Source organism: Talpa occidentalis, unplaced genomic scaffold (assembly GCF_014898055.3).
Source record: "Talpa occidentalis isolate TD23 unplaced genomic scaffold, MPIMG_talOcc4v2.1 talOcc4.4, whole genome shotgun sequence".
In the NCBI taxonomy this organism is placed as follows: domain Eukaryota; kingdom Metazoa; phylum Chordata; class Mammalia; order Eulipotyphla; family Talpidae; genus Talpa; species Talpa occidentalis.
Window position 1 is genome coordinate 35,406,984 of NW_023604295.1, and position 105,625 is coordinate 35,512,608.

At 38.6% G+C, this 105,625-nt stretch overlaps 1 protein-coding gene across 1 annotated transcript; it reads left to right on the forward strand.

The window, feature by feature from the left end:
* Nucleotides 1-638: 638 nt before the first annotated feature.
* TPRG1 (tumor protein p63 regulated 1) lies at nucleotides 639-102,394 on the forward strand. The gene is made up of 5 exons (XM_037524553.2): nucleotides 639-863; nucleotides 10,468-10,559; nucleotides 31,101-31,277; nucleotides 91,209-91,362; nucleotides 102,183-102,394. The coding sequence occupies exons 1-5, from the start codon at nucleotides 639-641 to the stop codon at nucleotides 102,375-102,377; spliced, it is 843 nt and encodes a 280-aa protein (XP_037380450.1). The 3' UTR covers nucleotides 102,378-102,394.
* The last annotated feature ends 3,231 nt before the right edge of the window (nucleotides 102,395-105,625 follow it).

Sequence of the window (105,625 nt, forward strand, 5' to 3'; positions counted from 1 at the left end):
CTTTTTGATCATAGATATTTGATATTGTGTTTATGTTATGTACAATGTTTAGCTATTAGATATTAAACTGTGCATCTTTTTGCTATTAGATGTTATCAATAACTTTCTGCATGTTTACCTTTGGTCATCATCTAAATCATTTCCATAAGATAGATTTTTAGAAACATTATGTTTCACCTAAAAATTATGCTCAGTTCTAATACTCTGTGCCCTATTGCAACCCAACAAGCACATAGGAAGATGTACTATCATTGCCTTTAACTTTTAAGTAAGCTTACAATCTGATGTGTATTCAAATGTTATGAAATCTTAAAGAGACATTGTCTGATAATTTTTTCTTACTGCTCTTCCTTGTTCAGCTTCCTAGCTGGTCCCTGGGATTAAAGATGGAACTACTTGCAGCCTTCTTTTCTCTGTCCAGAGCGACTCTGGTTCTCCCCAGTTGATTAGCCCTGCAGGACTGTGGAGTCTGTTACTGGGCTGCATTCTCAGGGCCTCTGTGTAGTTAACAGGTGGAGGCTCTGTTGGTTTTATGAACATCATTTGCTCACAGCAGCCTGTTTGCCGAAACTAGGACACAAGTGACTAATTTTTTTTTAATAAGAAGCTTGTTTCTCCCTATGTTTTAGGCTGAAGAAATGTCATCAATTGGAAGTTTTGAAGGATTCCAGCCTGTGTCTTTGAAGCAAGAGGGAGATGACCAACCATCTGAGACTGATCACCTGGCCACAGAGGAAGGGAACTCAGGGAAAGAGCCAGTACCACCAAGGTCTATTTCAAGGCAGCCAAGTCTAACCACATCAACACTTTATCCCAGTCCTTATCACCAGCCTTACATCTCACGGAAGTACTTCGTTACACGGGTAAAAAGATAAAATCCTCGGTGCTATTAAATACTTAAATGCTAAAAATTAATAATATCCTTCTATATAGCACATTTTCCCATATGTTTCACATTTGTTATCTCATATAATAGTCACAATAATGGTCCAGCCCCATTTTACAGGTGAACAATGTGAATTTCAGAGAAGTTGAAGGTCTATTTTTGTTCACCATATAGTATCAAGGAGAATCGGGTCCTCCACCTTCACTGGTCTTTAATTCCTTAGTCCTGTGTTCATACTAAACCAATTTTAAAGTATTAATGTTCTATGGAGAGAGCAGTAGAACAACTAGACTGTGCTTTTAAGGCTAGGATTAACTAGGATGTTAATCTAGGAGCCCAGAATGGGTACTTGTTGTGTGTTTGAGAAGACATGGGTGATGGAGTGAGCTGAACTTCAATCGTCTCCAGCGGGATGTGGCTATCAGGATGTGGGAACAGGCATTTTCAGATCTCAAACCTGTAGCTTCTACCTGGAACTGAGTTGTTTTCCCTGTGCATTGGAACTGGGAACATAATTGGATGGGTGACTAATGTGGTTAAGTCTTACATATCTAGATATAAAAATCATTATTTTAAAGTTCCGGTGTTTGGATCAAGTAGTGAGTGATTCATTGGTACTGTAGTGGCAGGAATGACACAGTGCAGGTTTTCTGATCTCATGCAGACCAGGTAAAGGAGGAGTCAGAGTCCTCAGTGGTTTTGCAGGTCTTTTTATTGGGATTTACCTGGTACACAGCAGGTAAGAGTGCTGGGGGGCCGGGAGGCTGGCAGGCCTCCCAGCCCCCACCAAGTCTTCATTCTATCTGGGCTCTCCGGCCTTGTCTCAGCTTCTGCTTCTCTGGCTTCTCTCTCGGCTTCTCTTTTGGCTTCTGCTGGCGTCCCCGTGATGCCGCCCTTAAAAGCACAGTCTTAGCCCAGGTGAATCCCATCTACCTATGCCCACTCCCTATTCCAGGTGCCCGCCATCAGGCATGCATTCAGGACCGCAAGGATCCATCATCTATCCTGATGGCAAGAGGGCAGAAAAGCCTGACATTTTTCCTTACCCTACAGGTACCTAATACATTTCTCTGTTTTGATCTCTGCTTCCTCCTTACAAGTCTATCTCAATCCTTCAACATTCCAAATAGTAAATACTGTAGTGATTAGATCATAGGCTACATCAGTTTAGAGTAAAATGAGAACTTGTGCATTGGGGTAACAGAGACCGTCTCATTTGTCAAGTATACATGAGACATTTCTTTGCTGGGCAATTTATTTCAGTTCAATCTCATAAGTATGTAGTGGTAAGACTTTGTATCTATTTATAAACTTTAGCTAATGACTCCTGATTTGGTAGCTTTTGAAATATATATATATATTTGGTTAAGGTAAAGTTTTAACAGAAGCAATTGAACGTGAGAGAAAGAGAGACAGAGAGAGAGAGAGAGAGAGAGAAGGTAAGTTTCCAGATTTATACTCATATCACATATATTCAGTAACTCATGCAAGGTGATTTGGTAGGTGTTATAATATGTATGTGTTTGTGTGTGTTTTAGCATATGTAGAGCATATGGTTTGTTTTTCAAAGTATATGAACTTAATTACATATGTAATGTTAAGTTATAAGCTACAACTGTGAAAGAAATTCAAAACATTTTAAGATTTTTGGTCTTTGTATTCATGATGTGTCAATCAGAGTTTGGTGAAAGAGAAACAACTGTGAGTGATACAGAATGAGGGATTTATGATTAGAAACTGGTGCAATTATGAGAATTGACTAAGGACTCTATACAAAGTTGTCTTTGCATCTGGTGAAGGATCCCAAGTTGCTATAGGTCAGCCAATTAGAACTTGTGAAGCAAATAGAGAAAAGCTGGATCCTGTATAGACTGGAATTCCTCATGATTAAATGAAATTCATGAGTTAAAACTAGGGCCAGAGTCTGTCTCCCACTAAGTTGAAACTTGAAAAGAAGAACACTTTCAGAAGAAGCTAATCCCTTTCTCCACTGAACTGCACAGTTTCCCAGCCCAGGGGTATTGGAATCTGAGGAGAGGGTACAGCTATAATACAGTGAGCTGTAGGTCCAGGTGCTGTCCCATGCCGGGTCAAATGAAGCAGGAGATAAGCAGCTCAGAATACAACTTGCCACAGAGCTGGGTGGCCTGCATGGCCACCCATCAAGGATAATGACTGATGCCTATTTGCTGCTTCTCAAATCTTACACAAATATCTCATGTGGTCTATACTAAATTAAAAGTAGACAGGACAAAAAAATTCTAGAAAATGTAAGCCCAGCTTACTTAAATCGATGCTGTCTAAAGCCACAGCAGTGGCTTTATTTGTTTGCAGGAAGTTATTATTTGTGTGATCTGCATAGCTTATAAAACAAAGGGCCTTGGGGCAACACTGTGAAGTAGGCAGAGAGGGCTTATCACTTGAATTTTAATGATAAACACATTGAAGTCTCAGCGGCTGGATGTGACCTGTGCAAGTCACAGAATATCAGTGGAGGAGTTGTAGCTAGAATCTGAATTTTCTGTCTGTAAGCCTAGTGCTTTTTCTACTAGCTTACCTCATTGATTTCATGGCCTCTTTATAAGGGTTTTTAATGACTGACTGATTTATGTGAAAAACAATGTCTTCTCCATCAGATGTATAGAAAACAACCTTAAGCTCTCAAGAGTTTGGGTAGGAAACCTTCTAATCTTATTAATGAATCTAAAGTAGAATTGAGGACTCTTGAGAAGCTATGAGGGCTACATCCCAAGGCACTCAACATTTACTCTTCTTCACATCAAGAGGTATAATATAAAAAGTTATTTTTAGCATATGGATATGCTGAATGTTCTTTAAAGCAGATGTGGATAATGAAAATCTAAATGTTGGTTCAACTGACACTTACAATGAAAAATATATTTTTGAATAAATGCAGGGATGATCCAGTTTTATACATTGTAAACACCAATCTGCTAATATAGTGCTTGGTAGTTGAGATAATGGCTGGGTGAATATATGTATGTGTGTGTGTTTGTGTATTCCTATATTTCCTCATCTGCAAAGTATGAAAAAAAGCCTAGTTTTATAATGGGGAGTTAAATTTCCTATCTTTACAAGAGTTCTTTGTACAGTTCATGACACAGTTATTAAAATTTCTTAAGCGGCAGCTCATTGTTATTATAAATATTTTTCTCTCTTTTTCATTAATTCAGCATTCACATTTCTGTCATTAATGTCATAGAGGATGCCATTAATATACTTGAGATATAAATGTAGATGTGTAGGACCTATAGTTCTAGTGGAGGATGGTAATTAATTTTCTCAAAGAATAATTAAATAAGACCAAGGCTCTGAATGATTCAGGTCTGAGATTCATCAAAAGCACTACTTCTTAGAATTGAAATGAAATCTGTAGATGTTCTACTTCTGGGCTTCTCAATCTTTATCATGCAAACAAATCACCTGGAGAGCTTATTAAGATGCTAATCTGACTTAGTAGGTCTGAGGTGAAGCCTTAGATTCTGCATTTATATAAATCTCTGTCCACAGATCACAGTTTCCTCCAAGGGGCTAGTCAAGTCTAGTTTTCAGAGGCAACTAAATCCCTATGAGGGATTGTGGTTTGCCCAGTGTCTTACCAGTTAGTGGTCACTGACTTGCCCAAGAGACCACCAAGCGGCAAAGCTAGGATTATAACCAAAATTTCCACATTCCCAGATCATAGTTCCATGACTCTAGGCAGCAATTAAAAATGATTTATTACAGAGTAAGAATGCTTAAAGCATATATGGTGCAAATTCAGGAGAGCAGTATATAATTGAATGGGGGTATTCCTTGGTCAAGCATTTTATTTGCTTAATGTTTTAAAATTGTACCAGAGAAGGTGATTTATTGAAAAATTTGGAAAATGTGAATAAGCAAAATAAAAGACACCATTAATCCCACTACTCAAAGTTAACCACAGAATATTGAACATGCTCTTAAACAATTTGGTGCATATCCTTTCTTACTTTTTTTCTTACATGTGCAATGTATTGTGTAAAAATATGATTACATGCCAAATATTTCCTGTTTCAGTAAGTATTCCCATAACACCATTTTTAACAATTTTGTGGCATCCCACTATAGAGATGCACTGAAATTTAACTTTTGCTGGTTATTTAGGTTGTTCCTATTTATATCTTTTAACTGGTAAAGGAAAGTTATTCCTTGGTTTGTTATGGCAGGATGACATTTAGTTTGTCAAGTGCCATGAGTAAGCACTCAATTCCATAAGTAGGATCAATTGCATGAATTTTAAATGTAAAGCTATTACATGGAAATATAAATTAATTCAGAACAAATAAGAGATATTTTTAGCAACATAATCTCATGCATTTGGTGTATTAACACTTCTGAATACCACATCGTAAAGAAGTAATTATAGACGTATTGTGTTCATTTATGGGTTCATTCATTCTAGCATGTTGCTTTTTTCTTCGGGCTATCATTTATTTATGGAAACTGTACCCTTTTGAGATAGCTTAGCAACATTATTGCTTAGAGCCAGAAGGCAGTTTAGATAATATCTAATCCAACCCCACAACACACAAAGGCAATGTGACTTTTCCAAGGTCACCCAGCAATTTGGGGATCATGTGGGGACTGGAAACTGAGATTCCTGGCACTTTCTACTAACCTGCCACTGCCTCTAACCTTGGACAATGAAAGAAGTGTTATAGTAATGAAAATCTGAACCACTAGCTATCAGTCTGCTTAGATAACCTTTTTTTCCTATTTTAGTTCATCAGCTATTATTGCTTAGCTGTATCTAAAAAGGGGCCTAGTGACTTCTCAGAACAAAAGTACCCCTCAAGGCTAATAACTCGAGGTATATTATGATAATCACTTTAGTTGTGGAGACTGATATTCAAAAGCAACTTCTTATGAAAGGAACAATACTTGATCTGCATGGGGAAAGATATTTTTAAACTCCCTGTAGGGCTCTATATTTGCAGATACCTTATCAGAAAGTTGAAAGCGATTAAGGATGGGGAATTATCTCTAAATTTATACTTAAGAATGTAAATTACATACAAACTAATGGGACTAAAACTATTTGATCTTTTAATATTTAATTAATGGTTCCCCCTGGCCTTTTTATAGCCTGTGTTCTATTGTGAGCAACGAGACTGTAATAAGCAGGTTTGGGACTTCCCATTGTGTAGCAAGATGTCATTGCGTTCATGACACTAATTTGGCTTTCAAACTTTCTCCTTTTCCCTCTTCTCTTACTATAGGGTTCCCTGTGTCTTGCTTTTGCATTGGGAACAACTAAATATATTAGTTGTATTGTTATTGTCTATGTGAGCTTCTTTCTGATCTAGAAATTACATATCTCACTGGGCAAAAGATTTCTCAATGCCTTTCTTTACACTCATGTCCCTTAAAGGGCATAATAAAAATGATATTTTTTTCTCAGAGACGACACTTAAGAAAAATGAAATAGGGTGCATTTCCTTCATTTTCAGAGAAAGACAAATTTGCTTGAATTTTACAATCATATAAAACTGAATGCTGGTATTAGTGCTTTTTGTGTATACCACAAAGTGATCCCTATGTGGGCATGATGAAACCTACAAGAGAGATCATTTTGTGTCCCAGTCCCTAGGAACATTCTCTCTTATACTGGCCCCTTCTTTATTGTCTAGTTAAGAAGTTCAGCATGCAATAAAACATGAGCAGAAGACATGAGTATTGGTTGTGTGGTAACTCTCCCAGGCTAGCTTAACTCAAGGAAATGAGGAAAAATATACATATGCCTTTGAAATGCCCTCAAGCAGATTTATTATGACTGAAGATATTCAGTGCGAGACTATTGGAGGAGATAAGACCAGGAAGGCGCATAGTGACTTACAAGTGAGGATTTCCCCCTAGTAATTTTTCTTAAAATTTAGAGGTGTCAATACTGCTTAGTTTTCTTTTATCTGTGATGAATAATACATATTTCCCTATTAGTTTAAGCTGCAAAAGTGTAAGAGCTAATTGCTCAGTGTGGTAGCCATTTGATTCCCAAATTCTGATACCAATATTTTTCTTTCTTTTTTTTTAAAGATTTAATTATTTATACATATAAGAGCTGGGGTACAGGCCAGAGATGTGGGGGTTGAGAGGATCTACCAGAGACAGAGTGGGGAATAGAACAGGCAATCTGACCAAAGTACACTGCTGAGGGGAGCAGTGGGTGAGACAGGAGAGGTCTGCCTCACCATGTGGGTTTCTCCTTGGCCGGCCGGGGATCGAAATCATGCTGCAGAGGCTGTGTATTGCTTCATAGAGCAGTGCTTAACCCCTGTGCCACCAGGGAGACCCTATTTTTCTTTTTTATCTCATATAAACAGTAAGGATGATAATAAAATATTTTGTCCTATGTTACCAAGTGTTTTACCATCTCCCAACAACTCCACTACAGTTAATCTTATTCATGTAACAGATCAGTTCACTGCTGTGTAGAATGAGAAGATGACTTGAGTTGCACAGTGAGCAGAAAATCAAATTTAAACCTTGTACTGCGCACAAGTCAAAGTGTTCATATACTTTATTTTATTTCCAACACTAAATGACTAAATTTATTATAGTAACTGATAATAACAAATAAAGGAGAGTAAAAAGCTTTATAGGAGCACAGTGAGTTACTATTCCATAAGGGCATAATCAACATTTCTATTGAAAGTAAAAGTATTTGGTAATCATAGACAGTGAGGACATTTACAGAGCTCTAGCCATTTACAGAGAATTCCAAACCATTCTGTGAAGAACACACTTTTTAACACTTTTTAAAAAGTGTAGTGCAAGGTCTCCATACTCAATGCCTGTCCATCAAGTTCCCAACCTATGGCAAACCACTGTGAACAGTTTCTAGATATTCCTCAATGGTTTCTATAAAGCTGATCCTTCAGGAATATACAAGCAAACACAAATATTTGCTTTTACCCTTCCTCTTCCATTTTACACAAAGGGTGACATAATTACTTTCGGAACATTTTTCTTTTGCTTAATGCATTTTAAAATCTTTCCATATTAGTGTAAATTTCCTCATTTTTTGGATATCTTCATCATAGTCTATTTTATGGATATGCCCACAATATATCTAACTAATTAATCTCTTATTGATAGGTATTTGGGTTACTTCCAATTTTTTTTTTTTACTATCCACAAACAAAGCTGCAAAAACACTTTATATGCATGTCATTTTACACATATGCAAGTATATCTGTAGAATAATCATAGAGGTATAATGTGTGGATCAAAGAGTAGATCAATTTTATAGATTTTGCCAATTGCTTTTCATAGAGAAGACAAGTTAAGTTTTTGAAAAATTTTGCATTATTTTCCTTCAAATATTTTTGGCAAAATGTCTGGCATAAAAGTGTTCAGCAAAATGGTTATTTTAGGATAATGTCATTGTCCTCCAATTCCACTTATTTATTTTTTTCTTCTAAAAGTATTAGTTTCACTACTGTGTTATATTATCTGAGGCAGAAATTATGTGAATACAGAAAAGGAGACAGGAAAAGTACCCATGATGAGTCATCAAAGAAATTACCAGTTTTGGGAAAATTTGACCAGTGGGCTTGGTGGCGTCAGGTGGCAGTACTGAGGATGGACGGAGAGGGGATTGTTATGGAACAACAAGGCACTTCCTCTTGGGTAGTTCAGTCCTGCCAGCAGTAACAAATGATTCAGGTACAACTTCCTCTGTTAGTAAGAACTCAAGACATATTTGATTAATGTCCTAGAGCTTACTGATTTCATGCCATTCAGGTTTCAGTAGGCTAGGATGCCATATTATGCTTCTGACAACCTTTCACCAGCATCAGAGGATAACAAGAAAGCCAGAAATCATTCAGTCTACTAAATGAGAGTCTGATTCAGCAAGAAATGTGTTAAAAGAATAAAATCAGAATCTCTTGGTATAAAATTTGTGATCATATTTTCTTAAAGAATTCTAGGAGGTTTAGACCATCATCTTGGCTCAGAAAACTTTGGTCCAGTTTACTCAGATGAAGAAATGGAAGTGAAGGAAAAAGGTAGTTGACTAAAGTTTACAGCATTAACTCATGATAGGTATGGCCTATGAAACCAAGTCATTCATCTCTGTTCAGGGTTTGTCTTGCCCATTTTCTAGAAGGACTGGGTTTGTGTGGAGTGTATTAGAGGGGGTGAGGAGAGATAAATAAGGTAAGCTCTGTATTGTTCATCCCCACTCCACTGACACAGCTCCATTCTTTTCCTGTTTTTCATGCATGGATTCCCACATAGGATTTTTCTTGACCGATGGACTCTGGCCAAAATGCTTAAAGCCTTTTAGCATAGATTGAAAACCCACATCTTATCACCACACCATCTTTGAGAGAAAAATGACATCCCTATTTCCTTTTATGAGATAAGGATCTCAGACTGGGAGGATTAAAATGTTAATATTTGGCATCAAAGCACTACTATAAAGAGAAGGTACCAGATTTTGCGATCTACATGTTAGTTGCATAAGGTTGAGGTTGAGGGCAACTTAATGTTTTGAAATGAAGAAATGAGAGATCTGGTTTCCTGTCTGTCTCTGCCATTTCTAAGCTGAATGAAGTGGAAAATGACTTCTCATATTAGACCCTGTTTTGACACCTATAAATGAAATGGTCTAGACTAGATAAGCTCTGAGTTCTACCTTTGCTACACATTGGAGTCATTTGGGATGCTTTTAAAAAGTCCTGATATAGTGATAGTGAGTCCCATCCACTAAGTTTCTTGTATAAATGGTCTGGTCTGTAGCCTTAGCATCAGGATATTTTTAAACCTGTGCTAGTTATTTTGATGTAAAGTCAAGTTTGGGAATGATTACCAAGAACAATGGTTCTCAGTAGAGTTTCATACCAACACCCTGATGTGGGAACTTGTTAGAAATACAAATTCTCAGCCCTACCCCAACCTGTTTAATCAGAAACTCTGGCTACCATGCCCAGAAATCTGCCTTTCAGGTGATTCTGATATGCACTGAAGTTTAAGAATCACTGAGTTGAACTATGTATTTCTTATCAGAACCAGTGTTAATCTACCAGAGGTAGACCCATAAGTAGGAAGATCTACTCAGAAAAGAGTGAAGAAAAAAGTGAGATGACAAAATAGTTTATTCCTAGGGATAGCTGAAATTTATGATCACAACATTAAAGGAATTTATTAGGTTTAATGTGATGTGCTCTTTGAAGAATGGAAGGTTTGACTCATTCATGTATAGATTTTTAAATGCTCTGAAATTCCTTTGGTCAGAAAAATTGTCCCCTGAAAATGTTTGTGTCTTCATTTCTGTGGGAAAGTATCAGTAAGATTATGAAAGACAGTTCTTGTGTCACTTTTGTCCCACCCAAGAAAGCTGCTCAGTAAATAAATACCAGAATTCAAGACTTTGTCTTCAGCAGGCAGCGCCAAGAACAAATATTAGAATGCAAGATCTAGCTTTCCCTTTTCTGATCAGCTTTCTGGAGGAGCTGCTGGGATATTCAAACTAATTATAACCAAAAAAACAGCTTAATCCTCTCTAAACTAGATCTCTTCCTCTTCTTATACAGCCAGGAGCCATTGAAACTGCCATGGAAGATTTGAAAGGCCACATAACTGAGACTTCTGGAGAGAATATTCAAGGGTTCTGGCTGTTGACTGAGTAAGTAGTTGTGATTAAGTGAAGGGCAGTGGAAAACTAGCATTTTTTTTTTCTTGACACCATTCAGCAGAATAGAAGATGGATCCATGAAAGAATTTCTCCAGGTTGCAGTGTAAGATAGTTGATTGTTATATCCACTTAGAGAGTAAAGTGTTGTGGTCAACTTTGCTGATGGTATGACCAGGTTTGATTCCTACAACTGTTTTCTTGACTAGTTGCTTCACTCAACTTGACTAGCTTAGGTCAGGTCCTCATTATTGCTCTCCAGTACTATTGCATAAAACTCCTAGCTCATCTTTCTGGTTCCAACCTCTGTCACTTACAGACACTCTTCCTTTAACCACATCAGGCCATGAACCATCTTACTCTGAATACACTGGAAAGGAAGATTATGAAAGAGGATGAATGAAGTCAACATATACCGTTTGAATTTTATCTTATACAATAGCATGAGTAGTTGAAATAGGAAAATCATGAAATATAGGGAAGGCAGGATTCTTATCCCAAAGTAGGATAAAAACTAAGTCTAACACTGAAATCCTTATCACTTTAATAACTTTACTCTTTCATCCCCAGACTTCTCTTAGAAATAAGAACCTACATTGCAAATGACAACATGGACATGATCATCATTTTGACATGCCCTGAACTCTTTTGTCTGTGTGATCGTTTATTTACTCATCAAGAGGGTGTTAGGAATGCCATAGTCTATACAATGATAAGTAAAATAATCACTATATTGATTAATAATGAGAAAGATAAATCTTTTCTTTTTATAACTAGGATAGTTTTCTTTTTTATTGTACATTATTTTTTGTTGAGTAACACTGGTTTACAGACTGTATGTGATTTAGAGGTATAAGTTCGCCTTCTTGAAATGTGTATCATACCTCACCTACAACCAAGGCATCCATAGTTCTCCACCATAATCCATTGGGTCCTCCTGCCTTTTTTGGTCCCTACACCACAGCTGCTCCCACTGGTAACTTCAATTCTACTTGGATTTGGATCAGTTTAGTTTTATCTTTTCCTTTGTTTTGTTTTTCTGTATTTCATATATGAATGAAATCATTTCATTAGGAAGAACAAACCATTGGTAAGGGCTATCTGGCAACTGTTTCCTATTTCTCTTTTCATTTATAATACACATTTATATAAAGAACAACAATGCTGGGTACATTGTGTGAATATGGAATTTCAAGTCATTGTATTATCTTGTTTGCTGTCAGACTTTCTTCCTTTGCACCTTGGAATCCATTTATCTTCTTTAGATGGTGACTTTTGTGTGTTTTAGTCTTCCTCTCTGCCAAATCCTCTTGCACTTCCCCACTTCCTGCTGCCCCTCATCAAAAACTACTTTCATTAAAAGCTCTGACTGCAGTCATGTCTACTGTAGGAATCATTTTCAAGTTCCTTTTGTTGCATGTTAGGCCTTAGAGCTGGCTGAGACTGTCTTCTTTCAATGGAAAGAGATGCCGGTTGTAAAAAACATGGCTCAGGCATCTATACTAAATGAATAAGCTCCAAGTCACTGTAACTGTCTAGGCCAAAAACATGAGAAGAGTTCATAGATGTTTTACACTCAAGTCTTGTTTGTTTGCCTGTTTGTTTGGAGACTATAGTGGATTAACGTACTGAAAGACAAAACAGTTACAGCAAAAACAAACAAGAAATGCTCCCCCTCACCACCCCATGACAACAGCAAAACAAACTATACAAACTTATAAATGCACAGGCCAGAAAAATGAGAGCCTAGATAATTCTTGTCCCCTTTATTCTTTTTTTTACAATGAACTAAAAGCCATCTATGCAGGTCTTATGAGTTAAAGGGACTGCAAAATAGACCAACTTCGCCAATCCCACCAACCATTCAAGACTTTTCAAACAAAGCACTCTGTGTGTGTATGATGGAAATCACTGGTCTTTATGCACATCAACCCTCAGATCCTTTTATGGAAATGAGAAAACCCTGGCTGCTTTCAAACTCACATTCAGATTTTAGAATGATGGGATAAAAACCCTTTGATGTTTATAGCACTTTCCAAAGTATTTTCATGCCCATGAACTTGCTTTATCTTCACTATACTCTTACTGGTTTTGAGATTTTCATTTTATAGATGAGAAATGGAGAATAAGGAGAAGTGGCCAGAAGAAGATCATGTAGTGATATAGTAAGGAAGATGAACTACACCCCTGCAGCAGCTGGGTTCTGATTCTTTCCCAAAGATTTATGGTACAGGTGAGGGATGATTAATGATCCCAGCTCAATCTTTGGTCACGCTGCGTGAGAATCCTAGAAGCAGGTTCATAGAAGAGGACAAGGTGGGAAATGCCAATGGGGAGGCACTGATGGGGGCAAACTGTGACTGTATTTATACTTTAGGAAGATGACTAAAGGTCACAATTCTTTATTCAACACGCTTGGGAACAGTTAGAAGTCAGATTGATACTTTTATAGATTTTAGAAAGGTAAAAAAAAATGCATATACTGTGTTTTTTTTTTAATGCCCAACTAGAGGTCTGGATCAGCCTCCTATAATCAATTACATTAATATTTTTGTAGGGGAACATATGATATTAAAAATAGAATACATAGCTTTATGAGGGGTGAGGTCCAATTTTAGTACAATGTAAGTTTGCCCTGCAGTAGCCACCTTCAGAACTTTGTTGAATTTGGTATCATGGGTGAAGTTTTGTGACCTGTCTCTATCTGAAATGTGAAGGGTCAGTGAATGCATGGGTGACAAGTTAGATACATGTACAATATCAATGAAGATTGGATCCAGTGGTGTGCTGGAGTTGGTTCACAAAAGCTCAGAAGAGGCAAGTGGTACAATTTCAGGAATTTTGATAATCAGCTGTTAGTAATTACAATTAATTATGTAGTTTCACACCAAATAAATAAATTTTTTTAGATTTATTTTTTATTTATGTATACATACAAGAACTGGGGTGTAGGCCAAAGGTGTGTGTGGGGGTGGGGTAAGAGGACTCACCAGAGACAGAGTGGGGAATAGAACAGGCAGATCTACTGAAATACACTGCTAAGGGGAGCAGCAGGTGAGACAGGAGAGGTCTGCTGTGCCTTATGGATTTGCTCCCTGGCCAGGGATCTAACTTAAGCCACAGTGGCTTGACAGTGCCTAGACTTAACCCCTTGTACCACAAGGGAGGTCCTAAATTAAATTGTAAATAATGACAAAACACTCCAAACTCACAGGACTCCACAATGCATTACACTGCCCTGATTTTTCTTGATAAAGCCTTTCCCTCTTGTGCAACGATTCCGTGTATGCCCCTGAGTAAAATGTAGCTGTGGATCCTCCAGCAGGAACATGTTGGGGAAACTCAGAATTCTTTCTCTTGGGCTTGGTGGAGCCACTAAAAGTGTGCAGGACAGCTCTGCTTCATTTAGAAGGGTCCTCCAGAAGAAAGCTCTGTACTAGATGTGTAAGTAAAAAGAAGCATCTTGAGAGATAAAGGAATATCAAGAAATAGGGACTGAGGGCTATTTCCCAGGCCCCAGGCACAGGGGCCTCACAGAAGACAGGCCCCAAAGCAGTACTGTGTGTAAATGATCTCACACCTGTTATTACATTTGATCCTCTAACAGACCCACAGAGAAAGGCAGGAGGAACTATTGGCTTTATTTTATGGATGAAGAAACCCAGAGATTAAATGACCTGTCTAAGGGCAACCACTTATTAAGGGTCACAGGAGGGCTTGACTTCATGGGAACTCTCTCCCAGCCTCGCTGTCTTCGCGTCACACTGCTCTTGCTGCCTTCAAGATTTTTCATCTCCCAACACAGTGATCACTGCAGTTTAAATGGTTCAATGATCTTTGAGCCTGTGTCTGGTTTCTTTGTTGATTGTCTATTGTTCAAGGGAGGAGGGTCAGAGATTCATTGAGCAGGTTTAGAAACCTTTTCCTCTCCTGCTTTCTCAAGTTTGTGCTGTTCATCTAACTTTATTTAGACTTGTCCCAGAATCAACTGAAAAGTCAGATACCTAGAGGGGATGGTGGGGACCACTGATGGGTTAAGGTTAATCATACCATTTTCTTGTCACAGTTAATTATGTTATGAAGCAAGATGGATTACTTCCCTCATAGATAGTATTGCTAGTAATAATTAAAATGTGAAAAGACCAGGCCTCCCTGGTTGCACAAGGGATTAAGATGCACACAACCTATGAAGCTGTCTGCAGCCACTGCAGCATGAGTTCGATCCCCGGCCAAGGAGCTACCCACATGGTGCAGCAGACCTCTCCTGACTGGCCCGCTGCTCCCCACAGCAGTGTATTTCACTCAGTATGCCTGTTCTGTTCCCACTCTGTCTCTGGTGAATCTTCTCACCCCCCCCCCACCTCTGACCTGTACCCAGTTATTGTATGCACAAATAAATATTTTTTTTAAAAATGTGAAAAGACCAATAAAACCAATAAATTAGGGATTCCTGATCCTTTTTAATCATGAATAGTAAAAGTACTGTGCATATTATCATTCTGAATTAAATCTTCTACCTAACCCTATGTCAGCATATTCTAAACCTTTGTTGCGGTCTTGGAATCTGCAACACCCGGGAGCAGGTTAGCAATGCTGTCCTTGGGGACCCACCCCACTCACACCCGAATCTGCATTTTCACAAGATCCCCATTTGATTCCTAGGCCTATTATAATTTGAGGAGCCCTGGTCCATATCACTCTCATTCTCATGAAGTCTGAGGACTTCCAGGGACTTTTACTGTCTCCATGCTGTCCTGTTGCACCTTTAAGATCCTGCATGCTATGGTGTGAGTTTTCCTCTTTGGTCTTAACTGTTATGTCCCTTTATAAATTCTGCTATTCAGATTGAAATGCCTGTCATTCCCTCAAAGTTCTTGGCACAGTTCCTTGGCTGCATGGCTGTACTCATCCAATTTGATCTGTTTTGTTTGACTTTCTGTCCTTCCAGACCTTTCCTGTCCTTCAGGAGAAGTATGTCCATAAAGCCTTTCCCTATTGATTTATCCAAAATAATCTGTTCTCTTTTCTTTGTGCTTATATCAGACTACATAACATAGTTCCCTGGGCATTTTGTGAGGAAACATTCCTTGAGGCAGGGCCCAATTCTGATTCAGGTTTGTCCAACCCCCTCTCTGCCCAGTGCTTAGTGCAGACTCTGGCCATAGTAGAGAATTCACACATGCCACAGACTTAATTTGGATTTTTTTCCCCAAATATTTATTTATTCATGCATACAAAAGCTGGGATACAGACCAGAGATGCAGTGGGTGAGAGGGCTCACCAGAGACAGAATGGGGAGCAGAATAGGCATATTGACTGAAATACACTGCTGAGGGGAGCAGCAGGTGAGACAGGAAAGTTCTGCTGTGCCATGTGGGTCACCTCCCTGGCTGAGGATCAAATTTATGCTGCAGTGGCTGCGGATAGCTTCATTGTGCTGTGTCTTAACCCCTTGCGCCACCAGGGAGACCCTGATTTGGATTTAATTCTGATAGAGTCATGTAGTATTTGAAGCCTTTCACCAACACTACCAGGGTCCATTGATGAAGTCCTGCCTCCTTACCCTGGGCCTCCAAGCAGCCCTAAGCCCAATGAGACTTGTCTCCATCCTTGGATGAAAGCACTCAGGCTAAAAAGAACCTCAAATCTATCAAGATGTTAATGACCTGTGGCAGTACTCTGGCAGCAAGAAAAGCACCTCTGTTGCCAGAATCCATTTATACTGGGTGGGTGTTTTCGACAACTACTTAATTAAACGCATTGCTTTTCTCTATAAATTCCCCATGGCAGCAGCCTCATCCAGATAGTTAATGGTCCCTGAGTGACCTGAATTATAGGACAGTGAGGGCATTTAGTTACTGCAGTCACAAATGTACTTGGAAGTGTTGGTTTTCCCAAGACTGCTACCAATTAGGGTGGAGTCAGGAGCCTAGAGGAGAAAAATGTCTGAGGTAGCTAAATGCCTCCAACACTTACTAGTTATTTGACCTTGGTTGTGCAAATGTCTTCATCTTCTGGGCCCCAGTTTCATTGTTTATAAAGTGGAAATACAGAGCATTATTAATTTAAGGATTCAAATATAAATATATATGTATACATATATATATATAAAATGCTTAAAATATTTGCAATTTTTGCATGTGCCATGCCTTTTTTAATCCTTACTGTTATTGTTATTATTAATTCATATTCATTTATTCACATGTTCATTTATATATTTACCAAGCTCCATCTGTAAGACAGACTCCACCATAAAGTGTTAAAAATACAGAGGCAGATAATTAAAAAACAAGATTTCCATCTTCAAGGAACTCTGGAGAAAGAGGGCATGTGATTGAAATCTGCATGCACATGAATAGACAGTCCTGCACATGATTCTATGGGAAGACAGACCTCACTGTGGCTGTATTGTTGACTTGGGTTAAAGGGCCCTCCAGAATTAAAAAAAAGGATGAGAAATTTCTTTCTTCTCTTTTTTTTTTAAGATTTATTTATTCATACATATAAGAACCAGGACACAGGTCAGACATGGGGGAGGGTGAGAGAATTCACCAGAGAGAGAGTGGGGAACAGAACAGGCAAACTGAGTGAAATACACTGCTGAGGGGAGCAGCGGGTGAGACAGGAGAGGTCTGTCACACCATGTGGGATTCTTGCTGGCTGGCCAGGATCGAACCTGCTCTGCAGAGGCTGCAGACAGCTTCACAGTGCTGCGCTCAACTGCCTCCGCCACCAGGGGAGGCCCAAGGATGAGAAATTTCTTAAAAATATGTAATGGAAAGGCATTCTAGGAAGAGGAAAGTATATGTGCAAGTAGCAGAGAAAGACTTAGGTAACCACAAAAGTTCAATGTAGCTGTGTTATAGTGAACAAAAACAAACTGGAAAAGTCAAAAGGAACCAGAAGCTGATGAATAGAGAACGCCAGGTTAAAGAGTTTGGATTGCATTTTTTTTTCCAGAGTCACAAAATCAGAGCTCCATAGGTCATTACCATTCTGCTTAGTGTTTTTCAAAATTTGAATTTTAATGGAATAAATAGGGTATGTACTCCCAGTTTGCCAACACATTGCCTCTGTTCATTGCTTTACACTGCCCCTTCTTCGTTCCCTTGATGCAGGAGCCCAGCTCTTATCCACTCATGACAGCCAACAGAGTACATCTCTTCCATACATGCTCGATGACCTTATCTTGGTATCTTGTAATAAGGGATGGTAGGAAAATTTATATCAATGAAGTGGAATCTGGGTTTCTTCTTCTTCCTCCTCCTCCTTTTCGTCTGTACTTTAAAATTTGTTCAATATTTGTCACACACCATAACCTTTATGTTTCATTCATGATCACTGTAGGCATATCTGTCTTAAGCAACTGAAAGACATCAACTAGGTTGTTGGCATTATTGGAAGGGCGTTAGGGTCTGGAAGTAACTCCATGGTAATTTAAACTTAGTCTTGATTACTTAGGGGCCTGCCAATGTGTGTTATTAAAGCAAACAAATAAGACCTCAGTCTTAATATTGGGACTAGCAACATGTTTAGACCACTACAGCTGTGATACAAACAACTATTATAACATCTTATAAATAAACATGCTGCTTAATTCACAAACAGTACATTAACTCCACTCTGTGGGCTTCTAAGGTTGTCCCAAAATGCCCTGTTTAAGGTAATGTAGGGGGGGTCTAACTTGAAGAATAATCAGTGTGAAGGGGAGAAAGTCTTTGATTTCACTGGTCTTACCTCTAACTGGAGTGCTACTCTCCCCCCTTTTTTTTTTTAATCATTATAAAATTACCGCTCTGTCCATGGCAATTTTCTTTGTTCACAAATCTATATTTTTATTAATTTGGCACAGCATTTCAGAAGTTAAAGGGTTCTTAAACTTTGGAGTTCTTTCTACTGGGCTGACCAGTGAGATTTTAGAAAAGATTAATTTTAGATAGAATAATCTTTTATTATTAAAAATGTTGTCAAAAGGTAAAGGAATTGGAATAGCTAAAACAATTGTGTAAAGAAAAGCCCCTTGCTAGTAATTATAATCTTCTTCTGTGTACTCCAGCCCCTGGCCACAGCTGATTGGACAAAGAGGATCCAACCCACTAGTTGGCCTGAGAGCCAAAAGTAGAGCTTAAAGGAATGATGGGGTCAAAGAGAATCTTCTATTTTGAGAATTTGAACAGAAAGACACACAAGTATAGAGGCCAGTTAGTTATGAAAGCAGATCTGAAAATTTATGAACAATCAGGAATAAGGAGACAATTGGCATAGGCAGGCAGACCCAAAGTGGAACAAATAATACTAGCAGTAAGCAGAAAGAACACACCAGTCTAAAGCAGGCAGATGAGATTTGTAGAGAGACTCCTGGGACTCATGACAGAGACTGGCCCTTCAAGAGGACCCTGCATTCCTTGTAACTTTCCAGGTTTCCTAAATCCTAACTGTGCTTTGGTTCCTGTTCTTGGATTTCTGTGGGATTCCTCAGAATATTTTAATAACACATCGCTTCTTCTTGGACTTGCCTGATCTGGGCTGTATCTCCTGTATCCAAAGAGTTATTAACTAAGATAGGACAGTAAGCAGACATCTCTCCCATTTAAAAAATAAAACAATGGTGGTGGCAAGACGTGAGCATTTGTTGTATCTTGTCCCTCTGTTCTTCCCTCTCTGCCGCCTCCTCAAAATTAAGCCTTGTTCTCCTGCCAGCTTCCTTGGCTTCTGATCAAGTGAGTCCCCTAAAGTGAATTCAGGGGAGGAGAGAGCCCCTTAGGGGGTGGGCCTCTTGTTAGTGCATGGTGTGCTGTGGATGACTTGAACTATTCAGCAGCTATTCAATCGTTTTGTGGAAAAGAGAGAGAATGGGGTGTACCCAGTCTTCTCTTTGTGCAGCCTTTAAAATAACCTTAGTGATGGTACTGTGATAGGGAAATCAGGGTTGTCTGGCTGAGTAGAAAAAGTAATTGGGAGAAGCAGTTAGCTGGAGTGCACAAGGCCCAGACAGTGGGGTTACACAAGGTGGATGCTGGACTTGGCTCTATCACATGGTGATATATGCTGGTCACTTTATTTTTTTTAAAGATTTATTTATTTTTATACAAGAGCTAGGGTACAGGCCAGAGGCGTGGGAGGGTGAAAAGGTTCACCAGAGACAGAGTGGGGAGCAGAACAGGCAGAAAGACAGAAATATACTGCTGAGGGGAGCAGCAGGTGACACAGGAGAGGTCTGCCATGCCATGTGGGAATCTCCCTGGCTGACCGGGAATCGAACCCATGCTGCAGAGACTCTGGACAGCTCCACAGCACTGTGCTTAACCCGTTGTGCCACCAGGGAGTCCCGCCTATCACTTTACTAAGGTGAGATTTTAGAAGGGTTGGTTCCTCCATCTGTGAAGTGGGGAACAATGACCATATAATGTGAAAAACATTCCTAAATTGTGAAGAAATGGTGGCTGTTCCAGAACATGATCTGGCTTCTGTTTAAATCTCCTTCTACCCTCCTCCTTGATTCTTTACTTCAGTTAAATGGGCTTCCTTGCTGTTTAATGAAACATAATGGATCCCATACCTTTGTATGGACTCTTCACTTAACTTCAAATATCATTCCCATAGATTTCTCTGCCTCCTTTTAATCCAGGTCTCTATATTTATATGTCAATTTCCCTCTATATTTATTTGTCTGTGTCCCTTTCTGGAATGTATGTATGAGAGAAAAAGGAGATGGTTTGGTTCACCACTATACCACTAGTCTGGGAGTGTGATAGCTATTCAATGAGTATTTTGGATCATTAAGGAGTATTACATCTGGATTGTCTACCTGGTATTGCTTTTCTAAGAAATGCCTTTCTTATGCCACATAAGAGATTCTGTTGCAAATCAGTCATATACAGCAAAAACTCTTAGCTACTGTCCTTGTGACTTCTGGTTTGGGCTCATGTTTGACTCTACTGTTGGCTTCTATGACCTTGTACCTAAATAAGTGTTGGGTGGCTTCTGCAGTTGACATTCTCATGTTTTCTGCTAGGTTTTTATTTCAGATACTCTTGGTCCTTATCTTTGAAGGAAGCCACCTACAAAGTGATCTCCACATAAAATGGTTTATATATTTTAAGTCAGAGTAATTTAAACATAACTTATAATTTCTTTCTTTCTTTCTTTCTTTTTTAATATTTATTTATTTATACAAGCACTGGGTATAGTCAGAAGCGTGGGAGGGTGAGAGAATTCACCAGAGCCAGAGCAGGGAACAGAACAGGCAGACTGACGAAGTACACTGCTGAGGGGAGCAGCAGGCGGCAGGAGAGGTCTGCGCGCCATGTGGGACCCTCACCCCTGGGATCCCCGGCCCCAGGGATCGAACCGGAGCTGCAGAAGCTACCAGAAGCTTCGCAGCCTAGTGTTCAATCGCTGCGCCACCAGGGGAGGCCCCATAACTTATAATGAAAAAAATGAAAAAAATGAAAAAAATGAAAAAAATCCAACTGTGTCAAACAATGAGGCAAAAGGACAGACTTTTCACATTGTATGTAATTAATGATTACTCTTTTAATTGTTAGAAAATTAAAATAGAAATATTTTGTATAGCAGAGAACAATAATAAGTCTAAGTTCTCTTTAAATGTATTTATTCCATCCATCCATTAATTAATTTGGGAATTCAATGAATTGTTGCACAAATATTTAAGGGGAATTAGGAAGAGTCCTCCCCCTCTCTTTCTCTCCTTCTTACTTATTTTCATGATCATGGCTATCATGTTAATAGCCTATAATAATCGAGTATTTCATATCTACTTTGCACTATACCTTGTACTCCACATGTACTGTAATACTCTTTTAGGTTCACAACAACCCTGTGAGATATATACTATTGTTTTCTTCCTCGTGGAGATGTGGAAACTGAATTTTAGAAATGGCAAGTACCTTTTGCAAGATCTTATAGTAAATAGGGGGCCATAGCTGCATCTCTAACTCCAGACGTGTATGATGGAAAACTCACCACTACCCAGGAATCAAATTCTTGAAATCTAAGAGGAATATAAAATATAAGAAGGAAAAGACTACTTTCTAGTTAAAATGAATCTTAAGATACTAGGAATCTTGACAAGATGGTCAAGTTCAGTTTGCTTTCAGGGAAAGGACATAAAAAAAGAAACTAATTTCATGATGCAGATTCTCTGTGCCAGGACTAGGGTAGACTAAGATGTGAGATAGCGGTGCTCTCTAGTCTGAGTTATGCTGGCTGGGCAATAAGTGGCACAGGAAGCTTCATTCTGAAGTTTAAAAAGCTTTTGATAAAGTGAGGGTAGGAATAACCGGAGGCATTCCAATCTGGACTGCTGGGTAAATCCACACATATTTTTCCTGTGCCACCAAAAAATTCTTCAGCTCTAGAGTCGAAGAAGGTCTGCCTGAGTGACTGAAAACTGTGCGGTAGATGTGACTCAGATTCTTCCATTGACTCCTGAAAACACTATGGCCAGAATCTTAGTTCTGCCATTGCATAACTTTTGAAAGGGTATAATGCCTGGGATTTCATCTCAGAAAACCTGAATCAGAATCTTTGTGGGTGCTATCCTCCATTTAAATTTTTTTTAAAGCTTTATTTATTTATGCATATAAGAACTGGCATACGGGGCCTCCCCGGTGGCGCAGCAGTTGAGCGCTGGGTTGCGAAGCTGCCTGCGGCCTCTGCCGTGCCGGTTCGATCCCCGGCTGCTCCCCGGCCACTGGAGGAGGGTCCCACATGGCGAGCAGACCTCTCCTGCCGCCCGCTGCTCCCCTCAGCAGTATACTTAGGTCCTTCTGCCTGCTCAGCTCCCTGCTCTGGCTCTGGTGAATTCTCTCACCCTCCCGCGCTTCTGACTGTACCCAGTGCATGTGTAAACAAACAAACAAACAAACAAACAAATAAATAAAACATGCCTCTATTTAAAAAAAAAAAGAAAAGAACTGGCATACAGGCCAGAGGTCCAGGATGATGGGAGGATTCATCAGAGACAGAGTGGGGAGCAGAACAGGCAAATCCACTGAAATACACTGCTGAGGGGATCAGTGGGCGAGACAGGAGAGGTCTGCTGTGCTGTGCCATGTGCATAGCTCCCTGGACAGGTATCTAACTTGTGCTGCAATGGCTGCAATTGCTTCATAGCACTGAGACTTAACCCTTTGTGCCACTAGGGAGCCACTCCCTTGCCCCCATCCTCCATTTTTAGTGTAATCCTGTTTTCACAATTTTCATTTGTATTCTATGCAAATGATGGAGGACAAGAATAGAAAAACTGGAAAGGAGATACAAGGTCAAGAAACTAACTCACAGGCCTCCCAGGTGGCGCAGTGGTTGAGAGCTGGGTTGCGAAGCTGCCCATGGCCTCTGCGGCGCCAGTTCGATCCCCGGGTGCTCCCCGGCCACCGGAGGAGGGTCCCACATGGCGCGCAGACCTCTCCTGCTGCCCGCTGCTCCCCTCAGCAGTGTACTTCAGTCCTTCTGCCTGTTCTGCTCCCTGCTCTGGCTCTGGTGAATTCTCTCACCCTCCCGGCTTCTGACTGTACCCAGTGCATGTATAAACCAAACAAACAAACAAATAGATAAATAAATAAGACATGCCTCTAGAAAATTAAAAAAAAAAAAAAGAAACTAACTCACACAAGGAGATGGGGTAGAGGGGATTAGTGTAAGCCATTAACCCAGTTACAGAAATCAAAACCCTTAGGCATCAAAGCCCAGATCAGGAGGCACAACACCCAAAAACTATCAGACTGCTATAGGGAATGTCAAGAGCACAAACCATCAACCCACAAAGATGAGCCCCTCCCTGAAGATGATAAAACCTAACTGCTGCTCACCTGTGACTATGCAGGTGCTTCTTTCACCAGCTCTCTCCCTTTGCAGGACAGCAGCCTTCTACCTGCCCTCAGCTCTCCTCAAGGCTGCCCGCCTGCATGCAAACCTGTCCCTTTGGGGCACCTCTTTCTCCTGCTTGTGTCTATGCAAGTGTCCTTCATTCTTCTGTCCCTTTCCCTAATAAACCTGCTCTTTAAATATAACTAACGTCTCTGTCTCATGGAGAAACTTACCTGGGAAACTTGCCTTGTGCTGTTGAAAGGGGAACTCTGGTGAAACCTTTTCCAGAGTGAACCCAAGGACCCCGCACTCCAAATCCACAGACTCCAAAAACATCTTTCATCTCGTAAGTCATCCTCTACATGTTCTTGTACATGTTTTCACATACACGTCCTTGTGCATGTCATTCCTTCTTTCTAAAAGTAATTACTTTGTCTACCTTCTGCATCAAGCTCTCTCCTGCCCATCCTTCAATCCCTTTTGATAGCATGCTGCATGTAGAGCCTGGCCTGACTTTGTACATGGGTTTAGATGCCTTTCTGTAGAGCAAAGCAGTTAGTGAAAAGCATGAAAGAAGACTCCCTCAGTTTGAATTCCAGTTTCAAAACTACTGACTGTATGACTTTGGGGAAGTTATTTAATCTTTTAAAGCTTTAGTTCCTCAACTGTAAAGTTGCAATAATGATGCTCCCTTCCTCACAAGGTTGCTGTGAGCTGAGATGAAGTCATCCATGTGACGCACTTAGAGTAAAAACTCAATGTAAGCATTCAGTAAATGTTAGCCAATGATTTTGAGAGTACTGCATTCAAATTTGCATCTTATTATTTATTGCTCTTTACTGTAATAATAATTTACTTATCTTACTCCCACATTAGATTTTAATTTTCATAAGAGCAGGGACCATCATTAAGGACTTTATGAACACCTATATACTGTCTTTAATATAGCATTAACACTACTCATTATTTGTTGATTAAATGGAGATATTTCATTACCTAACCCATTGGTTGGAGGTTTGGTAAAATAGAGAGCTGAAGAGTTTAAAGAAAAACATGCCTAGGATGAATCCTGACAAAGTTATTTAGAACAAGCTAGCCTGTGTTGGTCAGCTCAGGCTGCTATGACAAAATACTATAGACTTGATTTTGGAGGGACACAAAATCAACTTCCGAGACTCAGTTTCCTCACCTCAACCAGGATCGATTGGTGAATATTAAAAGAGACAATATGTTCATAATACCTAATCCAGAGAAGACACCAGTAAATGGAAGCTTTTATTATTTAATTAAGAAACAATTCATAGCAACTATTCATATATTAAATCACAGAAGTTTCAGGTCTGATATATTACACACATGTGCATATCACACATATGTGTAAATACATGTAAATATACACACATATACATAAATTACATATGTATAACTTTCCAACTAAAATAGATTTTTTTTTAGTTTCCATTATATTTTTAGGGCTTATAAACACTTTTGCTTTCTGGGGAAAAAAATGATTATTTTCTTTTCTGTAATCAACTGGATTTCCATGAAACTCCATGGTGGAAATTATCATACTGAAGAAAATACAGTCTTTGTGGATACATATGTGGATGTTTATAGGTCTGTCCTGTCTGTGGTTTATGGAGAGACTCTGTCTGTTTTGCATTGAAACACAATAAAGAAGTGTTGAAGAAATGGATGAATTATCCTGAGGTCTTCCTTTCTGTACAGTCGAAAGGGTCATCTATATTTTGCAACTTGTGCTTCTCCAACACTAAGGTCTTTACCAAACAGCTGGCAATGAAGTATTATAAGAGAAAGTTCTTCATGGGCATCAAATAAGTGCCTGAAGTTTCTTTGTCTCAGGCCTGTATGCAATGGGCTGGGAATCTAGAGACTTGAGTCTGTGGACTTACAGACGTGTGTTATTATCAAATCTCATCACACCTTTAGGTGGCTTCTTAGCTCTTCCCTATGTGATCTCACCTCCTAGAGAACTGTGTTTTCCATAAGAGTTGGGTGTATTTCCCAGTATTCCCAATAGCTAGCTCAGAGTCTGGCACAGGACTGACTGAATGTGGTGGTGAGGAGGTAAATGAACCATAGGATTTCAAGTCAGGACACTTGGGAACTGGGCAAGTTCGTGGACATCAGGTTTTTGTTAGAACATTGTGTTTAGTTAGAGACCCCATTTTAAACAAATTGAAGAGACTCAGGGAAAGAGTGGCCAAATGATTGAAAGAATTGTGTGTAGCTTATACAGCTAAAGCTTGTCTATGACTTCACTTATTTCAGGGAGAGGGAAATTGCTTTGCTTCACTGCCATGCATTTTTCATCTGTTTGTGTTTGAAGCGTAAACCCAAATTGGATTCTTTTCAGGTCCAGGAACCAGTGGATGCTCAGGGAATATGTGTGGAATGAATGATTCAGAACTTTCCTCCTGGACTGATGGTTTCTGGCTAGCCAATATGCTGACTTCTTTCAGGGCCTGGGCTATGCTACAAGGCTGAAGGGGTATGTGAAGGAAGATTAATTTGTAAATCAGGTGTAGTCACTTTATTCAATATCAGGGAAGTTGTCTACAGAGTGGGGGGGGTGTGTGTTTGTGGGTATGTACGCACACGCACGTTTGTGGCTGAAGCTGTTTTGTGTGGTAGGGAGATAATATTAGAAGAAAATCTTTTATGAAGGAAATCATTTCCAAACCACAAATTAATATGACACAGCATTAAAAGAGCAACTGAAAGCATTGTTAGGCATAGGATGGGGAGCCACTGGAAAGGCATCTGGGATATGTGTAATTGGGTGAGGGTCCTTGAAACTTGTTCTGATGTGTTCTGCCTGTCATTGTTAGTTCGCTGTTGCCCTCTGCTGGTGAAACTGTTGTCATCCCAAGAAACTGAAAATCTCATTTTGGCATTTGTGACAACATGGATGGAATTGGAGGGGATTATGCTGAATGAAATAGATCAGGCGGAAAAAGATAAAATCCTTATGATTGCACTCATTTGTGGAAGATCAAAACAAAACAAGCAAATGAAAAACAAACTCTTAGATTATAAAAACAAAATGGTGGTTATCATAGGGGAAAGGGGATTGGAAGTGAGTCGTTGGCTACAGGGGATCAATTGTATAGGGGTAGATGGAAATTAGGCTTTGGTGACAATCATGATATGGACCATACCATGGTCAAGTTATAATGCTTTATACCTTAAGTATAATTAATGTTTTAAGTCAGTGCACTTTAATAAAACTAAAAAAAAAAAAAGAAATGAAATAAAAGACACCTGAAATATCACCACTCAGAAATAATAAGTGTTAACATTTTAATCTGTGTTTTCTTTGTTGTTACAAAATTGGAAGTATACTTAAAGGTAACATCCTACTTTCCCACAATTTTGGCATGAATATTTTCCCACTGTTTCTGATTATTTTTTGAAAATGTGCTATTTTATGTATATTTCAATATATAAATCTGAGGATCAGATTCCACAAACAGCATGAACTAAGGCATATCGGCAGCATAGCACAAAGATTATTCATTCTTCAATAATTCATTTCAGAAATACTTTTGGACATTTACAAACTTGGAGACACAATGCTGAAAACTGACTGTCTCAGGAGAGGAGATAGGCATTAATTTGGCAATCATAGAAAGAAATAGCTTTAAAATTGCAGCTGGAATAAAGACAAAGAGAAATATGCAGTTTCATGAAAGTGGATATAAGAATGAAGGTAAGTAGACAGAGGTCTGGGAAGACTTGCCAGAGTCTGAGCTCTCTATGAGTTAACTAAAAGAATGTCAAGGAGAACGGAATAGAGAGACTTGGCCTGAAATGAGGCTGAAGAAGTAGTTGGGACCTGATGTTGCAAAACTTCGTAGACCAAATGATGAATTTCTATCGTTTCTCATAAAAGGTCAAGGGAATTATTGAGCTGTGGGAATTATTGAATTGTGGGATCCCCAGGTCCCTAGTTCTCAGGTGTAGGGTCATGCAGGGGGCCTCTCACCGATGGCAAAAGTCCTGGTATGAGGAACATACAGGGAAACCAGTATCTGCTGAAAACTGCAGGCAGAAATTAGAACAGAGATAGTATGCTAAGACTGGCAGGAATAATGGAGCTCCCCCTACCCCTCGCCCCAGGCAATATATCCCCTGGTCATTCCACCCTAGTTTATGTCCCCAAAAACTGCTTACCCCAAGCATGTACACTCCCTGTGTACTTACCCCACCTTTGTACTCAACGCTAAGAAGTAGGAGACTGCCTTTGGGTCAGGCTGCACATACTTCCAGTGTAGCCCCTCTAGGCTTCTCATTCATCCTCACAACTTTGAGTAATCTTTTCCTCATCCTGCACCACTTCCAACACTGCCGCTCCGCAAGGAGACAGGGAATTAAGGCTATATTTGTGCGTGTGTGTTTTGTTTTGAAAGGTCCACCTCATTTTAGCATGGTGAGGAGGCTGCACAGGAACAAGAGTAAATGTAGGTCAATCAGGTCAAGGAGGTTATAGCTCGAATATAGTGAGAGGTTGATTATGATAGAGCAGGTAGGAGATAAGGGAAAACTAGATCAGGACGATGAAATTGAGGTAGAATGGAATATGTGATTTTGAGAGCTGTTTTGTGAGTAAGATGTTTAGGACTTGGCAAATGAGTGGATGCAACAGCATGTGCTGTCTAGAATGGCTCCCACGACTCTAGCTAACAAAACAGGATGGAAGGAGGGGTCTTCCTCAAGATGGGGGACACTGGAAGAGAACACAGTGTGGAAGGGACAGTCATGAGTGTTTGAAAGAACACTTCCAAGAGTGATATCTAGAAGTACATCAACTCCTGTCAGAAGTATGTTTTTTATATTCCCCATACAATTGCACACCCATGTTTTATCACATTTAAACACCACACTGAAGGGTCTTTTATTTGAACATGGGTGGTAATGAGGAGAAAGCCAACACTGCCTGGATTTGATGTCTTCATGCCTGTTTCAGGTACATATACAACTGCTTGTGTAAACAGTGGGCAAGTCATTTTAAGGGTCTCAGGACTTTAGTTTTCTTGTTTTAAAATGAGGATTATAAAAAGGAACTCTCCTGCACTGTTGGTGGGAGTGCAAACTGGTCCAACCACTATGGAGAGCTGTGTGGAGATTTCTGGACCTACTAAACATAGAGCTTCCATATGATCCAGCAATTCCACTCCTAGGTATTTACCCAAAGGACACAGAAACATCAATTCCAAAGAGCACCTGCACCCCTATGTTTATAGCAGCACTATTTACAATAGCTAAGCTTTGGAAACAACCCAAATGCCCAAAAATAGATGACTGGATCAAGAAGATGTGGTACATATACACCATGGAATATTACTCAGCATTCAATAAAGATAAACACATGCAATTTGCAACAACATGGATGGAGCTGGAAGGGATCATGCTCAGCGAAATAAGCCAGGAAGAAAAAGAAAAATACCAGATGGTCTCACTCATAGCAGGAATCTAGAAAACTTAAATAAGGGACCAGGAAAAAGAATAACTATAAGAAAGAAAATATCAAAATCAACAAACAACTATGAACCAGAGACACTCTATGAGGGGTGGGGGGTGGGGGGAAAGGAGGGCTTGGAGTCAAAATAAGGGGGTTGTAATTGTATGGGGAATATAAAAATAAAATTTAAATAAAAAATAAAATGAGGGTCATAATTGAGAGCATTGATATTCAAGGGCTTTTAAATCCCACAAGCTTTGCAAACAATTCAGTATTCCTATGTCTTAAGTTTGTTGTGACTATTATCGCCAAATTTCTCCTATTTAATATTAGGAATATTAGATTCAATGTTTTCTCCATGAGTTCTTTGGAGGGGAAAAAAGTATGATAAAAGTCCAAATAAATAAATATACCACCCAGGAGTTGGAGGAAATGGACCCAAATTATTTATAAACCTGTGTGTTTACTTGAATCCAGACTTTCCCGACATGTAAATTATGCAGATTCTGTGTCATAGCAGAGCACTGTGTGTTCCTAAAAAGAATTCTCTTTTCCCCCAAATCCTTTACCTTTTAAAATAAATCTCATTATGGAGTGCTGACATTTTCAGTAAAACCATTCAACCAAAAGCTGCAGTTTTTTATATACTAAAAACAAGTCTGGTTTATTAGGCAGCAGCTTATAACTTGCTGCTAAGTAGATGCAATCTATTTAGAGAAATTTATGTAGATATTTGATAAGACATTTCAGAATCCCCGTCTCTTTCTGACTAAGGCTGAGAGTGTTAAATAGATTATCAAGCACCCCTCCTCCCTCAGTGGAGGGATTGAGTACTGCAGAATGTTGGAGTGACTAGAAACTGAGGAACCAAGATTTAAACCAAATCCTGCAGACTCTGCATCACTATTATCTCTACCATCGACTACCTGCTAACTCTACTATTTTATTCTGGCTCAGAGACTTTGGATATAACCTCCAAAGGGTTGTGGAGCGATGTGGAGTGAATATTTATAAATACAAAATGGCTTCCATGAAATCATGCCTTCATCAATGATCTCAGCTTTCTTTTCTTCCTCTGTTTCTCCTTTGTGCACCTTCATCTTTTCTTTTTACTTCCTTCATATCTCCTTTGTTCCTTTAGCCACGAATTAACTCCTACTTATTCTTGTGTATCTTCTGCCTTTGTATTACACTGAGGAATGTGACATATTTAGGTTACCCACGTTCACTTAGTAACTTAGGTCCCTGCCAGTGATAGTAACAGCTAATTTGAGGAGCACAAATTGAGAATTATTTCCCTTCATGCTCTCCTGAAAATTATGAGGTAAGTACTACTGTTGTCTACATTTCAGAGAAAGAGGACATGAGCATAGTTAGGTTCAATGTCCATTCTTACATAGTAAGTGACAGAGCTGGAAGCCCCCACCCATGCCCTTACTTAGTGCAAAGGGTTCCAAAATGATTATGATTGGGATTCATCTGTTCTTTCAACCGATCTTTACTTAGGGCAGGCTAATTGAAAGGCATTGAATGAATGAGTAGTCCAACGGACACAATCTCTGCCCTATGGAACACACACACGAACACACATACACACACAAACACACACATACTCCCTCCACACACATACTTACACATAGGAATGATGCTCAGTCAGCACTCACTGGAATTGCTCTAACCTCTGTATTTTGCTATTCTGATCTATTCTGGGAAGATATAAAGGCTCATGAATTAATTGGTTGCTAACATGACATACACTTTCAATACCCTTAATGGATCCTATCATGGGTATGGATGGTAGTGATCTCTGATCTCTGTGGTCATAAAACATTTCCCGTAATCTCCACCTCCCTTCATCCCTTAGGTTGTGGGGTCAGATTAAAACAGAGGGAATGGCATTAGATAGTCTTCAGCCCCTCTTTCTTCTGAGCTGATCAAACTTCACTATGTTCTGTGTTAGTAGAAATTGTTCAATGAATGCCATTATTATTATTTTTAATTTAGTTCAATTCTTATCAAAGTAACATTGTATTATATGAGTTTCAGGTGTGCACCATCGAGAATGAACATGTGCAGGGGAAAGGATAGGTTAGGATTTTTAGCAGAGAACTTAATATAGTTGAACTACCTTTTAACTCTCAATGAAGCACATTTGAAAGCCATTATATTTTACTTGGGAAAATTACATCAACTTTTCTTCCCTGTGATGATTCCTACAGGATCGACCACTGGAATAATGAGAAGGAGAGGGTATTGATGGTCACAGACAAGACTCTTCTCATCTGCAAATATGACTTCATCATGCTCAGTTGTGTGCAGATGCAGCGGGTTCCCCTGAGCTGTCTCTATCGCATCTGCCTGGGCAAGTTTGCCTTCCCTGGGTTGTCACTGAACAAGTGAGTCTGTGGTCTTAGACTTGGGAAAGTGCACAATGTGTTTGGCTGGGGACTGACGGGGGGCGGGGACTTGGGCACAGAGGCAAAGCAGGGAGAACCCAGGGGAAAGCAGTGAAGCTCTATAGTTGAATTCATCAAACTATCATTGAGTTCCTACACTAGGTCAGGCAGTAGGGATAGAAATTTAAATAAATTTACATTTTAATATGAGAATCTAACAAGCAAATGGTTAAATATAAACTGAAGTGAACGGTGAACATATTAAGGAAATACTCTTTTTTTTTTATTGTGGTATTGTTGGTTGACAACACTGTACTTGATTTTTTTTTTTTTAAGATTTATTTATTTATACAAGCACTGGGTACAGTCAGAAGCACGGGAGGGTGAGAGAATTCACCAGAGCCAGAGCAGGGAACAGAACAGGCAGACTGACGAAATACACTGCTGAGGGGAGCAGCGGGCGCGGCAGGAGAGGTCTGCTGCACCATGTGGGACCCTCTCTGGTGGCCGGGGTTCAAACCGGCCACCAGAGAGGGTGCGGGCAGAGGCTGCAGGCAGCCTTGCTGCGCCACCAGGGGAGGCCCTTAAGGAAATATTCTTAACCTAATTTGTGTGGCAGAGAACCAGAGAAGCTTTGCTTGAGAAGCACTTGAGACAATATTTGACATTGTGTAGAAGTCAGTCAAAGAAGGAAAACAAAAGTTTAAGAACAGGGCCTCCCTGGTGGCTCAGGGGTTAAAGACAGCTCTGTCAAGTTATTGCCAGCCACTGCAGCAGGAGTTCCATCCTGGGCCGGCCAGGGAGCTAAACCACACGGTGCAGCAGATCACTCCTCTCTCGCCCACTGCTCCCCTCAGCAGTGTATTTCAGTAGAACCATCTATTCTGCCCCCCACTCTCTCTGGTGAATCCTCTCACCCCCTGCACCTCTGATCTGTATGTCTCCTTTACAGAAGCTCTTCTGCCCATTTTTTTTTGATTGGGTTGCTTTCTTTTTGTTGAGTTGCATATGTTCTTTATATATTTTGGATATCAGCCCTTTGCAGATTATGTTGTGCAAATATTTCCCCCTATTCAGCTAGTGTCTTTGTGTTTTACTGAATTTCTTTCGCCACACAGAAGCTTTATAGTTAGGCATACCATTTGTTCATATTTTCTTTTGCTTCTCTTGCCATTGGATACAAACCCCCAAGACATCTCTGAAGCCAATGCCATGGAGGGTTATGTCTACTTTTTCTTCAGTGAATTTTATAATTTCATGTTTATAGATCCATGTATATTTTAGAAGTTGTAATGTTTAATTTCCAACTATTTTTAACTTTCCTAGATATTTTAATATTACTGAATTTGTATGTCATTGATAGTAATCCTTGTAAATATAGTGTGATTTGTTCTAGTGATCAAACAATAGTATATCTTTGTGAATATACCAAATACATTTGAAAATAATTCAAAATGTAGCTTTCTATAAATATCAAGTAGCTCATTGTTTTTGATACTGTTATTTAAATGATCTATGATTTTACTGGATTTTATCTAATATCCTAACAGGAAAGAAAAAATGTTAATATCTATCACTGTTATATTTTCTCATTTCTTTTATTAATTTTTGTTTCATGTGTTTTCAAAGCTCATTATTAGTTACATACACATTTTTGAAAGGTATGTCTTCTTGATGAAGTGAACCTTTATCATTATGAAATACTCCTCCTTTTCTCTGGCAATTCTTTATGTTTTGAGCCTATTTTTATATTTAATATCATAGCCACTTTATCATTTGTATACATTTTATACTTTTTTTACACAATGTATATATTTTTATCCATTTCCTATCTCCATCTCTTATTTATTTATTTTTTAGTCTTTTTAACATAACATTGGTATGTGACATTATATAGGTTTCAGGTGTCCCAAATTAAATTCAACATCTATGCAATATGACACCATGGTGAGCACCAGAAGACTAGTTTCCATCCTCCATCAGTCTCTATCATTGTACTTAAAATGCATTTCTTGTGGAGATCACAAAATCGTGTCATATATTTAATTAATTCTGATAACCTCTATCTTTTAAGTGGAGAGTTTAGACCCTTACATTTTATATAACTTTGATATGATTGAAGTTAATCTCACCTATTCTTTTTCTGTTTCCCTTCTGATGTCTTATTTTACTATTCTCTTTTCAAACTTCTTGAATGTTTTGAACATTCATCATAATTCAATTTTAATGTGCCTATTGCTATTTTAGCTGTAACATTTTGTATAATTTTGTGGTCACTTTAGGGCAGTATCTCAATCTCTGAATTATTTCCACTTTGGGCAGGATAATTTTTTCATGTGGGAAGCTATTCTGTGTACTGTGGGGTCATTAGCAGTTTTCCTGGTCTCTACCCACTAGATGCCAGTAGCATCTTGCCTCTGCTATGGCAATCAAAATGTCCTCAGACCTTGAGAAATGGTCAGGGGCAAAATCACTGTAGATTGAACACCACTGTGCTAGAATTATATATACTTAATATTCATAGGTTACTTTGAACTATTATCATAGTATCACATATAGGTAAAACAGAAATATTTTAATCATATTATTTTAAAAATGAAAATATTGGATATAGTCTGAGGGATTCTGTGTGGCCACATGAGAAAACAAGAATAAGACTTGGAAGAAGTAAATTTACTGGACTCAGTGATCTGAGAAAAGGGCTCACCACCAGCCATGCAGGGGACCAGGGGAGGCACCAGTGCTTGTCAAGAGACAGAAGTGGCTGGGGCTAGGAGAGAACCAAGACCATGACCTTTATTGGGTTTTCCATAGGAAAAACAAGGCAAGAAAAGAAAAACAGGTTAGGATTGGCTATTTTGAATACTTTTGGTAAGCTTTATTTCTTAAGGGTGGCTCCTTGTTGCCTAGTACCTGATCCTGGAATGATTAGGGCAGAGAAATATTGTCTTATTGTGTATTTAGACCAGAGTGGGGCCTGGCTCTTGACTGTTAAATTTGCATATCAATGTTGTGCCCTGGGCTGAACTTCTAGCTCTCTCTGAATAGGCTAGCCCCCAAGAGAGTCAGGTTCTTCCCAGCCAGAGGATTTTATTTTTCAGATGTCAAGACATTGCAATATGTACAAAATTTTTAAATGTATACTATATATAGAGATCCATTTAGGTTTATCACTTTTATGTGCATTTAAAATTTTATATGAAAATAAAAATTTTATTTTGAGAAATCATGTGTATTCAAACCAAACAGGATAAAAAAAAGTATTATATTTATGCAAAGGTTTCATTTCTGAATGCTTATCATTTATTCCAGAAGATTCAAGTTTCCTTTTGATGTCATATTCTTTACACATGAAAAATTCAATAAGTGACACTTAGATAAACTATTGTTATTTATTTATTTTTCTCTGTTTTTCCCTATTTATTTATTAAATTATTTTTTGGCTACCTGATTGGCTATAAACTGAGAGGAGAATTAAATGTTTCCTCATTATATGACTCTTATCTTGTAATTCTACTTTTGTGACTTTATATCATGAATGTTGATATTGTATTGTTTGATATAGAATCATTTATATATATTGAATCTTTATTTTAGATTATATAATTTTTCATTATATAGCTTATCCCCTTTAAGTTTTTATCTATTTTTAGTCTTATTGGCTGAGTATTGCAAATTCTTTTTCTCTGAATTTTCCTCATATATTTTTGCCTATTTTTTTACTTTAAACTTTGAGTCTCTTTGTTTTTCATGTGTTCTTTTATTAGGTATGTGATTGAATTTTTTTTGTGATTCAACCTGGGGGTCTTTATTATGATCCTATTTACATATATTGACAACATTCGTGGTATTAATTCTGCTATCTTGATTTCCATATTGTTGTAGTTTTACAAATTAAATTACTATATTTTCTATATTTCTTTTGCTTTCCATTGAATGCATTTTTTTAAAAGACTTATTTTTATTTATACAAGAGCTGGGGTACAGTCTACATGTGCGGGAGGGTGAGAGGATTCACCAGAGATAGAGCGGGGAACAGAACAGGCAGACTGATGAAATACATTGCTGAGGGGAGCAGTGGGTGAGGCAGGAGAGGTCTGCCTCACAATGTGGGATTCTCCCTGGCCAGCCGGGAATTGAACCAGTGCTGCGGAGGCTGTGGACAGCTTCACAGTGTTGCGCTTAACCCCCTGCGCCACCGGGGAGGAGGCCCTGAGTGTATTTTTCTTTTAACATAGAAAATTTATAGTTTTTTTTCTACAAATGTTTGTGAGTATAACTTAACATAGCATTCTTGATCCTATCTTTTTGAATGTTATCTATTGAATTTTTAATATAAATCTATTTACATTAACAACCCCTTTCATTTCTTTTTAATTCGCCATCATTCGTTCATTTTTTAAAAGGCTGCTTTCATAACACTTTTAGCTCCTTTAATGGTTATTTACTTAAATAATATTCTTCCTTTTCATGTGCCATCTTAGGGTATATTAAAACTTCATTCCTAAAGATAAGTAATCTGCATATTCATAATATTCCCACATTTTTCCATCCTTGACCTCCCTTCTTTCATTAGTTTTTATCAGAAAAAAATTATTTTTATGGAATATTTTATTTTATTTCCCATGAGGCACCCAATTATTACCACAGAGAGTTGATGTAATTCCAGCTTTCCTAATTAACTTGTGTGGCTTTTTCCAGATATGTATGCAGGGGTTAGAATGAGAAAGCTGAGCTGCGCCAGCCCCTGGCATGCTGGTAAATGTTAAAGGGCTTCCCTTGGGCACCCAGAAGTAGGAACAGCATGATGAGGGATTTTTTTAAGCCCTGCTCAGTTTTCTTAGCAAACCTCCGTAGTAGATTTCTGGGTTACAGGTAGAATCCTGGTTTTCATCCCCAATTTTACAACTGTTAACTTTGTTTCCTCATCTACCCAAAGGTAGCATTAAACATCATTCTGCTTCATTAACAGACTTATTGTAAGACTCTAATGAGATAGTTTGAAAGCAATTTTAATATGCTGTGTAGATATTGAGTGTTAACAAGTTCTGATTCTCTCTCAGATAAAAAGCTTTGGAATAAAGTAGATTAATTTGATTGTGATCTTTATTACCAAGTCAGTTGGCCCTTCTTGACTGGGCATTAAGTCACTGTGATGAGGTCAGAGGTCAGGAAGCAGCTGGCAGAGGAAGGAGAAAGAGGTAAGGCAAAGTCAGCTGCTCAATAATCATAAGCTGACTCAGGAGGAACATTTGGATCGAGTCTGAGCAAATTCACTTGTAAGAAAATTCAATGCTTTATCATTAGCACCTGCTGGCTAAAGGTGGTAATGCTGACAATCTTTACCAGGTGCTTTACCTCCTCCCCTCTGCTATTTGACTTTCAACACCCAAGACTAAGTAGGGCAGGTTAACTACATGTGGAAGATAAAGTGAGGTTAAAAGGGTCATTCAGGCTCCATCCCTGTGTAGTAGAAGCGTTAACTTTCAAAATCAATTCCAGCCTGTCCTTTTCTTTGCATGAGCAATATTTTCTTTCTTTCTCTTTCTTTCCCTTCCGCTCCGGTTTCTCTGCCTCTGCCTCTGCTTTTTCATCCCCTCTTCTCTTTCCATCTTCTCTGTATGAAGATAACCTCTCCTGTTAATGTTACTTCTGCTTTTCTCAAGAAGCCGTGAAAAGGACTATAGAGACTCAGCAGACATGTGCCAGCACATCCCACACACTGGTGCTTATAAAACAGGGTTGTTTTGTTTTATTCACTGTTTGCCTTTGGCTTAATGTGAAGGGAGGAGATGATGGCATAAGACAACAAAAGGTTATGGATCCTTCATCCGTGAGATAAAGGCAGATTCCTGGAATTAGAGCATTCACCAGAGACAAAACCAGGAAATGCTGGAAGGCCTGGTTATCCTCTGTGGTAAAGGGTTGCTGGCCCATATCATTTGTCATGGTTCCTTAACTGAAATGGGAACCCTAATCTTAATTTTATCATAATTAGATTCATTCCCCAATTTTAATTAAAAATGAATTTTCATAATCCTCTCATGTCTGAAATCTCTCAGAAAAGAGAAGACTAGGCTTCTATGAGAATTAAACATAAGGTTAAAGCCATGACTACTCTTAATCACGTCAATATTTTGCTGTTTGAATTTGGATAATTCACTTTAATTCTTGGGCTCTCAATTTCCACTCTAGAAAATGTCAATATCAAAAATCCCTTACAGGCCTAATTCACAGGACATGGTAGATTTAAATGATGAATGTAAAGTGTTTTATAAATTGTAAAGTGCTAGAATAAAGTAAGTTGCCCCTTAAAGACTTCTAAAAATTCATATTTACTTGTCAACTCTCTGTTTTTTTATATACCTGCAAGAAATAATGAGGAGGAAAGTGAGACTCAGAGTATTGGAGTGCCTTGTATTTAATCACGTCAACAGATGGTGGCAAGGGATGAAACGAGAACTGCTCTGATTTCAAATCCTCCCTTGTCACATAACTTATTCCTACCAGCACTCAAATGCATTGTAATTTTTGAAAATAAATAGGTTGTTTCTTTGCCTCTGTTTCCAACTGAACTCTGTAATGAGGAGGTAGTGGGCATACAGTCTAGAGATTGGAGAGCTGGTTCTGAAGTCAGACTGCCTGGGAGCCAGTGCAAGATCTGAGTGACCAAGAACAGTTCACTCAGCAATCCTAATCCTCGCCAATGTCTCCTCATTTGTAAACTGGAGAGGATAACAGCATCTATCTCACTGGTCTGTGTGGAGGATTAAATCATTCATATAAATACTTAGAAAAATATCTAGCATGGAGTAAGCCCTCCAGACAAGCAAGTGCCTATAATAGAATTGGTAGAAAGACTCTGGTTTAGGATTCAGAGACCTGGGCCTTGACCCACTTTCCTGATGTAAGTCTTCTCCCTTGCTGAGTCTCAGTTGACTCATTCATAAAATCATCATCATTTTATTACTATTATTATTATTATTTGGTCTTGATATGCTGTGCTTTTATGATACTCTATTGTTGTAGCAATTTTCCCAACGTCATTCATCTTAGGGGTCTAAGAGATTTTATCTAATCAATTATGTCTGTGAAAAATGCCTCTAAAGGGATTTTCTGCTGGAGAATATTGTTGCTGTCACCTAGATAGGTCAACAAAAGCTGAGCTGGAAGGTCAACCCAAGAAATGTCTTCCTGCAAGAGTAGACATTGCCCATTTATCTCTCTACGCTGTAAAACATTTACATTCTGCAAAGCACAAGGGACAGGCCATGGCACGGAAGCCAGACTTGGGACTCCGTGAGCAGGGTCATCTCTCATGCTGCGTGCAGAGACTGCGTGCAAGCAGTTGCAAGGAGCCTCCCTGCTACCTTTGGGTCAGACTGGACAGCAGAAGCAGGCATCCCAGGCATGACTCCCTCCCCTCAGTCATGCTCCCTTAGATCCAAAGGCCAGAAAGCTGCTCTGTGACTGGAGAGTTCTAATTTGGCTTTTCTTCCTCAGACAACAGCTTCAAAGAGCCTCTGCTCTGCTCTGGCAGAACAGGCTCATGGCCCAGGTCCATTCTGCTGGCTTTGCGTCTGAAAGTACGTTCTAATCACTGTTATAAGCGTGGTTCTGTGGAACACCTTGTAAAATATTTTCCTATTGCTCCAGCAACATCTCCTGTCTAGACAATCTAATTATGAACACAGAGCAAACAGTCGAAGTGTATGCCACCCCCAAGGGTTGCCCAACTCCAGGAGTGGGCTTGGGAGGACTGGGGATGGGGTGTGAATGGTGCTGGTTATTTTTTGTCGGCGTGACCAGAAAGTTGAGTGCACCCAAAGAATCCAGCTAACTTTTAATTAAAAAGGAGCGATCTGGTGGAAGCTGGCATTTTGTTGTTTTCCCAAACCCAGTGGAGGATTAAAGGTACCGATTTATTTCCCCAATCACATCTTTTTCTTGGCTTCAAAGGTGGTTTGTGGTATTAACTTTAAAAAATAAGGCCACTGATTTAATAATCTGTCTTTCCAGCAGCATTTTGAGGATTTCCACATAGTAATTTGATCACATCCCCCCGACAAGCCATGTGGGCGTTGCACATGACAAAATGATGAGACATGGTCTTTGTCCCCAAGGTGTCCGCAGGCTCGTAGGAATGCACACACTGGTGCTTTAACCAAGTTTGGTTAGTGCTCCAATGGAAAACCATTGTGTGGTTACCACTGTGGTAACCACAGCAGAAGAGGAGAGAATTTCTCATGGGAGTTATGGGAAGGTCTTATGGAGAAGGTGGAGTCTGAGCAGCTCTTTATAGGATAAGCAGAATTTAGCAGAGAAATAGGAAGGAGCAGGGCAATCCTGGCACAATCAGACAAAAGTCCAACTGGTGTGATCAAGTCAGGTTTCCCATGAAGCTGGCTCCCAGTTGTTGGAAAGGTTTGGTGGGGGTTTCTGCATGGCTTTGAATGATAATATGAGCATGGGATAATACCAGATTGGGAAATGGTGGAGATTTAAGGGAAGGAGCTCCAAATGATTGCCACTCTGCTTCAGAAAAACAAGGGTGGTTACATTGTAAAAGGTGGTTTGGAAAAAACAGAGAAAGGGTGGGCTAGGGGAGAGATCTTCTGAAGGTGGTGTTGGGGAATTGTAATGCATGGACTGGGTGAGTAAAGTAGATCATGGATGTGAGAAGACTTGGCTAAAGTAGAATCTCTGGCATACGTTAGCTATATTGGGTTCACTGTGTGGGAGAAGGAGGTGGGAGGGGCTGTGGGCAGATAAGTGGAAGATGCACTTCTTGTTTATTATTTGAAGTGCTTGATTGGCTATGGGAAAAAGATGATGATTGAGATAAACTAATCATTCAGCTGGCATTTATTGAGCACTTGCCATTGTAAGGTGCTGTGTTGGAGATGTGATAGCATTGTGTTAAAGTCAGAGTTGCTGTCTTCATGGAACTCACAATCAAGGAGGGAACAGAAAATAATCAAATAACTGCATGGATATGTATAAAATCACAGCAGTGATAAGTGCTTTGAAGGAGAGATAGATGGGATGTGAGAATTATCTATTGCTATGTAACAACTTACCTCATACCTTAGCATAAAATAACAAGCACATATTATCCCTGTTTCTGGGTCAGGAATATGGGTGTGAGTTGGCTGGGTCTGCTGTTTCTGAATCTGCCACAAAGCTTCATTCAAACCCAGTGGGTCTGTGGCATTTCAACGCTCATTCAACGAAGGATCACTTTCAAGGATCACTTTCACTCATGTAACTGTCAGCAGACACCAGTCCCCACTGGCTATTGGTCAGAGATATTGCTTTCTACCATATGAAAATTTCTTTAAGTTACTGACAATATGGCTACCAGCTTCCCTCAGGGAGGAAGGTAAAGTGTAAGAGAGAGCAAGGGTCGTTGACCAAGCTAGCAGCCACAAGCTTCAGGTCACCTAATCTTGGAGGTGACATTCATTACCTGTGTTACTCCAGCCATGTCACTAAATCCAGTTCACACTTAAGGGGACGCTATCACACAAGGGCATGAATGTCAAGAAGGAGGCATTATTGGACATTTTTGGAGAGGTGCCATGTGAAAGATATCAGAGCATTTATCACAAGATTTGGGGCTAGATTGGAGGCTGAAGATCAGGAAGTTTGGTCTGAGGGAGGGATTCTGGAGCTGGGATTGGAAGGATGAGAAGGAGTTGACAAGGTTAAGGGGGTTATGGAAGGAAAAGGGAAGAATATGTGCAAAAATGTCAGGGAGTCCGATACTTTGGAGGCACTAAAAATTGGCCAGTGTGGAGATGAATTTTGTATTTAGACTTCGATGAACCATGCCATTATGGAGTAGTCAGAGTAATTCTGACATGTGTACTGGCATTAACGAGAAAGTGAAGGGATTCATAGTTAAAAATAATGTGAAATCCCTTGCTTTAAACAGTGGGTCTGTCTCTGGAATTGCTGAGAAATGGGTCTTATTCAGTGTATAAAATGAAAAAAATTGCCCACTTATCTCTTAGGATAATTACTTATTGTGTAATGAGAAAATGTCCATAAATCTCCCTGAGCTTCTAGAAGAAAGGTATTATATTAAAAGACACAGCTTTATTATGATGATGGAAACAGATTTGGAGAATTAAAATCAGATGTGCATTTTGATGCTGTAGCATTTTATGCCAAACCAAATCCTATGAAGTTCACCTGATTCTTGAGAAATGTTTTAGGTTAGGAAATGGAAGCAGCAGGAAATTGGGAGGTGATTGGAATGGATGTAGGCGTGCAGAGGCAGGGCAAGCTTGGAGAGTGCTCTCTTTTGAGTTCACCCACTCTGATAAGGAAGAGCCCTCTCTCCCTTGTGAATCTTAATTAAGTGGGCATGAGCACTTAGAAATGCAACATGGCCACATTATCTGAATTCTCGTTCTAATTCTGCCTATAATTTTCTGTGTATTGTTGAAAAAAATTTCCTCTCTCAGAGTCTTAATTGATGCCCTTGTAACAAGAAAGGAGTTAAATTAGAAGACCTTTGAGGTCTCTATTTTCTCTTGGACCAATGATTAACCAAGATTTTATAATACTTTCTCCAGTTTTACTCCTATAAAATGAGAACAATCAGAATGCCTTGCTAGCAGTCAAGAAATACATTGGCCAATGAAAGTTTTTGTTTTGGAAAAGTTTAATATTCATTGCATAACTTGAGCATTTGTGCACATATTTTGCAGATCCAAGGGGAAGATGGAATGGGAAAAAAGAAAATAGGTTAGAGTTGGAGTTTGATCTACTTTTCCAGCTTCAATTCTTCTCATCTCTTCTCTTTTTTGCCCCTTGCTCTTCTCTCACCAAAGAAAATACTTTTAAAAAAGGAAAATATTTGTCTTAGATGGAAGGGAGGTGAGAAGTTATTGAATAAGAGTCCAATCCGCTTTCTTTCTGGAGTAATTCCTTTGCTTCATATCCCTCCCTTCTTTCCCCAAATAGTCTCTCAGTAAAGAATCTAAGGTGATTCAGTACTTTTCTCCCCATGTTAATCAATATTTATGGAAGTATTCTGTACTCCATAAGATACAGATAAAAATCCCTGGAACAACTAAAATCCAAAATTGTATATGTATGTGTATATGTGTGTTTGTGTATATACATATGTACATATGTGTATATATATCTATGTATATACACATACATATATACATATGCACACACAGAGCATTGGATTATACAACAACCAAAAAAACACAGGCGTATAAAAATAGCAGAACACAGCTAACAGTGACAGAAGTTCAATATTAATGTACTTATTCAAAGTTTTAAAAATGTAAAACTTGAATGAAACTTTTTATTTCAAGAAAAAAAGCAAATGAACTAACAAAATACAAAAAAATCAGGTCTTAGTCTCTGATAACTAAGTGGCAGCTGCCATAAAGGAAAGGGAGAGAAGTAGAGGAGTGGATAGAAGGGGTCAATTTGATCTTGATGAATGACAATAGACTTTTGGTTGTAGGGGTGGTGTGGTATGTGCATCTATCGAGATGTGAAGCTGTACTCTGGAAAATTAAATTGTATTGTCTTCTTTTTCCCTTCTACATCAGAATCCTGGAAATCCTGTCTTGAAAACTTCAATTTAGTTTTCAGACTAGGAGAAATAATATGCTACAAATGACATGGTATTGGTCCCCAGTAACATTCTCCTACCTCCTCATCTAATAGTTATTAGAGGGCCAAATACCTGAGACACATTTCTCAGACTCTCTCAAAGATCAGAGTGTCCATTTGACTAAGCTTTGGCCAATGAAATATAAATGGAAGAAATGGGGGGATCTTCTGGGAAGACTCTTTAAAAGACAAGGAAGCACTTGTCTCTGTTCCTTTCTGCTTTCCTTTCTTCTGTCTGCAAGATGGATGTAATGTTCCAGCCAACATCTTGGACCATGGATCCAAGAATCAAGCATAGGAGTGACAGAGGAAAACTAGAAGGAACCTGGCTTCTGAATGATTCTGTGGAACTGCCTTTCCACTCCTGTGCTGCCCACTTCTGAATTCTTTTACTATTAGGAAACGTGATTCATCATCAGTTGGGATTTGTCTGTTATCTGCAGTCAAAACTCATCCTAATAGAGCCAGAGAATAACAGAAGGCATTCTGCCAACTCTTGAAGGTGAAAATGTTGAGTGAGTAGAGTATTCAGACTCCACAGACCACAGTTCTAATACAAAAATGTGTCACTTATTGGCTTTTCTACATAATTTTTTGGAGACTTCTTCTTTTATCTTTTTTTTTTTTAAGATTTATTTTTATTTATTTATTTATGCAAGCACTGGGTACAGTCAGAAGCGCGGGAGGGTGAGAGAATTCACCAGAGCCAGAGCAGGGAGCAGAAAGGCAGAGTGACGAAGTACACTGCTGAGGGGAGCAGCGGGCGGCAGGAGAGGTCTGCGCGCCATGCAGGACCCTCCTCCGGTGGCCGGGGAGCAGCCGGGGATCGAACTGGCGCTGCAGAGGCTGCGAGCAGCTTCACAACCCAGCGCTCAACCGCTGCACCACAGGGGAGGCCCCTTGTTCTTTTATCTTTAAAATGAGTTGATAATATCAACCCCATGGAGATGTGAAGATTAAATGAGAACACTTGAAAAATGTCAAACTGGTGCCTGTTCTACATTTATGATGATCCAAATATATCAGCTTCCTTTTGCTTTCTAATTTTTGTTCTGCTTTTGTTAGGAAGATACCTCTCTAGATGCGTCCTTTGTTGTATTGCAAAATGATTATAGAGACCCAGTGCCTCAGAAGCTACTGAGTCACTCAGTAGGGCAGTTAGGACAATATGTCTGTGCTGTAAGTTTTACAAGAAAAAGTATTAATCATTCCTTTGGCCTGTTACTTAGTGGCAAACTAACAGACTGGAACTTGGAAATAGAACATGATGAGTTGCTTTGAGACAGTGTAACATTATTATTGGGAGATAGAAGCTATATTTCTTGGAGGAGGGAAGGTGCATTTCAAAATATTCCTAAAAATAAGATTGCACACTTTAGTTCGGACTAAACAGAAGGCATGTGTATTACAGAAGGAATGACTCTACAGGTATGCACAGAGAAGTGACCTTTAACCCACTGCATGGACACCTATGGTTATATTTATACCATTTGAAAATTTGGTGGTCCTGAAAGAAACTTGGTTCTAGTGCAAAAATCTAACTTATGATTAATATTAATTAATATTCCTTGATTTTTTTTTACTTAAAAAAGTTGTTCAATGAATTTATATAGTTACAGTCATTGTGTGTTTTTCTTGTCCTTCATGTATATTGAGTTTTATTTCCCAGATTGTGGAAACAGGGTTAATTATGTTAGTTTTTTTTTAAAGATTTATTTATTTATGCATACAAGAACTGAGGTGTAAGCCAGAGTGTGGGGGGTGAAAGGATTCACTAGAGAGAGTGGGGAGCAGAACAGGCAGATCTACTGAAATACACTGCTGAGGGGAGCAACGGGCAAGACAGGAGAGGTCTGCTGTGCCATGTGGGTTGCTCCCTGGCTGGCCAGGGATCAAACTCATGCTGCAGTGGCTGGCAATAGCTTGATAGCACTGTCTTTAACCCCTGCACCACGAGTGAGACCCAATTGTGTTAGTTTTAATGCAATGATTCAGGAAAAGGAGGGTAACAGCCCAATAGACTCTGGCAAGAAAGAAAGATGAATTCTGTATTATCTTGACCTCAGGTGGCCCGAGATTCAATACATAGAAAATACATAAGTACTGGGCCTCCCCTGTGGCCCAGCGGTTGAGCGCTGGGCTGTGGGGCCACGACGTTGCTCGCAGCCTCTTTAGCACTGGTTCGATCCCTGGCGGCGGGCGAGAGTCCCACATGGCACACAGACCTCTCCTGCCGCCTGCTGCTCCCCTCAGCAGTGTGTTTCGTCCATTTGCCTTTTCTGTTCCCCGCTCTGGCTCTGTTGAATTCTCTCACCCTCCTGAGCTTCTGACTGTACCCAGTGCTTGTATAAATAAATAAATAAATAAATCTTTAAAAAGAAAAAGAACATTTATTAAAAAAAATAAAATACATATGTATTGAGTAAATATGTAGAAAAATAGTTGTCCTATAAGATATAACACGATAAGCCCTAAAAGATAGAAGCAATGTATTATGGAGCACAGAACAGGCAATCACTCTTTTTAGGTCAAGAATTGTCATAGGCCCTCCCCGGTGGCTCAGCGGTTGAACGCTGGGTTGCGAAGCTGCCCGCGGCCTCTGCAGCGCTGGTTCGATCCCCGGCTGCTCCCCAGCCACGGGAGGAGGGTCCCGCATGGCGCACAGACCTCTCCTGCCGCCCGCTGCTCCCCTCAGCAGTGTACTTCGGTCTTTCTGCCTGCTCTGCTCCCCGCTCTGGCTCTGGTGAATTCTCTCACCCTCCTGCGCTTCTGACTGTACCCAGTGCTTGTATAAATATAAATAAATAAACAAATAAATAATAAAAAAATTTGTCATAGATGATAGATTGATGTGTTTTGGTAGAAAACAATAAGGTACCTGATAGGCTGGGGAAAGAGATTATCAAGGACCCGATGCTACACAAGCGTCCACGGTAGTTTCAGAAGCCATGACTATTCTGGCCACTGGAGGGAAGGAAGAGGGAGAAAGAGAAGTGAGAGACACAGGCTTGAATGGCAGGATAAGGAGGGTTCATATATTCTGATTGGCTAACAGAACTCATACAACTTTTAATGCAGAAAGTCTTTGTTTTTGTGTCCCTACAACCCATAGCACAAAGTTAGCATGTGGCAGGCACATTGTGGTGCACTTAATGAATGGTGAGTAAATGATTGAAATCGGTAGTTGTGTGTACTGAGAAAACTTTAATCATATCTTTGAGTCAGTTCTGGTGAGAGGTGCTGGCTGCTTGATCCAAGTGTGGAAATGGGAGGTCATTTATGAGATTCTGAGTATTACCTGGTTGTGAGCAACACTGATTAATGACCTCAGACTCCAATGGAGCAAAGTGAATTGAGATTTGCTTGAAGGGAGATAATGTCTGAAAATAGAATTGCCTTGGGATTTATGTACCTACCACCCTCAGCACAGATCAAGTTACATCACATTCTGTGATGAACCCAGTAGCAGGCAAGGATTTTGTTGTCATGCATGCTCTTGACTTTGACTTTGGGACTCTGTGCCAAGAATGCCCTGGACTTGATCTTGGGTGCGGTGCTGTCCACTTTCTCATAATGCCCAGGCAGGCGTGTTGACAAGGATGGGTGGATGGTGGGGGATTGCTGAGCTATTTCTTGGCAAACCTCTGGGAGGAGGCGTTCCCCAAATTCCACAATCCTGTTATTTTTGAGTAATGGACTAAACCCAGGTGCTTGATTGGACAGGGCCACTCCCAATTTCTTCTAGATAAATATTTGGTTGCCAGGAGGTTTATATTTAAATGAGAAATACTTCCTTGGGAAGTTGTTGCCTAGGAATTCCTGCAGAGGGCAGGATCCCATCCCTGTTGGAAAATGCTGAGAACCACCCCCAGATTTAAGTTGCACTCTCTATGCCCTTTGTGGGAGGGTATCCAGTTTGGGGTTCTATAAAAATCTGTTGCTCCGAATAAAAAGAAAACCCATAAGTGTGTTTAGAGACTCTGTTATTTCTTTGGGACGTGCTTCTGGTCTTTAGTTCATAATGACAGGATTTATATATATATATATATATATATATATATATATATATATATATATATATATATATATATATATAATATCATTCTTTTTTGAATGATGTTTGATTGCTCTACTCCTAATGACAGGATTCTGAGGTCCAAATGGAATCTAAGTCAGGAATTTAGCTTTGAAAAGAAAAATCAGTTCTCAGAAAAATATTTGGATCCTTTATGGAGCCCAAAGTACAAAGCCTGGGAGGCTAAAGAATTTCAATCTTTCTGACAATCTTGACTTTGTTCTTGCTGCTTGTAATCAATGTTTAAATTTTGGTTTCTTTGGCTTCCATTAATTTAGCTTTTCTAGTCTTTCTCTGGAAAAAAATAATCTTTTCATTTATTTTCTTAACATTTTCACTGAATGAGACTATTAAGTCTCAACAATTAAATTTTATAGTTTTTTTATCATCCTCTTTTAGAGTTATACAGGCCAACATCCTCAGCTTTTATTAAAACAAAGAACATAGCACAAACCACCAACAAAAATATAGCAAAAGTAAAAGCTTAAGGCAAAAACACAAGTCAAAAGACTATTAACCTAACTTGCCCAAAGTTCACTGTTTTTGGGTCTCCCATCTATAAACATACATTCTCCATTAACAATGTGTGGCATTAAGATCAGATGTTCTGACTGTCCCCATGATTTCTGAGTAATCTCTTAATCACTAGACATATGTTATTATTTTTTTAAAACTCTTTGGACTTCTTTAAGGGTTGTACTAATACCCACTGATAGAGATCACCTCTGAGAAGGGAGTGCTCGTCCTTGTGCACCAGCTTAAATACAAGTGGGAAGAGGCATGTTCAACAGATTGGGCTGAGTCCTGTGTTATGGAGGGTCTGTCCAATGAGAGAACCTACCTAGAGGAATGACATAGGCACTGGGTTCACTTGGCAGAAAATGAAAGTTCAGAATTTCGTTCTTCTTATTCATTGCAGAAAAAGCCCTGCTAATTACAATGTGTTTAAATTCTTCTAGGTGCTATTATTTTAATTCAATAATTGAGACTAGGTGATAAGAAACAGACTTTTGGAACTTAGAAATTTAGAGTATCCGGCTGAATCTCTTTCATTTAATAGACATAAACTGTGGTCTTAGGGAAATGTGGTCAAACCCCTCTGCCCCAATGGCAAAACTGAGAACAGAACCTTAAAGATAGTTAAACAAATAGGGGGGTTGTTCACTGACCTAAATTTATACAATGTAGAGATTTTAGATTTCCTTTATGTCCTCAGAAAACAGAATCTACTCTGTAGTAGGATCTAGGAGATGGAGCACTAGGCAGGTAGATAGTAGACATGGAATTAGAGCTTTGACTGACCAGAAATGAGTTTCCTGACATTGAATATTGACTATCATCACTCTTTTCTGGATTACTTTCAACATATACAGCAATGAGAGTACAAACAATGATCTTTTAGGTGTCCTTCACCGTTGTATTCTGTCACTTGAAATTGTTATCTGGCTACACTTAATAATAATACTAATAATGATATATGGAGGAGAAAAAATGTCCACGTGGTTTTACAGAAAGTTTAACACATGAAAGGGAACATGCTTGCGTATCATTGTCAGGAGATTTGAATTTGACCCAATCTTAGCATTCAAACCCTCATGACTTTGCAAATTATCATGGCTTGAAAATAGGCTTTCAAAAAAGATTTTCCCTCATGCCTTCTTAAAAAATTCAAATAACTATTCCTTTAAATTCTACTTGTAGGAAGTCCATGTGCAGTTTCCCTGGGCAGATGCTGGGTGGCAGCAAAAGTGCTAAAGAGGTGGCTCATTGAAAAAGTAGAATGGCAAAGCGGTCATATTCCCATGTGCACTTAGCACTGAGTGTGCGCCCTTGTTCCTATAGCAAGTCAGTGATATAATCAGAACAGCTGGTATCGCTGGAATAGGCCAGCAGGGGGATCTTTCTTTTCCCGTAGTTTTATCCTGGGCCATTTGAAAAATTAGTAGATAATTACAGTAGACACACAACTTATTAAACAGCCTCTGCAGACCAGACACTGTATTAGACTCTTTAGATTGTCATTGTGAGTTAAAATATCACCAGTAGTCAGTGTGATTATCTTACCTTGCAGATGGGGAGACTGAAGAAGAAAGGGATGAATGTACTTAAATCCACAGTCACACACTGTGGTTTGCCTGGAATGAAACACATATACCAAAGCCACCTGAATCCATCTTTTCCTATCATGGGGCTATCAAAAAACTTAAAGATGACAACAACAAAAATCTCAACCCTGTTTTTTAGTTGAGTGACTCAAATGGAGAGAAAGTTTTAGGCAAAATTTTGGATAGAAATCATGTTGGCAGACAGTACATTATGTCCTGGAATCTGCAAAGTCCTTGCTCATTCATTGTTTGGGTACACACACACACACACACACACACACACACACAATCTCATAGTCAATGCTGGAGGAAAATGAATTTTGAATTTTATTAATGAAGAAACTGAGGATCACCGAAGTAATTTGACCAAAGTCCTTGGTTACGAGAAAAAAAGGGATCTTTTGACCCATAGCTGAGGACATTACAAGGCTTGAAGAGGTGTGTTGTTTTCTCTGCAGACAGTCCTCTCAGATCAGTTGACTCAAAGGTAAAGAGCACCTTAAGGGCTCGTTGGCCTAGGGCAGACTGATGGTCTCATGTCCCCATCCACGTGATGCCCCCTGTCTTTTAGCACTAGCTGACTCTTGCCTGCATTTATGATGATGTCTGTTTTAAGCTGCAGCCTTTTACTGAGTCTGACAGATGTCTTACTTAAGCTCGCTCATCGTGCACATAAAGAAACTGTGAGCATATTGCTTCTTCACTGAAGGTCTCCATTTGATGCTAGTTAAATGTGCCGTAGCAGAAAACAGTGAAGACAGGAATCTCATATATTGTGTATGCTTATGGTTTACATTATTTGCTTTTGAACATATAAAATAACTTCTTTTTAAATCTTGGATGTTTGAGGTTGTATTAAATATTCTGGCACTAAAATGGATCTTGAAAATTATCTAGCACTTGAAGAGGGTGAGAAATTTAGGTAAAGTGAAGCTTGTTTACAGAGGTGTGGGTGAGGAGCGTCCTGATCCTTCAGGATGGAGTCTGGGCTTAGGAACGAAACACAGGCGGATTTGGTTCCTGATTCTGTCGTTTACAAGTTGCATGAGAACAAGTTAAAAACTTGCTGTCTCTGACCCCCCAGCTTTATTTTTAAAATAGAGATAATCATAACTACTTTGAAGGGTATTTGGTCAGTCTGAATGAGCTGGTCCATTGAAAAGCCCAAGGCAGTGCTTGTGTGCCTTGCCTTTCATCTACGCCATGATGTCCGATGCTTCTCCTTTGGTTTGGATTCTAATGAGATCATGTGTTTTAGAGTTAACAGCACAGATGACCCACATGATATAGGAGCACAACTCCAAGTCCTTGATGGGAAAAATGCAGTGCAATCAATCCCTTTATAATTTATTCACGTCATAGGTTAACCATGTTATAGCATGCTTTTCCCATATGTAGTTTTAGCATCTATTATTACATTTGGGATCTGCTTTGACTTGTATTCTTGAACCTGTATAATTAAGTGTTATATTATAGTGGGCTTCACAGCATTGGGTAATGAAAAGAATTCTGGCCTTGTAATCAGCGGAATTTTGTGCCAACTCTATGTGAACTAGCTGTGTGATTATGGATGTCTCCTTTTGAGGCCTGAAATTGAGCAAATAGTTCTGGTGATCTATAAGGTTCTGATAAGTTTTTAGATTTTATTTCTGTATTTTCTTCTAAGAGTATATATTGAAACCCCTGTTTATTGTGTTTCATAATGCTTTTATAGGGGTAGATATCATTATTCTTACTCAAATCAACTTAATAGTGGAAAATTAAGCTCATTTCCCAATCAAAACCCTCTCCTATTAAATGGGATGAGGGTTTTTTTGTTGTTGGTGGTGGTGGTGGTGGTGGTTGTGCTGTTTAAAAAAAAAAAAAACAAAACTGGAGACTCAATATGAAATAAAATCAGCAGGTTTACTCATCATCACTGGCAAGGATAAACCTTTATAAAGTTCCCCAGGTTACAGGAAGGTGGCACTAGAGACTCTTCTCTCAGATAGGTGGTGTGATTTGGGGTCTGGAATAGAATACAACCATAAAATCACTAAATTGGAGACCACCCAAAGCTGGCATCATCTCTCCTGTAAGTAACCCTGACAGGTAGTTATCCAGCCTCTGTTTGAAGGCTTTCAGTAAAAGGATTCACTGCCTCATGCCTTGCCTGTCCCACTCTGGGAGGCTCTGGTTAAAATGGCCTTTCCCATAATGAGTTGAAATAAGCTCCTTTTGAAGTTGTCACCTGTTGGTCTAAGTATTTTTCTCTGTAGCTGCACAGAATCAAGAGTCAGGCCATTTTCAACTATTCAGTTTCTACTAGAATAGTAGTAGAACTATTGCTTAGTAGTAGACATTGCTCAAAGTCTGGAGAGGTGAAACATGCCATCTCTCTTTTCAAAGGTTTACAGTGTGGTTGCAAAAGCAGAAAAGTAAAAATGTCACTTTCAGTATGATATGGCAAGTACTGCTGTATGTAAGAATGAGAACTGGGGAACACAAAGGAAGGCTTCTTACTTACATAAAGAGGAGGAAAGATAACCCAAGGTGTTTGAAAATCAAACGTTTTAATGTTCTCCTTCACCCCTCTCTCCCCCTCAGACTAATTGCACTTCTACTAGGGATGTGATAAGCAGTGTCATTTCAGAAATCATAGAAAGACTCAGGAGACTTATGTTTTAGTCTGGCTTTTGCTGCCATTGTCCCTATGAGACATTGATAAGCCAGTCCATTTTCCATAGTAGATGATGCCAATAATGTCCATTCATGCTATAAGTCCTTAATAGTTTAAAACAAATAATTGATGTGTTTATCCTTGAGTCTGGTCCAGTGTTCCCTTCTTTCTGTCTGTTCCTCACTGTTCTGTCTATAGTGGAAAATCAGCACTTAATTCTTCCTGCAGCTGACCTCTCCAGGCCTCTGAGTGCCTTCTTCCATGGTATGGGCCTGCATTAGGGTGACCCTTAGGTTGTGCCTGAAATGTTCTCAGCAATCATTAAATTAAAAACACAGAGAAACCCACAGAAATTTTGAACATGCCCAGGCAAATTAGAAGTTGCCCCTGGGATCTTTCCATTGACCAGCACAAAAAAGATGACTAAGGCAGTGTCTGCCCACTCCTATGTGGAAATAATGTTGTGTTTGTCTGGAAGCCAGTGAAAAATGTATATTGAAAATGGCCTGATGACAAGTCATTTTGTACCCCAAATGCTCGACACCTCAAATCCTTTATTTTTAAATTTTTGCACTCCAATTTTTTTCACTGATCTTTGGAAGGATTTTTAAAGAAAGAGCTAATGGGCTAGACTGAGAGCTCTGAGAATTCTGTTAGAAATGAGATCAACATTACACTTACCTCCTTTTGTCAAACTCTGATCATTTGCTTGGGACTAAAGTTAAATGAAAATATTGGGTAATTGGGTAAAATCATTGAAGGGAGGTCCCTTAGGGATGGGGCATGGAATCCACTCTCCTAGTCCCATAACATAAAATAATATTTTTCTTGGAATAGGAAAAAACAACAACTATAATTGCCATTTGTTCAACCTATTCAGATAAATTTAAAGATCAAAGTTAATCTTTCTTGAGAACTTTTTTTTTATACAAAACTTAACACAGACATGAACTCAAAATGACAGTGATATTTAGATCTTGGATGACTCTCTCATGTGTGTGGTAGGGAAATTAGTAATTGAGGCTTGGGACCCAGGCAGTCATACTGAGATTCTCTAAGGCCATGACATCAGAGTATATTTATAAGGGAATTTCAATAAACTTACATCAATGATTCTTTTTTTTTTTTTTTGCCAAAAAAATGTTCCCAATACCAATTTTAAAATGTTGGAGAGAATTGACTGATTTTGATCATATTTGACAGATTGTAAGTAGTTATCAGTTCCTACATTTAATTTAGTTTTGATCAATGTTTTCCTAAAACAACTAAGGACCATTAAGTTTTCTCAAGAGCATATCTCAGGAATTTAGATAATTGTATCAACTGAAATTATTTTTGACTATAATTACCATGCACAAAATCATTCATTTATCAAATATGTATTATGGTTAAGGTATTATACATATTTATGTCTTTTGATTGCCCTAAGAAGAAAATAGAAAATGTATCCCCTGTAGGGAGGTTTGAAACCTTTTTTCTTTTTCACTGAACTTCTTCAAATCAGTTTCTACCTGACCCTTGCCTCAGAAACCAAACAGCAGTTTTAAAAGTAATATTTTAAGCCAGGTTCAAATAATCTGCTCCAATGGAATAAGCATGTGTGGGGTACACATATGCTCATATCACCGTTAGGTATTACAATAACACAGGGCTAAGTAATGCAGTCCCTGTCATAAATAGTACATATTCTAATAGCAGAGATTAACCAAGTACATGGACAGCTATACCTTAAGGTACAGTAAGGTTATGCCATCAGAAAATAGTTAGCACCAAGAGTAAATTCATATAGCTATGGCTACAGCTGGGGAACAAAAAGAAAGTGCTATATGACATGATGTCTGAAGGAGGGATTTAGAGGAAAGACACAGCGAGAGTAAAGCCAAGTTGTCAGGAAAGACCAGAAAAATACAGAGAATAGTGAGTTGGTGCGGTTTTGCTTAAGCATAATGAATGTACACTGGATGAAACATTAAAAATGGGGTCACATGAAGGAGGGAGGTTTTGTATTGTGGTGTAAAAGTTTTGTACTTTCTTGGTGATAATGAAACTGCTGTTGAATTTTACAATAGGAAGTACATCCATTTGTAATTTTTTTATATGCCCTCTCTAGGTCAGGCATTATGTAAACTGTTGAGAATTTACAGTAAAACTAGACAATCTCATACCGCAATGTCTTCAGTGGGGCAGAGAGGCAAATATAAGTATTTTAATATAGTTATGTACTGAGAGGGGCACCTTGTTCAGATAACCAGGGGTTCATTGAAAGTGTCTTTTTTTTTTTAAGATTATTTATTTATTTATACAAGCACTGGGTACAGTCAGAAGCGCAGGAGGGTGAGAGAATTCACCAGAGTCAGAGCAGGGAGCAGAGCAGGCAGAAGGACCGAGGTACACTGCTGAGGGGAGCAGCGGGCCAGACAGGAGAGGTCTGTCGAGCCATGTGGGACCCTCGCCCAGCGGCCAGGGATCGAACCAGTGCTGCAGAGGCTGCGGGCAGCTTTGTAGACCAGCGCTCAGCCGCTGCGCCACCGGGGAGGCCCACATTGAAAGTTTCTTAATAGACATGAGGCTTCAGCATTGGGTAAGGTGGAGAAAATGAGAAATGCTGCTCCAATAACTCTTTTAGAAGAGTGTGTGATTGCTAACACCAGGGACGTGGGAGGAGAGATTCCAGGAGAATAGGGGCCAGGAACAGGGGAGGCAGGGAGATGTCAGGAGACTGCAGCAACAGAACAGGTAAGAGAAGATGAGTCTGACCTGCTGAGATGGCTTTGAGGATGAAAAGATGGCGACCCTTATGGAAGGGCAGTAGACCAGATCTCAGTTTGATGTCAGAAGTGAGGGTTTGGGGGAGGAATTTCAGAACAGGAAGGCCATGAAATAGGAATTAAAAATAACTATGAAGTCTGGGAGGCAGATAGGATAGTGCTACTCTTGGTAAGAATGCAACGGTTAGGAGATGCTGGTTTCAGGGGCAATGTGTGGAATTCATTGTTGGGCGGCTGTGAGAGCAAAATAAGGAAATTCCCATCAAACTGAACCACCAGCAACATTTATTAGGCTTTGATGTCATAGTTTGTCCCTTTTCTGTCCTGGAAAATTTCATGCCATAGAAGTACCCAAATAATGCCGGAATCACACTTTATTGATAACTAAGGCAAAAAAAATCTTGTGTAGTAACTGTAAAGTATAACAACCAGACATTGTTAGCAAGTCCTAGACTCTTGGACTTGGCTTATGGGTGTTCTAAATAATCCCTCAGATTACTTATGAGGAGAGTTGGACACTCTTCTTGGAACATATATGTGCCCCCGTAAGCAAGCTGCTCCCTTGGGAAGAGACCAAGAGAGACAGGATTTTCTCAAAACACCTAATTTTCATTTCTTCCTTCTTTCTTTTAGTTAGTGGGTAGAATTAGTGATTACTGGACCGCACATATGAATATATATTTTTAATGACCCCCACATGCTTTAGGGATGAATCATGGTAGGCTCCTTTCTTTGCCTCCTCATTACTTCATTTCCAACTCCATTTCTGTCTCCACTGTAATTGCAGCACTGGGTGAGACGCTGTTCGAGGAGGAATTAGCTGAACTATGGTGGTTTGGCAACAGAAGGACAGAGAGGAAATAACATGGAGTAGGAGGTCTGTATGAAACATGTATTCTGGTGGCTTTCTGCCCAACCAAGGTAACTTCTCCTAGTTTCCAGCTCTCCTAGAGATCTGAAGGCATTGAGTGTGAGGTGGGGTAAACCCATATGCTGCATTTGCCCCAAACATAATTATCTGGCTATGAATAGACATCTTAGACACACACACAGACACACAGAATGCCTCATAGCCTGGGATTCCAGGGAACTTCAAGTGTTTCAGAACAGTATACTCAGAATAAAAGGAGGAATTGGTTTGAGTGGTCTAATCATTTGGTGGAAAAAATGCAGGTATGATAAAGTTAAGAATGGGAATATATATAGCACAACTCCATTCTGCAGAAGCAAGCTTTTTATTAATGTGTTTTTTCATTGTGACTTAAGTCTCCCAAAATCAAACTCTCACACTCATTAGGAATTTGCAGTGGACACAGGTTTGACTAATGGACAGGAAGTGAAAGACTAAATGTAAATGCTAGTAGAAATTAATTAGGAAGATCAATTTGGAAAACCATGTGCAGGAAACTTCAATCATATTGAGGAATTTGGGCAACATCAATCCATGACTTAGAAAGTATTTAAGCTATCTTAGGGCCTCCCTGGTGGTGCAAGGAGTTAAGATGCAACCTATGAAGCTATCCGCAGCCACTGCAGCATGAGTTTGACCCCCGGCCAGGGAAATACCCACATGGCACAGCAGACCTCTCCTGACTCACCCGCTGCTCCCTTCAGTAGTGTACTTCAATCAATTTGCCTGTTCTTTTCCCCACTCTGTCTATGGTGAATCCTCTCACCCCCCAAACCTCTGGCCTGTACCCCATAAATAAGTAAATTAAAAAAATGTATTTTAAGCTATCTTAGTACAATTCCACATTTTATGTTGGAATCACTGTTTCATTAACTGCCAAAGAGGAAACTGGTATCTGCTCCAAAATGCTCAGAAATGGGGAACCCACTACAAGTCTTAGAAACTCCTTCTGTTTTTGCCAAATCTGTCCTGACAGTGTTTCTGTCACCTCTGAAGTTATATAGAAGCCTAATTTTTCATATCCATAAACATGTTTCAGATTGGGTAGTTGAATAGTTTTCTCAGGTTGATTGGCGCTCTTCACAGAGGACATTCACTTACATCAAAAACCCCATCACCATGTCCTTCCTGGTACCCTTGGCTACTTGATTTAGGTTGGTGTCTTTTCTTCCATGATGTGATGTCTTTGTTAAACTGATGCTGTGAGCCCCAGACAGGAGCAGTTAAGAGCCTGGTTAACCTATCAGCGGGTTCATCATATCCAGTGTTCTCTGGGTGGGCATCTGGGTAGTGGCTGCCATTCTCCTGCATGGTGAGGAAACAAGAGGAGGCCAGAGTTTGAGAGGAGACTGGGTCTTTGAGCTCAATATGTAGTGCTGGAAGCTGGTAGTGGGAGGTAGATTGATTTACAGACTGCACAGATCACTTGTCCACATTCATAATGCCTCATCTCACAATGTGGTAAATGATGCTGTGAAAAATGTCCGTTTCTCTCCTTCTCTTTATAGTCCATGTGCTAATTAAATAAAGTTGACTGTGGCATCATGGAAGGAGAAAAATGCCAAGCATCAATGCTCAGTGTTTCTAGGAAGTTTGAACATAGTATAAAATCATAAAATTCCACAAGTCTAAACTTTCAGGATATATTCAAGGTCAAGTATGTTCTAGACTGGAAATCAACAAACTACTTCCCTGAAGAAATAGATAGCAAGTATAGTAACTTTATAAACCATGCAATATCCATCATAATATATACCTCTGCTGCTTAAAGTGAGAAAATTGCAGTGTGTGTGTGTGTGTGTGTGTGTGTGTGTGTATGAATGTATATAACTGTGTTCCAGTAAAGATTTTTTAGAAAATAACAGTCAGTGGGCAGATTTGGCCAGAGGCCCTGGTTTGCCAATCCCTGCCCCAGAGGGTGGACAGCTAGCAACGTGGAGGACAGTCCTTGGCAACTTGTAGCAAGGTCCTGTTCCGTCCTGCTCAACATTCCTTTGCATGAGTCAGTTGAAGGCAGAGGGCAGAACTCATAAATTATAGATTTCAGGATATCAAGGTCATTCTTTAAAATGTTTTCCAAAGTGATTACGGTGCAAAAAGAGACTAAGAGCTAAGAGCATTGCCTTTTTGGACCTGCACTTTCCCTTTGGAGCAGTTGTCACTGTGTGCTATAAGTCATTCAGGCTCTCTGAGTTTTATTTTCCTTATCTGTAAAATGGGCATACTTTTGTTTGTCCCAAGTGTCATTGCAAGGATTAAGTTAGGTGATGTATTGATATATCAAATATTGAATACAATGTCTGATATATAGGCCCTATAATGAAAGGGCATATGAAAAAGCTCAATCATTTGCAGATAAGAACAAAAACAAAATTCTGTTTGGAAGAGAAATGGCAGAAGCTGATTAATTACTGAGGCAGAACACCTGACTCTTCTCTAGGCTGTGCTTAGAGACTATCAATCTGTACATTGTGACTTTGGATAAAGTAGCACTTTGGATAAAGATGTGACTTTTGATAAAGATGTGATTCCCTCTCTCGTGAGGTATCTGTGGAAAATCACAGAGGGAAAGGTGTGAATGAAAAAGTAAACCTAATAAAATCCATCAAATAGGCAGAGGCACTAGAGGAACGGTCACTAAGCAAGGAATTAGAATATTCAGGTAGATCACTGTTCTATCCAGAAGATCTCTGAGCTGAGTCTGTTATCTCTGTGGCTGGGTAGGATTCCTATTGCGGAGGACTAGAGGGAACAGGGATTTTTACTATTACTATAAATACACCTTAGCAAGAACTGTTTTCAGACCTATTACTGTGCTTGACTAGAAGATATTTCAGACTATATACTGGGTCTTCCTTAGCGCTGGGCCACTCTTACCTAGCAGAGTATGAAAGAAAATGTGTTTTTTTGTTTTAAGTATGAATGTCATGAATGAGAAGACTCAAACACAGTTCATTTAATACATGTATTAATAATAAGAACTCAAGAACTTATGGATTCTTTTGTATCCTTCATACATACTTCCTATTCCATTTTCTACTTCTTTAAATTTTAATATAGGGACAAGCATATGAATCTTTACTTTATGCATCTCCATAAGGCCAAGCAAAAGCTAAGTAAATGGAGATGTGATAAACCTTAGACCTTCTCTAAAGAGAAGGTCAAGCCTGACTTAAAGTATTAACCCTACTGTTGCTATTTCTATTATCTCCTGTTGCATGGTGTCACTTTAGGCAAGTTAATAACTCCTCTGAGCCTTAGATTCTCTCTATAATATAGGGTAGACAGAACCCTACATCATAGGGTCATAATGAGGATTAGTGGATATGATATATATATATATATATATATATATATATATAGCAGAATATATATATAGATAGATAGATAGCAGAAAATGTGGACCTCCTTCCCAGCATCCACTTACTCCCTCCTTCCATTCTAACCAGAACCAGTTCTCTTTCCTTATCAACAATCTTCTGAGAAGTCATGTGATTCAGGGAAGGTGATCTCCATCCCCCTAAGATGAGTGATTGGTAAGTTCTCTCCCTTGTCAGTTAATGCTTTAGGTGTGAGCGTTGAATCCAATTAAGTCCAAATAGCTAACATGTCCTAAATCTTACTATGAGCCAGAAACTATTATAAAGTCTTTATGTATATTAACTCAGTTAATATGCTATGAGGTAATTCCTATTATCAACTTTATTTTATAAATGAGGAAGTAGATGAACAGCGAGGTTAACTGGTCCCAGAAAACACACCTCATGAGATAGAGCTGAGTTCAGACTCAGGCAATTCACCCTAAACTCTTTGTTTCTTATCACTTAGCAATCTACTTCTTACAGTAGTGAAATTCTACTAGGGAATTGGGGTGGGGCAGTGGGGGGGAAATTCTGGTTGCTTCTCCTATGCACCATTCTAGCACCTTTATCTGCCTGGACTTGCAGTTCAAAGGGCAGAGAGAGTTGGGGAGAGGTCATCAAACATGTGACTGTGTATCCTATTTTGGTTTTGTCTCATATTTCCTTCACTTCTCTCGTTCATTTTCCTGCAGTACCTCATTACTTCTCTCTCTTTCTCTCTCCCACCCCCCCATCTATTCCTTTATCCCTTTTCCCTCTTTCTCTCTGCTTTTCTTTTGTAGTTGCTTTAATGAAATAGTATTTTATGGATTTTCTACCAAATTGCTCTTCACTGATTAAATAAATGGAAAGAAAGAGCTCTCCATTGTTGAGTTTGACTGTGAAACCTAGTATATAGAGCTTTAGCAACCTTGCTACTCTGAGAAGACTAAAGGGAACTGGAAAAGTGGAAAGATGAAAAGAACCTGGTTTTTAAAATGACAATTAGTTCCAGAGCCAAGAACCCTGGAACTGTGTTATTGTGGATTTGAATGTCTGTTTGTACATGTACTTGTGTGTGATTTTAGGACTTTTTGGGTTCTATTAGCTATGCCACTACAATATTTTATAAATGTAAAATGAAAATGAAATTGGTATTTTTCTTCATTTTTTAATTTCTAAATACAAACTCAATGTTCATTTAAGACAGGTTTCACAAGGATTGAGCATTAGTTGAGTAGGTAAAGTGTGTCCTCAGTGACTTTAACTTTCCGGTTTGGCTCTTTTTCTAGTATCTACTAGCTTCATATTTTCTCCTTTTACCCCAGGGTTCAAATCAGCACCCAGGAAAGACCTTGAAAGGCACCCATAAGATTATAAATGGTTTCAAACAGGCTGAAAGAGTTCCCTAACCCAGGGCAATGCTAGCAGACATCATAACCCTTTCCAAAATAAATGAAGCATCAACAGTGGAATTTTAAGCATTAGCCAATGGATAAAGTGGTGTTATTTTGGGCAGTGGGTCATCCAGGTGCTCCTGAAGTCATATCTTGTAGGCGTTTGTCTGTTCTTTCAGCATGCCAGGCCAATTCTGGTTGCTTCTCCTATGCACCATTCTAGCACCTTTATCTGCCTGGACTTGCAGTTCAAAGGGCAGAGAGAGTTGGGGAGAGGTCATCAAACATGTGACTGTGTATCCTATTTTGATTTTGTCTCATATTTCCTTCACTTCTCTTCTTTTGTTCATTTTTCTGCAGTACTCTCATTACTTCTCTCTCTCTCTTTCTCTCTCCCCCCCCACATGTATTCCTTTATCCTTTCCCCCTCTTTCTCTCTGCTTTTCTTTTGTAGTTGCTTTAATGAAATAATATTTTCTAGATTTTCTACCAAATTGCTGTGGGGCACTTCAAGGGAATACCATCCCCATCTCCTTGTTTTGATTACTTCAATAGGCATACACAGCTGGCCCCTTTTCTTTTCGAGTAAAACCACAATCCACTCAGCAAATCACTGCTTTTTATTTTGCTGGCTGGAGGGAGAAAGGATCAGATAGACGAGATGAGGATGTGGAGGGGGGATGGGAAGATAATGACAGATTTGATGATAATTAATATTTTCTGTGTCTGAATAGTGAAAGTCTCATCCAAGTTCCCCAGCCAAGCTGAAGTTAAACTCTTGGTGTGTGGGTTTAAATGCTCTGCAAGCCAGCATGCTGGGACTGGTTGAGAGGGAGTGATGCTGTGTATGTGGAATTTTGTGGTTCTTTTTTATTATTATTACTGGGTAAACCATGCATATCTAAAAAGGAAACTTTAAGTCAACCCACTCTCAAGGTGAATTAATGTATTGGATCTGAGTTAACTCACTCATAATTTAAGTTACCAGAAGGTTTATGTATTAATTATTAAAGTCTTTGGAGGCTCATTTTCATTTTTCTATCAAATCAGAATGATTTATGCCTCATGTTTGTACCTATTTTTTAAGTTAATATGACATCTTAGATCTGATGGGCTGTAATAATTTTCAGATCCATTAAATGGGCATTCAACTTCCTTCAGAGTTCAGGATTAGGAATTACTCTTTTGTGACTACCAGTCACATTGTTTTATTCTACCTTTATTTTTTTTCAAAATGCCAACCAATCATTCCTAGTACATAGTAGAAATAAATAAAAAATATTTTCTTATAGTATGATTTGTTGAAAATTTAATGCTTTGAAATCAGGGGGTATAGTGAGCAAGATGGACACTGAGCAGGTTTTCTGTTCCAGAAGATTGGGTGAAGAAGGAATCCTGGAGCCCTCAGTGGCTTTTGCAGGCTTTTATTGGGATTTACCAGGTACAGAGCAGGCAGGAGTGCTGGGGGTGCTGGGAGGCTGGCAGGCTCCAAGCCCCCAGCAAGTCTTCACTCTTTCTGGGCTCTCCAGCCTTCTCTCTGCTTCTCTGCTCTCGGCTTCTACCGCTTCTCTTCTTCTACTGCTTCTCTTCTTCCACTCGTGGTTTTTCTTTCATTCTTCTCTGCTTCTGCTGGAGTCCCTGTGATGCTGCCCTTGAAAGCCCAGACTTAGCCCAGGTGAATCCCATCTACCTATGCCCACACCCTACTCCAGGTGCCCGCCATCAGGCATGCGTTCAGGACCGCAGCAGTTCCGTCATCTATCCTAATGGCAGGAGGGCAGAAAAACTTGACACTTTTACCTTACCCTACAGGGGGATTTTTTTTTTTTTTTTAAGATTTATGTATGCATACAAGGCTGGGCTACAGGCCAGAGGTGTGGGGGTGTCTCATCAGAGACAGGGCGGGGGGCGTAGAACAAGCAGATCTCCTGAAATGCACTGTTGAGGGGAGCAGCGGGAGAGGCAGGAGAGGTCTGCTGCACCTTGTGGGTAGCTTCCTAGCCAGGGATCGAACTCATGGTGCAGTGGTGCTGCATCTTAACCCTTTGCACCACCAGGGAGGCCCCCAGGGGGCTTTTATTTTTAATGGATATGCTTTATTAGAGAGTAGTTGAATGTAGTTAGAGTTTATTTACTATGAAATTGATATTTTTGACAGTGTCTTTAAAAATATAAACAGTACCCTATAAAATAATATTGCATAGTCATGGAAATTGAGAGACAAGGTACTTTCTTGATGTGAAATGATCAGCAGTGACCTGTTACCCATTCCATAAGTATTCGTTAAGTGTGACAAGGAATTGCCACATCCATTGCTTTATTTATTCTTCATGATAATTGTGGAGGTAAAAATTATTTTGTATTTTTAAAAACAAGAAAAGGAAGGCATGAGGACGTTAAGTTACTTGTGTAAGTCACAGCACCAGTAACTAGCAGAATCAGGCTCGAAACCTGAATCTTGTTTTAAATAAATCACAAATCTGTACAGAGGGATTAACACTTTACATTTACTTTGCTATTTTCATGTGTTGCACAGACATGGTGACTAGAATTGTATTAAAAACCAGGCAGATCAATGATATTTTAAAAAGCATCAGATTTTGGATGCACAGTTATTACAAGTACTGGTTTCCATGGTCTTCCCACTTATTTTCTCTAGTCCTTGGTAATTATTTCTCCATTAACTGCAAGAGAAAGTACAAGAACCACCACCTTCTTGCCTGTCCCTGACCCCCATTTTTTTCTTTCTCTTTCAGATTCCTCACTTTTTCTCAAGTCAGCTTCAATATTTTTCCATAATACACTTTGCACATTGCTGGGAGAAGAAGGGTGTTAAGGCAGTTTGGAAATGGTTGGTGAATTTTGACTTGTGGCGCTTTCCTGCCAAAACTTGCCAGTCTGAAAAGTGGGCCGTGAGGATGCAGCAATAACACTGCTGTCTTTCTGTGTCAGAGCCAGAAGTGCCCTTTGATGACATTTGGCCCAGTATGTTGCATGGAATCACCTATATAAACAAGGTGTTCCGTGCTCCATAAATGAGGAAATATCAGACTGTAGGAAGTTAAATAGGTTTCTTATCAATGTCCTTCCAGAATATTATAAGTCTAACATGCATTGAGAATGTCTAAAAGAGAGCTTTCCCCCAAAGTTCTTTGATCACAGAACTGTTTCTTCATAGACTTTCTGAATACAAATATTGCCACTGTGCCTAATTTATCTTATTTCCCTCTTATTATAATCCTTTAAGTAGGCATTAACCCTGTTTTACCTGAGGATTAAAGATGCTAATTCACTGGTCAAGAGACTGCAATTATAATGGTCCAGGGAGGATTCAAATTCAGGTCTTTCTGACTTCAAAGCCCGTGATCTTTCCCTTATGCAACTGTCTCTTTATCTCTACAGAGACTTCTCACACACATTGGTTTCTTTGTTTTGAGCAGACTAGTCTACTTAATTTGGTTTGTAATTGGCTTTTTTTAAGGACCATTGTGTAGACCCCTTTTGTATTGTTTGGACAGGAAATCTGATCTCCAAGGAACAGCCCCAGAATGCTTTGGCCTAACACTTCACTTGACTTACCTGCTATGACTGCCCTCTAGGCACACTTTGCTGAAATCTCATGGCTTCTTTGGTGTTTACTTAAAAAAATACAAAAACAAAAACAAAAACAAAAACAAAAAAAAAAACTGAGCAAGTTCTATGGTTTCAAGGTCTTGGAAACCTAGAACACCTTTCCCCAAATTACACAAAAATCACGCTTCCATTTTCTTCACCTCTCTGTTCAAATTCCACCTTCCGCAAAGATAAACAGCTGGGACTACATCAAATTAAAGAGCTTCTGCACAGCAAAAGAGACAATAACAAAAACAAAGAGAAACCCCACCAACTGGGAGAACATTTTTGCACACAACACTAATGATGAAGGACTGATCACAAAAATCTACAAAGAGCTGATGAGACTCAACGACAACAAAGAAAATAATCCAGTCCAAAAATGGGCAGAAGAGCTAAAAAGAAACTTCTCTGAAGAGGAAATGCAAATGGCCAACAGGCATATGAAAAAATGTTCAACATCACTTGTTATCAGGGAAATGCAAATCAAAACTACCATGAGATACCATCTTATACCAGTGAGAATGGCACATATTAAAAAAACTAGCAACAACAAATGTTGGCGAGGATGTGGAGAAAAAGGAACTCTTCTGCACTGTTGGTGGGAGTGCAAACTGGTCCAACCACTATGGAGAGCTGTGTGGAGATTTCTGGACCTACTAAACATAGAGCTTCCATATGATCCAGCAATTCCACTCCTAGGTATCTACCCAAAGGACACAGAAACATCAATTCCAAAGAACACCTGCACCCCTATGTTTATAGCAGCACTGTTTACAATAGCTAAGCTTTGGAAACAATCCAAATGCCCAAAAATAGATGACTGGATCAAGAAGATGTGGTACATATATACCATGGAATATTACTCAGCATTCAAAAAAGATAAACACATGCAATTTGCAGCAACATGGATGGCGCTAGAAGGGATCATGCTCAGCGAAATAAGCCAGAAAGAAAAAGAAAAATACCAGATGGTCTCACTCATAGCAGGAATCTAGAAAACTTAAATAAGGGACCAGGAAAATGAATAACTATAAGAAAGTGAAAATCAAAATCAACAAAAAACTATGAACCAGAGACACTTTTTGGGGGGTGGGGGCGGGAGGGGAGGGATTGGGGTCAGAATGGGGGGTTGCAATTGTATGGGGAATATAAAAATAAAATTTATTATTTAAAAAACAAAACAAAACAAAATAAAGCCTAATTACTGATTTCTCTTTCAAGTCCTATTGTGGGATCCCCAGCACTTATAGGATATTACAGAAAAAATATGGCCTTTGGGTTCACAAATCACATTCTGCTTTGCCAACTACTGTGTGGGCAATACTGACTCTAGCAAATCACTTATCTCTCCAAGCCTCTGTATTCTCATCAGTCATAACCAGGTATAAATAGTAACCCTGCAAGACTGTTTTATATTTGGGAGTCAATGGAGTTATATATATGGCATACATTATAAAAGGTCTATCACACAGTCACAGCTTAAGAAAAGTGAAATTTCTTCTACCTTCCACTTATCCAAGGTATAGACTAAGAGATGGGGGTGATGGACAGTGTTAAGATCTTTTGCGGTGATCCCCAGATTTTTGGATTTTTGATACAGGGAGCAATTAGGACTGCTAAGAGTGTTTTTTTTTTTAAGATTTATTTATTTATTTATACAAGCACTGGGTACAGTCAGAAGCACAGGAAGGCGAGAGAATTAGAAAAAAAAAAAAGAACAAAAACAAATTCCACCTTCCTAGAACCTTTCTTACACCCTATTGTAATAATGATTGTAGACAATCATTTTCCCTGTCATACCACTCTTTTGCTGTATTCTGCTTTATTTCTCTTTACGACACATAGTTCTACCACATAGTGTATTTTTGTTTACTTCTTGTCTGTCTTCATGAACTACGGTGAAGACTATTAGAGCTGGGATTTCTTTGGTTTACTGCTGGTGTCTAGAATAATGCCAGCCCCAGAAAGGAGTTCAATAAACAGTTGACTGCAATGTAGAGGGACAAAATGTTTCTTCCATGTTACCCCTTTCCAAACACCCAGAGAAAAATAGTTGATACCTCTCTGAAACAGAAGCAATCAAATTCTCTAGCCCAGGGATTTGGAATTAGTGCTAAAAGATTCTAGTTGAGAATTGGGAATTGGAGTTGGGAGGATTAGCACATGATTGAGGGGCACCCAGGAGCCCCAAACTGTTAAGGGGGTGCATGATCTAAAGGGATTGGCCATCTTTGAACAGAGGCTATGGAAGCAGGCTCTTAGTGTGATAGAACTTTAATAAATTAGTGCACATAGAGAGAGAGAGAAGACAGAATGTTACTAATGATACTTTTACAATAAAACCTTGAAAATTACCATCTCCTTTGGGCAATTGCCTACCAAAATGGAATCTACCCAAAGAGGAGCTGCTAAGTCTGAAAGCTTGCCACAAGTCTAACCTCTGGTGGGCAATAGCAAGGGGATAAAACAGATTAAAACAGTAGAGTGCTGGGGCAAAAGTAGATACCACACCAAGTTAATGATTGCTGTTGTCAGACTCTCCACATGTCTCCCACCCACATAGCTCTTCCAGTTGTCTCTGCCATGTCTCCCCTCCCTCTCCCCAAGTCCTTGGGTATAAGTCAAAGCCAGGAAAGCAAGAGACCCCCAGAGCCAACCTTCTTTCCATGTTATATAGCTTCACCTGGCAGTTTGACACTTTCCTTATTTCCCCTCCTAGTAGCTCCCTTGCTCAGGAAGTTTGGCTCATGATATACTGGTATTATAGTCCAAGGTGGTTGCATGTAAGTAGAGGGAGAAATGGCACCATTTCACTATGCTCATAATCAGGACTCAATACATTCATAATAAGTAAAAATACATGTCATTGAATAGCAGAGCTCAGAATTCTGTGTCAGAATTCAAATAAAAGCCATGTGTATGATCTCCCTATAAATACCACCAAGCTCTAAAGATTCTCTAAAAATAGAGATTATGGACTTTGCTGAAAGTTAGTAAAATGCTTGTAATCTGAAAATTTTGTGATGGTAGACACTGGGTATAAGCAAAAATGAGAGGGAAAGTAGAAGTCAAGAGATAAGACCAGAAAAGAAACAAGAAATACCTTAGAGCCTCCAGGCAGTTCAAAAGGCATTGTGATTTTTCCAGGAAAGTGTTTCTAATCTCTAAGCAATTTGCTCTGGATGCTGATGATTTCAAAGAAGAAGTATTCAAAACTGAAGGTGTTGCTTTACTTTTTTAAGTGCTATGAACTTTATAATAGCTGTCAGTAAAAATGTAATTTTGTACTGAGATAATACTGTCCAGAAAAATGACTGAGATTTTGTCATGACTGTCTAAAACATCAGCATTTTCAACGAAGAGTCAACTCTTGAAGCATAATGCAAATGTGCTTATCTTTGGATAATTTCCCTCTATTTAGGGTATGATTATTAAAGGGGAAAATTCTATGTGGGAGTGTGGGGAAATAATTTAGAGAACTGAGAATCCACAATGATGAAATATGACTTTATCACCCCATTCTAGAGTCATTGAAATTAGCATTTTGTTTTTAACAAAATATTTATATTAGAAACAGTAATAGAAAGGACAGAGAGGAGAGAGATTATGATGTGTGTGTGTGTGTGCATGTGTGTATACACATTCCAACTTCAGTCAAATAATAAAATTAACCCTCAAAATTTTTAAATTGGGACAAGTAGGTATTCACTTAAAAAAAGTTGAGTAATTTATTATATGTAAGGAGCAAAGTTGCTATTTGTGATGTGACATAGAAAAGTTCATATATTCTGTTTTTTTAAGATTTATTTATTTATGCATACAGAAACTGGGGCACAGGCTAGAGGTGTGTGGGGTGAGAGGACAGAGTGGGGAGCAGAACAGGCAGACTGACTGAAATACACTGCTGAGGGGAGCAGTGGGCGAGTGAGGAGAGGTCTGCTGCATCATGTAGATAGTTCCCTGGCCGGGGATCAAACTCATGCTGCAGTGGCTGCAGACAGCTTCATAGGTTGCGTCTTAACCCCTTGAGCCACCAGGAAGACCCTATATATTCTGTTTTACTCTTTCCAAAGCATGTAGTGAAATTGCAGTGGAAAATCAGAGCAAAACTCCAAAGATTAACAGATATTGGAGGAAAGGAATGACTAACATAGCATGAAGGATCACTATGAAAAGTTGTGTACTATTCTCTATGTCATTTGGGGATAATTTGTTTATATTTTAGAAAGGGAAAATTCAGTCAATACCATATCCATAGATAACTGAACCACAGAATCTGTGGTTGTGAATCTGTTTTGTGAGGATCCTGGGGTTCTGTATTCCATTTCTTCTTTCTTCTGCTAAACTCTTCTCCATTGTCTCCTTCTGCTTTTCTTTTCTCTTCCCTGTTTAGCTGGGTCAGGGACTCTCTTAGGCCTAACCATTGGCAAAGGAAATCATTTAGAGTCAAGCTACACTTCCAAAAATTCTAAATAGACTTCATTGTCATGCAGGAGCATATTCACCTTTATAGAGTCATCTTGCTTCAAGGAAGAAAGGAATTACACAGCTGTTACTGCCTCTATCTTCAAGCCACTGATTTGTGTATCTAATACTTTGAATTTAGAAAATAAGCAGCTTAAGATGCTTTTGCAAAAGATTCCAACTTGTTATGAGATGGATGAGTTTGTGGGTGTCTATGTCTGTTTATGAGCCATTTGTTTTTTTCAACTCCAAGCATTTATGGAAAATTCTATCCTGCATCACTTGCTAATGTGCAGGATCAGTAATAGTGAAAACCTAGACTGAAAATAGCTGATGGGACCTTTAGCAAGTTTGGGGGCCCAGTAATGGGAAGCAGTCCACACCTGCATTTCTTCCCCTTGGCTGTCTCCACCTGTGTGCCCCACAGGCATCTCAAACTCAACACGTCATCTTCCCCCTACCTCAACCTTCTCCCAACAAACCTGCTTCTTTACTGTTGGCCTTTATTTATGAGGAAAGCGTCATTATCTTCCCAATTATCCATTCTTGAAAAATCAGTCATCTTTGACTACTTCTTCTTTCTCCCCAATCTACTCAGGCTGTCAAATTCTGTCAAATCTGTCTTTGCCACATTTCTCAGTTCTTACTCTTTCCATTTCTATTGTCATAATCTTACTCTGGGCCATTATTACCTCTCACCTCAGTGATTATGATGGTTTCCTGACTTTTCTTCAATGTAGTGGTTCAGAACCTAAATTCTAGAGACATTTTGGTCTAGCTTAAGCTCAGATTCAGCTACTTACTAACTACATAATCTTTGGAATATCTATTATATTTTCTTCCCTATGGTTTATTACCTGTAAAATGTGGATGATCGTAGTTTATATTTCATAGGATTGTGAGGATTAATTAGACTATCTGAAGTATCTAGCACAGCACTAAATAAATATTTAAGTTCTATGAGATTATTAGATCTTCCTGCTTCCAGTGTGCATTGGTGCTCAAAATTCATTCAATTTTCTACTCTAAGATTATCTTCTTGATCAATTCATCTCTCCATTCAAAATTCCACCAGTAATGTCCCATTATCTGCTTATGCTTCACAAACTGGATTACAGAATCTGAGGTAACAGTTGTGCTAGGAAGTCTGAAAAACCACAGGACAGATGTGCCTAAAGATTACTTCCTGAAGTCTACGTTTTGACCAAAGTTAAATGATTTCAATTGTAGAATATAATTTTTATTAAATCAACCCATGTAGGGCCTCCCTGGTGGCACAGGTGGTTGAGCGCAGCGCTATGAAGCTGTCCACAGCCTCTGCAGTATCAGTTCAATCCCCACCGGCCTTGGAGCAACCCACATGGTGAACAGACCTCTCCTGTCTCACCCGCTGCTCCCCTCAGCAGTGTATTTTGTCAGCCTGCCTGTTCTGCTCCCTGCTCTGTCTCTGGTGAATCCTCTCACCCTCCTGCGCCTCTGGCCTGTACCCCAGCTCTTGTATAAATAAAATAAATCTTTAAAAAAAAATCAACCCATGTAGATGAAATGCAATAGAAAATATCATAAATAAAACAAGAGTAAAACAAGAGTTTGCAAATACCTTTTGTTGTTTGCAGCAAACAGCTTTGGTCATATGCATTGGGAATAATCAACTGGCAATGTATGAGAAACAGTAAAGTACAGGTTGATTGTTTGACTTAACAAAGACTTTTGCAGTATGACTTTAACCTTCTTTTCTAGTCCTTGTATCCCTAGATTAAATTCATATAACTTGAAACTCTCAAATCAAACATCAATAATTTCTACACATACCCTGTCATTCCTCTACCAGTGAATGAATACTATCACATAGTTTCTTCCTCTTGAACTCTCCTAAACCACCCAGTCACTGCTCCTCAACACTTAAACACACTGCATGTACTTTCCTTTGGTCTAAATTTATCCACATTTTAATGCCCAAGTCTTTTCTTTTTTTGAAGATTTATTTATTTTTTATACAAGAACTGGGGTACAGGCCAGATTGTGGGAGGGTGAGAGGATTTACCTGAGACAGAGCAGGAAACAGAACAGGCAGACTGACTGACTGAAATACACTGCTGAGAGGAGCAGAGGGCGAGACAGGAGAGGTCTGCTTCACCATGTGGGATTCTCGCTGGCCGGTTGGGATTGAACCCACACTGCAGAGGCTGTGGACAGCTTCACAGTGCGGCGCTCAACTGCCTGTGCCACCAGGAGGCCCTTAATGCCCAGGTCTTGATAATGACTTGATAGAGTGTGATGGAGGATGAAGTATAAAGAAGCATGGACTCAAAAGTTTCTTTCACTGAATGCCTTAGCACAAAAGGTTTTGTTGTAAGCCCTGTTAAGGAGAAACAATACACACACACACACACATCTCCACACATATATAAGATATATAGTATATAAAAATGACATATAGTTTATATATTATATAATAATATATATTATATATGGGTATAAATATTATACTATTATACTATATACGCACACAAACATATATATAGAGATTGAGTCTCTTTCTCTCTCTCTCCACACACACACACACACACACACACACACTCTCACTCACACTTATATAATATGGTCTCATCAATGAAATCAGTTTCTCAGGGAGAGCATTTATCAGACAGTTAATCACTGTCTTTGGAAAGAATAAAATATTTGGAAGGAAAGAAAATATCTGATTAGATCCATGTCCAAGAGCCTTGGCCATGTTTGATTGTAGATTGACTTAGAGAAGAGATTCAGATGAAGTCGTTTTGGGGAATCTTTGTGGATATGTTTAAGTTATATAAGATTAAATTATACAATCTTATAAGTTATATAAATCAGGTAAATTTCCTCTTGGAATAATTAGCACAGGTGCTGGCCTTGGGGATTATGGTGCATTAACTGAATGAGGAAATTTTCCGAGATTATATGACCAAAATCCAAAGCAGCCACAGTTTGGTTGAAAAAATTCTAGGTTGACTCAGTTATATACCAAGATTTGACAACTTACAAATTTTGTGACAAAATTCGGCAAACTGAATTTCCGAGTTATAGTTCTATCATTGAACCGAACTGATGCAATAAAAATGAGATGATTTGTTTATATGTAAGAGAACCTTGTAAATTTAAACAGTGTTTATCTGTGAAATGGAGGTAATGATATATCTCTGCTTAAGGATATTCTGAGGATTACACAAGAAAGCCCTGTAAACCATTTTACAAAGTGCTCGAGAGAGTGATACTAACAGGAGTAAGTATTAGCTATCACCATTACTATCATCATTATTATTACTATTCATTTTACACCTATGAGACGGTATGATATTATTATGGCAGCATTTTGATTATGGTTTTGCCACTAATTTATGGTTTAATGCTATAAGGGAGAACTGTCATGATTCCTTTAACCACTTGGCAACATCTTTATCTCACAATAGAGTCCCTAATTATTACAGATTCTAAATATTAACTTTCATTTGCATCATGCTTTGTTTGTTTCAAAGGGCTTTCATAAATATTTATATTATTAACTCCTGAAAACAGCCCTGATCATTAAGCACGGTAAGAGTGATGGATGTCAAATGGCAGCTGGAAAACTGAAGCCAGGGACACTTTTTTTGGCCATGGTCACAAATAAGCTTATGAGGTAACAGCAGATTCCTCTGGTTGCCCAGAGCTGTGGCTGTGCCTCTGTATCCATAGTGTAGGGTAAGGAAAAATGTCAGGCTTTTCTGCTCTCCCGCCATCAGGATAGATGATGGATCCTTGTGGTCCTGAATGCATGCCTGATGGCGGGCACCTGGAGTAGGGTGTGGGCATAGGTAGATGGGATTCACCTGGGCTAAGACTGGGCTTTTAAAGGCGGCATCACGGGGATGCCAGCAGAAGCTGAGAAGAGCAGAAGCTGAAAGAGAAGCTGAGAGGAACAGAAGCCGCAAGAGAAGCCGAGAGAGAAGCAAAGAAGCAGAAGCAAAGATCACCGGAGAGCCCAGATAGAGTGAGGATTTGCCTGCCAGCCTCCCGGCCCCGCAGCACCCTTGCCTGCTGTGTACCCGGTAAATCCCAATAAAAGACCTGCAAAAACCACTGAGGACTCTGACTCCTCCTTTACCCAGTCTGCTGGATATTAGAAAACCTGCACAGTGTCTATTCCTGCCTCTTACACATGGCTACTGTTTTAGATGAACTACTGGAGAACATGTCCTAAAGAACACAGATGCCTTCACTTTCTCCACACACCAAACAGCCTTCAACTTCATGATTTCTCAAATTCACTTTTTAAAAAATGTAAAAATATCTTTCCTATATTTTTTTTCTTGATGATTCTGAATATAACAAAAAGATGTAATGTTTTTGAAAGCTTTCTATTGCATCAGCATAGAAGCTCCAAAAAGAGAGTTAAAACTTCTGCAATTGCAGGATTTACAACAGAATATTAAGAGTGATTACCTCCAGGTGGTGGGATTAGATGTAATTTTCCATAATTTTGCTTTTTTTGCTATTTGTACTTACTACTCCCCCCATCTCCTTAAATTCTGTTTAAAAATAGCAATTATATTAGGTTAGGAGAAGTATCACACCTTGAAACTAGTATATATCTTTTTTACTTGCTACCTGGGTGATCTTGGAAAACTTCCTATGCCTCCTAGATTCTCAGTTTCCTTATCTATGAAATATTAATATTAATATTAATATTAATACATAGCTGCCAGGAGTGCCAACGGATTAAAAAAATAAAAATTACTGGCATATGTTAGATGATCAGTTAATATACATCTATGGCTGCCCTTAGCTGGTTGTCCCTACAATTCAACTTATAATGATTTCAGGCTAGAAAAAAAAAAAAAGTAGGTTTACATTTTATATGGCATGAAACATATTTGTAAAAACAACTAAGTGAAACCTTAAAGGAGATGAGATATCCCAAATGTCAGTGCTTTTCCACACACCCTTTGGTGACCAGCTCTTAAAAGATACTGTAGTTAATCGCTCCACGGCAATGAGCAGAGAAACCTGGACGGAGTTTGCAGCAAGATGGTCGGAAAGCACTGCTTGCAATGATACCCTTAGATGTACAGGTGGGAATCCAGGCGTCCCAGGGGCCATGTCTGTTTACTTTGGCTCTTATTCAGATCACTTCGCCAAATAGGAACCTGCCGCCGTGTTTCAGCGCTTGGACTTGGTTTAGGCAGCTCTCTAATTGGTTTATGTCATTCACTAGGAATTTCTCTTCTTAAAAGTTGGCAACTTGAAGCCAGATTGTGAGGAGAGATTCAGTACCACCGTGTCTGTTTTGTTGTTTTGCGGCTTATAAACAGGTGATGGAGGGGGGAAGAGGGAGGCCTCTGGCAGTGTGCTTAGCTTGGCTCCCAGTTCCCATAGAATCGGAGGCCCGGTCTGTTTGGATGGAAGGCCCGCACCTTTACCTGCAGCTTCACAACCAGGGAAGCTGGTGACCAGGGGAATGCAGAGGCCAGACACTTCTTTCCTTCTGCACTTAAAACTGAGTGCCTCCTGATGTGGGGCATGGATAGTTCAAGAGGTCTTTCACTTCCGAAGTGGGTTTGGCAGAGGGAAGGTGGGGAAAGGTGAGACAGGAAAGGGAACAAAGAAATGTCAAGATGGGTTTGCTACATTGCACACTCCTCAAACAGACCCAGCAATAAACTCCATTCCCTCCCGGATTCCTGCTGATGGCTCTGATTCCGGCTCTCCTGTCTTTTCTTTTACTGAAGAGAATAACCTCAAAACCACGAAACAGTGGAGAACAGGGTACACCAAACAGTTTTTTAAGGACATTTCCAAAGTGACATCAAGGTGCTGTTGCTTAGTCTCTGAATTCTACCTTGCCTTTCTTTTTTTTTTTCTTTTTTTCTTTTTGAGATTTGTGTATTTATTTGTACAAGAACCTGGGTACAGTCCAGATGCACGGGGGGGTGAGAGGATTCCCCAGAGAAAGAGCAGGGAACAGAACAGGCAGACTGACAAAATACACTGCTGAGGGGATCAGTGGGGGAGACAGGAGAGGTCTGCCATGCCATGTGGGTATCTCCCTGGCTGGCCAGGATCGAACCAGTGCTGCAGAGCCTGCGGACAGCTTCACAGCACTGCGCTCGACTGCTTGCACCACCAGGGGGAGGCCCTCATTTGCCTTTTTATTCTCGTTGTCCAAGTCTCGTGATTTCTCCACGCCCAGGCTCCTAACTGGTTTCCCTTACTTTACACTGCCCAAGATTCAGCCTACCTCTCAAGTTCTGATCATTTAACCTTCATAAAGCTGAACCCATGGTCAAATTCATATCTCACCCCTTATGTAAAGTTTTCCTCAGCCCCTAGATGTTTGTTTATAGGAAAATGTCTTACAGGATAAACATAACCTCTTTAACCAGGTTTCCAATATTCCCCATCTATCTGTCTAACCTCTCTGTTGAATTCTCCCATATATGCCAAGTTTAAGTCACACAGAAACATTAAAGAGTGCAAATTTTTACAATTTTTTTTCTGGGAATAGGATATCAAGTTGTAAGAATTAGAGGTGACTGGATATATAGATAAGTAAATGTTTCCTCCTCAGTTTACCCTCCCACTAGATGGTTATGCTTTTAGGGTACTGATGGTCGTTTTGAAGATTAAAGCCTATGTTTGTTGATGAAAATTTACAGATTTAGGATCCATTATTTAGATAATTTGTTACTTCTGCAAAAATTTGTAAGATCATAGGTGGGGGGATGGAAAAGAAAAAAATAAAGCAAGTTCTTTCTGGAATCAATTTAAATGATTAATGGCATAAAATTACCATAGAAGATAGTAAATATGTGCTAGAGACCCACTTTATCATTGAGTAAAAAAAAAAAAAATCCACTTGAGGGGAAGAACAAAGGTAGAACTGGGATGATTATCGTTACTGAAATGTATAAGCCTTTTTAAGATTATTACTGCATCTTATAAGCACTTTCTGGGAAGATTGGCTGGAAAAATCCTACTATCCACCAGCCTCTAGCCCCCTGAGATGGAGGCCTACTGCATTCCAGGGGAAATACTTGGGACCTTCAAGCAGACCAAAGACTATACATTGTTATTTCTAGGCAGATTCTTTGAATAGTCTGGGTTTCCTGTCTTCATAATTATAGAAAATAATATCTGCTTTGTAAGATTGCTCTAAGATGTATAGATAACAAATGTAAATTTTCTAATTAACAAATGGAAATTATACAGGCCATGTCTTACCAGAGTTTGTTGTGTGCAAACTACATGCTTCTTTACATGATGTGAATGTTCCTCTTTTCTATGCCACTTCCAACCATTAAACACACACACGCACACGCACAGAGTGATAGGGAGATGAAGGGAGGAGTAGGGTGAGGAGAAGGGAGAAAGAAGAGAGGAGACAATAGAGATGAGATTTCTCCCTCGTACTGGCACAGTGAGGAACTGGTTATAAGACTTTAAGAACAATGCAACAATAAAGAAATCCCAACACTTTCCCTACATCCCCTGCCTTTATGTTATGTTCTCCTATTTGGAACAACTTTTCTTCTCGTCTTAGAATGCCCATTTCTTACATTTTTTTTGTTCCAGTGTTCCAGGTGACTTCATTCAGGGTGCACTGGTCCCTAAGTTAGTTGTGGAATCTCTCTTGCTGTTTCAAGATAGCTTCTCTTTTCACCATCTTCTCTTCTTATTGTTCTTATACTATGTCTTTCCAGAAGATCATGAGCAACCTGAGCACAGAGGGATTTACTTGTTTATCTCTGGTGAGTGCTATTGGGGTAGTTTTTTGAGCACAGCTCCACTGAGCACACATTTATTGAATGAATGATCTTACTGCTAAGATAAAGTTCATTACATCTTTAAAACTATAATCTTTCTGAGAATTCATTTGTTGTTGTTGTTCAGCATTCAATACCTATATAATATAAACTTTATTGAGCATTACTCAGATTGCAAATAAGGCCTTGGTTTCTTTGAACTTGAAATTATAATGATGAAGTGTCTTTGGTATTATGCATCTCATTCTTTCTGTGCTCTCTACAGAAATATATGAAGGTGTTGTAGCAGTAGACTTCAGTGGCACTGAACATGTCTTTAGAGATTGTTTATACATACAAATTTCACCTTCAATTATTAGAACTTCCTAAGGATGTATGCTGTTGTCCTAGGCATGATGCAGGATTAATTAAAGACCATGCTCCAACTTTGCCTTTGTGACTCTCCTAGCCTTTTGGATAATACTTATAATGTAAATAATTAATTTTGCCAGACACTGAAATGTTCTGTCACTTCCTAATTATGTTGTGGAAAAATGATTTATTTGGCTTCATTTATAAAGTCTTAAAAAAAAAAAAGACACAAGCTAGTTAAACTTTGGCCAGGGGAGGAGATTAGGAGATCTTACCCCCCTTCCTATTTGGGGCTCTACCTTCCTTGATTCAGGAACTATTTCTTAATGAAGGCACATTTTATGCTGAGCTGGTCATTCAGTGCCTGTCTTAAAAGGATATAAGGATTTGCCTGAGCATCTAGCCTAAGTAAGTCATCAGAGAAGACTTTGTTTATTCTCTCTTATAGTTTCTGATTGAAAGTAGTTTCCTTATGAAAGATCAGGTGCCAAAGTTGGAGTTTAACTATAGGATATATCTTCCATGTCTACTTTCTTCAAAAGTCAGCTTGAGAAATGTACTCTTCACCATGCATTTGAGCAGCAACATCAAAAAAGTGTTAGAAATTTAGAAGCTGTATTTGATGATGAACTCCAGGTGACTGGCAGCATGGCAAGTCACCAACGCAGATGATGCTGTTTTTGGGTAAATTTGGTGATTCTCAGCATCTAAAAGGAACAAAGTGGTTGTCATGGTACATTCCACAGTAATTGGATAACTGGTGGGAATATTTCTTTTTCTTTTCTTGGCTACCTACATTAATGAGGACATTAGAAAACTGGAATGTGCTTAAGATAGGATAACTGAGCTACTCAGGGAATTTTAACTTAATCAAATGAGGAATGGTTGAAGGAACTAAAGGAATTAGGGGCTTGATATTGCTGTTATTTAAATACGCGCGTGCGCACACACACACACACACACACACACACACACACCTGAAGAGAGAGGATATCAACGACGAAAAATTGTTACCCCTGCACACATTCAATAATCTCCAAGCAAACCTAATACAACTTTGTTTTTTAATGAAAAACAATGTTTATAGAGGACTTCTCTTTGATAATTATACTAGTGATAGGAAAATTGTCTAAATTGCAGTTTTTATAACAAATTTTGCCTTTCATCATAGAACATGATAGACTTTTCTTCACTTAGATTCCTGGTTTGCAACCTGGTACAAACCATTGTGCCTACTATCAGTCAACCAAGCCCCTACCCTAAGAAGTGAACACTGTAGCCAGCCCCCTTTATTCCTTATCAAGTGTGCCACAGGGTGAGAAGCCCTTAGGCCAAGTGGATATGCCCATAATCCCCCCCAACAACACCCAGCTAGTTACTAACACCAGTGCTATCAGAATCACTTGAGCACAGAGTTCAAAGCCAGAAGACACACTCCACCAACTGAATGGGAATCTTTGCTTTAACAAGGTCCCTGGGTGATTCAAATAGTGAGGTTTGTCAAACATTATTCTAGTTCATACTCTGGGTAGCTAAGATCCTAATAGTCCTTGTGCAAATGGCCCTATATCTGCTTTCAGGGCCTGCCTGAGCTCTTCAATAGGTTTGTCCTTCATAGAGCAAAATATTCTGCATTGGACATTTGCTGTGTCATGCCTGAATGGTGACAAAGAGTGACCATTGGGGGAGTGGACCTGAGAATGGAATTTGGAGATGCTGGATTGATTATTCTTATGTTTATAGGCAAAACTGCCACACTGAGGGACAGAGCACCAGGACTGAACTATGAGGAGGGTCCCAGTTCTCTAACTGTATTGTTGCTCTAGGTCTGGATAGAAATATCAAGCCCTGTAGTAGAGACAAATCTTAAAAGCAAAATCACAAAACCCAAGCTCATACGTATGCAAAGCAATGCTATTGCAACATGAAGATAAAGCAAAAGCCTTAAGTAAACTTTTGTTCACTTACCCCAAAGCAAATATACACTGTGGAATGTAGGTAAATCAATTCTAGTTCAGGAAATGACTGGAATTTCTTAACTTTGTACATAGTTTAGTATTTCACACCATGTTCCTTCTTTGTCCCCTTCCCACAAATTTGAGATTTGGCAGTTTCTTTGGTGGCTGCAAATGAAGCTAGTAGGCATACAAGAAAATTTGCAAACTTTTTTCCTGTAATTTACTTTTTGAATTCTGCTAAAGGTGTGCTTTCAGCCTTCAAAGAGAGGTACTAGGCATTTTTTATGCAGTTCTACCATAGTTAAGCTAAGTAGACATCCTCAGCTTAATTTGCAAACAAGAAGGGTAAAAAGCTTTTGCAAAAAAGCTTCTGAAAGGTAAAGTGACTTCCTGACTATTAAAGTAAGTGAAGACAGCCTCACCCAGGTCTACATTCTCTAATCACTACAACTTTTGTTATATCAAAGAATCTCATGAATAACATGCCTTTGTTGTTGTTGTTGTCCAAATTTTACCTGTGACAGGTAAAATATAATCACTTTGGGCAGGGATGGAGGGGTCTCCGAACACCCAATTCTTCCTGAACAGTTGGGAAGATTCCCATTGACCGTGGCCAAGAGGAGAAATGATGCTAATTATGAACCACATCAGTATGTGAAAGCAGGAGATGGGCATTTGTGCTTGTTCACATAATATAGTAGATGAAAGACTGTAAATAAACTGGGAAATATTTTCATAAATTTAAAGGAAAGAACAAATAGGTATATCGCATAAAATCTCTTGAAGTTTGTTCCATTTCAAGGTTCTCCAAAGTGGAGAAAGCAAAATGCTTTCCTCTTCAGAGCATGATTGTAGGGAGTTGGGAGAGAAAAGTGAGGTACCTGGTCTATAAGTCAGAGCCCTTGGTGCCTCCTGCCTCCTGGGGCAGCCTGGCTGTTTCCCAAAGGACCACGGAGAGTTGGGCTAGAAGTTCGTGGAAACTGGTTTAAGTGTCCTTGTGTGTCTTCCATCTACCCTCAACCTCCCTTGAGAGGAAGTGGAAATGGATGAGATTCAGAAAAATGTTTCCTCAGAAGAAGCTTTTTTTTTTTTTAACTTCGCTACTCAATGCCTGTTGAAACTTGATTATTTGGAGTGCTTGAATATAACTTCCTTTTAAGAGAGGAGACGAAAACTAACACAAACCCAAGGCCAATGTGATTTGCCAAATGTCCCATTTTTATAATGGAGGGAGTTTCCTCAAAATTGCTTCCTTTATTATGTGTCATGTTCCCTGGTAGTTTTGCAAGAGTTGCCCCCCTCCTCTGTGCCGTGGCAGCCTCTGGAGGTGGCTTGTGTGCAGCTGCAGCACAAACCTTTCAGAGAAAGGTCGTAGACTCCCTGCTTGCAAAGGTACAGACTCTTGGATCCCAGGCCCTTCTCTAAAAATCTCCCTTACAGATACCTCATAACTGGAGTCTCCTACTCCCTTTAACAAACAGGAAGCACTCAAAGAGGTCAATTTTAAACAAAACAATTCAGAAAGGTGAATGAATGAACGACAAAAGCAGCAGCTGGAGCAATCTGATCTGAGAAATGAGAATTTGGAACTTCTACTGCTTTGTAATATTTACAGGAAAGACTACTATTTTATTCACTTCAAAACTATCTGGCCACGTACTACAAGATAGATATTGTGGGGTGTGATAGATATGATTTAGATGTGGACGCTTTTCTTGGGCAGCTTGTCATTTCTTTGATGATGCTAGAGAATTGTACGGAATAATTTCATGTTGGTGAAAATATCACAAATGTTGTAAGACAGGCTCGGCCAGTTAAATAATTTGGTGGGATCCCTGAGGATTTGGCTTTGAATGTTGGAAATTCATGCTACAGCTACTGTGAAACACCTTAAGTGCCAGGCTGGGAAAGTGTTTCTGAATTTGATAGGCAACTAGAAACCCCTTCAGGTTTCTGAGCTGGCTGGATCAGTACTGTAGAGAAAGGCAGGGTGTAGATTAGTTGAAGTGAAGAGAGACTTCATATTTGAGTGTGAGCTCTCAAAGGACTGTTTTTATTTTATATAGGCATACGGTGGAGAGGAGGGATGAACAACAATTTGTTATAAATGATTTCTCTTTTCTTGTCCTGTACATCCATTGGGTATCATGGAATTATCAGGGCCTGTGGAAGCAGAGAGACTTAAATTCTAATTGCAGCTCCACCATTTACTATTTTGAGCTTAATTTCCTCATCTACAAAATAGGGATTGTACACCTGCCTTGTGAGCTTATGGTATGAATGAGATGTAAACATTGAAGTCTTAGCACACTACCTGGTGCTCTTTGCTCTGGTTATGATGATAACAATATCTAAAATCTGCTGTGTATCATCTGAATGTAAAAATGACCCATGACCTGGCAAGAAATTAAGAATTTTTAATAGAAGAAAAATAACTTGTATTTGCATCGATAGTGCTAATATTTTAGTATGTTTCTTTCAATCCTTTTACGATAACCATATAGGATTTATACTAAGATAATAACCTTGAAAGGAAACACATTCAGTATTCTTATTGAGACCTTCTGGCAACTTCTTCCTATTGCTGGATTTGCTTTGCTATTGGCAGGAAGATCTGGAGCACAAGCAGTTCTCCATTCTTGCCTCTCTCCCATAACTGTGGACATAGTCTGGTCCTCCAGACCTGTACAGTGGGAGTTACCTGTACAGTGGGAGCTGTCTGTACAGTAGGCAACCTCTGCAGCAGTGCTCCAAATGTCCTCTTTGTTAACTAAACCTCACGTCTCTTCAACACATGTATCTTTTGAGTAGATTTCAGGGCCGTTTATGGGACATCTATGACAGAGTCCTTGCTTTGGACTCAGAAGTATCCAAACGTAGACCTTGGCTCTGTGTTTTTGAGCATGCCACATCCTTATAATTTTCAGATAACAGTTTTATGAGTAATAATGGGATCATGAATGAGAAAATTTTGTGTATTTTATGCCACTGAGCAACTAACAAATAATGAGGGCCTATTATTCACCAGACACTCTTTTCTGTTTGCCTCTATGTTTCTTAATGGCACCCAGTAGGAACATGATCTAGGCTCTGTTCCATTCATGGCCTGGAGACCAAGGAGGGCAGATGGTTTAGCTTTATGCCCCACTCACCTCTGTACACATGGCCTTCTCTTTCTGTAGTTTTCAGTGTGGTGGCCAGAGACTGATTCCCCAGTGGCTGCTCAACTAGCTTCCATATTAGGTTTAGGGTACTCCAGAACTTTCACTGTTGTGCTCAACCACCTGTATCCAAACCACCAAGTTTTGTAGACTTCTTCTGGCCTATGTGCTTTCCTTCTCACATATATCACAAATGGAAATAAATAAAAACATCATAAATATAAAAATCATGGCTCATACACTGAATTTTCTGTCTTTGTCCCCCCACTGATCCCTCACATACATACAATTGGTTCTTTACTCTCAAGATTTCCTCTATTTTTATTGCACTTAATCTTATTCTTTTTCAATCACCATAACTTAGCAAAATCTTTGCCTCCATTGACCCCTAGCTAAAAAGCTACTCTTGCACCCACAACACCACACTGATAAGGAGAAGAAACAGGAGTTGTGGAGCAGGCTATAGGATGCAGGATGCCACTCAAGAGCAAGATCCTGGCCTTTTTATTGATGGAGAAAAGGGTGGGTCAAACTGAATCCTGGATTTTGGCTTTAGGGAGGGTGAGTCCATTGATACACTCCTGACTCCTACCTGTGGCTCCAATCTGATTAGCAAGGCATTCCACTGACCACTGATCAGTCCCTGGTTTGAAAAGCACATCAGTCAAAGACCCCTTCTGCCCCCACTGCCGGGCGTTCCCAGTCATACCTCAGATGTATATCCCAGGATGTATACCCCAGGATTTCCCCAAGATGGTCAAGCTTCCAGCTCTTGTCTAAATTGAAAGGAGCCTTGTGCACAAACTACCTACTTTTTAATGCCATTAGACTTCTCTGAGTTTCTTGAAAACTTGTTTAGTTTGTATCATTTAAGACTCTTGCATTGGTATAAAACTAAAGATCATGTTCATGAATGAATAAATGAAGTCCTCGATGCCTTCAATTGTAAGATGTTGTTCTCGTATGTAAAACCCCATTATAGTATTATCCAGAGCAATTTCTCTAGACTTCATGAAGGAATGCTTCTAGGAATTTGCCAGTAATGTTGCCGCTCAGGGTAACTGCTAATATTGTGGGGTTTTATTCTAAAAGCTGTGGAGAGATCAGAATAGGAGTGTCCCTGTACAGAATACCACAATGTCCATCAACCAGAGTGCGACTTTAAGGAATATGTGCTCTCATTTTATCCCTATCAGTGGAAAGAAGATTATCATTTCTAATCCTGGGGTCAAATTTATTTCATTCTGACAGAAATGGAGCTCCAAATGGACCTTGAACATTTTGATAGCCATGACTAAAAACCCTGGACAGTTTCTTCTTCTTTAAAAGTTATTTACATCAACCTCATTGGATTAGTTCTCCATTTAAGTGGAATCTATGAACCCAAACTTTGCTGTAAAGAGGATGTATTTTTCTTATAGGAAAATAACTGAGAAAGAGGATTTTTTTTGTCTACCCATGACATTAATAACAACACATCTTTAGTATCTATGTTAGTAGAAGTTTAGAGAAAACAATTTTAGAGAGCTAATGAGGTCAGAAACATTGATAGAATCAAAAATTGACAAGCTGATGGTGAAGGAAGAGACATGACAACTTGTAAACTTAGCAGTCTGTAAGGTTTTAGAACTGTAAGGTTTTAGCCTCACTCTTCATATAATACAATTAGTTTTAGTAAATGAAAGCATCGAATATAAAAAAGTATTATTGTTCTTGAATATTTATTTAGATAACTTTCTAAATTTCAATTTGTTTTGCTAAAATTAAGGTTTCAAAGATGTAAGACATGGATAATTAGTAATAAATCCTTTTTTTTTTTTAAGATTTATTTATTTGTTTATACAAGCATTGGGTACAGTCAGAAGCTCGGGAGGGTGAGAGAATTCACCAGAGCCAGAGGGGAGAGGAGAGCAGGCAGACTGATGAAGTACACTGCTGAGGGGAGCAGCAGGCAGCAGGAGAGGTCTGCACACCATGTGGGACCCTCGCCTGGTGGCCGGGGATCAAACTGGTGTTGCAGAGGCTGCGGGCAGTTTCACAACCCAGCGCTCAACCGCTCTACCACCGGGAAGGCCCAATAAATCCTTTCTAGTTCTGAAAATCTGGGGTTTGTGATGAATTTTATTAAACTATAAGAGTTAGTTATTTTTAACATAATCTGTTTAAGAATATGAGTATATAAGTTTTAGAATGATCTTCATCCAAATAATCCATTCATACCAGTTCTGGAAAATAAAATTTTTCTATCTGCTATTCAAGCAACACCCAAAGGTAAGTAATCCTTGGATCTGATCAGTCAGAAGTATCAGATTTGTGCATAGTTTGTGTGTCCTCAAGACAATATCTAATCCAAGGCCTATATTATTTTATAAGGTGGTGTCTTAATCCAGTTGGGTGGCTATAACATAGTAACAGAAACTGAGTAATTAATAAAACACAGAAATGCATCCCTCACAGCTCTGGAGAGTGGCAAGTCCAAGATCAAGGCACCAGCAGATCTGAGGTCTAATAAGAGCTTCATATGGTTCCTCCTGGCTAAACTTTCACATAGCAGAAAGGACACACAGGTCTCTGGATGCTCTTTGAAGAAAGAACGAATGCTATTCATGAGGATTCTGCCCTTATGGCCTGATCACATCAAAAAGGCTGCACCTCCTAATTCTATCACCTTGGGAATTAGGATTTCAACACACAAATTTGGGGGGGTACAAAAACACTCAGATAGTAACAAAGGAAATGGAGATCCGGAGATGCCATGTCTAGCTCTTAGCTACACAAGAAGTTCATACTAGTGCTAGGATTAGACCCAGGTTTCATTGACAGTTTATCTAGGGATCTTAACTACCATTATGCAGAACATTTAAGAATGGAAAAATTTACCATTCAAACTTACAGCCTTCCTGACTGTTGTGTGAATTTATTCATTCATCTTCATTAGGCCAGGAATAAGTGATTACTATGTATCTGACAGTATAAGTGCCATATTTATTTAAATCCAAGTAGTTGCTGTGTGCATGCACACATATACACACAAACACACACACACACACAACCCTGAATACTGTGAGTCACAAAATCTTAGGTTGGACCTTTCTTTGGTTTGGACCTTAGTCTTCATTACCTCATCTCTGAACATGACCACTTCTGGAACAAGCATATCTAAACTTTCTCAAGCAAATATCTTTGTAAAAGATTTTCAACTTAGAAGCTTCCATAACCCTTTTCTGTAACCCTTTAGTATTTATATATCATCTCTGTTTCTGACTTCTACTCTTGGTTTAATCTTAGGTCTTTTATTCTGCAGTTAAAGATCAGTCCTTCCTCTGGGAGATCAGGTCTCAGCAACCTCTGAGAATTTCTCATGTTCATTAAGAAATCCTTTGGATTTGTAGTTAATTAGTACAATATAAATTAATTGTTCTTTCAGAACAGATATTAATTTGGGAGAGGAACAAAAATGACCTGACAGATGATCAAATTCATCTATAGATAGACAGCCTGTGGCCTAGAGAAAAAGATAAAATTACCCAGCCAGTTAGTGGCAGATCTAACCTTTGAACCCAGGCCCCCTAAAGGTCATTCAAGGCTCTTGCCAAGGCATCAAGCTGCTCCTGAATTCACTCTTCATGGAATCTGCTGACCTTTTTTTATTCATCATTCTCCTCTCCCTCAAAAAAATATAACCCAGAGAATTACTTGATTACCCATGCCAATAAATGGTTAATCTCACTAAGCCCAAAGCCCTGGAAACTTCTGGGAGGGAGCCAGGTGAGCAAAGAGAGTAGATAAAGGCAGCACCTGCCTATGGGTTTGGAACAGCCTGGGGACAGGAGAGAATGTAAACACATTCTGCAAATCTTATTGTCTGACACTGTGCCAGCGTCTTTTGGGTTCTTGTCATGGAAAATATTTCGTCTGAGGTCATTCAATGAGCAAAGGAGCATTGAATACCCTCCAGGGTGCCAGCACAGTCCCCCCTTTTGTCCAGATTAAATAAGCAAGGGACTAACATTTCATGGGCCTGGAAGGCCAGCCTTTCAACAATACAAGCTGTTAGGTAGGGAAAAGGAGACATTAAAAAATATATTGTGTTGTTCTGAACTTCTCTCTCCCCTCCTGCCTACCCTCCTCCCCACTGCACTGCTCCCTCTGTTTGCTCACCCATACTTACAAGCACACGCCCTGCATTTAGAGCAAGAGTTAATGTCTGTGCTTCCTCATAAATCTAGGTTTGGTGCCTCAAGCTATGTTTTTAATTCTGTGGTGGAGCTTTGAGATTTGAGATGAGTAGAAAGGAGGGGCAGTGGACTGAAGTAATAATGGAAGCTGCCATTTCTCTTTCTTGGGAGCTTGGCATCCTCATTAAATTCTTCTAACAAGTAGTTTAGCACCTCCACGCTGTGTCTTGTGAAGGCCAAGATGGAAGGAGGGTGGGAGTCAAGAGAAAGGAAGTAAGGCATAGTATGCCTTGCAAAAAGATGAGTGACTTCACCCTGAAGAGATAAGAATGTGTGGAATGAGTAAACTACCCCAGTCTGGTGACTGGCTGGCCTAATTTTCTAATTCAGCTGAAAATGACTTTAAGGAGAGGAGCCTTTTTGACATAAATAATTTCTTGTTGTATAAAATATGTTATTGAGAGCAGTTTTCCCTTCATTCAACTTGGAGCTCCTTTGTGTGTGTGTGTGTGTGTGTGTGTTGCTAAACCCCATTTAATTATCATCATCAGGTTTTTCTTGTATCATAGTTTCTTCTGTATAAACCTCATTGTTTCAACATGTGTTTTCTTTCTTTTTTTTTGGGGGGGGGTATAAAAGGTAAAACTTCTTTTGAGTTGCTATGGTGGTTAAAGTAGTAATTGTTTAGAACTTCCTCCATACCAACGAATTTGAGTAGAAATCTGAATGAGTCACTGAGTAGAACATGTAATTAACATGACTGAAGGAAAAACTCTGGTCTTTGAAAATTTGGATGCTCACTTTATATATATCTATAAAACGAAGGAACTGGAAACACCTTCTAAGGGGCATTGCAATGCAGGCAGTTAGGATCCTAAAAATGTCTGGTTTCCATAAACCCTCTTCTTTTAAATTCTTAGGAGACCTTCTGGAGCCCTTCCTCTACTTCTATACCTTTCTGTGAGGCTTTGAAATATACCAAAAATTAAGGACACATTGACCTTCTTGCCTCCACTAAATGTGGGGATGGAGAATTCTTCCAGCTGACTTTCTTGAGGATAGAAAACAGGAAACAAAATAATTTGTAGTAGTTGACCCTCTGTGTCTACAATGAGACTTGGGGGTTTCTGTTTGCATCTATTTGAGGTCTGGGAAGGAACAACAGGAAAACAGACTTAGAGATCATCAGATCCAGAGCTTCCATAGTTCAGGGATTGAATCTTTTCATTTTCTCCACTTTCAACTATACACTACACGGAGAATGTGCTAAGTCAGTGGTGGAACTGAAGATAGATAACCTTTTTTTTTTAAGATTTATTTATTTATGCATACAAGAACTGAGGTACAGGCTAGAGGTGTGGGGGATGAGAGGATTCACCAGAGACAGAATGGGGAACAGAACAGGCAGATCAACTGAAATACACTGCTGGGGGGAGCCGTGGACAAGTCAGGAGAGTTCTGCTACACCATTTGTGTAGCTCCCTGACTGGGGATCAAACTTGTGCTGCAGTGGCTGCAGATTGCTTCATAGGTTGTGTATTAACCCCTTGTACCACCAGGGAGGCCTGATAACTTATTTTTTAAGGAACCATTTCTGAGGTGACTTAAAAGGTTATTTTAAACTTGGTAAAGTGTTACAGAAACATGCTTATTTAGTCTGAAGAAACAAGAATTGAAAGGGTGGTTTCAGCTATCTGAATAAAAATCTCTATAATGGATTTATGTTCAATTAGAACATGATATACATCAAAATATTGAGACTGATTATAATAAAGTAAAAATCAAAATCAACAAGCAACTATAAACCAGAGACACACTATTGGTGAGGGGAGGCGAGTAGGATCAAAACAAGGGGAGTGGGAATTGTATGGGGACTATAACCAAGATGAAAATGTATACATTGTGCAAAAATTAAAAATGATGTAAAAATATATAAAATTAAAAAAAATTACATTAAAAAATATTGATGAGAAACAGAAACTGAACGCTTATATCTTGGGGCATAGAGTCAGGTGGAAGAAGAAGGACCAATAAGTAGATACAAACATAGAAGACCCTGCACCTCCTCTCTGCTGAAGATTTGATTTTCTAGTTTTGTCTGTGTCTGGCATTCATGGTGTTTCTCCTCATGTTTTTTATTCTATTCTACTAATGATTCTTGACTTAGTGATCTTATTAAACTTGGTAATATTATTCATCTTATTTCCTGCTAGCTGCATCTATTTCTACCAAAGAAACTAAAATATAAATATAAGGGTTAAAAAAATTAACAAAAACATATAAAATCTCCAACAGTACAACATTATGGTACATATTAGACACTTAGTATTTCTAATGGGATAGTAACTGACTACAGGCAAACATTTTTTTCTTTCATTTATTCTCTTGTGCTTCACGAAATTATTGTTGCTTAAAGATCAGAAAGATGATATGAAATGCCCAAAGACACAGAACTAGTAAAGGCTAAGTTTTACATTTAGAGTATGATTTCAGGAAGAAAGACACTAAATCTTTCTCTGTGTAGAAATATGATGTTGGCATTCTTTACCTGGGATTGACTTCCACTTTGATTTACTTGATCATAGCAGCTTAGCAAGAAAGATGCCATCTTCGTTCCCTAAAACTTAAGTTTTAAAAATTCCCCCTTCACTTCAGTGCTACCTGATTCTCCTACAATCTCATAATTGCTAATATTAAGTATACATAAAAATCCACAGTTCTTTTGAGACAGACATTTTCTTTTTGATCTTTAGCCAGGATACCTAGGCAAGTTCTTTGCCACAAATAACAACAAGTTCCTTTGGATAATTATTTTAACTGTGTGTCTATTGGAACTAAGGCAGTGTTGTATAATGACAGGACTTTAATTTGGAAGACATTTTGTGACAGCAATTTAGAAGGGTGAAATATTCTCTGTGAGCTCTTTGAAGAAATGCTTGGCTCTCACCAGTTCAGCCCTGTCTGTAAAGATGCTAGAGGAAAACCCTTTCTGAGTCTTTGTTTTCTCATGTCAAGAAAGAAGGCACTGAGATATAGCTCCCAAGAGCCCATATAACTCAACTTTCTACAGTTTATAATTTAAAACTACTCCTATAACACAGACTGGCTGATTTGGGCTTTTGCATGTTTGTGAGATTTCATAGCAGGCACCAATGTTAGGGTGATGCCAATGTACCTTTTGTAGCAGAGGATGTGTGCCTCTTAGGTGGGTTCATTTGATGGCTTCAAACTGAAGAAACTCTAACCCAGTGGCTTCTTATGGATTCTAATGGCATCAGGGCTATAGCTGTTTACACCATTCAACAGAGTTACTGCAGTCATGGGATGTCACCACATGGGAACTCCCTAAAGAACATATGGGAAAACTGAGATTCAGTAAGATAAATGGGCTTGCCCACTGTCAGACTTTAGTAAGTATGAAAACCACAACTCTATTACAACACTACCTTGACATCTTGTTAACTGCATTTTTTATTCCAGTCTATTACCTTATATGACTTCTTTCACCTTAAGTACAAATAAACTGTTCAATAAAACATTCTTGATCGCCAATGGTCTATAGTCTCCACGAATGCTTTAATGTTGTTCCACAGAAGATAATACATTTTCATAGCTGATATGAAAGACTTTTGTGGGAAGCACCACCTTAGCTTTATGTCTGGAGAGATCATTTATTTCTTGGTTTATATTCCCAGTCACCACCTGAAGAAGAGCAAGAGAGGAGGTTGGCTGAACTTTCATATTTAGAAGTATTCTCATCTCTGAGAAGGGTCATTGCCAACCTCAAATTGATTGGTTATTTAGCAATAAGGTCCCTCTTGAATTTTATGCTTAAACTTCATTTGGGACTTCCCTAATATGAAAGAATATGAAATGTACTTATTAGAGAAGCTATCTTGGCAGATTTTCATCCCCTTTGGATAAAAACAAAATTGCACCCAGCACATAAATTGACATATGAAGCAGTAAATAATTCCATTGTGCAAGTTGATTTAATGGACTCAAGCCAGAATGCTCCATTAACCAGCATGCATAGAACATTCATTGAGCTTTGGGCTTATTACCAGGGCAGATAAAAAATAATAAAAATGAAGAAAAGTACAAGGGGGGAGGGAAGATGATAAATGTCAACATCTCAGCTGAGAAGATGAGGGGTTAGAAAAGGAACTTTAGAGGTATGTACAGTATTTTTCTTTTCCTCTCTCATCTTTTTTCTTCTTTATCTTTTTTTTTTTTTTTTCTGAGCAAAGGATTAAGCACAAAAAAATGGTTGGGTGTCAGCTTTCAAATTTAATAGTCAAAAATTTGAGAACTGGGCAATAGAAAGTGCCAGTCTCTTTTCTTACTTTCCTTTTGTAGAAGACAATTAGGGATTAGCCAACGGGGGAGAGAGGTTGCTTATATGCATATATGTAAGAGTGTGTTTATACACATCTCTACATGGATAAATATTGAGAAACCACAATAGCATTCTCAAAGGAATCCTCCCTTAATACAGGAAGTGACAGCTTTGTAAAGGCACCACAATTAAGCTCCAGTTTTTCATTTGAGATGCCAGGATTTAATTTCTAGAAGAAATGAGACCTCTGTGATGTTCCATGGGGTGGCTGTATAAAATTATAGGCAACTTAGTTTTACATCTTATTGAATGCAAACCACCTGAACTTGGCTTAACCTCCAGGGATGTTGTTGTATTCAAAGATATCTAAAACCACAAACCATAAATTCTAGTGGGCACATGCAAAAGAAGAGGCCATAGAAATTACAACTTTGTTATTTAATGTGAACACTCCCCTTGCCACAACTTCCCCCCTACCCTTCTCAACTTGACATCCTCTTGCTCTGCTCTTGGGTTTGCCAGATGACCAGACCTGGGCTTTACCAGATACAGGATATAGTCCTCATATTATGTGTCAGAATTACAAATTTAGTGGGAAAGGACAGGTATTTCTTGATGTGATTCCACTGGATATAATGTGCACAACCTTGAAATACAGAAGGTGAAGTCATATGACATTTTGAAGCTCATCATCTGCTTTAAAGATCATACACACCTTCCCATTTGGACCATTCTATGTATTTTCTGTCTGTTCTTCCTTGTGTTTACTGCTTTGTGGAAACTGTTGCTATTATCTTCTCTCCTCTCCTTGCAACTGCCTCTCACCTTGACTTGCATTTCCTGTTCCACCACCTTGACTTTTCCTTCTCACTTTCTCTTTTAACTCTTCCCATCAGAGTTTTGACAATAGATAAATACCCAAACTTCCAATCCTTTCTTCTGTCCTGAGTACCAGTATCACATTTCCAGCTAGACATTCCCATATGGAATTCTCAATAACTCATTGAAATCATCATGTTTGACAACAAATTCATCATTTTATTTCATCGCCTGGATTCCTTAGAACAAAGTCAACTCAGCATCAATATCCAGCTGGCTTAGATACGACGTTCTTTTTTCATCCCTTTCATTTTGTTTTAATCTAGTTGAAATGGCCAATCTAAATGTAAACTTTTTGCTGTAGGAGACAAGGAGAAGGCCTTAGAATCTTCTGGGGGAGTTCAGACCAGGTATCTCTGCTGTCCCGCTGGAACCCGTGGTCCACTCAGATGCCTTATGCTACCTTCACTGAACACCCTATGAAATATACCAGTGAGAAGTTCCTTGACATTTGCAAGGTAGGTGGCAGCTTGGACACTCCTTAGATTAACTCTTTTGGTGAAGCTATGTGATAGTAAAACACATACTGTTAAAAAGATAAGATAACAACCTATGTATATAGAGATGAAAACTTAAACAGGTTGGCATAAGTTTTTAAAGTAAATGTCAAACTGTTTTATATATGAAATTACATGCAATATTTATTTTAACCATATCATGCTTTTCCCTTATTGCTAACTCATAACAAGAAATTATAGTCAAAGCTTATTTAAATAGTGCAACACTTGTGCTTGTCTGATTATGTTTATATCCTACAGGGTGCATATGATTTTTTTGTATATAATTACGTTCTGATTATTTTATTTGTGAAGGAATGAAGAACAGTATGAAATATGAAGTCACATATGACTCTGTGGTCTTATTTAAATCATTTTCCCTCTGAGTCTTTGTAGTTTTATCTCTGAAATGGACATAATGAATACTGCCTTTCCACCTAAACTTATTGAAACATTGTAAGGTTAAATAAGGTAATGGGTATATAAATTCTTTATAAACTGTAAAGCAATTAAGAGTATTTTTATGTCTTTAAATCTCATCTCCCTAAGTAGATTTTAAATTCATGAGTAACAAAGAAACTTTCTTCTACTATTCTTTCATCTTACCCCAGGGAAACTTAAGCAGTGCTAAGATCCTCTAAGCAGTCTAAAACTAAAACAGTTGGAAATGTTAATGCTGTGAAAGATTAAAGTTTGTATCTTCAACAAGTCCAGATAAAATATATATATATGACTGTGCTTATTGACCTACAAATTCTCCCTTTTCTGTAATTTTTATGTTTACCTTTATAAGCTAACATTCATTTTACAAATCACAACTGTTTAATTGCTATAAATTCAAAATGTGACAGCTTGCATCAAAAGTATTTGTGGTTGGATAGTATACACTGAATCTCTTACTTTATTTGAGTACACCTATTCATATAGTTAATATGCATTTTTGTGCAAACACGTGTTCTTGTTTTGATAAGTCCCATATTGTAAAAAGGACTTGACACAAAATATGTTTGACTCAAAGTTAGTTGGGGTCTTCATGCACCCCAATATGTAGTTAGAGTTGGCTCAAAACCTATTCTGCTCTCCAAAGAAGTCAGTGGTCTCTCATAATGAATGCAGACACCTTCAGGGGCTTATGGTCTCAAGGTTTACCTCTGAACCCAAAGTTTTGCAAGAAGTAAATTAATTCATTGTATGGATCTTGTTGCTATTCTCCATGTGATACTCCTATTTCATCACACCAACCCAAGCATAAACATCAGGCCCAATCTGACTTCTTACCACCCAAAGTCAACACAACAATAAAAAATGAAAACCTATAAAAACAACACAGCACTTACACAGAGGTCTTTATGTGAACATAGACACACTGAAGGCTTCAGGGTTATAGAGTGGGAGTTTATATCATAACAAAGCCCAACCTCAAGTGGAGTATCAGATCTCCTGGTTTTTAAAAATCTTTATTAATAATAATAATCTGATATTTTGTTCTACAATCTTCTCTTCTTTCCTCTTTATCCTGCTCTTATTCCTTTCCAAATTCCTTTCCTTTTTTTCTGATTAACCATGCAGAGTAGTTCCTCTAACACCTATTAATCCCACTCAAAGAATTTAATGTATTTTTCCAAAGTTATTTTCCATCTTCAAAGGAAATTTGGTTCTAGCCATTAAAATAATATACGTTTTGGGGCTTCCCCTGGTGGCACAGGTGGCTGAGCGCAGTACTGTGAAGCTGTCTGCAGCCTCTGCAGTGCGGGTTCTGCCTGTGAGGTACTCACATGGCACAGCAGACCTCTCCTGTCTCACCCGCTGCTCCCTCAGCAGTGTATTTTGGTCGGTCTGCCTATTCTGTTCCCTGCTCTGTCTCAGGTGAATACTCTCACCCTCCCACACATCTGGCCTGTGCACTGGTTCTTGTATGCATGAATAAATAAATCTTAAAAAAATACTTTAAAGATAATATATTTTTTTGAATTAATAGTAATTATATTTTAAGTCAAAATGAATATGAACTGCCTTCTTTATTACACCCATCACTTCCTAGGCCAAAATCTTTTCTCATTACTCATACCTGGTATATTAAGTACTTATTCCCTATGTGTCCTATGTTGGAAGAAGTTCAGGGTGAAGGATTAAAGTACATGCTCTATTAAATACAAAAAAAAAAATGCCACTTTGTCACTCCAATACCTTATAATGTTTTGTTTTATTCAGCTGCATATACATACAATGAAATAATTTTAAAAGAAATAGGAAAATATAAATATTGTAAGGGGCTGGAGTAATTGTTCCCCAAACACCCTTGAATGTAGTCAGTAAATTAAAACATTAGCTTTTGTCCAAACCATGCTGTTCGCAGAGGCTTAAAGGGAAACTTGATGTTCATATCACTCTCATTGGATAACAGTAGGAACAGCAAGTATGTGGTGTGTGCACATGTATGGGCTTGAGCATGATGAATGGTTGGTTAGTTGATCTTCAGTCAATCAATACTCTAGAGGTCTGTTGTGTGTATTTTCTTAAAGGATTTTTTTACTTAAAGAATTCTCCCAAAGCCTTTTTTTTTTTTTTCCTTCCTGGCAACATTCTGCACTTCATTTGCCAAATCATTTTTTATTAAAAGGCCACAGCATTTGGTAGGATGGACATTGTAATAAAGTTAATTCTTCCAATCCATGAGCAGGGGATGTCTTTCCATTTCTTTGTGTCTCCTTCTATTTCTTTTAACAGTGTTTTATAATTTTCTTTGTATAGGTCTTTCCCCTGTATACCTATGTTTATGGCAGCACTATTTACAATAGTTAAAACCTGGAAACAACCCAAATGCCCAAAAATAGATGACTGGATCAAGAAGATGTTGTATATACACACAATGGAATATTATTCAGCAGTTAATAAAGATAAACTCATGCCATTCGCAGCAACGTGGATGGAGCTAGAAGGAATTATGCTCAGTGAAATAAGCCAGAAGGAAAAAGAAAAATATCGGATGGTTTCACTTATAGCAGGAATATAGGGGAACCAAGTAAGACATCAGTGTAAAAAAATAATAACAGTAAAAAACACAACAAAGCAAAAACAGACAATTATAAATCAGAGACATCCTGCAGGGGAGGAGGAGGGAGAGGGATCAGAGGGAGGGAGGGAGGAGCACAGGGGACTGAGGTGATGGTGCATGGGTGCATTGGTGAAGGAAACTCTATGGGGACTACATCTGGGGGTTGGGAGGAAGCAGATATTGTTTAAAAATGAACATGATGTGAAAAAAATTAATATCAAAAACATTTAAAATTAAAAAAAAGGCCACTGCAAGTCCCATCTCTCTATGAAATCAAGTGGTCTCCATCTGGGATGTTAGAGGCTGAATCAGTGATCCAGTTCTTTGAGTCTTGATTTCTCATTTTTTTAAGATTTATTTACTTATGCATACAAGAACTGGGGTATAAGCCAGAGGTGTGTGAAGTTGGGGGTGTGGGGGTTGGGGGATGAGAAAATTCACCAGAGACAGAGTGAACAAGTAGATCTACTGAAACACACTGCTAAGGGGAGCAGTGGGCAAGAAAGGAGAGGTCTGCTGTGCCATATGTGGGTTAGCTCCCTGGGCAGAGCTGGAACTCAGGGCGCAATGGTAATAGCATAACATTGAGACTTAACCCCTACACCACCAGGGAGTTCCCTGTTGTTGGTTTTATGTCACAATATTATATGTGTTAAGGACATTTTCCAAGATTGGCTTTGATAAATACCAAGTTACACTGACGTGAAAGAATAAATAAAAAGATAATTCTAAGGCTATAGAATGTCTTTTATATGAATGTATTTACACAATATAAAATTTTGAAAGAATACTGCAAAACACTTTTTCCATTTCCCTTGTGAATGAAATAGGAAAAAGTAGGATATGAATATGGGGGTAAATGTATAACTAAATTAAGTACCTTAACTAATATAATTCACTTTTGCAAATCTGTTAAGACACAGTGAGGTTCAGAGCTGTTATATACAGTCAAAATTTTCAAATTATTTATAACCTAATGAAATAGTTTATTACTTAAAAATACATTTAAAAATCCAAATTTATTCTTATTCAGACAGTTTCTTCCATAGCATCTGTAATCTCTTTATTTAACAAAGATTTCCCGATGCAGGCATTGTAATTCTAATTATTGTTAAGGATGCAAATATAAATGAGACAAGATTCATGTCTTTATGGAAGGCATTGTTCAATGGAGGGGGCAGATTTTCAATATTGCTAATTGATGAAAACAAAAGTTTGGATCAAATAAAGAGTGAGGGTATATGAAGGTACATGGTGTGCACCTTAGACACAGAGTGACTCAGTTGACCTTTAGTTTAATTTTATATATTCCCCACCATGGCTTAAATCATAGGCATAAGGGCTTTACCTAAGTTAGGGGCAGTAAGGAAAGAGAGAAAAGGAAGAGAGTTTGAGATGATCAGGAGATAGAATCAATGGAAGCAGGTAACTGACAGGATATAGTAAGTGAAGGAGAGGTCAGAGATGACAATGTTTCTAGTATGGGTAGGTGATGTTTCCATTAATTTGAATGGGGAAAACTGAAAGAAGAGAAGGTTTAGAGGTTATGTTTGGGACATGTTGAGTTTGAAATGTTCACAGAATGCAGGTCTGAGTTGTTCATCAGGAAGTTAGAAATTTAGGCAAGAATGTCAGGAGAGAAAGCTTAGCTGGTGGGTGAGGTTTCAGAACCTACAACATTGGACCAAATTGGAGTCATGACATTGGTTGGTTCAGAAAGCACATACCCAAAAAGTAGTATAAATGGACACAATTGCTCTCAAATTAAAATGTGTGCTTATCACTAATCTCCTAACACTTACTTTGGAAATCACTATTTAATTTATGGAATGTGGTGCCAAAATGCATTATATTTTCTCTTATTTATCTCACTAACTCAACTTCACTTTGACATCTGGTGTGTATATGATCATTGACCAATGATCTCTTTCCAGAAATTCTTTCTTCCTTCAAGCTTCATCAATCTTTTCCATTTTGAGCATGTGCATGTTTTGTATTGTATAAACAGTTGTGGAAATAGAAAAAAATAGTTTTGTCATTGGCTTATCACAACTCATTAAATTAATATTATGTAATATTACATAATTTGTTTTAAATTTGTTGATTATAGTTTGCATTTATTCATGTAATTCACCTAGCAAAAACTCAGTGAGATCAGAATAGTTATCTCTATTTTTAAAATTAGGGTGCTAAAGTGATTAAGTGAATTGAGTAAAGTCATATAGTGATAGTTCTATTTCTATACCAAATTTGCTAATGCTCAAGAGAAATGGGTCTAAATATGAAGGAACTCTGTGTGTGTGATTGCCTGTATATGTGAATTCATATTCAGTGATATGATATGATGTGTTATGACCAGGCTTACTTATCCTCAATTGCTTCATTCACATTACATTTGCAACTTGTAGTTTCTTTTCTTCTCTTTGCACCATAATTCTGCTGGGTTTTTGGAATACATAGGGAGTTCCAGTGACCGAGTCCCAAGGGAGGTACTAGTGACCGAGCCCCAAGCTGGTGAATAATAATGAATGGATCATGGATGCTCTATAGCCAATTCAAGTGATTTATAGACCAACACTTTTCATTCTTCTTGGACTCTTAACCTGTCTTTTTTTAAGGGAACTATGAACATTAACCAATATTTTAGCATCAAGTGTAACTTACATCATTAGATACTTGGCTCCCCTTCACATCAATTCAACAAATATTTATTGAGTGCCTATCTTGCATTGAATACTACATGATAGCAATGTGCTAGTAACCTGGGGTATCAAGAAGAAAAAAAGAGTTTGACCTCCACAAAGATATAGTGTAGGCAAAGTAAAAGTAATTAACATATTATAAATTAATGTACTCTGACTTTCAATAGAGATACACAGTTTTTATGGGAATCCAGAAAAGGGAAAAAATAGATCCAAAAGTTAATAGGTATAATGACATTTGATATAAAACTCCAGGTTCGAATGATTGAGGCATCAAAGAAGGTGCAGTAAGAAATTTTAAATAGTGTTAATAGGAATATGACTAGAAGCTGCACCTTACAAAAGGATACAAAGTGTTCTTGGATATAAAATAGTTCATTTTAGCAAGAGCAAAAAGATATTGTGGTGTATATGTATTGACAAAGGAGAGGAGGAAAAAGGATGAGGATGAAAATTCGGAGTTATAGAAACCTTTCTTTTATGGGGAAAAAATTGCCTTATCTTCCTTTTTCTCTCTCTATACTCAAACACACAGTCATCGGCTCCATATAGGATAAATTCAGGTAAAATGTACAAGGGTAATATATATCTCTGCTCAACTATATGGCTTTCCAAATGGTTTCCAGCATTGAATATTGGTTAGACACACTCTCAATCCCAGCATGCATCACTTCTTACATATGCAGGTTGAAACATATAGCCTAAAGGCTTGGAAAACCTGCTCAGCTGTGGAATGTGGGCCTGCAGGCATGAACCTGGTCTTTTTACCCAGTGTAAACAGGAAGCAAGTGATGTTTGTAATAAGGAAAGCTGAGACTCTAGGCAGTGCATTGCTGGCAAACAGCACCTGAAGCAAACCAGGGGCCTAGTCACTCAGCTGCTAAATAATTGCTGTAAAGTCAAGAACATTCAACACCCTCAACCCACAACACACACACACACACACACACACACACACACACACACATTGCTATACCTTAACCTTACCAACATACAACCCCTATGTAACCAGAGTTGTTAAAACTTGACCCTCGTTTTTGAGACTGGAATAAAAGAAGGAGCCAGGGGTGAGTGTATAAAAGCTTTTAGAGAAAAGTATGTGGCTGGTGGCATTCATATCAGATGACACCACGTTCCTGTCACACAGATTGAGTTCAGGTGCTTGAAATGCTCAAGAGCCAGCTTGGGGACTTGTCCTTTTGTCTGCCTATCCTTCAATACATTGCTTGCTGCTGTGTTTTCTTGACCCTTCCTTCAGAAATGACTGGCAATGAATTACATCTGACTCTAATGAAATGCCATGTTCATTAAGTATGAAGTAGTGTCAACTTTTTGTTTGCAGCACTTAGATTTTGAGACCACAGAGAATTCTCATGAAATGAAGATGATGAGGACTGGGGAGGCATTCAGTAATCCAACTGACAAACATTTATTGATTTATGAAAAGGCATCTTGAAATCCAGAGAGTGTTGGCAATGTTGGAGTGAATTGCACTTTGGTTTTTAGGCTGTCATGGTTTGAAGATACTGATGATGATCATGTCAATGATTTATTGATTATTAGCAACAGTCTTTCTTTGTTTTTTTGCAATATGATTACAAATTTCAGTCTCTTTTCTTTCTACTTTTCTTAATCTTGAAGATATTAGTGTGTACACACACACATACATAGAGCTCATATAAATATCTCATATTTATTAAAGTTATTTTGTCTTTGCAACCACCCTATGAATTTGATTCTATTAATGATCTTTTGTGGAAAAGGAACAGTAACTTCCTGAGAGAATGGATGTCATTTCCATAATCATACATACTTGAAATGCCATATTTGCAACATGTTTGTAGATGTGTTTGATCTTAATCCTTAACTTACATAATATTATATGCTTCTTTTATTTCAGTAGTTCTCAAGAAAGGAAGATTTTGCCTTCCCTTCAGTGGGGGTGTTAATGGTTTCTGAGTAGAATTTATTATATCCTTTAGGATTCAGGGAACTTTTTATTATCTAAAAAAGAAAAATAAAGTGCATATAACAGTTTCGTTAAAAAATGCTTCATGGAGTATTTCTATGATGGATACTAAAGAAATTGCCATTCAAAGTATAAATTGAAAGGAACAAGATTGAGGAAACAAGTCTTTTCAGTCTATTAATAATGTTCATATCTATTTATAGCATTAATTATAACATAATTTTAATAATTCTCTTAAATTCATACAATAATCTGATGAAATTAGTATTTGCTATATTATCATTCTTGTTATTTTCCTATTTACAGTTATATAAACTTAGCAAGATTAAACTGTTTTTTCCAGATCTCCCCAGCAGTAACTTATAGGGCAAGGACACATTCCTGGCCCTATCTTTTTAAGTCTAGATATAACTTTCCTATGGTACACAGTGATAGAATGGACATGAATAGATTTCAGTCAGCTCCAAATCATAGATTATGTACATGTAGAGGGGTGTGACTTCTCAGTTTGGTTGTAGCAAGACAGATAAAATAACAGATGAATGGCTGGAATTGATAAAGTTTAAGTTGACTTTGATTTTGAGATTTAATAATTTTAAAACACAGTGATTAAATGTTCATGTTATTAATTTATCCTTTTCTGTTTGCTTTCCTCTTTTGGAAGCTGAAAAAAGAACAAGTCTTTCTGAAAATCTTATCAATAAATAAGTGCACTGGTGGAATTCATTAAAAAGAATGTCCTTTCCAGAAACCCAGCCTATAAGTATAGTTTGTTTCATTCAATAACAAAAAAATATTTTGATCCCTACTAAGGTCTCCAAGAGAATGTTGCGACAGGGAACAAATAAAAACAAGTAGCTTCTGTCTGTCTTTGCTGTTATAGAATCATGGACACCAGGAAAAACTACTTGTTTGTCAACAAAGCAAATCTATTTTTTAAGGCAGTGAGGCTTGTAGAAGGTAAATGCCTTACTTACAATCACCTTCACTTTCTGCATCTTAGTGAAAAAAGAATATTAAGAATAAAGGCCTACCTCCAATGACAGCCAGATCAGTTTCCTAGGCAACTCGGTAAAATATCACCTTAAAGTGGAGGGAAAAATACCTAGTTTACTTTGAAAATCCACAGATATTGATTTATTCTAGCAAAATCTATATTGTTGTATCATGAAAAACACTATTTTTTTTTTACCTCTGATATTATCTAAAACTATAGATTTCAATGTCTCTTTTCAAAAGAGAAAACTGGGCTCAGAAAGGGAAAGTGAATTTTCAAAGTCACATAGCTATTAAATTATAGATGCTTCATTTGCAAGGCTGACTTATTGATGACTTAGTGATTTGTTAATCAATTCATTTATTTTTGCTAATGGTTTAGGTCAACTGGTAAGGGTGTTTTAGAATTTTCTCTTGCTGAAATGGAAACTAAATCTAAAATTGAGAAAAGTCTTTCCCAAGAGCAATTTGGTATACAATAAGAATTCAGGATAAGTGCTATATAGAAAACTGGATGACAGTGAAAGACTACAGGCTTGCCCTTCTTCATTGAATCATCACTCTTGCATTAACCTTAAAACAACAATTAGTTTCCTGATGAAGAAGTAGGAAAATGATTGTAATTTTATATGGTTTTCTTAACAACTTAGATCAATCCTGGAATATACTCCAAGAGTTTTAATAAAGATTAGTGTCAGTTGCCTAGGAAACTGATCTGGGTGTCATATTGGGTAGGACTTTATTCCCAATATTTTTTTCTTTTACTAAGAAAAAGTGAAGGTGGCTGTGAGAAAGTAATTGACCTTCTATAGGCCTTGGTTTTTGAGGCAAAATTATGATACCTTTTATTTTAATTATCTGATATGTTTTTATTGGAATGAGACAATGGATAACAAATGGTTTGTTGAAAATAAAAAGGTATGAGTGTTTATAATTTATGTCATTCCCTATATCTCTGCTTGGAATGTTCTGAAACTACCCTTCCCTTTAAATGTCAACTATAATAGATCAATTCATTTTGACTTGACCAAAAGAAGGACATTTTTGCATTCATTTTACTTAAAATAGAGTAGACTGATCTAAAAATTCAAATAAATTTGTCAAATATTCATCTGTCTCCATGAATTATTTTTTTTTAACCTTTCTTGGCTTCAGTCAGGTTCTCAATCTATGGCAAAAATAATGAGAAGTAACTCCAGGCTTGTGTTCTACTAGTTTTTGTGACCACATTGGTCATGTGTCCATACCTGAAACATCTCTGGCAGAAAAGAATGGATTCCATTGATTGGCTAGACCTGAGTCATGTGCTAAAGTCACCTCCACTTATGTATTTGGACTAAATGAAAGAGGGGTGTTCTCCAAAGGACAATTCCAAGTAATTTTATTTGAAAGAAGAATCCCAAATGGTGGAAGAGATGCTGGCCTGAAAAAACAAATAAGCAAAAAATCCAGTAGCTGTTAACTATGTTCTCCTTAACCATTTTACCTATTGAAATCCTACTAAAACTTTAAGGATTGTTTCAACAGTCCCTTTAGAAGTCATTCTGATCCTCTATGATTTCTCCCTCTTCTGTGTTCCATAAGCATTTTGTGCTTATTTTTTGCTCTTTTTTTTTTTGGAACTATTTTGTGAAATTTATTTTGTGTAAGCATTGCAAGCTCATTTTCTTAAATTATTGAAGAGCCACTTCTTGGATGGCAGAGTCTATATCTTGTCTTTATATCTTCAGCATCAGCTAACAGGTGTCTGATATATAATGGACTATCAGCAAATATGTGTTGTGCTGACTACCTAATGTTGTACAAATTATGAACAAGAAAAATAAACAAGATCAAGCAGTTGTTAGCTTTACTATGTACATGATTTATTGACTGATTAATTTGTTAAAAGATTGACAGAAGGTGTGTTAGCAGTTCTGTGAAACAATATCTGTTTAATAAGTAAAAGTGACAGCACCCCAGAGGAGTGACTAACTTTGTGAGACCTGACTGGGGAAGAAATGTCTCTACACCGTCTCTGCACTGGCTAACTCTATGCATTTTCCTTTTTCCTCTTCAGTTGTCTGGGTTCACGTCTAAGCTCATTCCAGCTATCCAGAATGCCCACAAGAACTCCCCTGGATCTGAAAGAGGAAAGGAACTGATGGTGTTAACTGAACCCATTTTGATTGAAACCTACACAGGACTAATGTCATTCATTGGAAACAGCAACAAACTTGGCTATTCCCTTGCCCGTGGGAGCATTGGTTTTTAAGACTCTTTTTAGTGTCTAAGTACATAGTCCATAGACATGTCATCAGTGAAAGCTCCTTTTTTTCAGCTCACCACATTTTTGGATTGAAACACTTTTAATAGAATAACCAAATTTCCTTAAAACCAGAAAGTAAACTATTCTGATCCCATTAAATAATGTTATCAAATGAATATCTGATCATAAGCTCAGGGCAGATTTTCTGGCCTCTTCTCCTTTCTAGTCTCACAAATTTATTGTTATATCAGGCTATTAATTCTGTTTTGGGTAATTTTCATTCCCTTTTCAATGGAATCTCCATTCTCCGTTGAGCTCATTCTACCCAATCTTGGACTTAATTGCCAGTGTCCTGAAACAATTTTGTCATATCATTCCCTGCTCAAAAATTATAAATGTTTGTCTTCTTTTTTTTTTTCCCCAAAACATTTTTCTTTTAACAGCAAACCCTTTCCTTCTAGTGAAATCTTTTCTGATTCCCAATATGTAAAAGAGAAAGAAAGATGTAGGGTCACTTGTTTGAAATGGAAATGCCACTGACCTCTTTTTGTGGCTCAGAGTTTCCCCTGTAGTATCTATGAATTTGAGGTTTTTGAGGAGTAGTTTCACTGTCCTAACTTACTCTGTTTCCACTGCGCTTTACTTTCATTTCCTCTTTGTCTCTCCCAAATGAACTCTAACTTTGAATAACTCAAGAGATTTCTCATCTGTTCTCACTAGTTAATTTATTTTCTTTCTAAATATTTTGTTTTTAACTTATTTGAAAAGAATCTTTAATGCTGAACACCAGAAACATTATTAAAATCAACTTTTTGCCTGCCCCAACATCCCAAGTTAAGACACCATAGTTGGTTTTAGCTAAAAATTCCAGCCAATTAAAAAATAACTGGCTTTTGTTGTATCTACTATTCAAGTTTTTTCTTCAAAAAGCCTACTTCCTCAGTTCCAAAGATTTGCTCGTAATACTTCACAAACATCAATTTGATGCAGACATTAAAACCCCACACCCCAAGTAATCTTTATTTCATTTTACTTTTGTTTACCTCCATTAGAATTTCTGTCTCCCTCACTTCCCCCTCTCCAGAACCCACTTTTCCCCACACGATGGCAAATATTGCTACAGTCCTCAAGGCAGGGAACTTCTATTCAGACTGTAAAAGGAAATGTTGAAATCCTTTGCTGTCCTGTCAACAGTAGTGGAATGAAAAGTCGTTGGATTGTTTTGGCAGTGGTTCTGAAGCAGGCATAATTGGCAAATTGTTATATAACTCTGCTGCCCAAAAATCCCCATTTGCCTCAAGATAGTGGCATTTCTTGGCAGAAGTCTCTGAAATGTCCAGCACATTCTTTCAAGTTACCATTTAAGGATCAGCCTGACAATTGACTTCTCTCTGCACATTTGTCTCCCTTGTTACCTATGATGGACGGTTCCCAAATGACCTTCTAAAGGACACAGTATAGCATTGTCAGTAGAAGCAAATTATAAATGTGAGGAGAGGGAAATATCTCTAAGCTCTGAGTTCCAGTCTGAAATAGGGAGATAAGCATTTAATAACACCAAAGCTGTTTACTGTAGAGAAGAATGAACTCAGAGATGACATGACATATTTCTTCATATTTCATAGACTGCCTGGTGGGTTATGCCATAAACTGATAAATGGGACTGAGAAAGCAAGGTCATAACCAGAGAATGGGAAGATTTGGGAATTTTGGATGACAATATAAGAATTTCTTATAGAGGCCTCCTTGGTGGTGCAGGGGTTAAAGTCTCAGCACTATGTAGCTATCACCAGCCCCTGCAGCATGAGTTCGACCCCCAGCCAGGAGCTAACCCACATGTCACAGCAGATCTCTCCTGTCTTGCCTGCTGCTCCCCTCAGTAATTTATTTAAGTAGATCCATCTGTTCTGCTTCCCACTCTGTCTCCAGTGAATCCTCTCCCACCTAACTCCTCACCTCTGGCCTATACCCCAGTTCTTGCACGCATAAATAAATAAATCTTAAAAAAGAAGAATTTCTTAAAGTTAGAAATGCCCAAAGTTGGGATGTGTTGCTTCTTGAAGTTGTTGTTCTCCCCATCACTTGATACGCTCACATAGGAACTAGATAAAGTGGATATTGTAAATCGATTACTGGAGAAATGATTGATATAACCATTTGAGCTTTGAGTCATATAATTCTTCAAATAACTGTTGATACTGATTAAATAATCAGACTTCCTTGGTTGGAAAAATTAAATTAGCCATGTGAGATCCTGGAAAATTACTTTAACTTTCTTAAGGTTTAATTTCTTCATTTGCAAAATAGAGACGATGATACCTCTTCTGCCTACTTCTTATAATATAAGAAATCAATGAAATAAAGTTAAATTATTTTACAAAATAAAAATCATTTAGTAACTGTCTATAGAGTGGGATGGCTTTGACATCAGAAAGAGAAACAATAGCCAAGGGAAATAAATTCAGTTTCTTCTGAGAACTGAGTCTACTGATCATCATTGTCTCATTTGACATTTGGGCTCTCATTGGGGTCCTTGTCCTTTAGCTCAATGGGCAAAATCAAACCAGAGGAGCTGTGTGTATTCTAGGACTTTTTCAGATTGTTACCTGAGCTATACCAAAAAATATTTGCAAATGATCACTGTAGGTTTGACTGGGACTAGAATTAGAAAAAAGAGGCATTTCGTACAAAGCATATCATTATATAAATATCATGTTGGCCACCCTTATATGATATTTATCCCATTGAGAAATTCCCATTAGAAAATCCCCAAGAATTCTCCTTAACAAACTGCCTGATCAGCTCGATCAACAGATTACTCATAGATTTCTGATGCATCTTAGGCTGTTCTAATGGTCAGAAAATTTTCCTTCTGTTGACTTACGCTTTGCCACATCATCTGCCATCTCTTTCTCTTAAAAAAATTCTAATGCTAAAATAGGTTCAGCTTGGGTTTCCATCCAAATATGTGAGACATTTGGGTACAGAGCCCAGGTTGATTGAGTCTCTACAATTGCAAGATGACAGCAGTTTAGACTCATCATGCCTTTTCCTAGAGGGTAGTTAGGCCTCTTTAGAGGTTAGGCCATCGGTCATCCTCTAAAGCAGAAAAAAGAAATAGATTTATGAGTTTTGGATCCTTTGCCTTGAGGCCAATTCTTATTTTACCGTTAAGTCTTTCCTCTAAGAAAGTCTTTTCACAGGGCTATGGGTCTAAGGAAGCATAGAAACCATATAATCCAATACTTTAATTT

Excerpts from the sequence above, each read along its gene's own strand:
- TPRG1 (XM_037524553.2), top strand. The coding sequence starts at position 639 with ATGTCATCAATTGGAAGTTTTGAAGGATTCCAGCCTGTGTCTTTGAAG. Across the intron at positions 10,560-31,100 it reads GGGTTCTGGCTGTTGACTGA|GATCGACCACTGGAATAATG; the intron begins GTAAGTAGTTGT and ends TGATTCCTACAG. Across the intron at positions 91,363-102,182 it reads AGTTCCTTGACATTTGCAAG|TTGTCTGGGTTCACGTCTAA; the intron begins GTAGGTGGCAGC and ends TTTCCTCTTCAG.